Here is a 131,162-nt window from a genome sequence, read left to right as displayed (position 1 = left end):
CATTAGGCTAACATTCCAAAGTAGAGCATCCCATCCGGAAATTAAATCGTCATATTTAAATACGAAACGAAATACACCAGACGTACATATCTTATCTAATGACATGTTAAATCTTAAAGTGACGGTGTTGTTGACGCTAAACTCTTGTTTTACCTTCAATAATTATTGAATCACTATAAGCCATAAGTGCATCTATGAACTATTACGATAATTAAAATAAACAAATATTCAACATGATCAGTAATGGTTGTGTGATTGAGTTACTTTCTACCCTGCACCCCTCCCCCTCTTCATTGGATGGCTAAATCCACCTTTTATCCATGCCTCTTATCTCTACACGCACATTAACGTTGTAAATATTGGACGCAGTAAGCTATGCACACACCAGGCTAACTGTAAATCTCAAGGCGTAAAGAATAGCACATTTCATCCTGTTTAAAAACCGCGATTTTAACTATTGTGTTAGGCGTTATCCATAAACGGTACTAGGGGAAGGGGTCGGATGCCATTTATGGATGACCTTTAGGCGTATTCATAAAAATGAGATCAACTGTTGCAGTAGAGTAAAAATCAATATAGTTTCACGAAGCTATAAAAAAAAACTAAAGCCAACACGGCTTAATAGAACTAAACGGCATCAGTGTTTCTTCCAGACTTTTTTCTCCGGGGCGGGGGGGGGGGGGGGAGGGGAGCGGACTAATATTTCCGGAGGGGGGGGGGCGAACACTGTTAAAAGTATATATTTCTATATAAATTCCATTACTTTCGTTCGGGGGGGGGGGGGGGGGAGGGGTAGACTTTATTCGTAGGGCAGAGCCCCCCCCCCCCCCCCCGAAGAGATGCCTGGAAGAAACACTGAACAGCATGTAGTCAGTATTAAATAATATTAATACTACATATTAATATTAATACGCAAGTTAGTGCTAAACAGTAGAACAACTAGCCTACATCGTTGTTAAGTTCAAAATCTGCCTAACATTTTATTATCTTAATACAGTTGTAAATACATAATTTAAGAACAAATAAATTCAATAGAACGCCAATCATCGATTACAGTAGCCCTCTGTGTCCCTACGGTATGGCGCTCATTATAACAAGTATATGTTCCGCAGTGCTCACGTGGGAAACTCTGGGTGGCAAACCGAAACACCTTAACGCCAGGGCGCCGCCCTACGAACGAAATAACTATTGATGGCAGAAAACTTTACAGGAGTCAGAGTTTCTTTCTGGATTCTCTTCGAGGGAGAGGCACTGCTCCTCATGTGTAGGCTTGGGGTAGGAAATTTCATGGTCAGTTGGGGTTAGTCTGAAGTTTTGTCATGGCGATTAGATCAGTTTTGTATTAATTCATAAAGTAAAATGATAAAGGATAGGCAAACAGACAAACAAAAATCCGGCGCATTGATTAAAAATAAATAAAACCAACAAAGAAATTTTAATTAACGTTAAAACTAGTAGAAAAACATTGATACATTTTCGACTTAGCTTCTTGTGAAAACATTGTCCAAAAAAATAAATAATTAAAAATAAAAGGCTCAATTGTAATCATGGATAGATGGAATTTCGGTTAGGACAAAAAGTTGAGAAAGGGGGGGGGGGGGGGGCGGGGGTGCAGGTTTGTGGGGTGCAGAGGCGTAGCGACCCATTCCGGCGCCCGGGGTGGATTTAATTTTGCGCCCCCTCCCATTTCTTTATTTAGTTATTTCTATATTTATTCTGTATAGTTATTTTTATACATAGTTCTTCCTTTGACTTCATCTTCTTCTTCTTCGTTCTTAATTATTAGTGTTTGAGGGGATCGAGATTTATCTGCCCGTGGGTTTGAACTCGAGACTTTGTTCGAATTTATCAACCATGAGCTTTTTGCTGACTCGACCACGCCTCCAACACAATTAAGCGTTACGTGTCAACTGGTTATGCGCCATTGAGGCCATTGACTCCGATTTCAGCCTGCTTTTCTTTTTGGATTTGCTTCCATAGCCTTTGTCCAACCAAGAACAAACTACAAGGCAGCAGTTGTTTAATTTTGGAGTTGTCTCTCCTAGAGGAGTGGCTGTCCCCAGCTAACGAGCCTCATCTGCCCGAGGGTTCGAACTCGAGACTTTTCGGTTTAGCAACCATGAGCTTTACCGACTCGACCACGCCGACCCTTGACTTCATCTTAAAATGAGCTTTTTAATTAACTTTTCCTTCCCTTTTTACGCCCCCTTAGGTTCGGCGCCCCCTTAGGTTCGTCGCCCGGGGCGTCCGCTCCACCCTCCCTCCACAAGTTACGCCATTGGTGGGGTGAGGTAGAGAATTTCCCAGTCACGTGAGATTTGTAACGATTCATGAAAATTTACGGGTACCGGATGCCAAGCTTACATAAGAGTCAATGTTCAAATTTATTTATATTTTTATTCTCTCAGCGGCTTTCCCGACAATGCAACAACTCCTGTAGTGTTATTAATACCGATGGGCCCTGTACGACCCCCCCCCCCCCTCTCTGCCACTGAATGCCACTGCCTGTACAGTAAGAAAGGTCGGGGGGGGGGGGGGTGGAGCTTTTGATTATTTCTACAGTAGAAAAGAAACTGGATTTTCATATTCTTTTTAAAAATTATTTTTATAAAACAAATATTAAAATTCCAATGCAAAAGTTTAATTTTTTAAAGAGGGAAAAGGGCTCCTATTTATCTTGGGCCCCTATGCCGTGCTTACGCTAGCTTTACGGTAGCTACGCCACTGCCCAGCTTATCCTTTTGCTTGACGGGAGATACTACATTTAGCGAAACAGAAACTGGCATATTAGTTTGAAGTGATCACATTATGTAACAATTCGGAGAATAAAAATGCATTATCTTTTCTCGTAACAAAGGCTTTGCATCATAGCATTTTAAAAACTCATGCTATTTTATCTAAAGATACAAAGTTCCACCATTGCAATTAAGTATTACGTGTCAACTTGTTACTTGTTATGCGCCATTTAATTTTAGCCATTGAATTCCAGCCTACTCTTTCTGGATTTGCTTCCATAGCCTTTGTCAATCCAAGAACCAACTACAACTAATAATCCTTAGTAAATGACTGCAGGTTATTTCCTTTTTAATGGCGCAATTACCCTATGATAGGTAAGCTGCTAAAAGATCCGGGAGACAGAATAGGAATAAAAAAAAAACTGGTTTAAACAAATACAAGCCGCTTTTGTTAACTTTATGATAAGTTGTGGAATTTAGTTTTGTTCGTCATAACTTTTTTTTCGGCAATCAAGGGAAATAATAATTTTTTGTATTTACAATGGCCGACGAAGTAATTATTCTCAATAGACTTGAAAAGGTTAAAGAGATTAGGTAGATATAAAACTTCAGTTTATTTTAAAACTTAGTTACCAGCATAAAAATGTAAAGTAGAAAAAAAACTACACGATCAAAGTTATTAGATTATTCCTAATAGATCTAATTTCAGTTTCTTTGACATTGATTGATGAAGCCAATTTTTGATTTGGCTTGGCGACTTTATGATTTGTTGGGACACTGAACAATGAAACACTTAACTGTTAACAACAACTTAATACTTTGTCCCTTTTCTGTTGTCTTGCAGATATATTGTTTTATAATACTTATAACACGGTTTTCTTTCATCTTACTTATACTACATTACCATAACAAGCCAATAATTCCTACAAATATAGTTTTTCTCACTAAATCTAGAATTTACGCAATTATCAATTTAAACATGACCACTGAATAATAGACATCCATATTTAATCCATTAGGCACTAACTTTGGAGTTTTTAGTTCTTTTTAAACTAAATTACTTAATTTAATATTTACTGTCAATCACTGCCATGTCCAACACATCTCTCCATGACAACTCTTCTAACCCTTGAAGGTAAAGAAAACCACAAATCAGGTTAGACTTTTTAAGTGGCCATGCACAAGAGTTCCTCACTAGTGATCTCCAAATAGTGGTCACGTGGTTTTTTTTTCAAAAAAAATTTGGTTGTCATTTTTGCGGCTGGTCTTATAAAAAAACGGTTGATGATATTTGATTTATTTTTTCATAGACTGATAAAACTAATAATGCTTTACTATGGAAATCAATTTTGTAATATGGAAATCGATATTTAAAAAGTTCTAGTATTTTTGATGAAACCAACTTTCAAATTTAGCCTTCATTCTCCAACGCAAATTTTAAAATGCTTTTCTGGCATATATAGCCCAGCCACCTATAGCTTGTTGTTATAACGTGAAAGTCCCGCCATTTTGCGCGTGGTAAACATTTTAAAAACTAATTAGTAGAAGGTCTCTGGAATTTGGCCGAAAAATCGTCGGAAGTCAAGCGTCCGGTCCGGACGCCATATTGTTGTTAGCAACCGACCACGCCTCCAAGTTAGCGAGAAATACTAATAATTATCTTATGGCTGATTCTAGCCGGAAAAAGATACGCATGCGCAATTGACTCATAATGGAGAGAAACTACCGCTTTTATTTGTGGCAATGTTTTTGATGGTACAGTGCATGGGTGTGTTTACAAACAAACCTCAGAACCCTAACCCTAACGCAGCTATTAAGGTCACTGCACGTGCACGGCACTGTTCAATTGCATATCTTCTAACTAAACTAAATGTATCGTGTGGTTGAGTTCTTGCGCTTTGGGCGGAATGTCAGGGGGAGAGAATCTAGTATATCTAGTAAAGAGATTTAGTCTGTAAGTAAAGTATCAAATCTTTTTGTAAATAATTTTTTAATACTCTATTTAAATCCACTATTCAAGTTTTAATCATGTTAATCCCTGTCCCATCAAGACAACAATTAGGCCTGAACAATGAACATTTAGATGGCAACTAGAAAAACTAGGTCACTGTAGCGCTGGTTAGTAAACATGCACATCTTCTTCCTTTTAGAATCGGCCATTTTTATAGGCCTATAAGCATTATTCAGTATTCATTAAAGGCCTAGGGCCTATAATGAATAATGTCCTATCCTATATAATATATAATAATAATTAAGCCTAATAATCTAATATAATTAGTTGTTAAACATGCGCATGTGCATCTTCTTCTGGCTAGAGTCTGCCATATTTATATGCGTATAAGCATTATTCAATATTCATCAAAGGCCTAGGGCCTATAATGAATAATGGCCTATCTTAAATACGAATTACTAAGCCTAATAATCTGATATAGTTAGGCCTATAGTCTAATAATAATAAATATATTAATATTAGAGTTTAGAGAATAATTAGAGCAAGTAGGCCCCTTATGTCTAGGCATTTTGATGAAAATTTTTAAATAATTTTTTTTATAAAAAATGTATCAGTTATAGCTAACATTCTAGTAAACTCAGCCATTTTAACATATATTAACTTTTTGTGCAGTCATTATTTCTGTTCCACTCAAAATGCCCAAAATAAAGTATATAGCAACGCAACCAAAATTGCATGTTTTAATGCTAGTAAAAGTCTAGTAAACAAGAGAGAGCCTTGTTCTTTCTACTAATTTCAGTTTACTTATACATTTATTTTACTACACCAAGGTGAAAGTAAATTTTGTTTATGCATTTGTAAAATGACATCTGTTTGATGTTTAGTGATGAAATTGTAATTGTAACATAATGCTTTTAAAAGCAGAAGGTAGATTTTACAGACCAGTCGGTTGTTTGGAATGTTAAGCCAAGTTATGTATCAATATGTTTAGTTAAAAGCAATATGATTATTTAGGAACAAGGTTCTTCTCTGCTCTATTTAACTAGATATTTTAATGCGTAAGTGGTAAAACATGGCTTGTTACAATGTTTAATCTTTAGGCAAAAGACACTGTCTTTAGAAAAATTGCGGTCTAGATTGCGCCAAGAAATAGAGGCAACTGAAACCGAAGAGAAATGTTTGGAAGAGTACAAAAGGGAGATGGAACTTTTGCTCCAAGAGAAAATGGCTCACGTTGAGGAGCTGAGACTTATTCATGCTGACATCAACCTGGTAATTAATTCCTGTACAAATCTGATGTCGCCTATTTAATGATACTACAGACTTCTATCATTTTGAATAATTTATTTTATAAGTTGTTAAATAATATATTTCTATCCAATTTCTAACCCAGTTTATCAATAGCGTCTCAATTTGAATGTTGAAAATTCTTATTTTTTTTTGTATATTCTTTGTTATACCCTTCAACAATATTAATATGGCATCACTGTTATCTCAAATGTTCAAAAAACTAACAAGAATTTTTTTCTTCAAAATTTAAAAAAATATTTAATGCGATTAATTTAGATCATGACGTATCTTGCATATATATATGTGATCTGACACAAGCATTAATTCACAATATGTAGTAGTCCTTATTTAAATATTTTGGGGCACGTTTCATAGCTAATGAACAAATGTTTTATTTTTATTGATCACTCCTTTACTCCAAGTTCACATTATTTTCTACATTTATTAAAGATGGAAACAACAATCAAGCAGGCAGAGGAGGAAAGAACTAAATCGTACGAGACTGCAAAAAGGTTATATGAGGAGTGTCGCCCATTGAAAGAGGAAATAAATGTCCTGCGTATGAGAGCTGGCCTTGATATACAATCTGATGTTGTGGAAGAAAGTGAAAAACTTAAACCAGAGTAAACATTTTTTTTTTGTAGAGTGATTTCATCATTAGCATTTAGTATATAGTACTGAAAATGGTTATTAATGTAAAGTTTAAGAATTTATTCATCAACAATTGCTGCGTAGTAAAACTTGTCTTGTACAACAATGTATAAGTGTGCATGCTGTAATTTATTTTACAAATGCTGATGCAAGTATGTTCAAACTGGATGTTCTGGTGAGAACTTTCCACTTGAAATCTTTGCCATTAGGTATTTTGAGAAGCCGCAAACCTCCGAGTGGAACACAGAGCCGTCAGAGCCACCCATTCCTCAGACGTTGGCGGTCGCTGCAGCTGCTGCACACCAGATCCAAGTTCCACGCAACAAGAATGACAGGCAAGCATTCAGACAGCAGCCTCCTCCCATGAAGGTAAGTTTTCTTACAGTCTTGTGCTGCTGGTTTAGAACTTGTATCACATCTAAGACAGGCAACCATTCTCACAGTCTTGTAGTATTTCTGTATACACCTTGTGTGACTATGCAATCATTGATGACATATCTGTTTACTTGCTCTTCTCATTATGTACATCCTGGATAGTATACAATCTTCACTATTTCTGAAGTCTGTCCTTTCTTCCCAGACTTGTATTAGTGTTTGTATTTGTATTTGTTTTCTAATTATCATGTTTTCTTGCCTTTTTCTTTTTATTCTACTTGAATATTATACAACTGTAATTGTAATGTAATTTTATAAAACAGTAATAATGTTTTGGTTTCATGTTTTTCCTACCCACCAGAGACCAATATTTAAATTTGACGAATTGAAAATTGTGTGATTTTGTTTTCTTATCTTTAGGCCTGTCTGTCATGTCACCAGCAAATTCACAGAAACGCCCCGATATGTCCTCTTTGTAAAGCTAAAAGTCGATCACGAAATCCTAAACGGCCGAAGCGTAAAGCTGATGAGTAAATTTAAAAAATCATTCCATTTTTTTACAGTTTAGGTTGAGAGAGTTTTATCAATTAACCCAGCTCTGTAAATGTGTAAAAATATTATGTGTGAATATCCAATTCCATTTATTTCAAAAACATTACCATTCATTTCTTAGAACTAAATATTTATAAGTTTAATTTACAGGTTGCAAACTTATGAATATTATAATTGTCAAAAAATAATTGTCTAAGTATTGCATAGCAAAGAAGAGAATGAATCTCGATTTTCTAAATGTTTTCTATAAATGTCCAGTAGGTAGTTGTTGATCTGTTTTTAGTTCTTGAAAACATACATTTAAACACCAGTCATTGGTATAAGTAAAAAAAAAAAAACCCATAATTTTTACTTTGCATATGTTTTAAGTAGTAAAGTAAAAGTTTGTTGAGAATCTGTTTTTGTCATCATTAAAATGTTGTTATTGTAACCATTACCTATATCTCTATTGTACATTTTTTCTTTCAAGACACCACCCCCGATTGGTGCTTCAGTGTTGTACTGTATTAGCAAGCATTTTTATAAATTTGTGTGATTTTTATAATGTAAAAGCTATTTATAGGATGTGCATATCATGTAGAATAAATATCTTGATGTAAATATCAAGTGTTTGATTGCAATCAGTATTGAGTACATGACATCCATGGTAAATGACATTTAAAAGCAATGTCATCATTGTGTATGACAAGTCTGACATATCTCCACTACTATTCTGATCTGTATTATGTTGCATTGGTCATCATCATTTTACCATTAGTCTTAAATAACATTTTCTGCTACATATTGTATCATCTGTATAACTAGACTGCTGAAATTTGTGTATTAAGTTGCAATACATGTAAACAATTGTTGAATATTTTTACTAAATTGTTCAATAATTGAAGTTGTCATAAAATTAATTTTATAAAAAATTTTATTTTGTCTTTTTTAAGTTAAACAAATTATAACACCCGATTACACTCAAAACATTTGTTTTCTTTTAAAAAATGACAATTATAATTCTAATTTATTAATTTTTAAGCTTAAGCAACATTTTTAAAAATAATTTGAACAAAAATTTTAAAGAAAAATAAATTACATAAAAAATTGTTCATTAATAATAAATAACATCAAGAATAGACATAAATAAAATGAAGTAAGAACATGAAATTTTGAAAATTACATTAAAAAACAAACAAAGAATCAACAAGTGTCTTTTGATAATTTATTTGTCCCTACAAATATATCCATAACAATGTAAGTGATGTAGAAGCTATTGTAAAATGAGGAAGCCAAATCTAAAGTTGACAAATTTTTATCGATACAATATCTACAGTTAATAAATAATCAAAACTATGATGCTTGCCTGTATAAGTATCAAGCGTGTCTGCACTACATTAATACCAGAATAAATGATAAAACATTTTTCGGAAACTTAAAGTTTATCTTCTCAAGTTTTACTAAATATTTTGGAATAAAAGTTTTAACATTTGTAAATGTTTTGACAAAGTTATGATTTATATGCACCTTTTTTCTATTTATCTATTGGTGCATAGATAGAATATTTTAACTGTATCTATACCATGTGTTTTTTACGCTACATCCCTTTATTTTGATACCCCATATATTACAAAATCTGTAATTGGCTATTAACAAAATCTAATGATTAGATTTCATATAGGGTAAATCTGATAATTTACATTTAAAACTCTAGTTTTGAGGAACAGATTCGAGTTAAACCAAATATATATATACATATACAAAAACTAATACGAAAATAAAAATATGATTTTTGAAGGAATTTTATTACAAAATGCCTTATTGTAAAAATAAGTTATCACAGAAATGAATACTGTAGATATGGGCTTTGAAAAATAATACTTTTACATAACTATTTTATACAACAGACTCACAGCAGGGCTATAGCAGAGAGTTTAACATTCACAATTACGTAATGGTTCTTATTTTACTTCTCTTTGAGCTTTTATTTTCATAAATAATATTTGAGAATATTACTCTGTATCTTGATAAAAAAATTGAAGGGGCTTTAGCTTTAAACATATATATAATTTTAGAAAAACATAATCATTTAAGGTTTATTGGTTTTTTGGAATCTCTGCATATAATTCCTGCAATTTAAAAGATAAAATATACATTCATAATTTTGGAAGATATTTTTCCATATAATTTAAAACTTGACTATGCTAACAGCTGTGTATGTATCTTGGAATCATGTGTATGATCATCATAAAAAGGGTTTTTAGCTCTGATGCTCCTGTGGACAAAGGTAAAAAAATGATTTACCAATTAGCTAACCACACAGATTGATCTAAAAGATAATAACTCTTTAATACTTTATTTCATCAATATTTTTAATAACTCTGGTTAATTTAAGCCACCACTACACTAAACAAAGATATTTATTTGTATTACATGTTTAATGTTAACTTGTGTTAAAAGTACAAGAGAATGAAATCAGCCAATTGTTTTCAAAAATTGAAGCCATCTTGACCAGAGTTAAATATTTCCTATAAAAAGTGACATGGTGTTAAAAAAATCAATTGTGATCTACCTTCCAACGTAGGGTTCAATTCGTTGCAGTATATGTGAGCTGGGCAACTCATTTCCGTAAGTGTCTATAGTATTTGATTTGGTGAAGCCATTAGGTGTTGGCCTCATCACCCCACCACTCAAGTGACCAGCTCTGTCCACACCAACAGGTGTTGGATCTGGACCAAACCTGCAGGTTCACAAGACAAAGAAATGTAAAATGTGTTCTAATTCTAAAGTTAGTCAGTGTAAAGAGGCTTTCATTTCATCTAGAAATTGCTAACTTATCAGTCTTTGGGAAAAAAGTGTTCTAAAAACATCTGTTTTAATTTATCTTCAAAGAAACTAAGTAATGTAATTATGTTAAGATTCTTGATATTTAATTTTGAATATATTTAAAACAACCCAGCTAACCTTGTCATATAATGGGTCAAAAAGCGCATCTTGTTGTCAGCTGTTTGGACAAATGGAACATGGTTCTCTGTGAAGCCAGTGTCCTCCTTGAAACCAACTTTAGTTCGGTTAACTCTGTCAGCCTCTGTTGGTGTTGGCCTGGCCTGACCTTTAAACTGCTCGGCAGCAAGGCTGAAATACACCAAATGGTTCAAATGCTGAAAAAATGTAGCTTATCCTATCAATAATAACATGATGAGTACTTCATAATTATTTAGTATTACAACATGTATTACTTAAACTTTTTTTATTGGATTATGGGAGGTGATTTCCTTTAATATATTAAAATATTACTTGTCAATATGTTATGAGCCATGCATGGCTTGTTGACTCTACATTGTCATTTAGCTTTTCTTTCTGGATATACTTAGGCAGCAGTTGTTATATTTCTGAGTTTTCTCTCCCCATCTTATGAGCCTCATCAGCTAGATGATTAAACTCGGGGCAGTTGGGTTAACAAACATTGGCTCTACCACCTAACCACACAGTCCACTTATTACCTCAACAGTGTTCAATTATTAGGGCTAGGTCACAAAACTTGACAAAATATCTTACTAACTTTGTAAGCTAGTACTAAAAAAATAACAACTGAAAAGGCTTGCTACCTACCTAGTTCTGTTGTTTGGAACTTGCATGTTGATAAATTCAGCTGGATCATTCTTGCGGGTTCTGTCTGCCTTCAGACCAGGCATTTCACTTAGCCTATCATAGGCCTTAAAAATGTATTATAAAAAGTACAGGTTTTTATTTTTATCTTGTAATCTTTACATAAACAACAAAACCATTGTAATTATTCTTTGTATTTAAATTTAAGATATATTAAATTGTTACGTCCTGACTTCTCATTTTCAAATAATTTTCAGTTCTTGACCATATGGGCAGTACTTACATCTGGAGCTTTGAGGTTAACATATTTAGGTTTAACTTCTTCCCTGGTGAACCCAGTGCCTCTTTCTGACCCATGAGTTACACCCCCTGGTAATGGGTCATCACCCTAAAAACATTGGTTACACATACTTAATCATTATAAACAATGAAATATGTTTTTAATGAATTAAAATATCAAGTGCCTAAGTGTAAAATGTAAAATGTTAACCATACCCGTGACCAAGTGGAAGGTATAAAACTGGTTTTTGTGACAGAAACTCCTGTTGGCCTGTGGGTATACCAGCCCTAAAAGAAAGAAAACAAAAACTAAGAGCCGAAGTTAGAAAAAAGTGGATCATTCAATAACAAAACAATTAAAATAAGATGATTTTACATGACTGGCTATAAGATGGTTTTTGTCACATTTTGTAAAGAAGAGTATCTTATGGCTCCATAAAGCATTAAATAACTTACAGGGCGTTCATTGGTGTATGCAATAGGTCTCTCATAGGTCACTGGCTCATCTGTGATGTTATGCACAAATCCTGACACTTCTTGTGGGCCAATCTCCCTTGTACTAACATCAACTTAAATTTGTATTTGTATATCTTTATAGCACACAGCAAAAATTGAAATTTAGAGTTAAACTATCAGTAGAAGGGAAATTATTATTAACAAGTTAAAGCACTTAGATTATGAATGTTCAAGTTGACTTGGTCTAGCTACACAAACTCAACAAAGTTGTACATTTTTTGATGAATTGTGTTATATGTGGGCTCATAAGAATGAATGTGCTAATAGTTTTATCACTATTGTTGTGAGAGGGTTATAAAACCTAAACACACGTGAAATAAATGGTTTTACATTAAATTAACTAATTTTTCCTGTTCACTGATGTATATTGACACACATATGGATTGAAAGTTTCCAATTTGCTATTTTGCAAGTGTTTAGACTCAAAATTGTACAGTTAAATTTCTTGATTAACATATTAGAATTATCTTCTTGTTTCATTTACTTACCACTAGGATATGGCAACCCCTTGTATTTTTCTTGTGTTTCAGTTGTCATATATTTTGGTCCCTGCAGAAAATAGTTGTGTATTAGTTTAAAAAGCAACAATCCAGTTGTACCACTGATTTCTCATTTATAATAAGGCTATTTGAAATAGTTGTATAAACATAGCTAGAGTAGGCCTACTCTACTTTATATGACAATAGTTAATATTTAACTGTTTTGAAAATACATTCATTTCTTTTTTTTATTTACATTTGTTTAACATTGTAAGTTAGCCCCTATGCTTTACAATAGTGTTGGGGATCATGATAAGACAAAAAGACTTTTAGAATGAGCAAAGATCTCCAGAGCCAGAACAACTTACATATCCATGATTCTCCATCTCTACAGGGTCTTTTGGCTGAAGTTTATGTAACAGAGGTTTAAATTTGGGTAGAATATTTGCAGGTGCGCTGGCAATTCTAGTGTCAATAAATGTTGAATTAACCTAATAAGGGTAAAAAAAATATGCAAACATTTAAAAACATGTTTTGGGGAGAGAACAAATACTTGTTCAAAAACAAAGAAAATTATTAAAAATTAATTAAAAAACTACCTCAATATCTTTTGGTATCGATAGTGCCTTTTGTCTGACAAAAGCTGAAGGACTGTAGTGGACACTGTTGGGAAATACTTCAAGTCCAGAAGGATCTCTGTAAGGCTGGTAATCAAGCTGAGTCACTGAGCGGTAATTTCCATCACATATGCGTCTTTAAAATAAAGTTCATTTAATAATAATTTTTGTAATGAAAAATATATTTGATCACCAGATAAAAGAAAACCGCCATAAATATACCTAAACAAAAATTTTTTTGTTGATTTTTTTTTTTTTTTTTAAACAGTATGTGTGGGCTATCATTCTGAATATTTTACTAAAAAAATGAATTATTAGTACTCAAGCAGTTGTCTATTATGGCAGAGAAAACTTTAAATAACAGCTGATGTTTCAGGTAGGCAGTATGTAAATGTATATTGATATTCACCTCATTGCTGGGTTGTCCACATCATCAAGTCTTCTGTTATATTGAACAACTGGGCGGAAATTACTCAGATAACCTGTGCCTCTATGCTGACCCTGACGGGGTTGGAATTTATCAAAACGAGCTCCATATGTACTAGAGTTTTGTGTGATGTAAAATTTCATAATATTTGTGTCTGCACCTTGAGACTTCTGAATATGGACATTCCGAGGTCCTAGTGGTAACTTGCTCATTGTTTATTTTTTTTAATCTAGTAAAAAGAAAAGGATGCACATCATCGTCATGCATCAAAAGATAAACTAATGATCAGGCTAAAAATACAAAAAAAGCTTGAAAAGTAAGGTAAAAAATAAACAGAAACATGCATACAAAATGTTGATTTAGTATTTACTTCAAATAATGACTATAATTAATAATGTAACATTATGTAATGTAATAGGTCTATTAATTATATTTTGGTATTTGAAAGAGCTCTTAAAATCTTACATTTCATTAAACTCATTAATGTAATTGTAATCATATGCTTTTCAGTGGCTAATAATGGCTAATATATTACTAATAACAACAAATACAATTTAAAAATAAGACATTTATCATTATATATTTAAAATATTTAGGCCTATTCACTTATTATTATATTATGATTATGGGCTAATGGTTTATTATTTAGTACAGGCCTACTGCCTACTATAGTTAACTATATAGACTGTGACTATTAGATCTAAATTTTTATTAATAATATTATTGAATTCATTAAATTTATAATAAATTTTTAATTTATAAATTAAAATTATAGATCTCTGGACTAGAGATAAAAAATAACATTTAATTTTTAATAGGTAATGATTAGGCCTAACTAATAATATTTAATTTAATAAGCCCTATTTGTATTTAATAAATTTAAATATTTTACATTTTAATGTTGAAAATGTGACTTTTGTGTTGGGCTTAGAATTTAGTTAGAGAATCTAGAACTAGTGAACTAGAACTAGAGATCTCTAGATTAGATACTATAGATAGATAATAGATAGATCTAGAGTAGTAGATAGACTAGTTAGGGTAATCTATCGTTTTGGGTACGTAAAATCGCCCGCGGCTATTTATGTACGAAAACGTTACCTCATTGTCAAGGCTTTAATAGAAGTATATTGTCATACTTGTGTGTCAAATATTATAGATAAATGAATAATAAACCTAAATCAATGGCTAAATATATCGATACAGGCCAGAAATTAACTTTAAACAGCAGTGTCTGAGAGCAAGATTTGCTATATAAACAGCAGCCATTTGTAAAATAGAGTGGCTTCCCCCTGAATCTGGCGCTAAAAGCTTATAAATATAAAACTTAGACAAGATGGCTGCTATAGTAAATGAGCATGGTTGCATCTGTTAGAAACATCGCTAGTCTTCATTTATTACGGAAAAGTTTTAATTCAATTGTTTAAAAACAGGTACATAAATGAATCAAGGAAACATTTTTGAATTTTTTAAAACATAAATCTTCCTCAAAATGTGAAATAATTATTAAAATTTAAGGAGTCACCTGTTTTTCACATTACAAATCGCGGGCGATTTTACGTACCCAAAACGATAGATTACCCTAGTTAGTTACTATTAGTAGATTAGTCTAGATCTACCAAGTATTAATAATTGAATTGATCAATTGTATTTTAACACAAACCTTCGTTTTCAAAAGTGTAGATTTATAAAAATGTGCAGTTGCTTAAAAAATAGATCTAGATCTAAATCTTCTTTGCCCCAAATAAAAAGATAAACAATCGAAATTATTTTGTAGCAGTTTACCATACGGCTTCCTATGTCGCTTAGAAACGGCAGACATATTTACACACAAAATACGTACGTCACAAAAAGTAAAAATATATAAACAAATTCTCAGGGGAAATAAAAGAAAAAAGAAAAGAATAGGGTTAAAATTTAAAATGTTAACTTTATTAGTAGCAAAGGATTACAAATGCAAAAATACTGTTTATTTGTCACTTACCCGATTCTGTTGTCAAAAAAGAAAAAAAAAGTGTGCGATGTAATGTAGGCATGTTGATGGGCATGTTGATGTATAAACACGTCTAAAAAAACCAAAAAAAAAAACAACAACAAAGCAATGATTAAAATTAAAATAATTTACAATAAATGATTGTGTCGATTAAAAAGTAATTGCCTTAACTCTGAACTGCTTAAATACTAAATAGTTAATAAATCATTAAATGTGTTGACAATCGTTTACTTCAGTGAGTGTAGTGTGGAAGGCCAGAGGCGTGTATGGGTGGGTTGAGTGATTGGGTATGAATTGTGGGGTGAAGTGTTGGTTGTGTTTTGTGGGTGTAGTGGGATGTGATGTATTTTAATATGTAATGTTGTGGTTTGGGGGGTGTTTGTGGGGTGACTTATGGAGAGTGGTCACTGCGACATTTTTCTCTAAGTGGGGGGGGGGGGGGGGGGGGCGGGGGTCATCCATAAATGGCATCACGCTTTTTTTGATGAATTTTACCTCCTCCTCCCCTCCGTCACAAAAAGCCAGACCCCCCCCCCCCCTAAAGTCACACATCATTACTGTTGAATGTTTCTTAAAGCATCGATATTTTTCCAAAATCTTGTCAGAACTCTGTCAACATATAGTTTTTTTTTTAATCAACTCCTATTAAAATTTATTAAAACTGTTTTCTTAAACGCGAAATAACGGCTAAAACTAGTTTTCTAACATTGCTTTTTTATAATGCAAAAAAGTGACGTCGCACCATCTGACCTCCCCTACCCTCCATCACACACCGTCACAAAATTACGGACCACCCCCAGTGGCGGAACTAGAAAAAATGGGCCACCCCGCAAAAATTTTTTTTGGGCCCCCCTATATATGTATATATATATATATATATATATATATATATATATATATATATATATATATATATATATATATATATATATATATATATATATATATATATATATATATATATATATATATATATACATACACTCAAACACAATACGAATATAGAATACTCCTTTCTGGCCTGATCGAGTTTTGAAAAAAAAATTCAATTAAATCTAATCACAACAGCATGTCATGTGTATGAGTGCATTGGTCTGTTTTGAAAAAAATCTCTGTTTTCATGCATTGAAAATACTTCTAATCATTAAGTCGGTCAAAAGTGTATGAAGCTTTGTATAAGTAATGGTGTCTCGTGTTATGTTTATTTTTATGTTTTTTTGTATTTATATTATTAACTTTAACTACGTTTCCTTTTTATACTATATCATTCTTTAGTACTTATTTTTTAGCGCAATTTCCATTCTGGAGAATTGCGTTTATTAACCCGTCATTTCTGGATGTATGAATGTATGAATGGATGGATGGATGGATGGATGTGTGTCCGCAGCTTTAAGTCGTATCTCCTCCTCAACGAAGCAATATCGGTGACTAGTTCCAAAAGCAATTATGTTAAGCAAGTTACGAGGATGAACATAGGCTATAAAAATTCCGGGTTTCTTTCATGGATTTCCTGGAAAAGCCAAAAAACCTCGAAAAAAGCAGTTTTTGGCCCATATCTCGGCAACCAGACCACTTAGCGATTTGAAACATGTACCAATCGATTTCTGCCATAATTTAGAACAATATTGCCGAAGAAAGTTTTCAAAAATATCCTTCCGTTCGGTCACAAATTTTTTTTTTGAATTAATTAAAATTTGGACCGAATTAGTAGGCATTTTTTCCAACCACACCACACGCGTCATCACTTCAATAGCTGCACCATCACGTTCTATGGCTTCGTCATCACGTTCAGTAGCTAGGCGCGCAATGGTTTTTAGTCATGTAACTCTATTGTAAATAAAACATGTAAAATACTGAAAAAAAAATTAATAAAAAACGTTTTAATAACTAACCAATGGTTTTACTAACCCTGCTCTTGATTTACGCTACGACAGAGCTATTTTTAGATAACATAAGGAAATTGCGCTAAAATTGTCACTAGACTTTTTAATTAACTTGTTTTAAAATAATAATTAAGATAAGTAATTGCTTTTTAATTTGATTATTAAAAAGAGTTTTTGAGCACCCCTATTTGACTATTTGAAAAAGGGAAATAATTTATGCAAGTGGTTTGAACGTTTGCCTATCTTTCACACTACAGCTGTGTTCATTTTTTTTTTAAATTTTACGCAACAGCATGTCTTAGCTACTATATAACATAACTACTGTATTAGATGTGTATTCTCTTTGTTACTTACAAAACCACTATCAAGTTGCCAGTGACGAAACTAATTTATATATATATGTATGTATATATATATATATATATATATATATATATATATATATATATATATATATATATATATATATATATATATATATATATATATATATATATAAAACACGCTATCATTCGTGTATTCATTTGAGACGTCTGCCTTGTTCTCTAGAACAGTGGTTATTAAACGTAAACAATGTAGGCACTTTATTTCTTGGATATTAGTTGTTGGAGCGCTAGTTTATCAAAACTACCACCTATTCGAGCCAGCGTTGTTGTTGGAGCGCTAGTTTGTCTACACTACCACCGATATGAGCAAGCTTAGTTGTTGAGGCGCTATCTATTCTCTTTTTGTAAGGCTAAGAGCGGGAGGGGAGGTCTGAGAAAGGAACTTAAAAGGGACAACAAAGCACCAGTGTGATTTTATCCATCAGTACCAAATTTGGGATGGTCTCAAAATGCCGTCTTAATATCTAGCGGTCTCTCGCGCAATTGATGTTTTTTCAAAAGAATTTTGCCGACAACAGCGTGTGTTTGTAGGAAAAAGAATATACAAGTGCGTGGGATGGTGTCTATAGAATAAAGATACTCCAACCACAGCTACGGTATTCTTTTTCAAAACAACCATCAGGTCAAAAATGCAAGAAAAATAATTTTAACTATAAAATTTTTTTTATGGGCGGCTGTGGGCCCCCTAAACGGCCTGCCCCCCCCACCCGCCCCCCCCCCCACCCGCATTGCGGGGTCTGGCGGCACTGTAGTTCCGCCCCTGTATAGATCTTTTGGTTATTTTTAGGGTTAAAAGCTAGATCATTGTATCCTAAAAAATTTTAACTTTAAAGTATTTAGTGTTAATAACTAATGTTCCATTAATATGTGTACTAATTATAAAACGATTAATAATATAAAGACGAGTCTTACCTTCCTTGTTGTGTGAATTAGATTCGTCAACGAAATACTTCATAAAGTAAATGAACAACTACCGACTAGTGTCTTTAACAAAATGTGCAGAAGTGGTCAGTTTACAGTTCAGTAGTTCATAAACGGTTCGTTAATCTATGCATTACATCTTATTGTAAGAGTAAGGGTGTGGTGAGGGGTAGAGGTTAGGAGGATGGGGGGGGGGGGGTAGAGAGTTGGGGAGGTTCAAGGGAAGGGGACAAGAAAGCGCCGATGAACATCTACATCAATAGCGCCGACTTTTTCCGGTCGTCTAGAAGACCAGGATAGTCGCCGCAACATTTCCCCAGCTCGATTTTCAAAGCTTTTTTGTTCTCCTAATCGACGCCACTAAAAAAGAACGGTAGGTTGCATCTTTGAAGTTGTCTATATGTCTGGCGGTCTCTCGAGCTATAGTCTGTGCATTTTTCTCAAAGACATTTGCCGACTATCGTGTTTGTTTGTAACTGTAGAAGAAAGATAACTCGACATCCACCTAATTTTTTTTATTTAAATTAAAAAAAAAGTATAATTTAGCCAGGATTTTTGGGCCCCCAATCCGCCTGGGCCCCCCCCCCCCCCCGCATTGCGGGGTCTGGCGGCACTGTAGTTCCGCCCCTGACCACCCCCTCCCCCTACGAGTGTGATGTCATTTATAAAACCGTTTTCTTAAACGCGAAATAACGGCTAAAACTCGTTATCTAACATTGCTCTTTTATAATGCAAAGTGCAGTCACACCATCTGACCTCCCCTCCCCCTCATCACACACCTTCACAAAATTACGGACCACCCCCTCCCCCTTACGAGTGTGACGTCATTTATGGACGACCCCTAGGGATTGTGGTGGCCTTTCATTCAGGTGGCACTGCCCGCCCAAAGAGATCCCCGAAAGAACCTCAGGATGAGTGATATGGTGTGGAGCGTAGGGTGAGGTTAGTTCAAGGGGGGGGGGGGGAGTTGGGAATGTAGGTTTTAATGTGTTCTGTATGTTGAATGGTGTCATGTAGGTTGCAGGGTGTGGTTTGCATTGTGCAGGGGTGACAAGAAGCTATAGGCTTTATCCTGGAATATTCCCACTTCAACCAAAGAAATGTTGTACAGATGAAACCTTACATTTGAACGAGGTGAGGGCATACTTAATTCTATGTCATGCCTGTAGAGCTTCATAAAGTTGCATCCAGTAAGGTTATTCGAAGATTATGTGCCCTCTTTTTAATTCTTGCTTGAGCTCTCAGGCATGAAACCTACCAATCCGTGACCAACAACTACAGCTTGCTGATTGAGTGATCACTAGGACTCGTCTTGATAACTTCTCTCCTGGAATGAGTAATGGTTTATCAATTAATTGTTTTCTGACTGATTCCAAAATAATGTGGTTAAAATTATATATAGTTGGAGATGAATGTTTAAGAAGTCGATGAAAATTGAATTACAAGATTTGCCACTAAACCATTGACAAACATTATTAACCAATTAAAAGCTTATAGAAGTTATCCTAATTTTCTTTTATTTTGTTCCTTATGTATTATGGAGCAAAATCACACACAAATTTGTGTTGTACCTGTGATATATCATGGTTGTGCTGCTTTTAAATTAGAAGATGGTTCAATTATCTAATATATATCTATGTATGTATTTTATTAAAATTTGATGAAAGACTGATATTATATGAACTCCTGAATGCAGGGGCGAAACTACAGTGCCGCCAGACCCCGCAATGCGGGGGGAGGGGGGGGGGGGGGGCCCGGGACGTTTAGGGGCCCGCAGCCGACCATAATCAATTTTTTTTACAGTTAAAAAAAAATAATCTTCTAGCATTTTTGACTTAATGCTTGTTTTGTAAAAAGAATACTGAAGCTTAGGTTGGATTATCTTTATTCTATAGACACCATCTCAAGTCCTCTTTCTCCTACAATCAAACACACGCTGTTGTCGGCAAAATTCTTTTGAAAACAAATCCATATAAAATAAACCGGGAGTGATCTCCCCTAAACTTTCTCGAATATTCTTATATAACTTGGAATGTAGACATGATTTTTAATTACTTAAACTTTTAAAAATAGAATAGAATCTCATAGAAAAAAACATTGCGCACCAAACAAACGCCGAAACAAAATGTGCATAATAGTGCGCAATATTATTAGTACTTTAAAAATTTACATTAGTTTTTTGAAAAATCGGAAGTAGCGTAAATTACTACTTCCGGTCAACGGAAATTACTCAAAATTTAACAGAAGGTAGAGAATTAGATCTTTTACTTACATGTGAAATTTCATTTATCTATCTGAAATAGTACTCAAGTTATAGGCTTTTGAAAAATTCAAAGTAGAAAAAGTACCACTTCCGGTTGTCGGAAATCGCTCAAAAGTTGATACGGATCTACGATTTTGATATAATACTTATATATGAAATTTCATCAACCTAGCTGTAACGGTACTCAAGTTATCGTGTTTACACACAGACACACACAGACATACGGACAAGATTGCAAAATTATGCTTTTCTGTATCAGTGAGGTGTAAAACGTCGAGATTTGTAAAAATCTCGATTTTTTTTTGCACGATTACAATACTTTCTCTATACTACGTATATACGAGAAAGTAAAAAGATACGCAAATGTTCTAACCACTTCCGTGACTTATTTCCCTTTTTTAAATAGTCAAATATGTAACCTTAAGCACCCTTTAATAGATTTGCACTTAACAATATAAAAAAGCAATTACTTCTCTTAATTATTATTTAAAAATACATATTAAAGAATGACAAAGCACAAAAAGGAAATGTATTTAAAACTAATAATATAAATACAAAAGAACATAAAAATAAACATAGGGCGAGAAACCATTACACATACACAGCTTTCATGCTTCATATGATTTCGACCGTCTGTTTCATAGGAGGCATCATAACAAAAGTAAAACAGATTTTCAAAACAGACTAATAGCAGTCACACAAATGACGTGTTGTAACTTGTTTTTACTTTTTAATAAAAACTAAGTATTTTAATTATTATTTTTTTTAAAACTCGAACAAGACCAAAATGAGTATTCTAATCTATGTTGGTATTTTCGTATATATATATATATATATATATATATATATATATATATATATATATATATATATATATATATATATATATATATATATATATATACATACATACATATATATATATATATATATATATATATATATATATATATAGGGGGCCCAAAAAATTCTTTGCGGTGTGGCCCTTTTTTTCTAGTTCCGCCACTGCCTGAATGTCTTAATTCCATAAATTAATAATCAACATAATTATATTTCTAATGACATATTTCTAAAGACACAAAATGTCAGAAGAAAATGTGATTTTTAATACCAAATTAGTCTGTTGGTTTTTATAATTTTTTTGCCATTATATAACCATTAAAAACAAACATAACAAACAAAAAATTAACTCCAGATTTATCACAAAATGACAAAGATTATAATTTAGCATCAGCTGAAATAATACAGTAAAAACAAAATCACCAATATAAAAGTAAACTTTTTTCTAACATTTAACATTTTAAGCTTTAAAAATTCTTAAAATACAAAATAATATTGATCTGGTAGATAAAGCGGTTATGAAAATAAGACAATGTTTTAATATCCAATCCTGAAATAGAAACATGAATGTTCAGCTAAATATTTCATTAGTATGGACTTGATTTTTAAAAAAGCCATTACAATACAATGAAAAAATAATGATCCAAATTATTACACATTTACAACACTGAAAGGAAATGTACTATTGGATTATTTCCACATCTTGTCTATGGAAAATTTTATGAAGAAAAAGCAGTTCAGTTTTAAGAAATTTGATCAAGTATAGGTACTTAATTTTTCTTATTTGTATTTCTTATTAACCCGTTTTACAGATAAAAAGCTACTTCTGAGAAAAATGCACATAATACAACAAATCTAAAGAAACACTGATCTAATTTGATGTTTTACGACTGACTTTCTGTACATTTAATTTAGATGTGCATTAGTTATAAATAAAATTATCAGTGCTGAAATAAATGTTAGTACATACAATACATGTACAAGTGTATATGATTATTTAAACTCACAGTATGCTACATAGATAAAGGTAAACTAGTGTCAACTTTCAAAAATGTATTGTTGTTTTAGATGTATCAAATATATTAAAAATTGCATAAAGGTGGTTGTCGAGTTGGGCACAATTTAGTTGTCAAGTCAACATCTTCACTTGCAAAGTTTCAAGCCCAGCAGCTCATTGGTGAATCAAAAATTAAAATACACTAACAATGCAAAATATGTTGTTGAGGAACATGTTTTTAATGCATGGGTTCTAGATATAGTAAACCTGAGCATATAGTTCTCAAGGAAACGTCTTCAATTACAACAGCTGAGCTGATGAATCCAAAAGTGATTATACTAATCAATACACTAAATAAAAACATGCTGGTGAGGAAAATTATGTGAAGAGTTAGACAATCTGTGCTTAATTTGTGTGTCAGCCATCATTTCAACTTTTTGGTGTAAATGTATAAATGTTAAATAAAAATATTATTTAATTTAGTTAACTTACTGAGTAAACTAATACAATGGGACTTTTTATATAGGAAATGCTGCTAATTTTCACAGTAAGATTGTTTTATATGCATACATGTAAAGATTTTCTGGTTTAGCACAACATGCTCATGTTTTAAAATTTATTTTTAGTAAAAGTGATCAATGTTTTAAAATTTATTTCTAGTAAAAGTGATCAATGTTTTAAAATTTATTTCTAGTAAAAGTGATCAAATGCTGATGGACCTTGGTTACCATCAGAGAGCTTTAGCTAGCAGATAATATTAATTCAACTTTTATAATGTATTTAAAAAAAACATTGAAAGTAATATAAATAATGGAAAATGGTTTGACAAGGAGAACCTTATTCATTAGTGCACCTTACCCTGTTGATCTATAAATATATTTATCTTGCTGTTAATACCATTAGTTTTTCTCTCTTTATTGTTAGTAAGCGAATCTACAATTTAAAAAACAGATATTTATTGAAAAGGTTAACACTTGTTGTTATACTTAATTTAGAATTCTAAGCTATTATTTTTGTTTACCAGAAGTAAGAATGAGGTTCCACATAAGAACTGATTATGGAAAGGTATGTCGACCTTATTCCTCAATTTGGATATGAACCATTTAATAATCAGAGACCAGCCCAGCCAATTAAATGTAATCAAGCCAATACAGAACAGTGAACAATTAACATGCAGTTATCAATTTCACACTGATACACCCAACATTAAAACTATTACTTTGTCAAAAAGTTTGTAACTACTTGCACAAGAAACAACTGCAAAAACATGCTACTTCTAATGCCATATTTTATTTCAAGTATCAACACTTTAAGAGGTAAGAATTTAGGAGATGAAGGCAATTTACCTACACATTACATTGTGATGTTACAAAAATAATTATATAAAGTAGATGGTAATTATTACAATGAAAAATATAAATGACTATAATGGCATTCATCACAGTCAGTGTGTTTGTATGTGAATCATTTTTGCTACATGATTTTCTTCAATTCAGAATATTCATTAAGTTATTTACAGCATTGTTACATGTTTAAAAAAAACAACCATAGACATAAGCACTCATCAAGATGCATGATGGACAGGGCAAGTTTGTACAACACAAGATGCAAGAAAATAAAATGTTGGGAAAAAATCTTCTTGGCTATATTTAATAAATCAAGATATAGAAAGCCAAAAAAAAAAAAAGGGACAATTGAATTGATGAAGCAACAGTCCCAGATAATACTGACACTTTAGCATTTGAAAACAATAAGCAGTATCAAAACTAAACTATATGAGATTCAATATGCCAAACAAATTTTTAATGCAACAAATGATGTGGACTATCATTGCTTTATCTAAAACAAGCCACAGAAATTACTGGTAAAGCTTATGTTATGAACGGAAGTCAAATAAGCAATGTAAAAATATAATTTTGAAAATAAGAAAACTAGTAGGCATTTAATCATATAAAATCTTTAGTGTCTGGTTATGAAAAAAAAACCCTCAAAAAATTAAAGTGAAACAAAAATTGGTTGGACTTTAGCGTAATCAAAAATTGTATTGTAGCTAACAAAAATGCAGCCACCTGCCATGTTAGAATAGTCACCCTTGAACACATTGGTAAAATATAACTCTAATAGGGTACATTATGTTGAAATAAATGCTAATCTAATTTCCTTAAAAAATGTAACAGCAGTAATAAAAAATATCACTACTATGCATGTACCAAAAATGACGAACAATTATTTTCCTTTCACAAAGTTTTAACACAAAGTACTTCAATGCCAGGATGAGTTTTTTTTTCTAAATGCCTGGAAAATACATTTAAAGTTACTAGTATTTAACTAAAATCATGAAAATACTTGTGATGGTAATAAAACTATTAAAACAATAATCTGCAGCCATCTCACAAACTTAACACATCATTTGATTAAGAAAAAAAAACACATTTTTTTTTGTAAACAGTTAATTCATTTTATAGGCAAAATAAATGGTTTAAAAAAGTAATAAAAACCAGTTTTTCAACAACTTTAGAATTTTTTTTTAGAGATTTATCCATTCATAACACAGAAAGAATAAGTATCTAGCTTTACAATTTTACTTTACTGATAAAAAATAGAACCCTCAACCAGTAAATGCAATTTGGTGGAAAAGATGGTCTTCTACTTTGTAATAAATAAATAAATAATAAATAAACAATCAAAGATCACTGCTCTTTTTTATCATCAGCTCGCACATCTCCTCTATCTGCAGGAGGAACAACATTTGTATCAAGTTGACTCTTCTCAAACACAGACTTGGGTTCAGCAGCCAGAGATTGCAGGAAGATGATTAAACGACAAGTCAAAAGCAATGAGAAAACAATGGCAGGGCTCATTTTCTCTAATCCTTCATCAAGGGCATAATGAGCATAAATCTCATTTAGTGTTATTAACAGTAGGAAAATGTTAGCTCCTTCTTTCAGAGGACCTGCAGCGAAAAAAAAAATAAAAATAAGTCGTCATCAATAAAAGATGGGTTTCTTAAAATAACTTTAAAACTGATAAAGAAAAAAATATTTTAAAGAAGAAATATGTTACTGCCTGCATTGTGTTGGCTAAACTAACATTAAGAAAAATTAGAAATGCAAATATAATAAGATTTACATGCCAACTTCTAATTCTAGGACGTGAGTGCAATATTTAATTTTGTATTGCATTCTACATTATATTGCAAACCAACATTATTTAAAAATCAACCCTCATTACTGGTGTTAAAACAAGGCATCAAGCTGATAAAAATGATCCTTGATTACGCATTTGAAAAAGTAAAAATAAGCATTAATAATGTTACCTGGTAAAAAAGCAAGAAACGCCCCACAAATGATTTCTGCAGAGCCAACTGTTTTCCTGTAATTGTGTGGATTTGGCTTCCAACCAGTTTGTTTTACAAGAGGAAAAACTTTTGAATTCCGGATATAGATTTTTCTCTGAAATATAAGGTGTGAAGCATGTTCTTAATACAGCTGGGGTGAGCTCACCTAAACTTTCAAATATTCTTATATAACAGTAAGGGTTAGAATGGCACAAAGAAGATTTGGTAATTGATTTTGATTGTTTTGTTAAGGTTCTAGCTAGGATGAATGAAAGCACTGATAGTTTAGTAAATCTAAATAAAAGTTTGTGCTTCACTAAATTTCCAATTAAATTAGCCACCATTTAATGCTTATATCAAAGTACTTGTCTGATTTCTTTTTAAAGGGATGAAAAAAAAAGGCTGCTACTATATGGACCCAGCAATAAGTTTGGTTTTAGTTAGTTTTAGTTGCACATAATCATAATGGATGAAAATGGTGAGACGGGTCTTAAAACTGCCAGTGATATGAGGATTTTTGTCTCGCAATTTATCGCCCCAATACTTACGATGTATGGGGGTAAAATGCGAGGATCTCTGTGAAAATTATACAGCATTCAATGAACAGGCATGACCTATATTGAAGTTTTTATATGCACTTGTGCTGATAAGAAAATGTGAGCGGGCAACAATGTTAAGAATTCTTAGTATTTAAAAAAAATTTAGTCTAAAATATTATTCTCTTTATGAACTCACAATGAACCGTCGACTGAGACTGGATTTTTTTCCCAGCTGACAAGAAAATGTGAGCATGCGATCATAGGTGCAACGATGTAAAAGATTTTTTAATATTGAACTCAATGGAATAGTTTAACTTGGGGTATAAATTAATATTAATTAAAAATTTTGTTGGACAGGCTTCTGACGACTCTTATTAAATAATAGAATGGACCCAAGCGAGAATAGTCTCAAAGGTATTGAGAGTCCCATTGAATATTTTGCCAATGCCAGTTCTGGAAAAGGTATTCAGTGGACACTCACGGGGAAACTAGAAGATCTGGAGTTTGCAGATGATCTTGCCTTACTCTCGCACAAGCTACAGGACATGCAAGAAAAAGTTGATGCATTAGGAGCCATCTCGCAGCGCGTAGGTCTGAAGATCAACAAAGAAAAGACGGAAATGATGAGAATTAACAATAAACAGGAGGCTCCAGTGTCAATAGACGGAAGACAGGTAAATGATGTGCAAGAGTTTGTCTACCTTGGCAGCAAGATCAGCAAAACGGGAGGCACAGAGGAGGACATACGCGCTAGAGTTAATAGAGCCCGCTGCGCTTTCACAGTCCTGCGACCCATATGGAAAAGTTCGTCCATCTCCATTACCACAAAAATTAGGATATTTAACTCTAATGTCAAGGCAGTTCTGCTGTATGGAGCAGAGACATGGAGAGTCTCCAAGGCAAGCACAGCAAAGATACAGACCTTCATGAATAGATGCCTTAGACAGATACTGAAACTGAGATGGCAGGACAAAGTGCCGAACTTGGAACTATGGAGGAAAGCTAGGCAGGAGCCTATAGGTGTGCAAATAAGAAGGAGGAAGTGGCGCTGGGTGGGTCACACACTGCGAAAGGCTCACACAAATGTTACACGCCAAGCGCTTGAGTGGAACCCCCAGGGAAAGCGGAAGAGAGGGCGCCCAAGACAGACCTGGAGGCGGAGTCTTCTTAAAGAACTGAAGCCAATAGGGATGTCTTGGGAGATGTCAAAATTAATAGCCGAGGATAGGAAGAAATGGAAGGAAATGGTGGAGGCCCTATGCTCCATAAGGAGCAAAGAGGACTCAGACTAAGACGACATTGAATATTTTAAAAATTAATATGGTTATAAAATCCAGGCTGGTTTATTTCAGACTTATAAAGAGTGGTTGCATTTGGCGTTTTCACATTTTTGGTAGCCTTATTTAAAGCAATTTTTTTAAAAAAAGGGCAAAAGCAATTAGTTTCCATGTGCAAATGGGGACATAGACAGTGATATTCTGTAGGCTAGCATAAATTTTAGGACGGTATTTCGAGTAGTCCCTTTGAAACTCAGACAGAATTTCCCCCCCTGCCTAGCCTCAACCAACTGGCGGGCTTGTTGCATTGAGTTAAATATATTAACTCAAAACAATAATATTTAGATTTTCCGTTAGCAACCTCCAAGTTAGCGAGTAATACTAATATATGAGTAATAATTAATACGAAGTGACTACGCGTCTCGCAAAGCGTGGCCCCTAAAGAATATACTACGCGTCTCGCAGGTTTGATTCGCCATCTTGCAATTGAAAAAACTTATTTTTGACTTCTCTATCACATCCGCTGTGGTTAAGTCAACAGTGTGCCAGCTGTAGTCTGAAATTTATGGACCCGGAGTTCAGAGTTCGAACCCGGGGTTACCTTTTTTTTTTTTACATTTTTTTTTTCATATTGAAAATATGACGTAGACTATGATTGTTTTTTTTTTTTTAATAAATTTTCCAAACATCGTCACTGTCGTGATCACGGCCCACGGTCGGCGAGGTCACTGAGTTCAGCAGGCCTAAAGCATACGTCATAGGCGTTCACTCGAGATCGTCTGTCTTCACTTCTCTCTTCCTCCCACCCCCCCCCCCCCACCCCCCTCCCCCCTCAAGCAAATTTAATTTTTTTTTTTTTTAAGTTCACGTAGGATAAATAATATAGACTTAGATCTACTATCACTATAAAGGACAGTGTGATTTAGCTAGGTTGCTGCTAGATCTAGGACTATCATCTGACCCATCTGACCTCACAAACTTTCCTGTACTGTTTTTTTTTACAAGTACTAGATCTAGACTCTTATGTGTTGAAATAATATAGAGATCTAAATAAGCTTAAACTCGATCTAGATCTATTTCAACATTAAATTGTAACCAAGAAAAAAAAATCGGGCAGTCCTGATATCTGTTTTTTTTTTAGATCGCGTGCCACCTAGGGTAAAGTTTAAGCGTAACGCGGAGCGAACTGCGTAAAGGCGGCCTTACGCGTCACGCGGAGCGAACTGCGCAAAGGCGGCCTTACGCGTCACGCGGAGCGAATCGCGCAAATGCGGCCTAATTAATATAGGCTATACAATCTCTTTTCAGTCAGTTAGGCCACATACCATGCACGCACAGTGTTATGCCTTAACCAAAACAAACTCGATCTATTCTATAGCAGTAGGCTTAAAAAAATTTAAACTCAAAAAATTATTTTCAAGTTCTAGGCCTGTACTGTAGAGTGTAGTTTTGCAAATTTTATTTCATGGATTCTAAAAATATTTAGATCTAGATCTAATTTCTGAATTATTTTTATTTTTGTTTAGGCTTAAGTTTTTATCATTTTTACATCCGCTATGAAGTCAAAATAATATTAATTTAAAAAAAAAACGAATTTTATCCTGCCAACATGACGGCAGGACTCTTCAACTCGGTGGCCTCCATATAAAAAACAGTACGAAAAATTACTGTTAAGTAAATCTAGTTTTCAATAGATCTAGATTATTAAAAGATAAAGAAGCCTTACCATTTCTTTATAGATCTCCCCGTTTACAGATGGAGTCAGTTTGATAGTACCCACAAAAATAAAAAACAAACCCAGAGTCAGACCTAAGACTTTCAATACAACGGACGCCATGGTTGTAGCCTATACCAAATAGTCAACCTCTTCAATACCGAAGTTTATTTATGTAGGTTTGCATTCATTCGACAATAGTACAAAAACTATATTAAAGATAAGGAACAAATAATATTTAGGTGTAAATAGCCTTTTCCCTTTCACTATCTTTTTGTAGTTCACTGTGTCCATTTATTTGTTTGTTGGATTGTGGCAAATCATGTAACTTCTAATGCAGATACCTTCTTCTTCTATGACAATGGAAGAGAACCTAATTTTTAACTAAATTAGACAATTAGACATAATCTGTTGGACCCATCATCTGTTTGACCCATCATCGATTGGAACCATCATCGAGTGGACCCATCATCAAGTGGACCCATAATCTGTTTGACCCATCATCGAGTGGACCCATCATCGAGTGGACCCATCATCTGTTTGACCGATCATCAAGTGGACTCATCATCGAGTGGACCCATCATCTGTTTGACCCATCATCGAGTGGACCCATCATCGAGTGTACACATCATCGAGTGGACCCATCATCTGTTTGACCCATCATCGAGTGGAACCATCATCGAGTGGACCCATCATCGAGTGGACACATCATCGAGTGGACCCATCATCGAGTGTACCGATCATCGAGTGGACCATCATCAAGTGGACCCATAATTTGAGTGGACTTCTAATGCAGATACCTTCTTCTTCTATGACAATTGAAGAGAACCTAATTTTTAACTAAATTAGACAATTAGACATAATCTGTTGGACCCATCATCTGTTTGACTCATCATCGATTGGAACCATCATCGAGTGTACCGATCATCAAGTGGACCCATCATCTGTTTGACCCATTATCGAGTGGACCCATCATCGAGTGGACCCATCATCTGTTTGACCCATCATCGAGTGGACCCATCATCGAGTGGACACATCATCGAGTGGACCCATCATCTGTTTGACCTATCATCGAGTGGACCCATCATCGAGTGGACACATCATCTGTTTGACCCATCATCGAGTGTACCCATCATCGAGTGGACCCATCATCTGTTTGACCCATCATCAAGTGGAACCATCATCGAGTGGACCCATCATCTGTTTGACCCATCATCAAGTGGACCCATCATCGAGTGGACACATCATCGAGTGGACCCATCATCTGTTTGACCCATCATCTAGTGGAACCATCATCGAGTGGACCCATCATCAAGTGGACCCATCATCGAGTGGACCCATCATTTGAGTGGACACACCATCAAATGGACCCATCATCGAGTGTACCGATCATCGAGTGGACCATCATCAAGTGGACCCATAATTTGAGTGGACCCATCATCTGTTTGACCCATCATCGATTGGAACCATCATCGAGTGGACCCGTCATTGAGTGGACCCATCATCGAGTGGACCCATCATCTGTTTGACCCATCATCGATTGGACCCATCATCGAGTAGACCCATCATCGAGTAGACCCATCATCGAGTGGAACCATCATCGAGTGGAACCATCATCTAGTGGACCCATCATCCAGTTGACCCATTATCGAGTAGACCCATCATCGAGTAAACCCATCATCGAGTGGACCCATCATCTGGTTGACCCTTCATCGAGTGGACCCATCATCTGTTTGACCCATCATCGAGTGGAACCATCATCGAGTGGACCCATCATCAACTGGACCCATCATCGAGTGGACCCATCATCTAGTGGACCCATCATCCAGTTGACCCATCATCCAGTTGACCCATCATCGAGTAAACCCATCATCAAGTGGACCCATCATCGAGTGGAACCATCATCGAGTGGACCCATCATCGAGTGGACCCATCATCAAGTGGACCCATCATCGAGTAGACCCATCATCTGTTTGACCCATCATCGAGTGGACCCATCATCTGTTTGACCCATCATCGAGTGGACCCATCATCAAGTGGACCCATCATCGAGTAGACCCATCATCTGTTTGACCCATCATCGAGTGGACCCATCATCGAGTTGACCCATCATCGTGTGGACCCATCATCTGTTTGACCCATCATCGAGTGGAACCATCATCCGTTTGACCCATCATCGAGTGGACCCATCATCGAGTGGACCCATCATTTGAGTGGACCCATCATCGAGTGGACCCATCATTTGAGTGGACCCATCATCGAGTGGACCCATCATCAAGTGGACCCATCATCGAGTTGACCCATCATCGAATGGACCCATCATCTGTTTGATCCATCATCAAGTGGAACCATCATCGAGTGGAACCATCATCGAGTGAAACCATCATCAAGTGGACCCATCATCAAGTTGAACCATCATCGAGTGGACCCATCATCGAGTGGACCCATCATCTGTTTGACCCATCATCGAGTGGAACCATCATCGAGTGGACTCATCATCAACTAGACCCATCATAGAGTGGACCCATCATCGAGTGGACCCATCATCTGTTTGACCCATCATCAAGTGGACCCATCATCGAGTGGACCCATGATATGTTTGACCCATCGAGTGGACCCATCATCGAGTGGACCCATCATCAAGTGGACCCATCATCTGTTTGACCCATCATTAAGTGGACCCATCATCGAGTGGACCCATCATCTGTTTGACCCATCATCAAGTGGACCCATCATCGAGTGGACCCATCATTTGAGTGGACCCATCATCGAGTGGACCTATCATCGAGTGGACCTATCATCAAGTGGACCCATCATCTGTTTGATCCATCATCGAATGGACCCATCATCTGTTTGACCCATCATCGAGTGGACCCATCATCAAGTGGACCCATCATTTGAGTGGACCCATCATCAAGTGGACCTATCATCAAGTGGACCCATCATCTGTTTGATCCATCATCGAATGGACCCATCATCTGTTTGACCCATCATCAAGTGGACCCATCATTTGAGTGGAACCATCATCGTGTGGACCCATCATCAAGTGGACCCATCATCGAGTGGACACATCATCAAGTGGACCCATCATCGAGTGGACCCATCATCAAGTGGACCCATTATCTCAAATCTAAGTATCTTTACTGATGGCCGTCCCAAATTTAAGTATCTTACTTGATGGCCGTCCCAAATCTAAGTATCTTTCTTAATGGCCGTCCCAAATCTAAGTATCTTTCTTGATGGCCGTCTCAAAAACTCAGTATCTTACTTGATGGCCGTCCCAAATCTAAGGATCTTTCTTAATGGCCGTCCCAAATCTAAGTATCTTTCTTGATGGCCGTCTCAAAAACTCAGTATCTTACTTGATGGCCGTCCCAAATCTAAGTATCTTTCTTAATGGCCGTCCCAAATCTAAGTATCTTTCTTGATGGCCGTCTCAAAAACTCAGTATCTTACTTGATGGCCGTCCCAAATCTAAGTATCTTTACTGATGGCCGTCTCAAATCTAAGTAACTTACTTGATGGCCGTCCCAAATCTAAGTATCTTACTTGATGGCCGTCACTATTTTCGACTACTTTCAACTCTCCTCCCCTATCGCCACACTGTTTCTTCAGCCCGCCCTCTCATGCATCATCATCGCCATCATTGCCAAAATCATTTTTTTAATTTGTCTCCCCTTCTCCGTTCCAATCTTCTTGGCTTGTTCTGTATTTCTTTGGCTGTTCCCCTATGCCAGGGGTCGGCAACCTGCGGCTCGCGAGCCGCATGCGGCTCTTTTGATATCAAGATGCGGCTCTCCATTACTAATAATCTTAATAAAAAAATAAAATATTTGAAATAAAAAAATGTAGGTGGCTCCTTAAAACCAGGGAAATTTTGAAAATTTTAACTTTTGGCTCTTCCGCTTCAAAAGGTTGCCGACCTCTGCCCTATGCGAGTTTCAGAATTAAGCCAAGTGTTGTATACGAATTGCGGGGCGCGTTCATGTACGGGTTGTAGACGATGTAATTGAGACAAAGGAATAAACGAGCATTAGATTAGACAATTAAACACATTTTTCAAGTTTCAAAGTTTGTATTATCACTAATGTAGACCAATCCTTTATTTAGCCTTGGTGTCTAGAACTAAAAATACTGTCATTTAATTGTTCTAACTCAGGGGTCGGCAACCTTTTGAGTCGGAAGAGCCAAAACTTACAATTTACAAAATTACCCATTTTTTAAAGAGCCACAAACATTATATATATATATATATATATATATATATATATATATATATATATATATATATATATATATATATATATAATTTTTAAAAAAATAGCTTAAATGTATGAAATAATCTCATTTGTTTCTGTGGGTCTACTATAATCGTCAGAGTACTTGTATTTGTTTTGAATTGCTCAAATCTCTCAGTGAAAACATCTTTTTTTTTGTTTATAGTAATACATTGGTTTCATCACGATATTTTTTTTCTTCAGATTTTTCGTAATTAAGTAATTTACCGCTCTCCATGTCTTTAACAAAAAAAAAGCAAAGGCTGGGTTTTCCTTTCAGTCTTACATTTAGCTCTTTTAGTTTCTTTATGATATCCACCATGAAGTTGAATGTTACAATTCCGAATGGACAATTTAATAGGAAGTACAGTAAAATAGGGAGTAACTAAATAGTCTAATAGAATAGTGAGTGTTAATTCTTTATGTTTATTATTATTGTTCATCACCGAGAGTTGCAGAAGAATATTTTTATGAGTTTTAAAAAATAAAATAAAATAATCTATCTATATATATTATTCTCTTCTGGGAGCCGTTAGAAAACAAGCTGCAAGCGCCTCCTTGCAGTCCCCTCTCTTTCTCTCTATCACTATCACTACCACCCCCACCCCACCCCAACATTGTCTGGTGAGCGGTGTTCACTCTAAATTTTTACAAAGCTAAATGTTTACAAATCGTAGAGCAGTACAGCCGGGTTTCTAATAGGGGCAGATAATTTAGTTCGATTTTAAACTTACAGGAGGTAACTAAGAAATAACTAAGAGGAGGCTGCACTTACGGGGGGGGGGGGAGGGGGGGGGGGTGTAGGGTCGAGGTTAGGGGAAAGGGGGGGGTAGTGTTTTAAAGCAAATATTTTCAGTGGCAGCATTGGTACTGTCGAATTTACAAATTATGAATTACTGAAAAGTAGAAAATAAAACAACTAAATAGCGGCGTATGATACGCTGCGGGTCGGCTCGTTATAAATATTTGAGCATGGAGCTGAAGAGACGCAACTTGACACCAAAAGAGCCGCATGCGGCTCGCGAGCCGCAGGTTGCCGACCCCTGTTCTAACTAAATAAAAAGAACATATTATTTTAAAACACACATAAGCAGTGCACAAACACAAACAGAATACACACAACATAACTCGCACAACAGATGCAACACGGTGAACGGAAAAAAAGTCACATGAAAAAAAGTCACAATTGAAATAAACCGGGAGTGATCTCCCCTAAACTTTCTCGAATATTTTTATATAAAATAACAGGGGATGGGAACTCGGGCTATAGACATGATTTTTAATCCATTTTAAATACTTAAAGTTTTAAAAATAGAATAAAATCTCGTAGACAAATTAATTGCACACCAAGTGAACGCGAAATAAAAAAGCGCATAATAGTGCGCAATATTATTAGTACTTTTAAAATTTACATTAGTTTTTTGAAAAATCGGAAGTAGCGTAAATTACTACTTCCGGTCAACGGAAATTACTCAAAATTTAACAGAAGGTAGAGAATTAGATCTTTTACTTACATGTGAAATTTCATTTATCTATCTGAAATAGTACTCAAGTTATAGGCTTTAGAAAAATTCAAAGTAGAAAAAGTACCACTTCCGGTTATCGGAAATCGCTCAAAAGTTGATACGGATCTACGATTTTGATATAATACTTATATATGAAATTTCATCAACCTAGCTGTAACGGTACTCAAGTTATCGTTTACACACGGACACACACACAGACACACAGACACACACACAGACATACGGACAAGATTGCAAAATTATGTTTTTCCGTATCAGTGAGGTGTAAAACGTCGAGATTTGTAAAAATCTCGATTTTTTTTTTGCACGATTACAATACTTTCTCTATACTACGTATATACGAGAAAGTAAAAAGTCAGTTTTTGCTAGGAAAAAAAGTCACAGAAAAAAAGTCACAATGGAAATTTTTTTTCGGAAAAACGTCACAGAAAAAAGTCACAAAAATCTTACCATTTCACGGTAATTTAATGTTAGTATTTAAAAAAAAAACACGATGAAAACCGAGGACGTTGAAACATTCTATTAAATGCTCTTAATATTATGTTTAACATAATTACAATCTACATACTTCATACTAAATATTTTTAGATGAATTATAAAAATTACCATGCGTATACAACCTACACACATTACATTACATTTAAATTAATTTGCACTCTCTGTATATATGTAATTCATAAAAGTATTAACTAATTCCATGCAAATATATATTTGTGACTTTTTTCCTGTGAGTTTTTTTCCTGTGACTTTTTTTGTTTTTTTCCTGTGACTTTTTTTCCTACAATGACGCAACACAACTAAACAAAGAGACTCAAATAAATTTATCGTTTGGGTGTTGTTTTTTTTTAAAGACTTAATTTATCTTTTGGGATATTTATAAAAGAGACTTAGTCTAACTAAGTTTATCTTTAGGATATTTAAAAAAAAAAACAAAAAAAAAACAACTCACGAAACTCCTATCCTCATGATAAACGTTTTCAAAACTAAAAACAAACTTTAACTGAACACATTAGAAGAAATGATAATCAAGTAAAAGTCAACAAATGGAACATAATAAACAATTTAATTTATAAGTAATGTATTTTATCATTGGAACACATATGTATGTTTTAAACAATTAATAACAATGTGTAAAACGTGTAGTTTAAAAATGAAAAATCAGCAGTCTGTTGATACTGAATGTCAATGTTTTTATGGTCATTTGTTTCTCAATAAACTGTTCAAAACAACATTTATTTAAATTATTGTTTAAAGTCTTTCTTTTTATTTCACTTACTGAGAAATAATTTTATAACTTGGCCATGTGCGGAGCATTAAAAGTTTGTAAACAAATGTTTCATGTTTGAAAAGTAGTTGCTGAACTGAAGTTTTAAGAATCATATTTGAATTAATAATCGCTGGCTGTAAAGGACGTTCGTGTTTAGTGAAAGAACAATAAGCAGCAACGCCGAAAGTCTCGAAATGGGTTCCCATGTTTGTATCTTTGCTACGCCGCTGAGTCAACCCAGCTCTAATGTGTTCATTTTTTAAGTCTGGGGTGGGGGGAACCAAAGGCAGCCAGGTATAGTCCTGACTAGACAATCTTTTCATATTACAAAGTAATTACAGTAACAGCGGATTCTCTGTCACTCTCACAGCGGATATCGTTTCACTGTGACAATGGATACCCTGTCACTGTACATACCCTGTCGCTGTGGATACACCGTCCCTGTGGATATCATGTGACAACGGATATCGTGTCACTGTGACAATGGATACCCCGTCACTGTGGATACCCTGTCACTGTGACAGCGGGTACCCTGTCACTGTGGATACCCCGTCACTGTTGATACCCTGTCACTGTGGATACCCTGTCACTGTGGATACCCTGTCACTGTGGGTACCCTGTCACTGTGGACACACTGTCACTGTGGATACCCTGTCACTGTGGGTACCCTGTCACTGTGGATACCCTGTCACTGTGACAGCGGGTACCCTGTCACTGTGGGTACCCTGTCACTGTGGGTACCCTGTCACTGTGGATACCCTGTCACTGTGGGTACCCTGTCACTGTGGATACCCTGTCACTGTGACAACGGATACCCTGTCACTCTGGATACCCTGTCACTGTGGATGCCCTGTCACTGTGGATACCCTGTCACTGTGGATACCCTGTCACTGTGGGTACCCTGTCACTGTGGGTACCCTGTCACTGTGACAACGGATACCCTGTCACTCTGGATACCCTGTCACTGTGGATGCCCTGTCACTGTGGATACCCTGTCACTGTGACAACGGATACCCTGTCGCTCTGGATACCCTGTCACTGTGGACACACTGTCACTGTGGATGCCCTGTCACTGTGGATACCCTGTCACTGTGGATACCCTGTCACTGTGGGTACCCTGTCGCTGTGGGTACCCTGTCACTGTGACAGCGGGTACCCTGTCACTGTGGATACCCTGTCACTGTGGGTACCCTGTCACTGTGGGTACCCTGTCACTGTGGGTACCCTGTCACTGTGGATGCTCTGTCACTGACAGACTCATTTGACGACCTATGTTTAAATTTGCTGTGACTCAACGGCCTCTCCTTCGTCAGCACACACGTGACGTCATCATCCACGTGATCCTCACCGGCTGTGGGCACATACACCTGGACGTGAACCTTTCTCCTGACGCCGTCCGGCCTGTAGACGCCTTTATCGTAGCGGTCATTTTGCAGAACCCAGTTGGCCGTCCCATAGAGGTCGGATGAGTGAGTGGCCTCACCAGCGGACAAAATCTGGCCAGTGTCTTGCTCACGTCCCTGTATCTGAGACAAGCTCTCGTCGTGTGTAGCTATCGCAGGAACCGGTGAGTAGCTTTGTCTGATTAAACTCTGATTTGAACCGTGTTCGCGGAGATTTGGGAGCTTGGTTGAATCTGAATAGTGTCCGTTTAAATATCCGTTCGTGTGTCCGTTCTTGTACCCCCTGGGGGATTTAACCGCTAGAAGGTTAGGGTTAGTGTTCATGCTTTGTCTGGCACTGAGAAGTTTATCAAACACAGGAAATTGTTTGGGTTGGCCTCGAGAGGTGGCGCTTTCAGGCGTACAAGGGGGCGCGGCCGGGCTGGACTCCCAGAAGTTGTTATTGAGAAGTTTCGTTCTGCTGTCGGCAACTGGACGAATCTCCGACTGACACACCCCGCAGTTAATGTTCCGTACAGTGCCCGGGCCTGGCTTTGTTTTGCTGTGGTTTTGTTGAATTCTGAGCGAGTCTGGCGTGGAGGCGTTCGACTGGTCACTGGTAGAAAGGTGTGGGCTTTCGGACGAATCCTGCTTTGAAGTTTTCCCGCTGATCTTCTCCCCTTTCAACAGCACCCGGCTAAAACAGTGATGGTCGGGGGACTTCCTGCTCCATGCATCCTGGTGGCTCTTCACTTGCAGGTCTGTGGCACACCCTGTTACTTTAGAGTCGAAATCGCTTCTATTTTTGTAAATACCCTCAATGATCTCCCTTTCTCCGCGAGTCAGAGCCTTTTTGTCACGAAGGAACATCCGCCCCGGGCTGACGGAGGGGTTGCGGAGTGGGCTGAGGGGGGACAGGGCATAGCTAGGCACAATGTGGCACTGTAGCCCGGCCAGCCGGTCGGAGGACAGCTGGGGGATGTTGGCGATCTCCCGGTACAGCTTCGATACGGAGTAGCTCTCGTCATCTGACCAATCGTAGAAGCGGGCCACGCTCACGTGACTGCGAGGCATCACACAGAGACCACCGGATGTTGATGGTTGTCTAGACTGTGAGGCGATGAAGCGAGGGGACTCAGTGAAGGTCTTTGAGCGTCGGCACAGTAGCGGTCTGAAAAATTACAATGTGAAGATGGTAATGGCATGGCATGTAGAATGGTATGAATTATTTCAATTGGAAGATGGTAATGACATAAATAATAAGTCAGTTCGGTGACTACATGTTAAGTATTAAATACAATGTTTAGTCATTTTAATAGCGTTACACTGGAGTTATTAAAAAAAGATCTGTTAATATTATATAAACCAGCTGCCGACCTTAAAAAATGACGCTGAAATACATGATCCTTTGTGATTAACGTTGACCGTAATGTTGTCAATATTAATGGTCAACTTTCTATAATGGAGTGTGTAAGCACCTAGTTTCTGTGTGTATGTGTTTTGATAGTTTATGTTTTGATGTATGTATGCAGTCATTTATGGGGAGGATGAGTTTCCTTGTGTGTCTGTATCTCTATGGGATGTGTGTGTGTGTTTGTGTTATTATGAATGTGTGAGTGAATTTGTATGGTTTTCTATCAATGTTTAAGTCTTTGTACGAGTTAGAATTCGACCATGTCAGTGTATGTGAGTGTATGCATATGTGTGTCTACGTTTGTGTGTGTATGGGTGTGGGTATGTTAATGCGAGTATGAGTGCGCGCGTGTGAGTGCGTGTATGTGAATGTTTGCCCTCTCTTAGGAAATGGTTATTTCATTAAAGCATCATTCGAGATTTTAATTAGAATCTCTTGTTCTATACGCTGATCGTTTGTTTGAAGAATATTGGGGTAACCGACTATACTTAAAACAGCAATTCCTATACATACATACATAGAAGTTTACTAAAACCTAAGAAATAAACACTGTAAGCAAACACAGGACATTTTATTTTCCATTTAACTTAACGTGGCGTGGTGCCGTTTCTGTAAAAAAAACTGAGAACAAAAGGACTCTGCTTCAGTTGCTACAGTGATCGATCATTGAACAGACTTGTGATTACTGATCGCGTATTGAATGGTTATCGATGCCACCATTTGTAGGCTGGGACCGAGCGTGTAATGTAACAACTGATGGGATTTTTTTTATTAGACCAGCGGACTCTGATTTCAATTGATCGAGAAAAAAAAAGGTTTTATTTCATGCACTTAAAATAATTGAAATTTAAAGCCACTATGTTTAAAATACAATTAAAATATTAGAAAGAAAAAAAAAAGGTTTTATTTCATGCACTTAAAATAATTGAAATTTAAAGCCACTATGTTTAAATTATAATTAAAATATATTTAAAAAAAAACAACGAAATAGTAAAGAAATCCTTACATGAAAACAATAGGTTTTTATGTATTGTGATGTGACATGGGGGGAGGGGGGTGGTGAGGACGGGGAGAGTTGGAGGGTGAAATCAGCAGCTATTATGTGACGTCATCTATGGGATGGTATCATGTTCGTGGTTGGAATGCCATGACAGTTTCATGCGACGTTAACAAGTCGGGCGTGAAGACTTGTCTACCTCAGTTTGTGGTCGTTGTGGGAAGTTTTCTGTAGGCGACACCCACATGTCACAGCAAATAAAAAATAAAATAGACAAAAAACAAAACAAAACAGAGAGCGAACGTCTGACCGGAAATCACACATTTAGGTCTCTCTCGCATCAACTTGACCGCCAAATATTCATTTTATTTAATTGTTTGAGGTTAGCAACGGCTGAACCATTCTTCAACAGGGCATATATCTTACAGAGTAGTAGATTCTCAAACTCAACAGAGACTTTTTTTCATAGTAGGATGTGGGATAATTTAGACCGTCACTTATTATTTACTAGTCCCGTAAGGTAAAAATTCCGAGTATTTTGTTCCCCTGAAAATGTTGAGAATTTTTTTTTAGCCACCTCCGGAAACCCGATTTATTTAAAAAGCTCAATGCCCGTGGGTCCAGGGGGTGGGGGGGGGGGGGGCGTGGGAGCACGGGGGCACATAGGACCTTGGGGGTCAGTGTTTTTTGTCCCCCCTCATTACATGGTTGTTACACTGGGGCCAAGACGACTGTATCAAATTAAAGAAAACCACACAGCACCCACGTCACACGGTAAATAGAAAACAGGACCGATAACTCTCACTGTTTATTCGGCTAAAAAAGAACCACCGGGAAGTCCCACAGAAGTTTTCCCAAACAATCCACAGAGCCATTTCCTAAACCTTTATCCAACGTGTCGATAGAGGAAAGATATTATTGAGTTCGATTCACAAGCCAAGACATTTCGGTATCGACTCCTTCTCTTTGATTTACGATCAACTTCATTTTCAGAATCGATATATTGACTAAAAAAAGCGATACTTGTATCTGACATTTGTATTTAAGCATGTAAAGAAGAAAATAGGCAAAACCTCTGAAGTATCGATTTGAAATTTCTGATTTGCAATTTTAATTAACATTTTTCTAGCTTCTAACAGAATCCGATTTTAGCGTTTTTTCCCCCCGAAGTTTTCTAATTTTAAAAAGCCTGTTTATAATGGTATGAACGAAAATTAGAAAACTGTGTTCATAATCTCCATCATGCTGTCGTGCTGACGAAAAACAAATTGAGCAAGTGTTTCCTAATTAAACGATAACAGAGCCTGTATATTTGTACAAACTAGAGTTGTTTCCCTGTCTAGCTACAAACAGTGTATAAACACCACCGGGAAATGATGTAGCAACACAAGATTCTATTCACAGATCAAGTTAAAACTGTTTGGTCTTGTTAATGTTAATGTCACAGATATAGTCTAGTTGGTCAATGTTGGTCAATCTTGGTCAATGTTGGTCAATGTTGGTCAATCTTGGTCAATGTTGGTCAATCTTGGTCAATGTTGGTCAATGTTGTTGCATATTTCTGGCAGCAAAGAATAGTGTACATAAGAACACAACTGCACATGTTCACACGCACATACACACAAGACGCATACAACACACACTTGTCCACACGCGTATGTTAACACACTCACACATACACATACATTAACACAATTTAAAACACACACACACACACACACACACACACACACACACATATATATATATATATATATATATATATATATATATATATATATATATATATATATATATATATATATATATATATATATATATATATATATATGGTTGAGTTTTTGGGACATACAAATCTTTAGTTGACGAGTGTAGATTAGATATGTGTACTATGTGTTTAGTCTTGTTAATGGACGAATGTTCTACCTTTGATAATTCATGTTGTGTTACCAGAGAGTAAGTGAGATTTATTTAATCATACTAGTTACTAAGTTCTTGCTTGACAAAATTGTATACAAATGCTAAAAGCGCGTTGAACTGATACGATATTCACACTTTTATCATCGTTCTGGTTACATTTCACGCTGACACACAAGCCAAGCCTTGCCTGAAGCCGCAGTGAAATAAATCAGTGAGTCACAATATGTTGTGTTGAAAACAGTGATATTCGAGGAATATCACTGTATCAAAATCTAACACAAGCTGAAAAAAATAAAACGGCAACCCCAACGCTACCCCCCCCCCCCCAAAAAAAAATCACTAACCTCAATCATTCATGAAGCCTATAACTATAACCTAAACCATCTAAAAAAAATTTATCATTGACCACTCCGCCCCCCCCCCCTACGCGAGAAAAAAGTCTGGAAGAAACACTGACTACAACTCAAAAGCCTACCGTAAGTAATAAACTACGCAAACGCTAACTCAAACATAACATAGCAGAAAACTAGGCACAGGAACATGGTACAATATGTTAGAATGTGATAAACCTAACAATGATCCTAAACACAACATCCCAGATGTAATAAAAATATTTTATGCACGAGAAAAATGGCCCGTTGAGGAAGGATACAACGGGTGCTAGGCTGATAGTGCTGTCTCTTTTCTATAAACTAAAACCACCCCCCCCCCCCACACACACACACCATCCCCCCACCCACCCCCCACCCAAAAAAAAACATGTCTACCGTCCCATTCAACGAAATATAATTATATACTTTTTCCAGTGTCCGCCCCCTCCCCGAAAATTCTACCCCCGCCCCCGAAAATTTCAAGTACCCCCACCCCTCTACGGGGAGTAAAAAGTCTGAAAGAAACACTGGAGTCGCGCTTAGCCACTACCCGAAGAATTGCATTAAAGAAATTGCAAGAAAACCACTTTTTAGATTAGACACATTAATTAGGCGGTAATTTTATTATAGAGTATCGATGAAGAAATTTCTTTTGAGTTGGGGAGGGGGGGGCTCAGACGTTCTTAAGCGGGGATGTTGCTTCGCCCCTACCCGAAGAATTGTATGCAAGAAACTCTTCACAGCAAACCATTTAGATTAGACAAAATTGCCTTTTTATTCAATGTTTACTTGAGAATCAATGACGTCATATTTCTGTGTGCACTCTCCAGCTTGAGATTATTTTCTACTCTATGCTAAATGTGACGACGTCATACTTCGTTTTTCGAATTACTATGCATGTTTTTAATTTGCTTGTGTTTTCTCTAGAGCGTTCTTGTCAGATAGATAGATACACAGACAGCGAAACTATTAGTATTAATTACGTTTTTAAATTAAAGTAAAAATCAAATTGAAGCCGGTAGAGAAAAGCTTTGTTTTAGTTATAACGTTTAAAAAAACCAAACAAATAAAACAACCAAAATTATTAAAAAAGTGAACAAGCGTTCTTGTCCAGTAACTATTCGTTTCAGATACACATGCCGGTTTGACTTTTGAATACCACATTCTTCAGCTCCTAAAGATCGGATAAATGGATCCTTTACCTGTGTCCATACAACTTCGATTCGGATACGACAAGAAAAAGTAAACTCGCACCGTGTCGCTCAAGTCAAACAGCCGAACCCAAAACAGTCGAAGCCAAAACAGCCGAACCCAAAAACAGCCGAACCCAATAACCTAATTTACCGGGTGTATTGAGACGTGAGGTTACCTAACGAGTCAACAGCACCAGTTAATGAAGCTCGTGGCTGCTTTGATGTCGTGGGTGTTTAAAGTTGATCGGGCCGTCTTCATTGAAGTTACGTCAAGCCAAACAATACGCTATAGAGTCGAGTCTACGGCGGTCAGCCCAGTCGCTTTCTTGGTTCACTATTCTATTTTAACGTTAAGAGCAGAGGCGTAGCCACCCATTCAGGCGCCCGGGGCAAACTATCAATCTTACGCCCTCGCCTATTTATATATTTACTAACGTTAGCGAAAATGCACCCTACCCCCATTTTTAAAACGGGGGGGGGGGCGCTTTTTACCAGTCACTGTCCCTTAACAGTTTTTATTTTGGTATTCCAAAGTTCATGTAGAAAACAATAAGTTCGTAAAGCTAAGTGGCATTACATTTTCTTCACTTCGACTGTGTGTGATTCAATAACGCAGCTGAAAACAAACTGTTTATTTTCTATTTCAACCCGGGTCGGGCGCCCCACCCATCCTCCCTTAGCTACGCCTTTGGTCCAGTGGGTTGGTTGGACGGTGTTGATCAAACAACTTCGAAAACGGCCCACTGCCTACGATATGATGTACTGCTCCTACCACTGCTTACCGCCCTTGTCACGATTGCTGCCCCTGTCACGCTTACTTCCCCTGTCAAGGTTGTGGCACTAATTACGGCCCCTGAATTCGCCCCCTGACTACAAGCAAATTCAAATGAGCGCCCGATAAAAGAAAATCACTGATCACGTTTCGATACGTACCATTTGTATCGATGGGATAATTTCGATTATCGGAGCTGCGATGAACAGCGATAGATTTAAACCAGAGATCAATATCCATCCATCGATCGAACACGAGATTTCGGTGTTGTTGTTGTGCTAATACCCTGGGGGTCTGTACATAAATTAAACACAAGGCATTCACGTGAACACGCTTACATACAACATGAGCATTTCTTCTTCTTTCCTCTTAACTGTAATATTGGAGGAGATTTCCTCCAACACAAGTATACGTGTCGACATGTTAGTTTTACATGACCCATTGACTCCGATTCCAGCCTGCTTAATCCATGTTCTCAAGATCTACCTACAAGGCAGCAGTTGTTTGATTTAGGAGTTTTCTCTCCTAGAGGGGTGTTGCTGTTTCCAGGTAACGAGTCTCATCATCCTGGGGATCCGAACTCGGGTCTTTTGGAGTTGGCAATCATACGCTATGTCGACCTCTCAACCAGTGTTTCTTCCAGACATTTTTCTCCGGGGGGGGGGGGGGGGGGGGAAGAAGGCATTTATATATTCTATATAATATTTTCTCTATAAAATCCACTTTGTTCGGGGGGGGGGGGGGGGGGGGGGACGGTAGAATTTCTTCGGGAGGGGGGGGGGGGAGAGGGGCTTCCCCCGAAGAGGTGCCTGGAAGAAACTCTGCTCTCACGTTTTTTTATAACACTGTTTTACCAGATGTGTACGAAAGGTGAATATATATATATATATATATATATATATATATATATATAAGCAATGATTTACACACACAACACATTATCGAGCTGCTTTAGAATATACTCACACACATTTTAATCCCTTTACATCTTTGGCCTCTTATGAATCACCCAGCTCAAGTTCGAATATTAAACAAAACATTTCACCACCAGTACTTAACTCACACATACAAATCTGTTCTCATTGAAAAACACGAGAACAGCCTAAATAAAAAAAAATGTTCCCATGGATACAAGCTGATATTTACATTTTATGGAGTGAACAGACTATAAACGATAAACGAGAGAGTTAGTGCTAATCATCACACTGTTTATCCGTGAGAAAGTATTCACAGAGAAATTTTTAAACTGCCGAGACTGTCGCAAGACTGGTACCGATCCGCGAGACAGTTTGGTAATCGATACCTTGTATACGGGCAGCCGACTTTTTCCCGCCTGCCCACCAGACGACGGTGTGGCCGTCTGCTTGTTTGGGGAAATAAAAAAAAATGATCTTTTGATGTTGGCGGTTGGCGAGGGAGGTGGGAAATGAAAGGAATTGTTCGTGTTGTGTTAGCGGCTGGGTAATGTTCCTGATCACAGGGGTAATTAAGTTGCTTAATTGGATCACGTGGGAGCGTGCTGATTGGTTGGTTAGTCGGTGGATGGTCAGAAATTGGTCAGTCTAAGGACAGAGGTCAGTAACCGGTCAGTCTAGGGGCAGAGGTCAGTGACTGGTAAGTCTAGGGACAGAGGTCAATGACTGACCTGTCAGTCTAGGGACAGAGGTCGGTGACCGGTAAGTCTAGGGGCAGAGGTCAGTGACTGACCTGTCAGTTTAGGGACAGAGGTCAGTGACCGGTCAGTCTTAGGGCAGACGGCAATTGACCGGTCAGTCTAGGGACAGAAGTCAGTGACCTGACAGCCTAGGGGCAGAGGTCAGTGACCGGTCATAAGTTACTTTGTGGTCAGACTATCAATGAATAAACGACTTGCTTCCTCTTCGTTTTAGGTCAGGAACTTAATAAGGCTGAGTAGACCCGGGACCCAACAGACCCGAACTGAGGACCCACTCATCAAGGGCAGCTTGAATTTGTCAATGTACGCACTACCCTCCCCCTCCCGCAACACCAAAACACAGTCGATTCATGTCACCAACAGCTCGATATCGACAATTTTCGGTAATTGGAACTAGATTAGGCCGGATTAAAAAATAATTATCATCAATAGAGCGTAGTCTTAGGTTGGACGGAGTCCCTGCATCGAAAACAGAAACTTGATACAACGGCATTAAGAAAACAAGATGCCAGCCATGTAACAAACAAAAATAAAAGAAAACCAGGGCTTGTTCTGGAAGACAAGGATTCAGCAGACCAGAACGAGAACCGGAAGTGCTCTGCACAGTTGAAATGGTAGACATGTTAACTGCAGGGGACTTTCCAATATCTGTCGGAAAATGTCGGGCACGGAAAAAAAAAACGCAGGAATATAGCCAGTATAGTGGCAGCAGTGCTATAAAGTTTAATCGTTTTAAGGTCAATATAATTATGTTCATTTGATTAAACAGTTAGGAAAACAGCTATGCACTTAAGACATTAAAAGCAGTTATTCATCTTATAAATAAGATTAATTTCATTTTATAATTTGGTCGATGTTTATTTTAAAAATCAAAATGGGAAATTATTCATGCTATAAATAACACATTTATTTTTGCTTTAGTAGTTGGCGAAATTACAAAGATTAAAGTAAAAATTAGCTTAACTAAAATCCAGCTTTAATGACCCAGTACGAAAAATACTAAACATAACGAAGTATTCAAATTTATGTTAAATTCTTTAATTAACTACAAACCTGTTTTAATGATCCAATGCGAATAAATATTAAACATAACAAGGTATTTAAACGTTTGTTTAGTTTGTTACATAAATAAAATAAAAAAATATCAGCAACATATAGCAGTACATACAAGCCACATACGAGCTATCTCATGAACAATCTTACCGCCGCGAAAGTTGAACCGACCAGCATTGTTCGCACTTCGTCATTCGAACATTCTGGCCTCTCGTATATAGAGTGACGTCAAACATCGTACATCACCTTTAGTACACTTTGTCACAGTCCACCTACTTATCACACCAAGAATCACAGATTTGTTTTCATGTACTGTTTTATGACCCTTCCAATTCTGGAATAATAAATTCAGCGTGTAAAGTGCAACCCGACGAAGCGAGGAAGAGATACCGAATGTCGTTAAAAAGTGGTCGACTTCTTACATCAGACTTAAATAGACGACTGGTGGAATTTAAAAACCGGTGTTGGTTAAATATTGAACTTAGCGAATCGTTCGATTTGAGGCCAATATGGTGAGACATGCATACACGTTGGTAAACATAAGGGAGGGCGCGAGACGACCGGTCCACGCCCGACCATTTGGACCGGCTGATACACGGCCTACAGGACCGGTTGATTACAACCTACTGGACCGGTTGATAACAAACCTATAGGACCGGTTGATAACAAACCTACAGGACCGGTTGACACCTACAGGACCGGTTGATAACAAACTTACAGGATCGGTTGACACCTACAGGACCGGTTGAAAACAAACTTACAGGACCGGTTGATAACAAACCTACAGGACCGGTTGATAACAAACCTACAGGACCGGTTGATAACAAACTTACAGGACCGGTTGACACGTACATGACCGGTTGATAACAAACTTACAGGACCGGTTGACACCTACAGGACCGGTTGATAACAAACCTACAGGACCGGTTGACACCTACAGGACCGGTTGATAACAAACTTACAGGACCGGTTGATAACAATTCTACAGGACCGGTTGATAACAAACCTACAGGACCGGTTATAACAAACTTACAGGACCGGTTGACACGTACAGGACCGGTTGATAACAAACTTACAGGACCGGTTGACACGTACAGGACCGGTTAAGATGACACTGACCAGGAACAGTGGAGAAGATCTTGTGCCAGATCACTTGTATCAAAAGTAAGTGACGTCAACACGTGAGTGTGAGGATAGCCCTCCTCTCCACCCCCACCGCACCCTCACATTAAGTGGGGGGTATCATTTTACCCACAAAGTCAATGATCTAATGGTTTCTTTTGACTTTTTATTTCTTCTATAGCCAGGGTGTCGGCTACTACACTCGTAGCGTTTTATTGCCCGTTTGGTTAGACTGGTTGGCGTACAAGGGGATGTTACTCGATCTCCTGACGTGAAAAAGGGGAGGCTACTGGATATCTTTTGTAAATACAGACTTGAGTTTTATATGGACGTATGCAGGGAACGATACTTAAGGTGAGAATTGAAGTCAATGATTATGTAGAGGGTGTAACGAAGGCAGCGTGCCAGTAGAGAATTGGAAGACATAAAAAAACATTTGGGAGTGAAGTAGGCGGCGTAAGAATCAGAAGACAAATGAGTGGCAAGTTGACTTTGATTTAACAGTCTTGACTAGATGACTTTGACTTGTGATCTTGATAAAAAGGACTTTGTTTGACTTGAATGAACGAAAATGTAATTTGTTTAAAATCGTATTTGTTTTAATCACAGCGTTGAGTGTTGTTTACATTTTATGCTGGATTAGAAGTTCGTTTGTTACTAGTTTAGTTGACTAATACTTCAAAAAGAAATTTAAAAAGAAAACAATATTTTCTCAATGACTCATTAACATAATTAGGAATGAGTTTTCAAGTTTTCTATTCTAAATTACACACATCCCACCACCTAAAATTAATTGTTAATTACAGAAAATAAGAGGACAATTAAAATCTTAGTAAATAAAAAATAGTGCAATGATTATTTCCAATAAATACATACATTAAACAAATCAATACTTTAGACCAGCATGCTCGCGTTTGATTTAATCTTATTCTCACGACCTTTCTCGGTAAATTTTCTTAATTACAAGATCTCTTATTTCTTAATTATAGGGGCTTTTAATTTCTTTATTATAAGGCTCGCGCGAGTGGCTCTCCATAGTTGTTAAGTCGAACTACACGTTGAAAATGCGAGATTATAATTAAACAGCTATAGCCGAAAAACGCCACTTCAATTTTCATGTTTCTGTAACCCAATCACGTGATTCCCGTGTTACACGAGACACACACTCCACTCTAGATGGGAAACAGAAGTAGACTTTGTTTAGTTTACCGCGCTTGGTTGGGTTCCATTCAACCCCCTTAATCCAAAACTTCCTACCGATTACCGATTAATCCCTTTCTTTTTTTGCTTAATTTTTTTTAAATAGAGCATTGTTGGTGGATCAGTTGTGTGCAGTGTGTAACGTAATAGTTTGAAATTGTTGTTACAAAGTGTTGTTGATGCATCAGTTGTGTATAGTGTGTAACAAAATAGTTTGAGATTGTTTGTACAAGTTGAAAAAAAAATAACTGTATTGATAATTCTCGCCCACGCTGTGATCACCTACTAAAATAACAAACCGTGTCTCCTACATTGGTTCCAAACAGAACGCACCACAACAAATATTAGCACTATGGTTATACATTTTACAAAATTTAGCCTTTGGGTTCTATTTCAGGTAATAGAAGACATGTAAAATGTAGGCTTTTGGGCACTTTTCGCTCAAGTGCAGGAAAAAAAAAAGCCATACAAAATGTAGGCTTTGGGCACTTTTCGCTCAAGAGCAGGAAAAAAAAGCCATACAAAATGTACTAATTGCTCTAGTTCATGTAATAGAAGACATGTAAAATGTTAAATTTTGGATCTAGCGTAGGAAACAAAATTTTGGAGAAGTAATTATTTCTCGAGTGACACTTACAATTATTATTGTTAAAAAATATTACATGTTTACATTGATGCAAAAGTTAAATGTTATTTTTTTTTGTTAAAAATATTATGTGTTAACTTTGATGAAAATTTAGATTTTATAGAATGACGCCGTTTATATTAGTACCAACAAACCTGAATTGGATTGGCTATTAAAAAAACAAATTGGTTTATAAGAAACAACGGAAAAAGACCGACGTTTCGATTTGACATTAAAATGTGAATACAGCGGTAAAGTACGAGACCTGATATTCTATAACAGCACGATAAATATCATTTGAGTGGCAGCCTTCATTACCAATGACGAGACCCCCCCCCCTCCACCCCCATCCCACCCCCTTCAATCAAATCGTGTGCTTTATATGACATGGTTAAATAACGTGAACACTGTGAACATAAATTCTTCAACACAAAGACATACCATTGAAACAAATAAATATATTGCCAAATAAAACGAAGATAAACAATCGACTACCAATGCAGTGTTATGAAATGGATGGACTGGTTGCTACAAGTTGCTAACAGTTAAAAAAAAAACATGTTTAGTAGTATGCCAGGCAACAGCAACTTTATGTGAATGCTGTGGATATTTTCTAAGTCCAGTGAGTACGAGCTACATAACTAGCACGATGTCTGACGCGTCTAAAATCTGTCACGTTAATTTTCACCAAGTTAGCGCTATTTGGGTGGTCTATCAATTAAAACTGACCAATCAGGGCCTTGCAGGCATTTATGAGAGATGATTGTTGATTGGTTATTATATTTTTGTCTCACCTTTCAAACCGTGATTTATATTTAAGAAAAATGCTTCTAAACGACACACATAACATCCGACTACATCATTTAGCATGAATGTTTTCAGACTTAGTGTCAAAACATTATATCAGAGGCGTAGCCACCCTTCCCGGCGCCCGTGGACAAACTTTCGATTTGCACCCCCCCCCCTCTCAAACTTTCGATTACCTTTTCCAACCCATTTTGGCGCCCCCTAAGGTCGGCGCCCGGAGACATATGTCCCCCCTGCCCCCCCCCCCCTCATCGCTACGCCTCTGCATTATATTTAAACTTGTGATTTATTTAGTGAAGTAAGTTTGGATCAAATTACCTAAACGGTATTAGAAAACAATCTTCTATCGAGTTTTAAAAAAAAAATTATAACTGCTGATTGTTAAGGTGAAGATTAGTGTTAGGCTTAGGCTAGCGGTACCAGCATATACTGATAACTATTAGGGCAAGTGTTAGGTTAGCGATATTATGTATATACGAGCTAATTAATTGTAAACTTGATTACATTCATGTTTCTAAACTTAATGTCATTTAGCTTAGCCACGCCAATTTAATTTATGAAAACGCAATGCGCGAAACATTGTAATTCGGGAGCGTCGAGTAATCTTTTTAACGGAATTAGAATACTGATAAGTATCACAATTGTGTTGATTATATAAGCTCTACAATTAAAAGAGGGTAGGGTCAAAATTAGAGTTAGGCTCAAGTTCAGGGTTAGGATTATGATTACATTCAAAGTTATGGATAAGCTCAGGATAGGTAAAGTTTAGGCATGGGTTTAATATAGGCGTATGTCTATGGTTAGGATTAGAGACCGTTTTATGATGGTAATGGTAAAAGCGCAACTAAGATAAGACCTGCGAATTATTTGTGCACATTTAATATCTTAGAAACATCTAATTAATAATTACATTTAATGAAGCTAAAAATGACGTCACTCACCGAAAGGTACTCGGCATCCGCTGTCCGGCAGAAGTCTGAGACCGCTGAAACTTCATCAGCCGCGCGGCTGGAACTGTTTCCGGTCTAGCCGACGGGGTCGTGACCTTGGACGAGATGGGGCCAGACGTGAGGCCCCACCTCACGGGCTGCCCCATGCTGGGGGATGTCACGTGACAAAAAGGACAGGTGCACGAGTCTGGAGAAGGTAAAAAAAATATGGCGTTTGTTGTAGCTGATGTAGATCAATAATTTATTGTATGTAACTTCGTCATACGTCGACAACTGCGTGTCGATGATTGGAAAATGATGACAAGATCGATGACGGTTGATTGGGACATTTTTATGTGTGGTGCTGTAGAGGTAGACCTTTGGCTCTGTGTAGGCGGGGAATCGTCACAGGTTGTGTGTGTGTATATATATATATATATATATATATATATATATATATATATATATATATATACATATATATATATCTATATCTATATCTATATCTATATCTATATCTATATCTATATCTATATCTATATCTATATCTATATCTATATCTATATCTATATCTATATCTATATCTATATCTATATCTATATCTATATCTATATCTATATCTATATCTATATCTATATCTATATCTATATCTATATCTATATCTATATCTATATCTATATCTATATCTATATCTATATCTATATCTATATCTATATCTATATATATATATATATATATATATATATATATATATATATATATATATATATATATATATATATATATATATGCTTACATTTCACAGTATAGCATACATTTGTTGATTTGTGATTTGTAGTTTTGGAAGAATACTATACAATATTAAAAAAAAACTTTCACAGAGGGTAGATTAAAAAACAAAAAACTACGAATTTAATCATAATTTAATTTAAGAAACCTCATATATAATTAATAAGAATTTATAAAATATATAATAAAAATGCACGTATTAAGATACAACAAGTATTGCTGTATCTTAATGTTTGCAAATTAATATGTTGAAATTAAAACACATACTGATTAATATCAAATAATGAAGGTACCATCTGACTCTGACTTAACGTAACAAAAATAATAACAATACACATTTACCTCACCAAATTGTTTAAGTCACGCTAGCGACCCTGCCAAGATGAGGAAATAAAGGAAATAACCATACATAAACACAGCGTTGGTTCATCACGCGAGACAACTTTGTTTACATGAGAGATCCAAGGGAAATGAACTCCAGCACAATTGTCAGTCATCTCCCTTTGTACAAGAGACAGCTACACGGTGGTGTAATTTAACTGTTGGTAGGTCGACACGACCTTTCGGTGTGACGTCAGTGCAAGGTCACCACGGATTGAGATAGAGATTTTAATCTCTTACCGTGGTGTCTGGAATCTTATGAACGCCAGGTGGTACAAGGTAATGCAGGTGATATTAGGTGGTAGCAGGTAGTATTAGGTAGTGCTTGGTAGTTACTTGTAAGATACTTGGTATCTTGTGGTATATAAGGTAATGTTGAGTGATATCAGATATAATGAGTGATACTAGATGATACAATGCGATACCAAGTAATACTAGATAATACAAGATGTTAATAAATGCTACAAACTCATAATAGGTAATACGAGGTGATACAAGATGATACAATTGCAATAAAGGTGGGATAATGTGTAAGTTGATACCAAATGATTCTACGTAATACAATATAATACTCAGTGATTCTAAATGATGTAAGGTTACCCCAAGTCATACAAAAAGATACCAGGTGATAGAAAGTGATATTAGAGGATACACGATGATACAGGATCATACCAGATGACAAAGGCTGATCCGATGTTATACCAAGTGACACCATATAATACTTACCAGGGGACACCATGTAATACTTACCAAGTGACACCATGTAATACTTACCAAGTGACACCATGTAATACATGAATTACCAAGTGACACCATGTAATATATGAATTACCAAGTGACACCATGTAATACAAGTGTTACCAGGTGACACCTATAACATCAGACTTCCCTGATGTTACAGGCCAAATGAAACATTGTAAAAAAAAATTCTAGCCAGACTCTCTTCCAGTAAAACCCGCAGTATGGGGCCCCAATAAAATCCCGTTTGAAATCAACAGGATTAGCCTCTTGTTCTGGGAGCTTTCGCTTGTTTGCTTTCTGATAAAACACGAGTTCAGATCTAATTAAATTCCCTTTTCTGTTTCATTAATTTCTCATTATCGATGGTTTCATTAATTATCATTATCGATGTTAGACTAGGAGTGGCTAGCTGGGAGTTCAACTTTTACAACATTCTCAATGGGGCGGGGGTGGGGTGGGTCAGAGGCGTAGCGAGGGGGGGGGGGGCGGAGGGTGCGGACCACACCGGGAGACACCATTTAGGGGGGTGACACCAAGGCAAAAAATAGCAAAATATATAGAGATAAATTTGGGGGGGGGGGTGCAAATCGACAGTTTGAGGGGGAGGGGTGCAAATCGAAAGTTTGAGGGGAAGCGGTGCAAATCGAAAGTTTGAGGGGGAGGGGTGCAAATCGAAAGTTTGAGGGGGAGCGGTGCAAATCGACAGTTTGAGGGGGGGGGGGTGCAAATCGAAAATTGAAAGTTTGTCCCCGGGAAGGGTCGCTACGCCTCTGGGGGGTGACACCATTAAGTGCCGCACCGGGTGACACCCGTCCTCGCTACGCCACTGCGGTGGGGGCATCACTTTACTGTACGTGTGGAGTACATTACCAATGGACATGAAGGCTTGGGGGACATTAGCAATGAACAGGGCAGTGTGAACTATTTAACCACATACGAGACTAGTGTGTCGATACATTACCACACAACATCAGTGTGTTGGCACTTTTACCACACACCAAACATCACTATGTGAATACATTACAACACAAAACCCTTTTGTGGGAACATAATTGTATGGGAATGGACAGGCCAAATCTCAGTGGAGCGAGAAATTTAGAAAACAAGGTAGAGATAAATAGGTGCAACGTTGAGAAATCCTGCAACTAGTATTAGAAGACAAGGTACTTCATAGAATCGTTAGTATTAGAAAACAAGGCACTTCATAGAATCCACATGGATCAAGACAAAAGGAAAACCTAAAACATTCGGATAAATAGGGAAATCAAAACCCAATCAAACAATGGCTGCGTTAGAAAGATAAGGTTAAGTATTGTGTGTCGTAATAAACTTTTCCTGCTTTAATTCTACGGTTTTCTTAATAAAATTAATTGGCTTCTCTCCCCTGATGTGGCTATTTGTTTGAGATTGTGTGTTAAATAAAACTAGCTATAACACTGAAGGTAAAAACGAAATGACTAACACAAACATTACGGAAAAAATAATATTCGGTTTTTGTTTTAGTTTCAGAAATAAGGAATAAGATAATGTTCATCAACTTACATTGTGTAATACGTCATTTAACATGTACAATTTTGCATTTCGCAAAACCCGAAACCTCTGATCACTTGAAACGCCAAAACCCGTTCAGTAAAAAAAAAACAAAAAAAAAAAACAATCAAACCTTCTGAAACTACGAAAACACTAAACCCATCTACTTAAACTCACACCTTGAAATTATCGACAACCACAATTTCTATCAATACCAACTTACGATATCAATCAACGTTTCTTTTTTTTATACAGTCAATCATCTTTTCTCTCCAACGATGAGAGGAATGACCTTCATACCGGGCACGTGACCACGTGTCCATTAATTAATACACCACTTTCCCACCTGCCTAATTAAGCCGTCCGTGTTTTCCGTTTTCCAATTTCCATTTTTTCCGCACTATTTAGCCCGGTGGTCATGTTTCTTTCCAGCGGATTTGTCGGCGTATTGATTCGGCGTGGAGTGAAGCGGTTACCAGAAGAAAGAAATATACACTCAAGAAATGGTTTTCATCGCCTTCCATTAAGTTTTATTACACCCCACCCCCACCCACCGCGGCACTTTGAGATTCGGTAGCGGTGGACGAGAGGTTTCGGATTTGTTTAGTCATAATCGATGAGGACGGGAGGACGGGAGGGGAAAACTTAGGAAAGTTGATGATTTTTTTTTATATTAATTATTTTATTCATGTCGAATAAATTATTGTAAACCATTATTTGCTTATTTTAATGAATGTGTCGGTAATATTAACAGTTGATGATTTATGATTAACTAAGAAATGTGTATGGGATTTTATTATTTTTTAAATGACAACAAAAATTTATATTATTTGAGAGGTTATTAGTCAAAATCTCTGTTATTGTTAAGTTTAGTGTTAAGGAAGGGCCAGAATTTGGTCAGGTGATAGGTTTTGTGAACGAGTCAGGATTAGTGATATAGATAAGGTTAAAGGTAAGGCTCTCTGTAAAGTATGCAGTCGGTAGTAGTTGAAACCCTGGAGTTTTTTGTGTGTAAAATACGAATACCTCAGTCTGTCTTCTCAGTATGTATGTTTTATACAAACAGGCTTTTTCCTATCATGGGGAGTTTTGGTTGAGAGATATCAGAGTAAGGGTTAGACTGGGTTGAGGGCTAGGGGTAAGATTTTTAGGGCGAATAGCTGAGCTAATCAAGAGGACTTAATCCACACATACCATGGGGTAAGATTTTTAGGGCGAATAGCTGAGCTAATCAAGGGACTTAATCTACACATACCATGGGGTAAGATTTTTAGGGCGAATAGCTGAGCTAATCAAGGGACTTAATCTACACATACCATGGGGTAAGATGTTTAGGGCTAGTAGCTGAGATAATCAAGGGGACTTAATCCACACATGCCATGGGGTAAGATGTTTAGGGCTAATAGCTGAGCTTATCAAGGGGACTTAATCCACACATACCATGGACCGCTGTATATCCACTGGACCAGCTGATCCGCTACCGTCTCCACCACACAGCTGTAAGGGTCACATACCCCCCCCCCCACACCACCTATGTAATCATGTAATGTATACAGCTAGGCCCTCAAAAGGTCGAGCTTCATGTCAAGAAGGGATAGTCACATTTCTACAACCTTTACATTAAGCCAGAAGCCCTTAAAACTACTTAAGTCTATTGGTACCTGTATTGAAGGAAATATAAACCATAAACTCAAACAAACAGGTCATTTGTAGGGGTCAGGAGGAGACACAAACTAGCAAACATTTTTCTGAAGCGACTTGCTAAAATATTATTTTATTGCAGTGTAAAAATTCAAAAGATTTGGATCGCAAAAACACCATAAAGATATCAATAAAAATTACGTGTAGGTTGATATTTTTAAATCAAGCATTTTAATGGTGATTAGATGAATAAAAGCAACTATTTTTGATGCCTTATGTCCATGCTAAGATTATAATTTAAATACTGGCAATTGTAGTTTTCTACACAATTCGACCGTATTTATGCACGTTATGAACTTCGTGTAATTTGACTTAGTTTAAGAAATATATGATTTATGTAAGGTTAGTTTATCAGGTGAGCTGATGGTCTATGCATGTTCGTGTTCGAATGTAAAATAAAGTTAAAAGTAAGCAACGGTTTAAGGGTAACGTTATACACAGAGATCAAGCGTTAGGCCAAAGGATGACGGAACAGCTGACATTTACACGATATACTGACAAACATTGTAGTCTAGCACACGTGCTGTACACGACACACTGACAAACACTGTAGACTAGCGCACGTGCATCGATGCTACTCACCTTCACGAACACAAACAACAACACCGGAAGTCACCGTACTCAGCGCCAGCAGGTTTCCTGTCCAGTTAACCCTCTTATAACCATGGAGCTCCCAGTTAACCCTCTTACTGCCACGGAGCCTCTAGGAATCGAATACCCATCTTGTATCGATCCATTCAGTCCAAAACAACGAGATGATTACATTTCCAACATAGTTGCCCCTGTTCCATATTAAAAGTGTCACATTTTTGTACACATCCCCTGTAGTATACATGACGTCAATGGGTCACTTGTCACAAACATCTTTGTTCTTTAATCTATTTTAAACCTGGAGTGGAGTTAAATTTGAATATTTTCAGAAATCAATTTTTAGAAGTAATCGCTTGTCGATATTATTTCACAAAAAAAAAATAATTAATCATGCAACAAAATAATACAGTTACTGTGAGTTGAAAACAGACTTTTTTTAAAAAAATAAAAAAAAAAATCGCATTCGCGCTTGTGAAATAAATTACATAAAAATAAAAAATCGTTAAAAAAGTAATTTAGAACAATCACCTTGATCAGAAGAACAAAAACTAGCCCAAGATGAATGTTTACAAAACGAGAAATCAATGAGATCTGTTCGCCGATAGATCGATATGCTAATTGCCGAACTCTATAGGTTGCCAGATAAGAGTTGAGTTGAAGAAACTTACCTGGCATAAGACGTGCCGTTTCTCGACGATTGCGTTGACCCAGAAAGGCATGGTCAGCCATGACGTCATCTAGCTGACGTGTGGGCGAATACAACTTCTATAACTTGATACACGTACGCGCACACGCAAACGCACACACATACAATACATACATACACCACACGCACACACATATTACCCAAAGCACACAGACAAATGCATACACCACAAGCACACACACATACACCACATAATCACACATACACACATAAAACCAAGCATGATCAAATGGAAACGCTACTGATAGTCAAAAGATTAAATAAAAAAACCTTTAAAGTATTTTTAATTCTATTTACTATGGTTTAAAACTTATGTTAATATGAATTAATAAAACATCAATTCCCTTTACGCTTTTTATGTAATAAAAGTTATCCGTAATAGATCACATTTTTCTCGGGGGGGGGGGGGCACTTGGTATTTTTGAGGGAGGGGGGCGGACATTGGTAAAAGTATATGTTTTCTATATAAATTCCTTTTCGTTGGGGACGACGGGACGACGAAGAGATGCCTTGAAGAAACTCTGGATTACAGCTTCGATTAACTTTTACTTTGTTGATTTCTTTTCTCTAAAGGAAATATTCTTGTTCTGGTGTTTCATCAGATGTAATTGAAAGCTTAAACCAAATCATTTTGTAAGAAATTTGACACCTAAATTACCGTAAACAAAACGTCAGAACAAGTTGTAACCAGGGTTTATACTCCAAGGTTTCTTCTCCGTGTTGGTGGCTGGTGTTAAAAAGTGACAAAAATTTCGCACCGTCCATACATAAATTTTTTTTTAAGTGCACAAAAAAGTGTAAAATCGTCGCAACTTAAGTGTGTTTTAGTGCACATAATCTGATCAACAAGGAACAAGTGCAACTTAACTTGGTTCTCTAGATCCATTATAAAACCATCATGACAAACCTGTTTGTAGATTTTCATTTGGGCTGATTTGATTTCAGATTCATCGAATGTTGACTAAATCTAGGACACTACTCCACTTTATTATTCTAGTCTTTAAAAAAAGTAAGCTCTATTTGTTTTACTTTCTTATTTTTCTTCATTTTTGATTGCTCAAACAATCCCTTTGTGTATAAATAGATCAAAGTAGCGTTATAGATAAGAATATTATAAGAGTAAGGCCAGCATCACGATAATCTTGTTTTCTCGTAGCTTTATAATACCCCCTAAGTCGATAAGCTTAACCCTAACTAAGCGGTTGTTTTAACTTTACCTCATTGAGCAGAGGCGTATCGACCCTCCTGGCGCCTGGGGACAAACCTTCAATTTGGCGCCCCCTTCTCATATATTTTTTTATATTTATAATTCAAAATAGCAGCTAAAATGAGCTTATTTTGGCGCCCCTAGGGTCGGCGCCCGGGGACATATGTACCCAGAGGCGTAGCGACCCTTCCCGGCGACCGGGGACAAATTTGCACCCCCCTCAAACTTTCGATTTGCACCCACCCTCAAGATTTCGATTTGCACCCCCCTCAAGATTTTGATTTGCACCCCCCCTCAACCTTTCAATTTATTTTTCAAACCCATTTTGGCGCCCCCTAAGGTCGGCGCCCGGGGACATATGTCCCCCCCCCCTCGCTACGCTACTGTATGTACCCCCCCACCCCGACGCTACGCCTCTGTCAATGGGTACACGTATGGTCAACACTAGGTAAGGACACAATATGAAGCAGCCACAAAACTGGGTTTGTGTTTCATTACTTAGTAGTTTCAGTTTCCTTTCATTAGATTAAAAATTAAGAGAAGATATATAGATACTGGAGTTCTGTTAAGTTACGTAAGGGGATTTATGTTAACATTTACAAAACAAAATATACATTATATATATATATATATATATATATATATATATATATATATATATATATATATATATATATATATATATATATATATATATATATAATATGGTTCTTACCTCCCCGGTCACCCCCCCCCCGGTGACCAGCACTCAAGTACCGTCATGTGATCTTGTCCCTGAGCCTAGTCTCCCTGGTCCTGTACTTCTACAAGCTGCTGTTCTTTGGTGACCTGGGCGCCATGTTCCGGTCAGAGGAGAGGCTCGACTTCCGGTTTGTGGACGCGGAGGTGACGGAGGATGGGAGGACCGCCTACATGAACAAGTGGGTGGGGTTCCCACACCTAGCCCACGTCGACTGTAAGGTGAGTTACCCACACACACACCTGGCCAACTTTAAGGTGAGTTACCCATTCAACCACCTGGTCGACTGTAAGGTGAGTTACCCACACACCTGGCCAACTGTAAGGTGAGTTACCCACTCACACACCAGGCCAACTGTAAGGTGAGTTACCCACTCACACACCTGGCCAACTGTAAGGTGAGTTACCCACTCACACACCTGGCCAACTGTAAGGTGAGTTACCCACACACCTGGCCAACTGTAAGGTGAGTTACCCACACACCTGACCAGCGCCAACTGTAAGGTGAGTTACCCACTCACACACCTGGCCAACTGTAAGGTGAGTTACCCACACACCTGGCCAACTGTAAGGTGAGTTACCCACTCACCTGGCCAACTGTAAGGTGAGTTACCCACACACCTGGCCAACGTAGACTGTAAGGTGAGTTACCCTCTCACACCTGCCTAACTGTAAGGTGAGTTACCCACTCACCCACCTGGTCGACTGTAAGGTGAGTTACCCACTCCCACACCTGGCCAACGTCGACTGTAAGGTGAGTTACCCACACACCTGGCCCAGTCGACTGTAACGTGAGTTACCTACTCACCTGGCCAACGTAGACTGTAAGGTGAGTTACCCACTCACCTGGCCAACGTAGACTGTAAGGTGAGTTACCCACTCACACCTGGCTAACTGTAAGGTGAGTTACCCACTCACCCACCTGGTCGACTGTAAGGTGAGTTACCCACTCCCACACCTGGCCAACGTCGACTGTAAGGTGAGTTACCCACACACCTGGCCCAGTCGACTGTAAGGTGAGTTACCTACTCACCTGGCCAACGTAGACTGTAAGGTGAGTTACCCACTCACCTGGCCAACGTAGACTGTAAGGTGAGTTACCCACTCACCTGGCCAACGTAGACTGTAAGGTGCGTTACCCACTCACACCTGGCTAACTGTAAGGTGAGTTACCCACTCACACCTGGCTAACTGTAAGGTGAGTTACCCACTCACCTGGCAAACGTAGACTGTAACGTGAGTTACCCACTTACACACCTGGCCAACTGTAAGGTGAGTTACCCACACACCTGGCCCAGTCGACTGTAAGGTGAGTTACCGGCTCACCTGGCCAACGTAGACTGTAAGGTGAGTTACCCACTCACACCTGGCTAACTGTAAGGTGAGTTACCCACTTACCCACCTGGTCGACTGTAAGGTGAGTTACCCACTCCCACACCTAGCCCACGTCGACTGTAAGGTGAGTTACCCACACACACACCTGGCCAACTTTAAGGTGAGTTACCCATTCAACCACCTGGTCGACTGTAAGGTGAGTTACCCACACACCTGGCCAACTGTAAGGTGAGTTACCCACTCACACACCAGGCCAACTGTAAGGTGAGTTACCCACTCACACACCTGGCCAACTGTAAGGTGAGTTACCCACTCACACACCTGGCCAACTGTAAGGTGAGTTACCCACACACCTGGCCAACTGTAAGGTGAGTTACCCACACACCTGACCAGCGCCAACTGTAAGGTGAGTTACCCACTCACACACCTGGCCAACTGTAAGGTGAGTTACCCACACACCTGGCCAACTGTAAGGTGAGTTACCCACTCACCTGGCCAACTGTAAGGTGAGTTACCCACACACCTGGCCAACGTAGACTGTAAGGTGCGTTACCCACTCACACCTGGCTAACTGTAAGGTGAGTTACCCACTCACACCTGGCTAACTGTAAGGTGAGTTACCCACTCACCTGGCAAACGTAGACTGTAACGTGAGTTACCCACTTACACACCTGGCCAACTGTAAGGTGAGTTACCCACACACCTGGCCCAGTCGACTGTAAGGTGAGTTACCGGCTCACCTGGCCAATGTAGACTGTAAGGTGAGTTACCCACTCACACCTGGCTAACTGTAAGGTGAGTTACCCACTTACCCACCTGGTCGACTGTAAGGTGAGTTACCCACTCCCACACCTAGCCCACGTCGACTGTAAGGTGAGTGACCCACTCGCCCAACTGGCCAACTTTAAGGTGAGTTACCCACTCACACACCTGGCCAACTGTAAGGTGAGTTACCCACTCACCCGAGTCAACGATAAAAAACTTGAAATAAAAAAAATTGTTTAGAGATGTCCGTATCAACGATGTGTTTAGAAATGTCCGTATCAACGATGTGTTTACCTTGAACGTTTCGTTTTGCTTTGTGACCAGGCCGCGCTGTCCAAGAAACAGGACAACAGGCTGTACCCAAAGACAGTCATGCGTGTCGCCGCCTCACAGATCGCACAAGACAGCCGCAACTGCTCATCCTTCCTGCACGAGTACGGCTTCCAGAGGTTCTCAAACGTCTCCCAGGAGGAGGTCGAGTTTCCCATCGCGTTCATCATTTTGTTTCACAAGGACCTGGACCAGGTATTTATGTGTCCTGCAAATCTTTTAATCAATACTAAATTATGAGATTTCTTAAAATGATGTTGCACAGTTTTGAAGAAGCACTTTCAAATGAATGCAATTCTTGTTGAATAAATAACACTCAACGACAAAGTCTGAAAATCACAACCTGATCTAGTTTTCATTGTTTGGCAGTTGATGTAATTTACTATTTATAATTCTTTTACCTACTTTCCTTTTCAAATGCGTAATAGAGATTGGTGTTGTAATTCTGCAAGGCCCTATAGAGATTGGTGTTGTAGTTCTGCAAGGCCCTATAGAGATTGGTGTTGTAATTCTGCAGGGCCCTATAGAGATTGGTGTTGTAATTCTGCAGGGCCCTATAGAGATTGGTGTTGTAGTTCTGCAAGGCCCTATAGAGATTGGTGTTGTAATTCTGCAGGGCCCTATAGCGATTGGTGTTGTAATTCTGCAGGTGATGCACCTGATACCCCAGACCTACCTTGTCCTATAGAGATTGGTGTTGTAATTCTGCAGGTGATGCACCTGTTACGCCAGATCTACCGACCCCACAACGTCTACTGCCTGTCCGTGGATCTGAACTCTGACCCCGGCTTCATCAACTCCGTGCGAGCGGTGGCCGCGTGTTTCCCCAACGTGTTCCTGGCCACCCAGTTGGAGCACATCGTGTACGCCGGGTACGCTCGTCTGATGGCCGACATCCACTGCATGCGGGACCTGGTCGCTCACCAGGTCAGGTGGAGGTACCTCATCAACATGCCGGGCCAGCAGTTCCCACTCAAGTAAGGCGTTTCAAAAATTTTAAAGTCTATTTTCATATTAAGATATTTCTACTTTTGATCTATTTCTTATCTGATTGTAAATAGGGACGAAAGTAGACACAAAGTTGTAGGGTATATAAAGACCAGCGTTGGACGAAAATGTAGTAGTAGTAAAGTTCCCTTTCAAACCTGACGGTCTATAGGGCAAGTGAAGTAGAGTTCACTTGTTTCTGTGACCTCGGCATATGAAGAGATAGTGTGCTCAGTACTATGCCCAGCCGCCTTTACTTTCCCTAACGTGAGTTAGGTACCCATCAGAGCTGGGTGGACTCAGGGACTGTCTACTGACTGACTTTAACCCGGATTCGAACTCAAGACTTACGGGTTAGCAGTCCAGCTCTCTACAGCTAGACCATTCCGTTCGGACGAAAAAGGAGATTTAAAAAAAATCTACATTTTTGGTTCATTTGTAGTATAAAAAGAACTTCGAAAATCGACATCAATATTTCTTTTCTTCCTGGAGGAAAATAGGGCCTTTGACAAAAGACTCTACTTTTCGCGGTCTCCTTTCACTCCTTTCAGATGTTTCTAGCGCCTTAAAACTGGATATAGTTTTTGACAAATTTTTGAGTTCAATTATTTAGCTTGCCGTTATCTATTTTCTATTTTTAAAAATAAAAAGTTAATAATAAAAAATAAATAAAGAAAAAGCCATATTTATTGATTCAAAGAGCAACGCAGGCAGTGTTTCTTCCAGACTTTTTTCTCCGGGGGGGGGGGGGCACTTGAAATCTTCGGGGGGGCGGTAAATTTTCTTCGGGGGGGCGGACACTGTTAAAAGTATATATTTTCTATATAAATTATATAAATTTCATTTCGTTCGGGGGGGGGGGGGGGGCGATAACAATTTTTGGGGGGGGGCTAAGCCCCCCCCCCGAAGAGATGCCTGGAAGAAACTCTGAACGCAGGTGATGCAATGCAGGCTGCCGATTACCATGCCCGTACTCTATCTCAATCATAACTTATCTCTTGAGTGATGTGTGTAGTGTTTAAACGTTGATATTTTGAACAGAACGAACCTTGAGATGGTGAAAATCTTAAAGATTTTTAACGGAGCCAATGATATGCTGGGTGTAACTGGTAAACGGTCACTGCCACAGCGTTACAAGATCAAACATCGCGTCATACTGGACAGCAAGACAGGTCAGTTAGTGTTGTCATTCTCTGATAAGATGACATGTCAATTTGTTTAATTATCACACATCAAATCAAGTTTGTTCCATTAAAATTAAATCCCGATAATAACTATTAGAGACTTTTTTAAAAATGTATAAATGATTCTTCTGTATATTTATGAGTTATTATTATGTTATCATTTCTCCAATCCAGAATTATAAATTGACCTACTAACTACTTGTTATGTTGCAGGAAAAAACATAACAGCAGAAACGGTTGAAAGGAACCCCCCACCCCCACACAACTTCCAGATCGTCAAAGGCAGCGCTTATGGGGCGTTTTCTAGAGCATTCGTTCTTTTCGTGCTGGTCAATAAAAAGGTCTGGGACTTGATCCGGTGGTCTAAGGACATCGAGAGCCCAGACGAGTATGTCTGGTCAACTGTCCATCACACGAAACTCTTGGACGTACCAGGAGGTTACCGAGGTTAGTGCCACTACCACTGGTCAACTGTCCATCACTAGACATGGACGTACCGAGGTTAGTGCCACTACCACTGGTCAACTGTCCATCACTAGACATGGACGTACCGAGGTTAGTGCCACTACCACTGGTCAACTGTCCACTACACAACATGGACGTACCAGGAGGGTACCGAGGTTAGTGCCACTACCACTGGTCAACTGTCCACTACACGACAAGGACGTACCGAGGTTAGTGCCACTACCACTGGTCAACTGTCCATCACACGAAACTCTTGGACGTACCAGGAGGTTACCGAGGTTAGTGCCACTACCACTGGTCAACTGTCCACTACACGACATGCACGTACCAGGAGGGTACCGAGGTTAGTGCCACTACCAGTGGTCAACTGTCCACTACACGACATGGACGTACCTGGAGGGTACCGAGGTTAGTGCCACTACCAGTGGTCAACTGTCCACTACACGACATGGACGTACCAGGAGGGTACCGAGGTTAGTGCCACTACCACTGGTCAACTGTCCACTACACGACACTCTTGGACGTACCAGGAGGTTACCGAGGTTAGTGCCACTACCACTGGTCAACTGTCCATCACACGAAACTCTTGGACGAACCAGGAGGGTACCGAGGTTAGTGCCACTACCACTGGTCAACTGTCCACTACACGACATGGACGTACCGAGGTTAGTGCCACTACCACTGGTCAACTGTCCATCACACAACATGGACGTACCAGGAGGGTACCGAGGTTAGTGCCACTACCACTGGTCAACTGTCCACTACACGACATGGACGTACCGAGGTTAGTGCCACTACCACTGGTCAACTGTCCATCACACGAAACTCTTGGACGTACCAGGAGGGTACCGAGGTTAGTGCCACTACCACTGGTCAACAGTCCATCACACGAAACTCTTGGACGTACCAGGAGGGTACCGAGGTTAGTGCCACTACCACTGGTCAACTGTCCATCACACGAAACTCTTGGACGTACCAGGAGGGTACCGAGGTTAGTGCCACTACCACTGGTCAACTGTCCATCACACAACATGGACGTACCAGGAGGGTACCGAGGTTAGTGCCACTACCACTGGTCAACTGTCCATCACACGAAACTCTTGGACGTACCAGGAGGGTACCGAGGTTAGTGCCACTACCACTGGTCAACTGTCCATCACACAACATGGACGTACCAGGAGGGTACCGAGGTTAGTGCCACTACCACTGGTCAACTGTCCATCACACAACATGGACGTACCGAGGTTAGTGCCACTACCACTGGTCAACTGTCCACTACACGACATGGACGTACCAGGAGGTTACCGAGGTTAGTGCCACTACCACTGGTCAACTGTCCACTACACGACATGGACGTACCAGGAGGGTACCGAGGTTAGTGCCACTACCACTGGTCAACTGTCCACTACACGACATGGACGTACCAGGAGGTTACCGAGGTTAGTGCCACTACCACTGGTCAACTGTCCACTACACAACATGGACGTACCAGGAGGGTACCGAGGTTAGTGCCACTACCACTGGTCAACTGTCCACTACACAACATGGACGTACCGAGGTTAGTGCCACTACCACTGGTCATCTGTCCACTACACGACATGGACGTACCAGGAGGATACCGAGGTTAGTGCCACTACCACTGGTCAACTGTCCATCACACGAAACTCTTGGACGTACCAGGAGGGTACCGAGGTTAGTGCCACTACCACTGGTCAACTGTCCATCACACGAAACTCTTGGACGTACCAGGAGGGTACCGAGGTTAGTGCCACTACCACTGGTCAACTGTCCATCACACGAAACTCTTGGACGTACCAGGAGGGTACCGAGGTTAGTGCCACTACCACTGGTCAACTGTCCACTACACGACATGGACGTACCAGGAGGATACCGAGGTTAGTGCCACTACCAGTGGTCAACTGTCCACTACACGACATGGACGTACCAGGAGGATACCGAGGTTAGTGCCACTACCACTGGTCAACTGTCCATCACACGAAACTCTTGGACGTACCAGGAGGGTACCGAGGTTAGTGCCACTACCACTGGTCAACTGTCCACTACACGACATGGACGTACCAGGAGGATACCGAGGTTAGTGCCACTACCACTGGTCAACTGTCCACTACACGACATGGACGTACCAGGAGGGTACCGAGGTTAGTGCCACTACCACTGGTCAACTGCCCACTACACGACATGGACGTACCAGGAGGGTACCGAGGTTAGTGCCACTACCACTGGTCAACTGTCCATCACACAACATGGACGTACCAGGAGGGTACCGAGGTTAGTGCCACTACCACTGGTCAACTGTCCATCACACGACCCTCAAGGACGTACCAGGAGAGTACCGAGGTTAGTGCCACTACCACTGGTCAACTGTCCATCAAACAACATGGACGTACCAGGAGGGTACCGAGGTTAGTGCCACTACCACTGGTCAACTGTCCATCACACAACATCGACGTACCAGGAGGGTACCGAGGTTAGTGCCACTACCACTGATCAACTGTCCACTACACGACATGGACGTACCAGGAGGGTACCGAGGTTAGTGCCACTACCACTGATCAACTGTCCACTACACGATGGCTGCCATCTGTTGTAGTTCATTGGTAATCAACCCTGCACGGTGTGCTAAAATGAATTTCCTAGAAATCGTTTAAGGGGAAACAACTAGCATACAATTCGAAGACGAGAGTAATACTTGCATTACCTCCCCTAACACTTTTACATGAATCTATTTGTTCGCATAGAGCTGTAAAAAAAAAAAGATTAACATTTTTAATAAAAAATCTTAATTTAGTGTAAAAATGACATTTGAACCGATCAAGTTCATTATTTAGAATACATGTTAAGATAACAAAAATAACATTTACAAAGAAAAACAAAAACACGATTCTTGAAATATTTACGTTTTTGATCAAGTCGAACCATGTTAACCCCATAAAGACCAAGTTTAAACAACATTTACCCGTACAGAATTAGTTGTAATGTTAACCCTTACAAAACTAAATTATCAACCAAACAACCAAAATTCAAGCAATATAACTGACATTCATAGTTCAAACATTAATCCTTACAAACTAATTAAATTTTTTTTTTTACATAATTAAATGTAATTTTAACCGTTATAAAACTGTGTCACTAAACCTTACAATCTCAACTGTAACATTAACGCACACACATCTAGCTTTTATATTTACATTAACAGAACAAACTGAAACTTTAATCATTACATAATTAACTATAACAATAACCCTTACATATTTAGGTCTAACGTTAACCCTTTCATACCTAACTTAACAATGACCATTACATGTTTAGATCTAGCGTTAACCCATTCATACCCAATTTGAACATTAACCCTTACAGGCCTACCAGAGAAGAAGAAGTACCTGACGACATACGTGGCCTGGGAAAACGAATCACCCTGCGCCACCATACACGTGCGATGGGTCTGTATCTTCTCAACTTCCGGTAAGTCAGCGGTCCTCATGTTGTGGTCCGACATCATGTTGTGGTCCCCATGTTGTGGTCAGACAAAAAGTCAGCGGTCCCCATGTTGTGGTCAGACAAAAAGTCAGTGGTCCCCATGTTGTGGTCCCCATGTTGTGGTCAGACAAAAAGTCAGCGGTCCCCATGTTGTGGTCCCCATGTTGTGGTCAGACAAAAAGTTAGCGGTCCCCATGTTGTGGTCAGTCAAAAAGTCAGCGGTCCCCATGTTGTGGTCAGACAAAAAGTCAGCGGTCCCCATGTTGTGGTCTGACATCATGTTGTGGTCAGACAAAAAGTCAGCGGTCCTCATGTTGTGGTCCCCATGTTGTGTTCAGACAAAAAGTCTGCGGTCCCCATGTTGTGGTCCCCATGTTGTGGTCAGACAAAAAGTCAGCGGTCCCCATGTTGTGGTCAGTCAAAAAGTCAGCGGTCCCCATGTTGTGGTCAGACAAAAAGTCAGCGGTCCCCATGTTGTGGTCTGACATCATGTTGTGGTCAGACAAAAAGGCAGCGGTCCCCATGTTGTGGTCCAACATCATGTTGTGGTCCCCATGTTGTGTTCAGACAAAAAAGTCAGCGGTCCCCATGTTGTGGTCAGACAAAAAGTCAGCGGTCCCCATGTTGTGGTCAGACAAAAAGTCAGCGGTCCCCATGTTGTGGTCAGACAAAAAATCAGCGGTCCCATGACTGTAAGTTCAAAAAGATAGCGATAAACTCGAAAACATAAAAACCAAGGTTCAGTATGTGTTTCAACAATGCCTTATGGGCCTAATATATTAAAGGACACATAGAAAGCTCTACCTAAATACCATCTTGAATCCCCCTCCCCATCTTCCAGATCTGCCCATGCTGGCGGGGCGCCACGAGCTGTTCGCCAACAAGTTCTACATCGACTTCCACCCGACAGCCCTACACTGCCTGGACCAGTTCCTGTACAACCTGACTGTCACAGGGACCTCACGTGACCTGCAGTTTTACCGCTCACTGCCGTTTGTTGGGCCGCATAAAGAAACAGGAGAGGACTAGACGTCATCAACAGCAGGGAACTAGACGTCATTAACAGCAGGGAACTAGACGTCATTAACAGCAAGGAACTAGACGTCATTAACTGCAGGGAACTAGACGTCATTAACAGCTGGGAACTGTCGCCAGTCTTTCAATTAAAATAATTACGTCCACACGTGAATTGTAAATTATTATATATTTAGACAAAACATTTGCTAAAAATATCGATGTGTCCAGATGTTTACTACTTTGTCTTGTGTGTTCAGTCTTTACAAAAGTTCGGTATTTATCGTAGAACGAACCATCTGTGTGAAATTTAATGTAAAACACGGTATGGTGATATAAATACAAAAAAATATTTTCTAAATTTCTTATTTAGATCAGTAGGTATTTGAAGTAAAATACCCACCTTACAAAATATTGGCTCTATCAATTATGCAATATCAACCTTACATCAGATTGGTGATACAAGCTATGTTAAACCCACCTTATACCACACTGGTTATATAAATGAAGCAATACCCACATTATATCAAATTGGTGATACATGCCACCTTTAGACTGGAGTGAAGTAAATACCGTCTGAGCATATTTTGGTGAGCTAAAGTAAAAAAAAAAACATCCTGTCCACCATCACTTGATCAGCTGAGTTGAGTTTTTGTACAGCCAATAATTTGGTTCCTTTCAACTTAAGCATTAAATGTATTTGTTTAATTGTATACAAATATAAAATAAATCATGGGATTATCAGAAACTCTGAAAATACCACCATCTAGTGATAGGGAAGGAAGGTTTTTTTTTTTTGAGCTTAAAAATATTTTACAATAATTGTTTAATTAGTTGCATTTATACTATATTTATATACAGTTTAATAGATATGGATATAAAATAGCATAAAATATTATATTGAAATCTTATATCACACTGCAAATCTGTATCAATCAATTCCCATATGCTATAAATAGCCAGCCAATAACTTTGAAATACACCACGTGACCTCCGAAAGTGAAAGTAATTCTTCAATGAAACATGTTGCCAAATGTTGCATCTTCAGGCTTGGCCAATAACTTGCCCCAATAGAGAGTCTTGTCTGTAAACAAAGTGTTCGGGAACAGGAGAACAGTGATCCCCTAGAGATAGTCGTGTCTGTAAACAAAGTGTTCGGGAACAGGAGAACAGTGATCCCCTAGAGATAGTCTTGTCTGTAAACAAAGTGTTCGGGAACAGGAGAACAGTGATCCCCTAGAGATAGTCTTGTCTGTAAACAAAGTGTTCGGGAACAGGAGAACAGTGATCCCCTAGAGATAGTCTTGTCTGTAAACAAAGTGTTCGGGAACAGGAGAACAGTGATCCCCTAGAGATAGTCTTGTCTGTAAACAAAGTGTTCGGGAACAGGAGAACACCCATCCCCTTAAGGACATCTTAGCACCTGCTTTGCCATAAAGTTTCGAGTATACGTCAAGTTCACCAGATAAGCGACAAGATCAAAGTGAGACAGGCAGCAGATGTTTTGCGTGAGAGTTAGATCAGTATCCACTTGACGCTCTAATCTGATCGACTGTCTACTTCAGCAGGATGTTCAATATATTTGTTTTAGGCCTAACAAAAATCTTTTTTTTTTAAACTACATTCAAGGGATATACGTATTAGGATAGTTTTTAATTTTTGTTTTTTAAATCCCCAAATGACTAAGATGCAATAATGACCACCAGTGGCGTAGGCACGGGGGGGGGGGTTAGTGGGGGTCATAACCCCCCATAGACCCCTCGGTATATATAAAAAGTATAAGGGGGGTGCAAATCGAAAGTAGGGGGGGGTGCAAACCGAAAGTTTGAGGGGGGGGGGGGTGCAAATCGAAAGTTTGAGGGGGGGGGGGGGGTGCAAATCGAAAGTTTGTCCCTGGGTAAAAATTGGAAACCCCCCCCCCCCCCCTTGAGACGATCCTGGCTACGCCACTGATGACCACAATTAACCAAACATACCTTTTACCCCGCTACAAGATCAATAAACACACTTAGCTATCTAACACAAACAACAGGAATTCGCACTTTTTTAAATTACTAAAATGTACCACATTGGCCTGAGGTAATAAACATACGGAAGAACTAAGACACAGACTCACCACACACCCACACAACTACCACACACCCACATCACACACACCCACACCGACACACACCCCATCTCCATACACCCCCACCACACCCCCACCACACCCCCACCATACTCCCACACATCCACACTGACAACAGATCGGAGTTTCCAATCAAAGTGTGTTGTTTTATATAATTGATAAACTCAAATTTTCTGAAACGCACACAAATTGGTGATAAAAAAACAATGGCGAAGGTTCATCTCTAAAAGCTCTAAGCCATTTTAAGGATAAATATAAGCCACCCCAGTTTACATAGAGCTAAATTTTTTAATTTTTTTTTTATTTGACGAGAACATCCAAACAGAAACAAACATGGCGCCCATAAACACCACGATGTCAATAAAACATCCTATGTTAAAGATTATAGTACTGATGTTTTATGAAGTCAGTAAAACATACCATCTTGAAGATTGTCATACAGATGTTTTATGACGTCAATAAAAACATCCCATCTTAAAGATTGTCCTACAGATGTTTAATTACGGTATTATGTGACGGAACAGCGCGGATGTCTACACCATCAGTTGATCTTATCCGCTTGATTAAAAGCCAGAGAAAGTATAAATTGGAAGTCCAAACAGCCAATGTCACATGTAAATCTTTACTTTTCACAGAGAAACGTACTTCAGACATCTCATCCATAAGGTAACATTTCATATTATAATAAACACCTTTATAATAAAAAAAAGAACTAAAGATTAGTTATTAATGATAATATTTTCCTTTTATTGCCAAAGATAAAGTTAAGAATGTTAACTTTGTGGTCAAGTTTGCACATCAAATTACAAATAGTCGATGAAATGCGACCAATTATTTTACTTTTATATAATTTGATGCTTGTTTTTCTTATTTTTATTGCATTTAAATGCTCGCTTGTGTTCTACTTTTGAACTAATTAAAAAAATATTTCCTGATACTTAGTTAAAAAACAACAACTACTTAACACCCTAATTATTGTAACCAATTGTAACCAAGAAATTTACTTTGAAACTACCTGTACACAGCACTTTGTTTAAATAAATTTTCGTGACAATATGCTAGAAATGTAAACATAATGTTGCTAATATTCACCCCTGAAAGTCTACATCGCGTCTCAGATTTGTAAGCAATACCCGTATAACTGTCCAGTATTGTGTTTAGAAATCTTCTAAGAAATGACATGGTTAATTTTAACTTTCTCGTATATACGAAGTAGGCCTATAGAGAAAGTATTGTAATCGTGAAAAAAAAATCGATATTTTTGCAAATCTCGACATTTTACAGCTCCCCGAGTCGGTAAAACATAGTTTTGCAATCTTGTCCGTATGTCTGTGTGCATGTGTGTGTGTGTGTCTGTGTGTCTGTAAACACGATAACTTGAGTACCGTTACAGCTAGGTTGATGAAATTTCATATATAAGTATTATATCAAAATCGTAGATCGGTATCAACTTTTGAGCGATTTCCGATAACCGGAAGTGGACCTTTTTCTACTTTGAATTTTTAAAAGCCTATAACTTGAGTACTATTTCAGATAGATAAATGAAATTTCTTACGTAAGTAAAAGATATAATTCTCTACCTTCTGTCAAATTTTGAGTAATTTCTGTTGACCAGAAGTACTAATTTCCGCTATTTCAGATTTCTCAAAAAAACGAATGTAAATTTATAAAGTACTAATAATATTCCTCACTATTATGCATATTTTATTTGGCGTTCACTTGGTGTGCAGTTCTTTTTCCTACGAGATTTTATTCTATTTTAAAAAGTTTAAGTATTTAAAAAGCGATTAAAAATCTTTTCTATATCCCGAGTTGCCATCCCCTGTTGTTTCATATAAGAATATTCAAGAAAGTTTAGGGGAGATCACTCCCGGTTTATTTAAATCTAATTAGATTGAATTTTGAAATGTTTGCATTGTCATCGGAAATAATATAATTATTGATTAACTTAGAATTATCAATGGTTTTAAAGAAATCGTCCCGGTAGAAAAGGGTTAAAATTGATTCTAATTATGCTCACAAATACAAAGAAAACATTAAGTGACTTACAAAAAGCTTGAAAAAATAGTTGTAACATCAAAACATATGTGCTAGTGTATAAGTTTGGGTCAATTCTTTTTTGCCATCATTTTTTTATGGATCTGAAGCCTTGGTATTAAAATATTCTTCTTAGGGCTTTATATTATACGCAGGATGGCATTATCGTGCCCGAAACATTTGATGCTCCAAATGTTTATTGTTCGGGGGAGCTGTTAGAACTGCAAGTGGTAGCTCGAGGTGATTAAGGCGCTTTTCGCTTGCATGGCATGTGGCTGGGGGGGGGATACATTCTATGTTGTATAGAACAGTTTGCATGAAAACATACCAAGAACAAAGGGCGGGATAGAAAGGGCTTGTAGAAGAGGGGCGGGGGGTGGGAGGTGGGGGATGTAGCTGTATTACCCAAACATCCCTCAAGAAATGTAACTAGTTTCATGTCGTTTCAACCACTAAATACATAAATAAATTTTTAAAAAATTCCCCACCAGATGTCTCTGTGTTTCCTGCTGCTGACGGTTGTCACGTGGGCCAGTGCACTGAGTGCACCGACTGAGGTGCCCATAAACCACATGGAGGCCTTCCTGCCCACCAAGCTGTACAACAAGGTCAAGGAGGCGGCTGAGGAGGCTTTGCTGGACGCCGAGTCCAAGATCAAGTACCTCAGGGACGTCTACTTCAATGACACGGACTGGAGCGACGAGGGGTGAGCTTTCATCTCTGATGTCAGGATTTGTGTGTCTGATGTCAGGGTTTGAATGTTTGATGTCAGGGGTTGTGTGTCTGATGTCAGGGTTTGTGTGTCTGATGTCAGGGTTTGTGTGCCTGATGTCAGGGTTTGTGTGTCTGGTGTCAGGGTTTGTGTGTCTGATGTCAGGGTTTGTGTGTCTGATGTCAGGGTTTGTTTGTCTGATGTCAGGGTTTTAATGTTTGTCTGATGTCAGGGTTTGTGTGTTGTCTGATGTCAGGGTTTGTGTGTCTGATGTCAGGGTTTGTGTGTCTGATGTCAGGGTTTGTGTGTCTGATGTCAGGGTTTGTGTGTCTGATGTCAGGGTTTGTTTGTCTGATGTCAGGGTTTTAATGTTTGTCTGATGTCAGGGTTTGTGTGTTGTCTGATGTCAGGGTTTGTGTGTCTGATGTCAGGGTTTGTGTGTCTGATGTCAGGGTTTGTGTGTCTGATGTCAGGGTTTGTGTGTCTGATGTCAGGGTTTGTTTGTCTGATGTCAGGGTTTTAATGTTTGTCTGATGTCAGGGTTTGTGTGTTGTCTGATGTCAGGGTTTGTGTGTCTGATGTCAGGGTTTGTGTGTCTGATGTCAGGGTTTGTGTGTCTGATGTCAGGGTTTGAATGTTTGTCTGATGTCAGGGTTTGTGTGTCTGATGTCAGGATTTGAATGTTTGTCTAATGTCAGGGTTTGAATGTTTGTCTGATGTCAGGGTTTTAATGTTTGTCTGATGTCAGGGTTTAAATGTTTGTCTGATGTCAGGGTTTAAATGTTTGTCTGATGTCAGGGTTTTAGTGTTTGTCTGATGTCAGGGTTTGTGGGTGTCTGATGTCAGGGTTTGTGTGTCTGATGTCAGGGTTTGTGTGTCTGATGTCAGGATTTGAATGTTTGTCTGATGTCAGGGTTTTAATGTTTGTTTGTCTGATATCAGGATTTGTTTGTCTGATGTCACGGTTTGAATGTTTGTCTGATGTCAAGGTTTTAATGTTAGTTTGTCTGATTTAAGACGTCAGGCATTTTTGGCCGAATCTTTACCCCTTCCCCCCCTTTTTTTCTTCACATTTTTACACGTTACAAAAAAATTAGACCCTTAAATTTTAATTTATTTCCAGCTTTTTGAAACTGCAATTTTAAATCAATATTAATTAAGATAACCAAAATCGGCTAATAGTTCGCAAAAAATAAATAAATGAAAGCAGTATTGAATAACAATGCTCTGTACCTTCACCCGCCCCCAGATAACACAATATAAACCACCCACCTCAGCCACTACGTGAGATATACTATATACATGAAACCTGTTTACAAGTTGATATGCCAGTGGTTCTTAACCTGGGTTCGATCGACCCTTTGTGGGTTCGGTTACTCAGTCTCAGGGGTTCGGTGGAGGTCAAAACACACACCCGACTCCTATGATTCACGATCAGATTTTGTCAGTGAGCACAATAAAAAGGTCATTGAATGCGCATATGAAACTGGTTGGGTTCTGTACCTCCAAAAAAGTTTGAGAACCACTGAGATAGACCACTATCGGCAAGTTAAACCTCATTATTGCATCCTTTCAATTATTCAAACTCGTGAGGTCAAAGTTCGATGAAATGCCCTGTGAATATTGTATCGTCTAACCTCATTATTGCATCCTTTCAATTATTCAGACTGGTGAGGTCAAAGTTCGATGAAATGCCCTGTGAATATTGTATCGTCTAACCTCATTATTGCATCCTTTTAATTATTCAGACTCGTGAGGTCAAAGTTCGATGAAATGCCCTGTGAATATTGTATCGCCTAACCTCATTATTGCATCCTTTCAAATATTCAGACTCGTGAGGTCAAAGTTCGATGAAATGCCCTGTGAATATTGTATCGTCTGCTTCGCCACCCAGAGACCGGTGCCCTGTGATGAGGCTTGTGGCAAGAGGTGCCCGGAGGAGACGGGAGGTAGGATATGACGTCAGTCATACGTTAGGTCATATGAGATCATATGCAATTGGTGTATACACTAGAGGTGACGTCAGTCATACGTCAGGTCATATGAGATCATAAGCCAGTGGTGTATACACTAGAGGTGACGTCAGTCATACGTCAGGTCATATGAGATCATAAGCCAGTGGTATATACACTAGAGGTGACGTAAGTCTTACGTTAGGTCATATGAGATCATATGCAAGTGGTGTATACACTAGAGGTGACGTCAGTCATACGTCAGGTCATATGAGATCATAAGCCAGTGGTGTATACACTAGAGGTGACGTCAGTCATACGTCAGGTCATATGAGATCATAAGCCAGTGGTGTATACACTAGAGGTGACGTCAGTCATACGTTAGGTCATATGAGCATAAGCCAGTGGTGTATACACTAGAGGTGACGTCAGTCATACGTTAGGTCATATCAGATCATATGCAAGTGGTGTATACACTAGAGGTGACGTCAGTCATACGTTAGGTCATATCAGATCATATGCAAGTGGTGTATACACTAGAGGTGACGTAAGTCATACGTTAGGTCATATCAGATCATATGCAAGTGGTGTATACACTAGAGGTGACGTAAGTCATACGTCAGGTCATATCAGATCATACGCAAGTGGTATATACACTAGAGGTGACGTCAGTCATACGTTAGGTCATATCAGATCATATGCAAGTGGTATATACACTAGAGGTGACGTTAGTCATACGTTAGGTCATATCAGATCATACGCAAGTGGTATATACACTAGAGGTGATGTCAATAGAGTGTTATTAGAGTACGACATCATGTTTATTTTTTTCAAAGAGGCCACAAAGCTAACTTAATCAGCCTCTGCTCCTTTTATCGCCTAGCCTCTGCCCTTTTAATCCCTATTCTCTGCCCTGTTATAGCCTATCCTCTGCCCTCTTATGCCATGCACTCTGCCCTTTTATATCCTACCTCTGCCGTCTTACCATTTTATTTATTTTTTTCAGACGCCGATCGCAAGAAACGAGCTGATCTTTTAGGAGGATTAACCGGAGGACTATTAGGCGGGGGCGGCCAAGGTGGTCTGTTAGGAGGATTAACCGGAGGATTATTGGGCGGGGGCGGCCAAGGTGGTCTGTTAGGAGGATTAACCGGGGGATTATTGGGCGGGGGCGGCCAAGGTGGTCTGTTAGGAGGGTTATTAGGAGGACCAGGTGGTCTACTCGGAGGGTTGACAGGCCCTAAAGGTTTGATCCCCTCCCTGATCCCGATCCCAGAGGTCACCCAGCTACTGTGTGGAGCGGACCAGAACAAAGCAGCCCAGCGTACAGCGGCCGGTAGTGGCAGTTTGTTAGGCGGTCTCCCAGTGGTAGGCGGGCTGGCGTCAAACCTTCTCGGAACAGCAACCAACTTGGTCGGCGGCTTACCCTTAGTGGGGAGCCTCGCTGGGGGTTTATTGGGGAACGCGGGAGGTAGTGCAGGTGGGTTAGGCGGGTTAGGAAGTCTTTTGGGCGGGTTAGGTAGGTAACAACGTTTGATGAGCGACTAAGTCCCAATTGTACTCTCTCGTAGTGGGCCCACAACGACATATTTAGGTGGCCTAATTTTGTGAATCAATTTACTAAAAGTAATTTAGTTAATTATTAGAAGGACTTGAAATTATTTTTTTTTAGAAAGGAATGGCGAGCGAAATTTCAGATTAGTCTGTTGTGCTACGCGCTATCAACCACAAGTAACAATAAAAAATACATTAACAAAAAAAAAGGGTTTAGTGTTGTGAAATAACACAGTGAAGACGTGTTGGCTAGAGAGTGTCTGAATGTGTATGTGAGCTAGAGTGTGTATGAATGTGTATGTATGCTAGTGTGTTGGGACTTAGATATAAGATGTAAGAACGGAACAGTGCATGTTTTAATGGTGAACGTAGAGTTAGAAACTTCTTAGATGGGATGGCCATTGGTTCTTACCCTATCTACGTTTCTATGACAACAGATGCTGAGTCGAACGGAAACGGAGGCCGATTTATTGCCTTTAATCTACCATTGAAAGGTAAATAAATTTATTCGATTTTAGAGACTCAAAAGAAGGAGACAAAAAATAGTTTCCTTATCCTTTTGCTCATCTAAACAGTTGTGATTTTAAAAAAATAATAATTCTACCAGTTCCAAGAAAATCTGGGCTAAAATAGTTAAGCCTCATTATAGCTAACAAGCTTCATAACCATTGGCCTTACTGTATTGGAATAATTTATTTATATCTTGTAACTAACCAGAAGGTGGGCTAGAAATGGGAAGAGTTGCGGGGCCTTGTCTATCTAAACTTACAAGTAATCGCGTTGGGTGTTGTTTCATGATAATAAAACTGCCCGAAAGAACAGATTGGAAAATCTAAATATCTAAAAATATCTAACATAATACACACATGGTTAATTTCTTCTTAAAAACCAAGTGATCGCGAATAGCCAATAACATAATGCTAACGGAGATGGTAATATATTAATTTCAATCGTTTGCCGAAAGCCAACAATCATTGCCATTTTGAAAGCATGAAATAATGCAAGGTAAACTAAATGAATAATATGTGTGACTTAAAAACTAAAATATATTTATACAAACAAAAACATACGCTGATAAAAGATAAAATAAAATAAGGAAAAATAAAACCACAAAGATTTAAAACTTGAACTGTAGCATAATCAATCTTGGGAAAACTTAAAGCCTAGCTTTGGTCAAGACGATTTAAGATGTTTATGTGCTAATAGCAAAGTTGTAAGTGCTAGTAGCAAATTCTTCTTCTTCTTCTTCGTTCCTAATTATTAGTGTTGAAGGGGATCGAGATTTATCTGCCAGTGGGTTTTGAACTCGAGAATTTGTTAGAATTTATCAACCATGAGCTTTTTGCCGACTCGACCCCGCCTTCAACACAATTAAGCGTTACGTGTCAACTGGTTATGCGCCATTGAGGCCATTGACTCCGATTTCAGCCTGCTTTTCTTTTTGGATTTGCTTCCATAGCCTTTGTCCAACCTAGAACAAACTACAAGGCAGCAGTTGTTTAATTTTGGAGTTCTCTCCTAGAAAAGTAGCTGTCCCCAGCTAACGAGCCTCATCTGCCCGAGGGTTTGAACTCGAGACTTTACCGACTCGACCACGCCGACCCCCTAGTAGCAAATGTTTACGTGCTATTATCAAATGTTTAGGTGCTAGCCGCAAATGTTTAGGTGCTTTTTGCAAATGTTTAGGTGCTAGTAGCAAATGTTTATGTGCTAAAACAAATGTTTGGCGCTGATAGCATTGCTTCTAAAAACAGTGAGTAGGCGAAATAAAACAGAAACTATTTAGAACATTTTCTTCAACTATGTTTTAGGTTTGACACCTAGAGAAGCGAGACCAATGGTTCTAAGATACGGTCTCCCGAAAATCGTCATGGTCAAAAGCTTTGGCCATCGTCCAGACGTCAACTTTGTGGCGTTCCCGGGCATCAGGAGGAAGGTGTTCACTCTAGGAGGTCCATGGAACACACAGTCATCGTTCAGAGGACTGCAGCTCAAGGCAAACGGAGCTCACACTATCTTAGCTCAGCCGAATTTAGCTCACGGATTCTTAGCTCAGCCAAATTTAGGCCAAGTAATTTTAGCTCAGAGAAACTTATCTTTGCCAACCTTTGCACAGACAATTTTAGGTCAGCCAAACCTAGTTAGGTTAAACTTAGCTCAGTTAAACCTGGCACAACCAAGCTTAGCTCCATCAAACTTAGCTGACTCATACAAGGTCTATTCGATCTTAGCTCAGCCGAACGTAGTTCAATCCAACCTAGCACGGCATAACTTAGCCCTGCAAAACTTGGCTGAGCTAAAATTTGCTCAGCCACACTTAGCTCTGCCTAATTTAGATCCGCCCAATGTACCATGGGCAAATTTAGCTCAGCAAAACTTAGTTGTGCCACACTTAGCTCGGCCAACCTTAGCTCTGCCTAACTTGACTTGGCCGAACTTAGCTCTGCCACAGTTTGCTCGACAAAACTTAGCTCATCTAAACTTAGCTCCGCCTAGCCTAGCTTGGCCAAACTTAGCTCATCTAAATTTAGCTCCGCCACACTTCGCTCACATAAACTTAGCTCACACAAACTTAGCTCCCACAGGCTTGGCTAAATTAGTGAGCGGCCGGCTTCGCCTTGTGCCAGGGGTGAGGACGGTGGTGGTGGTCAGACGAGTGGTCGGCCTTCTCAAGAGAATTCTGGGCCTGTCTTGGCAGAGACGTCACATGATGGTCAACGTTCCCCGGCACGACAAGGAACCTGAGACGGGAAACTTCAGGGAACAAGTGGACAATGTAATCAGCCAGCGCTTGTATGAGATCAGCAACAACATTGTCGGTTTACTTAGCAACAAAATAGATGCGACCCTAACCGAACATTGGAACAGAAATATTCACGATTTAGTCAGCTTTCTAAGCGACCAAATCGACAACGTTTTCATAGAGCAGTGGAACAAAAATGTTCATGTTCTAGTCAATGTACTAGGCGATAAAATCGATAACTCAATTAATGTACAATGGTACAAAAACGTTCACATTTTGGCAAACTTGATTACCGAGCAACTGGAAGCGTCAAGTTCACATCAGTGGGATAGAAATATACATGTCTTGTTTGATTTACTCAGCAGGAAGTTTGATGAGAGTTTCGACAACAAATTCCGCATGAACTTCAAGACTCTAGGCGACATTCTGCATCGAGATCTGATCGGGATAGCCAACATGTTGATACATAATTTTAACGGAGCCACAAGCGGATATTTCCATAATTTAATGCTTCATTTGAATGATTTGTTCCATCATTTTCTTCTTCAATGGACAATGGCTTTTAAACTTATTTGCAAGAACTTAAATGTGGTTAACGGTAATTCTGTAGCAAAGGTGGACGATTGTACAATGGGTGGTATCACAAAATGTCCTCCGAAAAATACGACCAAATGCATCTACAATCCAACCAAATGCTCCGCTGGCGTTATCAAAAACTGTCCACCAGGAGTCACTGGGATTCCTCAAACTAAAAATAGCATGAGTGGTGACGTCAACAAATTGGTGATGCCCAACAAAAGTCAGATCGAGGCTGGTTCCGACACTCAAGGTGGTTTGGTACTGAACCAGCAGCCAGAGAGTGGATGTGAGAAGACGGGTGTGGTAGGTGGGGTGTCAGTTGTGACTGGATTTGTAGATAAAACTTTGGTGGATGGTTTGTTGAATGATACAATAACACAGGCCATGGGCGGGTTAATTGATGGGCTCACAGGGGGGCTGGGGTTAGGGGATGTGACAGGTGATATAGGGGGGTTGGTGGGGAGTGTGCCAAGTGTGTTGGGGGTGGTGGGTTCTTTAGGGACAGGCGTCGGGAATTTAACAGATGGTTTAGGGAAAACTCTGGGAAGTTTGACGGATAAGACGCTGGGTGGAGTGAAAGATTTGTTGGGTAGTGTACTAGGTGGAGGGGGTGTAGATCAAACACTTGGTGGATTAACTAACGGCTTAAATGGCACGCTTGGTGGAGTGAAAGATTTACTGGATAGTGTGCTAGGTGGAGGTGGTTTAGACCTTGGTGGATTAACTAACGGCTTAAATGGCACGCTTGGTGGAGTGAAAGATTTGTTGGGCAGTGTGCTAGGTGGAGGTGGTTTAGACCTTGGTGGATTAACTAACGGCTTAAATGGCACGCTTGGTGGAGTGAAAGATTTGTTGGGCAGTGTGCTAGGTGGAGGTGGTTTAGACCTTGGTGGATTAACTAACGGCTTAAATGGCACGCTTGGTGGAGTGAAAGATTTACTGGATAGTGTGCTAGGTGGAGGTGGTTTAGACCAAACACTTGGTGGATTAACTAACGGCTTAAATGGCACGCTTGGTGGAGTGAAAGATTTGTTGGGCAGTGTGCTAGGTGGAGGTGGTTTAGACCTTGGTGGATTAACTAACGGCTTAAATGGCACGCTTGGTGGAGTGAAAGATTTACTGGATAGTGTGCTAGGTGGAGGTGGTTTAGACCAAACACTTGGTGGATTAACTAACGGCTTAAATGGCACGCTTGGTGGAGTGAAAGATTTGTTGGGCAGTGTGCTAGGTGGAGGTGGTTTAGACCTTGGTGGATTAACTAACGGCTTAAATGGCACGCTTGGTGGAGTGAAAGATTTGTTGGGTAGTGTGCTAGGTGGAGATGGTTTAGACCTTGGTGGATTAACTAACGGCTTAAATGGCACGCTTGGTGGAGTGAAAGATTTGTTGGGCAGTGTGCTAGGTGGAGGTGGTTTAGACCTTGGTGGATTAACTAACGGCTTAAATGGCACGCTTGGTGGAGTGAAAGATTTGTTGGGTAGTGTGCTAGGTGGAGATGGTTTAGACCTTGGTGGATTAACTAACGGCTTAAATGGCACGCTTGGTGGAGTGAAAGATTTGTTGGGCAGTGTGCTAGGTGGAGGTGGTTTAGACCTTGGTGGATTAACTAACGGCTTAAATGGCACGCTTGGTGGAGTGAAAGATTTGTTGGGTAGTGTGCTAGGTGGAGATGGTTTAGACCTTGGTGGATTAACTAACGGCTTAAATGGCACGCTTGGTGGAGTGAAAGATTTGTTGGGCAGTGTGCTAGGTGGAGGTGGTTTAGACCTTGGTGGATTAACTAACGGCTTAAATGGCACGCTTGGTGGAGTGACAGATTTGTTGGGCAGTGTGCTAGATGGAGATGGTTTAGATCTTGGTGGATTAACTAACGGCTTAAATGGCACGCTTGGTGGAGTGAAAGATTTGTTGGGCAGTGTGCTAGGTGGAGGTGGTTTAGATCAAACTCTTGGTGGATTAACTAACGGCTTAAATGGAACGCTTGGTGGAGTGAAAGATTTGTTGGGCAGTGTGCTAGGTGAAAACGGTTTAGACCTTGGTGGATTAACTAACGGCTTAAATGGCACGCTTGGTGGAGTGAAAGATTTGTTGGGCAGTGTGCTAGGTGGAGGTGGTTTAGATCAAACTCTTGGTGGATTAACTAACGGCTTAAATGGAACGCTTGGTGGAGTGAAAGATTTGTTGGATAGTGTGCTAGGTGGAGGTGGTGTAGACCTTGGTGGATTAACTAACGGCTTAAATGGCACGCTTGGTGGAGTGCAAGATTTGTTGGGCAGTGTGCTAGGTGGAGGTGGTTTAGATCAAACTCTTGGTGGATTAACTAACGGCTTAAATGGCACGCTTGGTGGAGTGAAAGATTTGTTGGGCAGTGTGCTAGATGGAGGTGGTTTAGACCTTGGTGGATTAACTAACGGCTTAAATGGCACGCTTGGTGGAGTGAAAGATTTGTTGGGCAGTGTGCTAGGTGGAGGTGGTTTAGATCAAACACTTGGTGGATTAACTAACGGCTTAAATGGAACGCTTGGTGGAGTGAAAGATTTGTTGGATAGTGTGCTAGGTGGAGGTGGTGTAGACCTTGGTGGATTAACTAACGGCTTAAATGGCACGCTTGGTGGAGTGCAAGATTTGTTGGGCAGTGTGCTAGGTGAAAACGGTTTAGACCTTGGTGGATTAACTAACGGCTTAAATGGCACGCTTGGTGGAGTGAAAGATTTGTTGGGCAGTGTGCTAGGTGGAGGTGGTTTAGATCAAACTCTTGGTGGATTAACTAACGGCTTAAATGGCACGCTTGGTGGAGCGACAGATTTGTTGGGCAGTGTGCTAGGTGGAGGTGGTTTAGACGTTGGTGGATTAACTAAAGGCTTAAATGGCACGCTTGGTGGAGCGACAGATTTGTTGGGCAGTGTGCTAGGTGGAGGTGGTTTAGACCTTGGTGGATTAACTAACGGCTTAAATGGCACGCTTGGTGGAGTGAAAGATTTGTTGGGTAGTGTGCTAGGTGGAGGCGGTTTAGATCTTGGTGGATTAACTAATGGTTTAACCGGTGGTTTAACTGGAGCTATAGGTGGAGATACATCGGCAGGTTTAACAGGGAATTTACTTGATGGTTTAACCAGTGGTTTAACTGGAGCCATAGGTGGTTCTAATGGAAGCATAATAGGAGATACGTTAGGAGGTTCAACTGGGAATTTACTTGATGGTTTAACCGGTGGTTTAACTGGATCCATAGGTGGCAATACATCAGCAGGTTTAACAGGGAATTTACTTGATGGTTTAACCGGTGGTTTAACTGGAGCCGTAAATGGAGATATATCGGCAGATTTAACAGGGAATTTACTTGATGGTTTAACCAGTGGTTTAACTGGAGCCATAGGTGGTTCTAATGGAAGCATAATAGGAGATACGTTAGGAGGTTTAACTGGGAATTTACTTGATGGTTTAACCGGTGGTTTAACTGGATCCATAGGTGGCAATACATCAGCAGGTTTAACAGGGAATTTACTTGATGGTTTAACCGGTGGTTTAACTGGAGCCGTAAATGGAGATATATCGGCAGATTTAACAGGGAATTTACTTGATGGTTTAACCAGTGGTTTAACTGGAGCCATAGGTGGTTCTAATGGAAGCATAATAGGAGATACGTTAGGAGGTTTAACTGGGAATTTACTTGATGGTTTAACCGGTGGTTTAACTGGATCCATAGGTGGCAATACATCAGCAGATTTAACAGGGAATTTACTTGATGGTTTAACCGGTGGTTTAACTGAAGCCATAGGTGGTTCTAATGGAAGCATAATAGAAGATACATTAGGAGGTTTAACGGGGGATTTACTTGATGGTTTATCCGGTGGTTTAACTGGAGCCATAGGTGGCAATACATCGGGAGGTTTAACAGGCAATTTACTTGATAGTTTAACCGGTGGTTTAACTGGAGCAATAGGTGGTTCTAATGGAAGCATAATTGGAGATACGTTAGGAGGTTTAACAGGGAGTTTACTTGATGGTTTAACCGGCGCTGGAAGCGGTTCAACCGGTACAGCAGGACTTCTTGGGGGATTACTAGGAGGCTCAACTGACCTTTTAACTGCAGGCTCAACCGGACTTTTAACTGGAGGGTCAACCGGATTTTTAAATGGAGGCTCAACTGACCTTTCGACTGGAGGGTCAACCGGAATTTTAACTGGAGGGTCAACCGGACTTTCAACTGGAGGATCAACCGGACTTTTAACTGGAGGCTCAACCGGACTTTTAACTGGAGGGTTAACCGGACTTTTGACTGGAGGATCAACTGACCTTTCGACTGGAGGATCAACTGACCTTTTGACTGGAGGCTTAACTGGACTTTTAACTGGAGGGTCAACCGGACTTTCAACTGGAGGTTCAACTGACACTTCGACTGGAGGCTTAACTGGACTTTTAACTGGGGGGTCAACCGGACTTTCAACTGGAGGTTCAACTGACACTTCGACTGGAGGCTTAACTGGACTTTTAACTGGGGGGTCAAACGGACTTTTGACTGGAGGATCAACTGACCTTTCGACTGGAGGGTCAACTGACCTTTTGACTGGAGGCTTAACTGGACTTTTAACTGGAGGGTCAACCGGACTTACAACTGGAGGATCAACTGACAATTCGACTGGAGGCTTAACTGGACTTTTAACTGGGGGGTCAAACGGACTTTTGACTGGAGGATCAGCTGACCTTTCGACTGGAGGGTCAACTGACCTTTTGACTGGAGGCTTAACTGGACTTTTAACTGGAGGGTCAACCGGACTTTCAACTGGAGGGTCAACTGACACTTCGACTGGAGTCTTAACTGGACTTTTAACTGGGGGGTCGACCGGACTTTTGACTGGAGGATCAACTGACCTTTCGACTGGAGGGTCAACTGACACTTCGACTGGAGGGTCAACCGGACTTTTGACTGGAGGATCGACTGACCTTTCGACTGGAGGGTCAACCGGACTTTCAACTGTAGGGTCAACTGACCTTTTGACTGGAGGGTCAACAGGACTTTTAACTGGAGGGTCAACCGGACTTTTAACTGGAGGATCAACCGGACTTTTAACTGGAGGATCAACCGGACTTTTAACTGGAGGGTCAACCGGACTTTTAACTGGAGGGTCAACCGGACTTTCAACTGGAGGTTCAACTGACACTTCGACTGGAGGCTTAACTGGACTTTTAACTGGGGGGTCAAACGGACTTTTGACTGGAGGATCAACTGACCTTTCGACTGGAGGGTCATCTGACCTTTTGACTGGAGGCTTAACTGGACTTTTAACTGGAGGGTCAACCGGACTTTTAACTGGAGGGTCAACTGACACTTCGACTGGAGGCTTAACTGGACTTTTAACTGGGGGGTCAACCGGACTTTCAACTGGAGGTTCAACTGACACTTCGACTGGAGGTTTAACTGGACTTTTAACTGGGGGGTCAAACGGACTTTTGACTGGAGGATCAGCTGACCTTTCGACTGGAGGGTCAACTGACCTTTTGACTGGAGGCTTAACTGGACTTTTAACTGGAGGGTCAACCGGACTTTCAACTGGAGGGTCAACTGACACTTCGACTGGAGGCTTAACTGGACTTTTAACTGGGGGGTCAACCGGACTTTTAACTGGAGGATCAACTGACACTTCGACTGGAGGCTTAACTGGACTTTTAACTGGGGGGTCAAACGGACTTTTGACTGGAGGATCAGCTGACCTTTCGACTGGTGGGTCAACTGACCTTTTGACTGGAGGCTTAACTGGACTTTTAACTGGAGGGTCAACCGGACTTTCAACTGGAGGGTCAACTGACACTTCGACTGGAGGCTTAACTGGACTTTTAACTGGGGGGTCAACCGGACTTTTAACTGGAGGATCAACTGACACTTCGACTGGAGGGTCAACTGACCTTTTGACTGGAGGCATAACTGGACTTTTAACTGGAGGGTCAACCGGACTTTCAACTGGAGGGTCAACCGACACTTCGACTGGAGGCTTAACTGGACTTTTAACTGGGGGGTCGACCGGACTTTTGACTGGAGGATCAACTGACCTTTCGACTGGAGGGTCAACTGACACTTCGACTGGAGGGTCAACCGGACTTTCAACTGGAGGTTCAACCGGACTTTTAACTGGAGGGTCAACCGGACTTTCAACTGGAGGGCCAACAGACCTTTTGACTGGAGGGTCAACCGGACTTTTAACTGGAGGGTCAACTGACACTTCGACTGGAGGGTCAACCGGACTTTCAACTGGAGGATCAACCGGACTTTTAACTGGAGGATCAACCGGACTTTTAACTGGAGGATCAACCGGACTTTTAACTGGAGGGTCAACCGGACTTTTAACTGGAGGGTCAACCGGACTTTCAACTGGAGGTTCAACTGACACTTCGACTGGAGGCTTAACTGGACTTTTAACTGGGGGGTCAAACGGACTTTTGACTGGAGGATCAACTGACCTTTTGACTGGAGGGTCAACTGACCTTTTCACTGGAGGCTTAACTGGACTTTTAACTGGAGGGTCAACCGGACTTTCAACTGGAGGGTCAACTGACACTTCGACTGGAGGCTTAACTGGACTTTTAACTGGGGGGTCAACCGGAATTTTGACTGGAGGATCAACTGACCGTTCGACTGGAGGCGTAACTGGACTTTTAACTGGGGGGTCAACCGGACTTTTGACTGGAGGATCAACTGACCTTTTGACTGGAGGCTTAACTGGACTTTTAACTGGGGGGTCAACCGGACTTTCAACTGGAGGTTCAACTGACACTTCGACTGGAGGCTTAACTGGACTTTTAACTGGGGGGTCAACCGGACTTTCAACTGGAGGGTCAACCGGACTTTTAACTGGAGGTTCAACCGGACTTTTGACTGACAACACATTGGGAACAGTCACAACAACAATGAAACCTAAGTTTGTCACAACTACCTCTGTTAAAACCACAACAACTACCAAAAAACCAAGCGGCGGATTACTTAGTTTCCTTGGTAGATGAGTTCGGTCCTCCATTCTTACTGGTAAACATAAAACTACATAACAAACTAGGAATGTAAAAATAAATAAATTTACAGGGTGTCATAGGCTAATTTACAGGGCGTCTTTGGCTAATTTACAGGGTGCTTAGGCTAATTTACAAGGTGTCATAGGCTAATTTAAGGGTGTCATAAGCTTATTCACAGGGTGTCAAAGGCTAATTTAAGGGTGTTATAAGCTAATTTAGAGGGTGTTCATTGGCTAATTTACAGGGTGCCATAGGCTAATTTACAGGATGTCATAAGCTAATTTAAGGGTGTCATAGGCTACACTACAAGGTGCCATATTCTAATTTACAGGGTGTCATAGGTTAATTTACAGGATGTTTTAGGCTAATTTACAGGGTGTTATTGGCTAATTTACAAGGTGTCATAGGTAATACTATAACTGGGTGATGCTGTACACATAATTAGAAGGCGTTTTAGACTAGACTAAAATGGTATTAAAATGGTATTCATAAAAATTGCTTTAGATAAATTATACAGTTTTAAATAATTAATTTCTCTCATAAGAAGCGGTTTACGGGCGAGAATTTTTTTTGAAGCGGGATTTTGGGAAATCTTTTGCTTTAAAACGCAGGATTTTGGAGAGTGAATGTGCTTTTAGACGCGGGATTTTGGGAAATCTTCTGCTTTTAGACGCGGGATATGATGGATTAAATGTGCTTTTAGATACTAGGTTTTGGGAAATATACTTGCTTTTAGACGCGTGATTTCGGGATTGTGGTTTTAGACGCTATTTTATTTTTGGGGGAGGGGGCATGGTGGTGGTGGAGTGAATGTGCTTTTAGACGCTATTTGGGGGGGGGGGGGGTGGGCGGAAGTGAATCTGCTTTTAGACAGTAACGAATCTCTTGCCTGTAGCTGTCACCTACAACAATTAAAATAATTTCCAATAATTGACATTACAGAAAGATTGCATAGTACCGACTTCAGTAGTACTCAAGTAATACTAAAGTAGTACTTAATTAATACTAAAGAAGTACTGAAGTAATACTGAAGTAATACTAAAGTAATACTGAAGTACTACTAAAGTAATACTGAATAATACTAAAGTAGTACTGAAGTAATACTAAAGTGGTACTTAAGTATGTATGATGTACAAACAACTAGACATGTCAATATGTTGTGGGAGTATTTAACTTAAAACTGGCTTTTCTATATATGCAATAGATACAATATATATATATATATATATATATATATATATATATATATATATATATATATATATATATATATATATATATATATATATATATATATAGTAGACATGATTTGCACATTTCATTAATAAAATGGTTCCGGTACGCTAAAAACGTGTCTGATAATTATTTGTTAATGACACGGCTGTGCATTTGTCCAAGATTGTCTAAAATCGACAATCAGTCAAAACATATATTGTGAGCTTAAAATATCTCAATGTGATATAAACATTAATTAGCTCATTAAAAACAATTTGTATTATGTGATACGTGTTATGAATGTAAAAAATATGACAATATATAAAAATAGTTTTGATGAATTTTCTTTTTTATAAATGTTGCAAATGTTGCTTGTGATATTTTATGATTAAATTTTAAATTATCTCCCATGTGTGTCTATTATTGTGTTTAATCTTTTTGCAGCAGTCAGTGCAAATTGTAAAGATGTTGTTCAAAGAACATCACGCATGTAAAAATATAGTGAGCTGTTTTATGTGCTACTGTGGTTTATATATATATATATATATATATATATATATATATATATATATATATATATATATATATATATATATATATATATATATATATATATATACTGTGTTATATATATATATTCTGGTCGACTCACATGACTTGAACTTATACATGTGTACACATCTATGTACAGCTATTGCTTTGACTCTCTAAAGATGGACGATGTACTTTAGTTTGTACACAGAGGTGGGCTGGGCCACAGGGACGAATCCCAGTTAGTCGACGTTAGAATAAAAATCATGAAAACAATTCAGCAAGACATTGAATGTATCTGTAAGTATACAGTGCAGCTCTATACAACTCACTGTGACGGAGCAGTGTTCAATAATATGTCACAGATCAAGTTCAGAGAGCAACATATGCACTGTATGTGCATCTTCATCTTACACTTCATCGGGAGTCGTAATGACGGTGGCCGTTTTGTGGAAAAAACTAAATGACGGGAGCTTATATGTCGGGAGCCAAAATGACGGGAGCCTATTTGTCAGGAGCCTTATTGACTGGAGCCCTTTTGTCGTGAGCCTATATAACGGGAGCCTATTTGTCGGTAGCCTAAATGACGGGAGCCTATTTGTCGGGAGCCTATATGACGGGGTCCATATGTCGCTGGGCCACAGGGACGAATCCCAGTTAGTCGACGTTAGAATAAAAATCATGAAAACAATTCAGCAAGACATTGAATGTATCTGTAAGTATTCAGTGCAGCTCTATACAACTCACTGTTACGGAGCAGTGTTCAATAATATGTCACAGATCAAGTTCAGAGAGCAACATATGCACTGTATGTGCATCTTCATCTTACACTGGGTAAAATGTATTTGAATTGCTTTAAAAGAAGCTCTTGAATATGGTACATAAATATTGAACACATCAGTTGCCGGCATGCAAGGACAATACACTGGGTACACGAAATGATGTCATACATCAATACATAGATATTTGGTGCTGGGATAAGTATTGAATATTATTCGGCATGGTATGTGATACCACTAATTACATTTGAAAAAAAAAATAATTACGCTGTTTTAATGTAAAATGACGAAACTATGCATTATCATAAATACTGTATCTATTTTTACTGTGAGATATTTTGTCCAGGATGTTGAGTCGGGCATTTCTTGACTACGATATTTTGTCTTGGATAATTTGTCTGGAGATATTTTGTCTTGGATAATTTGTCTTGAGATATTTTGTCTGGGATAATTTGTCTTGAGATATTTTGTCTGGGATAATTTGTCTTGAGATATTTTGTCTGGGATAATTTGTCTTGAGATATTTTGTCTGGGATAATTTGACTGAGATCATTTACCTTGACATGGTACCGAATCGTTTGACCTATGTGCACTGTGAACGTTTGCGTCACCCTAAGTGATAAGAAAAATTTGACAAATTATGTTTCAGTCAAGCAAAGATCTGGATGTCTTGTTACCTTCCTAGAAGTTTTTAGGTTCACCCACGACACTTGCCCCCCTACTGTACGGCAATACTACATAAAAATGTTCAATAACTGAACAAAACAAAAATGAACTAACATTTAATAGAATAATTAAGTGTTCCACTTATTACGTGTCAACATTTTATGCGCAATATAGGCTGTTGATTCCGATTTCATCCTGCTTCTCATTTGTATTTCCTTCCATAGCCTTTCCCCACCAAAGAATAATCTACAAGGCAGCACTTTATTCATTATTTTGGAGTTGTCTCTCCTAGATGGATTGTCGGCCCACAGTTATCGAGCCTCATCTGCCCGGGGTTCGAGCTCGGGACGTTTCGGTTTTGAATGACCTTTACTGACCCGACCACGCCGACCTCATCAGAAAATCAAATCCTGACAGCCTTCATCTCATCTATATAATCGATCACACCAACCAACATGGTAATTACCAGATTTTTGTCAATGTTATATACAATTGGCCACATTCACTAAAGGTAATTTGATACAATCAGCTCCTACTCTAAAAGTTATTAACTTTATCTCAGACTTAAATAGCATCAGATGATCTCCCACGAACACATTTGTCGTATTAAATAAAACAAGCCAAATAATACACATCAGTGGGGTTTTCCACATCAAATGTTGCCAATCTTTGAGAGTCTAGATATTCAAGTCGGGTTTCATACCAAATAAGATACATTCAACTCAAGGAGTTGTATCTTTGGATATTTCTGTCAGATAACTACAGATATTAAAACCACACAGCCTAATTGTTAATTAGGCAAAGTTGAAGCTTGATCAGCTGTCACATGATGACCGGGTCACGTGATAGACAAGACCCAATTAAAAAAAAAACTTGCTGTCTAATTTGTCTGACAAGATGCTTCTCATTAACACGACGATCTGTGACATCAAAAGGGAAACGTGGCTATAAATAGCTTGACAACATATTACGTTACATGATCCGGGGCATCCCTTGTTTAACCCTAAAGTTCAGCCTGAACTATTTGTGCGGATGGTGTGATTCGCGACAATCATGTTTACATTAAAGACCCGAGCAAGAAAATTATTTGAGTCGGCTTGTGATTAACTGCCATGGGTTAAGTTCACTACAAAAACGCAAATGTAATTGTATGCGCTGCAGATAGTAAAATACCGTTTCAAAAACATTTAACGCCCGAGTTTTCACTAAAGATTTATATTCAAAAACAATAATGCTTCTTTTAGTTCCTTTAAAAATTTTTTTTAATTATAAAGGATGTCAGGCTATTATTATCAGATTTTTCTCATAAACTTCAGGGTTGGCTGTGAGTTTGTGGTCACATTTCGTAACTCAAATTTGGCCTACTTCTAATAAAGATGAATAGGTTTGGACGACAATGCAAAAATACCTAATTGTCCTTTTTATTTAATTATTTAAACATTAAATTAGTTATTAAAATAATTTAAACATCACTTTATTCAGTTAAAAAACAAACACCAAAAAGGTTGATGTGATGGGGGGGGGGGGGAGAATAACATGAATAAGTATCAGTGATAGCCCGATCTGTTTGGCGTCTGAGCTGACCAACGTACACATATGTTTTACATTGATTCAACTACACCAGTAAACACATACTTCTACTGTTTTGGTATTACGAGAATCCCTGAGCCTAGTTTGATGAGGTTAGAAGTTTAGATATTATGAGAATCACTGAGCCTAGTTTTATGAGTTTAGAAGTTTAGATATTACGAGAATCCCTGAGCCTAGTTTGATGAAACTATTGATGTAACAGAATACAGCCGCCCACAGAAATCTGCCATCTATACATACATCCATATGTCGTCAAAGTGACATATATGAAGCCAACATGTCCTGATGTAAACGGACGATACCGCTGTTATTGGGCTGAGACAGAGACACATAAATACTGACTCGTAGAATATCACTGTAAGTTTTAATAGGGAGTTAAGGAGTTGTCAAGTGGTAAGTTTTTTTTTCTTCTATTAAAATTTCAATTGTAAAAAAGTTAGCAATTATTATTTTTAATTCAATTAAAATATTCTGATACATATTCTATGAAATTTTATTATAATTTTTAAATGTTTAAAACATGTTAGAATATCGGGTTATTAAAAAAAATCATGCCATTGATTACAAAATGAACAATCTCAAACACCAGCAAATTAACTTAATTAGTGACCTAATCACATGTCATAATATTCTCTCGCATTTTATTTAAAAATATAAACGGCTGCATATACAAAAAATAAACTGACAATGTCTGGCGACTTCAATCACTAGATGCTGGTACCAACCCTCCTTGTGGTTGTGGTCACTAACTTAAAAATAAAATGAGTTCAGAGGTTGCCCATACGGGCTGTAAAAGTTCAGTGATAACCAAATCAACCATCCTACCATCACCAGATGCTGGTCATAAATTCAGTAGTTGACCAAAAGATCTAACCAAATCAACCATCCTACCATCAGTAGTTGACCAAAAGATCTAAACAAATCAACCATCCTACCATCACTAGATGCTGGTCACAAATTCAGTAGTTGACCAAAAGATCTAAACAAATCAACCATCCTACCATCACTAGATGCTGGTCACAAATTCAGTAGTTGACCAAAAGATCTAACCAAATCAACCATCCTACCATCAGTAGTTGACCAAAAGATCTAAACAAATCAACCATCCTACCATCACTAGATGCTGGTCACAAATTCAGTAGTTGACCAAAAGATCTAAACAAATCAACCATCCTACCATCACTAGATGCGGTCACAAATTCAGTTGTTGACCAAAAGATCTAAACAAATCAACCATCCTACCATCACTAGATGCTGGTCACAAATTCAGTAGTTGACCAAAAGATCTAACCAAATCAACCATCCTACCATCAGTAGTTGACCAAAAGAGCTAAACAAATCAACCATCCTACCATAAGTAGTTGACCAAAAGAGCTAAACAAATCAACCATCCTACCATCAGTAGCTGACCCAAAGATCTAACTAAATCAACCATCCTACCATCACCAGATGCTGGTACCAGCCATCCTTGTGGCTGTGGTCACACTCCTGGCTGTTGACGGCAGACCGTCTGGAGATTTCGTCCGCTCCAACTACCCAAAGTCATTCAACCGTTTCCTACAGCGTGCCATCACTGAAGGTTTGATCAGGGCAGAGAGGGAACTGGAGAAAAACTCTGAGCACTTTAATGGCACTGACTGGACCAATGACACGTAAGGTTTTTTGTTAATATCTGTCGCTTTCATGAGCTTACATGTAGTTTAAAACAATTTCATAGAATAGTACTTGCCTTCTTCTACATGTTATTTAATACAACTGACCAACATCACACGCACGAGTTTATCGAGATAACAACATTGAAATATGACCTCAAGATATGCGCACTTAATCATTTAGATTTAGTGGGATGGACGGGCACAAATGGCAAGTCGGAGTGACTGAACTTGCTTGCATATGGAAAAATGAGTTTGACACAACTGAAATCACAACCAGTTGGATTTTTTATCATCACTCAAAATTTCATTACATCAGTGGGCATCTTATTTAACACATTTTGTTATTAAGGAAAAATTAAAGTCTTTAAGGCGCCTTTTCCTTTGACATATACCAAACTGAAGTTTCACTTATGTAAGATAAACTTTGATTGATAATTAATTAAACATGACTCAACGACCTTTTTGTTTTTCTTTTTTCTTTTTGGCTTTTTCCAATTTTGTTATTTATCAAAAGCATTAAAAAATAAAATACGTGTAATATGTATGTAAAAAAAAAAAACAACAAAAAAAAACAAAAAATAAAACAACAAAAACAACACTGTAGGCCGACACGATTAAAGAACATTTTTAATGTCAACAGCTTACAATTGAAATGATAAGGCTTATAGCAATTCAAATTTGCAATAGAAACAATACACTAGCTTTCTGATGGTATGTGCTGCTTTCTTATAGTGCCCAGATGAGATGACATATAAAATACACTAGTCAGTCGTGCTGGTATCCTATGGTGCCCAGATGAGATGACATATACATATATCTGATCAGGGACGTGAGGTCAAGGTTCAACAGTTTACCCTGCAGCAGCGGCTACTGTGACTCGTGTTTTGGCTACCGGAGGCCGGACCTGTGTGAGCAAGTTTGTGAGCAGAACTGTTGGGAGGATGAGCAGGACGGCGAGAAAGATGAAAACGGTTTGTCGTTCTCTTAGTGCTTCACTAAGATTTTAGAGTTAACAAATAAAACGCCGTGGTGGTGGTGGCGGAGGTGGGGGGGGGGGGGGGGTTATAGTGGACAAAGCTCTAACCCGAAAGTCAAGAGTTCAGCTCCAGACCCACGGGAAAATGAGACTCTAGCTTAGGCCAGCAACCCATCTAGGGGAGAATACTCTGTAATCAACCGCCTCACAAAGAATAGCAAGCCTAAGTTGTAGTCGCAGAGCCATGTTGGAAGGAGATATTTCATTAAGTTGAAGGAAAAAATTACAATACTGCTCGTTCATTGACTTATTGATTTATCTTTGCGATATTAAATTTAAAATAGAATAAAATAATCATCATAAAAACAAAATCGACAAATTTTTACACCAATAGTAAGAGTAATAAAACGTTACTATTTTACATTAGCGATCAATTTTTTTATTACATTTGCAAGATATTTATATTTTAAACAATCATCATTTGCAAACTATTTAAATTATAAACAGCTAGTAATAACATTTTTTGAAATAAAAATGGCAATTCTATTTGTCTGCAGAGTATGAACGTCACAAGAGAGACGGCTTGCTCGAGATTTGCATACAGATCGACATCCTGGGGCTGGGCAAGCTACTGACGGGACTGCTGGGGCTGGGGGGTGACTCGGGTGGGGGTCCTTTGGGAGATGTCCCCATCGTGGGGGGACTACTCAATGGGCTGCTGGGTGGGTTAATTAGCGTGGAGCCTCAGGTGGGGGGTGTGCTAGGTGGCTGAGCGGGTAGGGCTCAATGTCATGGGATGTGGGAAGTTTATTTAGTAGACGGACTTACGGTAGTTGGTGGTTCAGTGGGTGGGGCTCAGTGTCAAGGGGGCGTGGGTAATTTATTGAGTGGATCCCCGTTAATTAGTGGTCTGCAAGGTAGTGGAGGGGGTGGGGGCTAAAGTCAAGGGGGAGGGGGTAGTTTATTGAGTGGATCCCCGTTTATTAGTTGTCTGCCAGGTGGCGGAGGGGTAGTTCACTTGGCTCATTACTGGGTGGTTGGGTATCTAATTCTGAACGGTCTATTCTAAAATGTTGAAATTTGAACTGAAAATAAAAATTAGCTACATGATTTTGTTTTGTGTTATCAACCCCACACGATGAAAGAGAGTGAAATCTAATTAAGGTGTTCAACATTTTCTATATTTTTCTGTGTATGTACAAACCATGTTTGTGATTCTCCGTCCGCCATCGAATTATTTATTGTACAAGTTACAAAACGATCTTAAAATATAGCAATAATTATTTAATGGTTTTTGTACATCAGATTACACACGAAACAGTAAAACTGTTTTAGTTTTTAGATACACTCAAACCAAAGTAAAGTCTGAATTAAGTCAAATTGAATGTCACGATGTATTGTCTTCATGTCTTGACCCACGTACCAACTACGAACCGTATCTGTTAGTTAGAAGTGCCTGCAATTTCACACGGACGTTTCGATCTAGACCAGTGGTTCCCAGCCTTTTTCGAGTGGCGACCCCCTTTTATAAACAGTAATTGCCCTGCGACCCCCATAGAATTAAAAAGCCGAAATTAGTATGGAAATTAATAAGCACTAAAATAAGATTGTCTAGTAGACTTTCAATATGAACTATTTTAATAGCATGAGTAAAATTGCATACTATTCACAAAGCCTTCGTGGTTAAGTTTTTAATTAATTTTTTTTTTGTTAACGCCAACCTATGTCATTATAATTATCTTAATTTTATTTTTAATCGAAGAATAGTGTTGAAAATATATTCTCGAAAAGTCAATCAATTTTACGTTTGGGTATGAATGGTGAATACTACACCAAAATTGTGTCGGCAGTTTTTCATCTTACTCGGAATCATTCTGCAAATCAAAGAATTCATCTTGTAATTCATCGGGAATGCTGGCAACTTTAAGGGAAGAAGAGAATGGGTAATGCTCAGAGAAATAGCGATGCAGTTCGTTTTCAAGAGATTCAAGATGCCCAGAAATCTCTTTTTTCAAAATTTTAATTATCTCACTGATTCATCTACCACACCGCAGATTTTCTCAAATTTACAATATTTCCAAGATTTATTTTTTTTACCGATTTTGCAGCTTTGATAAAAATGCCCCGAGATTATCATGGAAAGTTATAATATCCGTTCATTTTCCCTGAAGCTTCAGGTTAAGCTTATCTTGATGTTCGAACACATCTGCTAGGTATGATACTCTCTCCAACCAATCTATGTCGTTTTAAATATACCCAAAAGTCTTGTTTCCTTTGCACTTCCAAGAACAATTTGATTTCAGATTTCAATTCAAAAACACAATTTACAACATTTCGTTTGACAGCCAGCTTATTGTAGTGTAGAAGAGCAGAGCCTCGTGATCTAAATTAATGTTTTTGCTCAGTTCTTTGAAGGCTCCAGATTTTATATAATTTACGACTTATACTAGCAATGGACTCTTGATGTCGATTGGTTAGGGCAGTGGTTAGGGAGCTAAATCTTTTCTGTTTTCTGAAAGCCCGATTTTGAGCTAAACATAGATGGCGCACCATCCGTACAAAACCCCACAGCCGTCCTAACCCATTTTAATCATCCAGTTTCAAAAAAGGTATTTATTTTCTCCATGCTATCTTCACAAAAGAGCAACTCTTCTTTGCTATCATCCGCATGAATATAGACACAGACCAGCAACTGCGAACACGAACTCACGTCTGTTGATTTATCGACTTGAAAAGCAAACAATGGTGAAAGCTTAATTTCGATAACAATGTGTTATTTAACCTTTACGTACATGCAGCGTTTGATGAGATTTTCTCCTATTGTTTTTTTTTTTTTTTTGCTTGGAATTTTTCTATCGCGACTTCATTTGATGATTGCACTAATGCTGGTGAAAACTTCCTGTTCAATCAAGTCTCTGGTGTTTGCAACTAGCTTCTTACCGACGAAAGAACTCCATATTTTTTTGGTGTGTTCCGAATGACTCATCTCAAATGGCGTTTTAGTTTTGAAGATTTCATAGATTCGTGACTGAGAACAACTTTGTACAGTGCGCTTTGTTTCTTCTCTATTACATTTCCAGTGATGTTAATGAAGCCGAATTTCGAAAATTCTTCTAAATATTTATGTTTTGTTTTCAAATTACTAAGGTTTAGAATACCAGTAGGCGACCCCCCAGAAAGACCTTCGCGACCCCCAGGGGGGTCGCGACCCCCAGGTTGGGAACCCGTGATCTAGACAGACAGACTGACGACAGACTGACGACTGACGACAGAGGAAGTGAGTTAAATAATAAAAGCTTGTAAAAATGAGAAAGGGAACATCTTTTTTATTTTGACCCTATCCTACAAGCATCGGTATGATAAACACCCTCGCCAGTCTCATGTCGATTCTAATTAAGGTTGGTCACGAGATGAAGACATAATTTATTTACTTAAGAGGTCACTTTTGGAGTCAGTGTTTCTTCCAGACTTTTTTTCTCCGGGGGGGGGGGGGGTACTGTTAAAAGTATACATTTTCTATATAATTTTCAGTTCGTCTATGGACACAAGTAACACATAACGTGTCTATAAACACACGTAACACGACAGGTGTTTATGGACACGTGTAACACATATCGTGTCTATCCTTGGTTCATCACCAGTTTCATCACTATAACATCACATCTTTCCGTCACATGATTTCTAGTACAATAAAAGGCTACAAAATATTTTCCTGCTTCTTCATTTCTTATTCTGAGCAAAGAAATTCCAAAAGTTTATCTTTTGATTTTCTATTAGAGATATGTATCTATCTATATACTACTAAAACTCAAGTTTGTTTACATGTTTGAATATTTATTTATTTTTGTTTATGTTTTTGTTTTGTTTGTTTGTTTGTCCGTTTGGTTACAGGAGGGAATCTGCACTATGTGTAGAGCTGCACAATACGTAATTAGGTAGAGAACATTTTTTTAAACAGACAATTAATCACAAATTAATTTAAAGATGTTAATTAATCTATTGATATATTCATTGGTAGAATAACCACACTAATTATAAAATTTCAGAACAATGACTTTATAGTGACGTCTAATGATTAATTTACTTTTTATTACAATAATGGCGTCTTCCATACAAGATTTTGTTGCCCTTTCAAAAGTATAACGCATTATATAGCTAATTTTCTGTCGGCTATAGCTTTAACCACACGTCCGTTTGCTGTTTTTATTCCGTTCCAAAAGTCCTTTCATTTAAGTTGAAGTATACAATAAATTTCTCTATATCTAGAATCTAAAGATCAGCTGTCGAAGTAAGTTATAGATCTAGAATCTAGGTCAAACCAAAATTAATTAGTTAAAAATGAAAACCATTATAAAATCACAATAAATTATTGAGTTTCTTTATTAAACTATTTTAGTCCTTAAATATTTGATATAAATCCTTGCTTTTTAGCTTCAAGGATCATCTAAATCAAGAAAGTGATTGATCTATCTAGGTTATAGATCTAGAACTACAAGAAAACTCGACTTAACCAAACCAGTCGTAGAATCTAGATAACTCAATCTCTAGATCTAGATAATAATGAGTTTCTATACTAAAGTATTTCAGACTTTCATTATTTTATATAAATCTTTGTTTGTTTAGCTAATGAATTGGCTAATTTAAGAAAAACTTTAATTTGAAATAATACTAGATCTATGGCCTATTCGCTTAAATCAAGTGTCTTGAGCAGACTCAAACTATTAATATATAGGACAGAAAAACGTTATTGACGACACGAGCCTAGATAGATAAGGTGTTAGTGTAATAGGCTTCCATGTGGGTGGCACGGGCTCTAGACACTGGTAATGTTATTATTTTTTTTAGATGTGAAAGATAAAGTTGCCTATCGGAACTTGGCGGGATACAGGGCAGGTGAAGTAGAGTTCACCTGTTTCTTTGTCCTCAGCATGAGAAGGGATAGTGTGGTCCGAGCCATGCTCGGCCGAAATATTTTTTTTTAAAACGATAAAACATGTTGTCTGAGACTTTGCGGGAACTAGGCAGGTGAAGTAGAGTTGGTTAGGTGTATAGTTCATCTGTGACGTCAGCATATGATGAGATAGTGTGGTCAGACCCATGCTCACCCGAAATCTGTGTTTTTAAATACAAAAACAAATCTGAGTTGGGGGGGGGGGGGGGAGAGAGACACTGGGCAGGTGAAGTAGAGTTGACCTGTTTTTGTGACCTCAGCATATAAAGGGATTGTGTTGTCAGACCGATGCTCAGCCGAAATCGGTGTTTTTAAAAGACAAAAAGTCTGAGGTGTGACGTCTTTTTTAATGTGGGGTCTGGTTTTTTGTGACGATAAGTAACAGACAAGATGCTTTTTATGCATGACTTCCGAAACCCACAGTTATCCAAGGGATGACGAGTAGTCTAGTATAATATTAAATCTAAGTGGTATATCTCTTAATTTAAATTAGTCTCAACTTCTCCTAATTTAAAACAATAACCTCCCTTGATGCGACATTAAGGCGCCTCAATCTACGCCTGGCAAACATTTTTTGAAAATCAGCGTGGTCCTAACATTCGAAACTAACTCGACCATCTCTTTGAAATCTATCTGACCGAATGGTCGAGGGATTACTTGGTTCGCAGATAATAGTATTAACACCACGGGGATATTTCTAGCTTACTGTGATCCAATGATTAGCTTTAGAGAAACAAAATATCTTTCCCAAACCCGAACTCTAAAGTTGTGTGAGGTGAAAGTGTCTCTAAATATTTCCATCAAGTTATGTGAGGTGACCAATATGTTGCTACCTTGTTGATCAACTAGGATTGTTAACTGGGGCATATTTCCTTCTGCTTTGAAGATTAATATGTTTCATTTTTAAATTTTACTGTAAATTTTAAAACATTTAAAATCTCTTCGCTACTTAACGATTTGTTGCGTGCCATTTTATAACGTATCTCGTCCTGTTAATGTCCGTGTTATAACGTGTCTCGTCCTGTTAATGTCCGTGTTATAACGTGTCTCGTCCTGTTAATGTCTGTTTTATAACGTGTCTCGTCCTGTTAATGTCTGTTTTATAACGTGTCTCGTCTTGTCAATGTCTGTTTTATAACGTGTCTCGTCCTGTTAATGTCCGTTTTATAACGTGTCTCGTCCGGTCAATGTCCGTTTTATTACAAGTCTCACTGTGAATGTCCGATTAATATTAGGCGTATGTTGCAACAGATCTGATAGAAAACAATATGTGTGTGTGTGTGTGGGGGGGGGGGGGGGAGGGCGGAGTTCGTCCATCCCCATGAGCAGATGTGACCGTGACGCAGTTAACCCATGGAGTGTGATGTTGGCCTGGTGTAACTTGACTCTATCAGCCGAGATTGAAGGGGCGACATCAAAATAAGCTGCCGGCATAAATACACAGGGATTTGTTGTTTTAAAAGTTACTCAAGTGTTTGATAGAAAGGATTCATCAAGCTTTAAGGTATTTATTAAAGAACAATTTTTGTTACTTAGTTTTGTGTTCGTAAAGGTATTAAAAAAATCATAGTATAGCAAAAATTAGGATACAAAACAAATTTAAAAAACAAGTTAATAAAAAGTCTAGTGACAATTTAAGCGTAATTTCCTTAATTAATTTTTTGTGACCGAACGAAAGGATATTTTTGAAAACTTTCTTCAGCAATATTGTTCTAAATTATGGCAGGAATCGATTGGTAAATGTTTCAAGTCGCTAAGTGGTCTGGTTGCCGAGATATGGGCCAAAAACTGCATTTTTTCGAGGTTTTTTTTGGCTTTTCCTGGAAATCCAGGAAGGAATTCCGGGGATTTTTTTGACCCACAATCATCCTCGGAACTTGCTTAACATATTTGCTTTGGAACTAGTCCTCGATATTGCTTCGTTGAGGAGGAGATACGACTTAAAGCTGCGGACACACATCCATCCAGAAATGACGAGTTAATAATCGCAATTCCTGTAAGGAAATTGCGCTAAAAACTAAAATATATGAAAGAATAGTAAGCGATTTCTGAAGAACAATACATTCCAGAAACATTACAGAATTGTTTTTTTTTTTGCTAACTTTTGTAGACAAATAATGGTTTTGAATAAAACATAAGTGTGTTGTGTAAAAAACTGGTTTATATAGTTCAACTGTTATGTTAATATATTCAGTTCAAATATTTTTACATCTTGAAAAAAAAAAATAATCCTTTCCGTATGGTTGGCTTTATTTTCATGCTTTTAAAATTTTGAAATAAATTCGTATTTTTAAAATTATCAAACCATTTAGAGGCAGTAAACAGATTTATTGTTTGCTGTGCTTCTGTCAATATTTAGACTAATCCTTCAAACGCTTCATTAGTTGACCAAAAGATCTAAACAAATCAACCATCCTACCATCAGTAGTTGACCAAAAGATCTAAACAAATCAACCATCATACCATCACTAGATGCTGGTCACAAATTCATTAGTTGTCCAAAAGATCTAACCAAACCAACCATCCTACCATCACTAGATGCTGGTCATAAATTCATTAGTTGTCTAAAAGATCTAACCAAATCATCCATCCTACCATCAGTAGCTGACCCAAAGATCTAACTAAATCAACCATCCTACCATCACCAGATGCTGGTACCAACCCTCCTTGTGGCTGTGGTCACACTCCTGGCTGTTGAAAGCAGACCGTCTGGAGATTTCGTCCGCTCCAACTACCCAAAGTCAGTCAACCGTTTCCTACAGCGTGCCATCACTGAAGGTTTGATCAGGGCAGAGAGGGAACTGGAGAAAAACTCTGAGCACTTTAATGGCACTGACTGGACCAATGACACGTAAGGGTTTATTTTCTAAATAAAATGTTTTTTTTATATTTTTATTTCATTTTAGGAAGCGAACATTATCCCCCTCATTGTTACCCACAAGTTTTGAAATATAGTTTTTTGTTTGTTTTGTTAATGTATCTGAAAGGAAAGTATGGCTAAAACAATATGTTTGTGTATTCAGGGAAGTGAGGCTAAGGTTTAACCAGCTGTCATGTGACACGAATTATTGTGTTTGTGTTTGTGTTTGTTCAGGGAAGTGAGGCTAAGGTTTAACCAGCTGTCCTGTGACACCAATTATTGTGACTCCTGTATCGGCTACCAACGACCGGATATCTGCGAAGATTCCTGTGAGCAAAACTGTATGAAGGATTACGATGACGATGTTCAAGATGAAAACGGTGAGTAGCTGATTGGTCCCTATTAATCACTTGCTGTTTCCTTATAGCCATTTTGTAAAAAGTAGCAGGAGTTCCTTAAGGCATCTCTTCGGAGGGGCACCCCTCCCCCCGAAGCACGAAATAGAATTTGTATTGAAAATATATACTTTTACCCGTGTCCTCCGCCTCCCCCTCCCTGAAAGTTTCAAGCGTCCCTCTCCCACCCCCGGATAAACGCTGAAAAGAAGTAGTTCTTCACAAATCTGGAGGTCCATGGGACAGATGAAGCCAGAATTGGTTAACTCCGACCATTCCGTCCCCAGACCCCCATGGGAACCAGGTTATGAAGCCAGAATTGGCTAACGTTTACCTACTTTATTATATAAACCTGGCAAAATAGTTTATAACAGATGCACTGTCTAAAGCTCCGTAAAGTTCTGTTTTTGAAACCCTCTTGTAGGTTTATTTAACCCACCGAATGTTACATAATAATATAGAATGTTCTAATAGTATGCAGCAGCTTTAGACCCTGTTTGGGTGTCCACAGAAAATATAAAAATAGCAAACACAAAGACATCTTTGCTACTATGACAATGTATAGATTAGTTATATTTTTAGCTGTTCATTTTTGTGTATGTAGATGAGCTTGACTTGCTAAATTATACAGAAAATATAAAATATGTGAGGGAATGGGGAGGGGGTGCTATACAGTCTGAATTAGGGGTTCTATGTTATGAAATATTCAACTGTTTATAGTTTAAAAAAATATCCTCTACTTGTGTTCTAAATAAAATGGTTAATTTGACTCTGTTACTGTAATCGTACTATTTCTACTTTTTTAAGTATAATTTTTAGAACACTCAGAATGTATAACAACTACACCTTCGCGTTTAACAATAATTCTAATAATTTGTAACACTAGATCTCACAATATCTATCAATAACATTCATTCGCTAAAGATACCACTGTTGTATTTACAGAGCAGGAACGTAACAAGCGGGGCGGCCTGATTGAGATTTGCCTGCAGATTGACATTCTGGGTCTAGGGAAGCTCCTGACTGGCCTCCTGGGCTTAGGGGGAGGGGGAGGGGGAGCAGGGGGCTTTCTTGGTAATATCCCCATTATCGGAGGTCTTCTCAGTAGTCTACTAGGCGGTGGAGCGGGCGCCCAAGCGGGTGCCCAAGCGGGTGCGGGCGGACTACTCGGGGGACTTCCAATTGTTGGGGGCCTTCTAGGGGGTGGCGGAGCGGGCGCCCAAGCGGGTGGGGGCGGACTACTCGGGGGAATTCCAATTGTTGGGGGCCTTCTTGGGGGTGGTGGCGCAGGTGCCCAAGCGGGTGGGGGTGGATTACTCGGGGGACTTCCGATTGTTGGGGGTCTGCTTGGAGGGTAGTTTAAGTGGGCAGAGGTAACCTTCTAGAAGGACTGCCTATAGTTATGAATATATTTGGTGGTAGGCGATAATCAAATAAAATATATTCTACAAGAGCGGCTCCATTGTGACAACACAAATAAATTAACATATTTGTTTTTCAAAATTCAAATAAAGCCATTTAAAATGTAATATGTTTGTTATTTGTGAGTCCCGCCTAGATTTTCATTACATTTATTAAGATCAAGATAATCTTCCTATGTAAAGTTTCTATTAAAATTAACTATATTTTTAAACGCGCTAAAATGTCGTCTGCAGCGGGAAAGTTTCATAACTGTTCCATATAAAGTATAAAATTACTTGAACTGAGCGTCGACGTGGTCGGGTTGGTAAAACTTATTGCAGATAAACCCATACCCAACAATCCGGAGTTTAAACCCCCGGGCAGATGAGGCTTTATAGAGTCCTTACAAACACGTGACCTAAATCACGTGATACCTACGCCCGCCGCCACAGTGGTGTACACTGGACGTAAACACAATCAGCTGTTCATCAGCGCTGGACGCGTTCACTATATGTAAAGAACCGCACCCGCGGAAAAGGAAAAATACGTTAAAAAACTTGAACTCTTAGGAATTGAAGATCCTTATACTATTTTTGACAGTTTCGTGGATAATATGAATATGTGGCCGAAATTTCTAAATAAAAATTCTGTTAGTAATACTGTTTGCGTTTAGAGTTTAAGTAGACGAATCTGATCAAATGCAGTAATATATTATAGGTTATCTAGATCTGGTTAATGTAGATTATAGATTCTCTGTTAAGTAAAATATTTAGTAGCAGAAGATCTAGTACAACCACACTACTGTAGCAAACGTGAGACCACTTAACTCCTAAAAAACCCACACTACAACGTCTAATATAATTCATGGGTAATAACCACTGCTGTTCTTAGATCTCAGCCAATCTGGGTAGCATGTTATACAATTTAAGACCCTTATAATCCAGCAGGGAAGTGATCAGACACATTAATACTGATGTTCAACCCCACCTTTTTCTAGCCCACAATAAAACCAAAGAGGAGTCAGTACCACTGCCCTCCCCTGAAAATTTCTCACCTCCGTGATACCCTCAGGGCCCAGCAGGGAGAACAAAGGGGAAACTCCCACTGCTCTCCCCTCAACATTTCTACATAAACTTAGTAGACTAATTACTAGATATGAATTTGAATTTAATTAAACTCAGTCCAGTACCAGATACATATTACTGTAAAAAGACACAAAGTAGGTAGGCCTTAGTAATTTGTTAAAGCCTTCTACTACATTAATATCAACTACATGCTTGTATAAACTTTTTAAAATTTAATTTAAGTAGCAGATTCTAAATCAAGTCTAGTCATACAATATATTTCAATTTCAGAAAATTTCGTTTGCTAAAAAAAAATGATTAGATTGTAGAGCGAGATCTCTTTCATCTTGGTTTAATATAACCCTTGGCAGTCGAAATAAAGGAATCCCTTTAGATCTGCCACTTCGAGTATCACAACCTTTCACAACACAGATCACCATTTTGAATGTAGATCTGTACACCGCGATGGCGGATGTTTACATTCACGAACGGACGTGACGTCATATGAAAGGCGAGACAACTCCAAAATCAACTGCTGCCTTGTAGTTTGTTCTTCGTTTGACAAAGGCTATGGAGGCAAATTCAGAAAGAAAAGCAAGCTGAAGTAGGAGTCAACAGAATAAATGGCGCATAGCAAGTTGACACGTACTACTTAATTGTGTTGGAAGAAATCTCCAACCTACAGCTTAGAACGATGAAGAATAACCGATTTTATGGTTTGGCTGCACGATCTGTCATTCAGTGAACTTTAAGCTTTTTCACTATATTTATTTCTAACAACAGTCAAGCAAATCAAATAGCGGATCATTTTAGATTCCTACAACAGTTAACACAGGGGCGTAGCGATAGGGGGGGGGGGGGGGCGGGGGGTGCGGACCGCACCGGGTGACACCATTTAGGGGGGTGACACCATGGCAAAAAATAGCAAAATATATAGAGAAAAACTTGAGGGGGGGGGGGGTGCAAATCGAAAGTTTGAGGGGGGGGGGGGTGTGCAAATCGAAAACTTGATAGGGTCGCTACGCCTCTGTGGGGTGACACCATTAAGTGCCGCACCGGGTGACACCTGAACTCGCTACGCCACTGAGTTAACATCATGATGATTAGAACCTGGTGAATTAATATCAAATGACATCACTGATGTTTCGATGTGTAGATACCTCACTGACCGTTGTCCCAGTATTTCTGTGATCACATCAATTGAGTTGACTGGCATCTAAATACAACATTGAAACACAATTTGGGATTTTAGACATTGAGTCGAAAATACAACTTCAAACTCCGGTTTGTGTTCGTACTTAGAGCATTTTCTTTCTTTGTTCTTTTCAACTTTTCACAGATGGCTTTCAGAAACAAATATGTGAAACAATAGTGTAACGTTTTTTTAAAAAATATAAATGTTTAAATTTTAAAAAAAGTTTCTGTTAGTAATGTGCCCCTGGTGAGTGCCCCACTAGAATTGCTGCACCAGTTGCAGCTGCTTTCACTAAACAATGAAAGGTGCTGTGCATGGCTTTAACAAAACAAATAAAAAATGTTATAAAAATAAATAATAATAATAATAATAATAATAATAATAATAATAATAATAATAATAATAATAATAATAATAATAATAATAATAATAATAATAATAATAATAATAATAATAAATATAATAAATATAATAATAATATAATATTAATAATAATAATAATAATAATAATAACAATAATAATAATAATAATAATAATAATAATAATAATAATAATAATAATAATAATCATCAATATAATAATAAATAATAAATATAATAATAAAAATAATAATAATAAATATAATAATAATAATAAATATAATAATAATAATAATGATAATAATAATGATAATAATAACAAAAATAAAAAAATACAATAATAATGTTATTCTCGTATTGTCTGGTGAGTTTAAACTAAATCCAAGATTTACAAGTGTGTCAAAGCTGAGTTACAAAATTTCCGCAAACCCACAAACATACGAACATTGTTAACTAAATAATAGCTTGTAAAAAAAAAGTCGCACGAATGAAGAGTGACAGGACTTTTAAATTTTATCAGAGGGTATCGACGGGCGAGCATCGGGAAACGCCAGAGCCAGGTAGAGTTATCTTCAAAATTTGTTATGTATACAGGATGCTATTCTCTCATAAACTGTTGTGGGTCGGAGTAACAGAGAGGGTTCTTCTCTATCTTGCAGTTTTCTGCATGGGGTTTTATTAGGTAATATATGTCTGATAATTGTAACATAACACGAGAATATGGAACTAATAACACAAGATAATATTAATATACTGGGGATATTAATGAATGCTGTACATGATGGGACATAGACGCATGTTTTACATTGGTTACGATTTCTGATGAAGTGGTTTAATAAATACTAGATTCCAATCAAGCTTGGCTTAGGTTTGGCTTATCAAGACAAAAATATTTACTTATATCTGGCTATATGACAGTAAACAGTAGCAGATGTCATGCAACTATGACGTGTGCTGTGTTCATTGCTAATCAAAGATGGCGGGGTGTCATTCTATTGATTTAAGCAGCACTAATGAAGCCACTGAGACATTGAGGGGCAATCAACTGTGATGTTATGTGGGGTCGGTCGAGCTAAAAGGTACTGTTGTTTAACCTCTTGGTGTATTACTGAACTCGCTAAACTTACATTGACTCATTAACTATAATATTGCATTTTTTTCACAATCATTTAATTAATTATTCAATAATTTTGCCATTTTTTTCCTTATATTTTTAATAAATAAATAAATAAATAAATAAATATATATATATATATATATATATATATATATATATATATATATATATATATATATATATATATATATATATATATATTATCTGTGCACAGTTTAAAGATATCACGGAAAGGGGCGGGGGTGACACTACCTAAACGTTTTAATATTTGCCTGAGGGTAAAACTTTTGTTGAGAATTGTGTAACTGATATATTAATCGACTTCTGGAATAGGGGGGGGGGGGACACCAAATTTAATAATTTACGACAAAAGCAATGATTTTTCCACGTTAATTATTGTTAGAATTAGGCCCCTCAATGCTTTTTCTAGGTGGATTAATATAAGTTGACGCCACTCGACAAAAATATGCATATATTTTATATATTTATATAAATCACCTTTATGTATATAGACCTATATAGACAAGTGCCTGTACTTCTCCTCAGATGATGTTGTGTATCCTGTATCTGCTCAGTATCAGCCTAGTTTCAATAGGTTCCACACAAGTCGAACATGATGTGTTCTCTCCGTTACCTCAACGTGTGAATCGCTCTTTACAAAAAGCGATTGTCGAAGTCTTTGAGAAAATGAAACGCGACTTCGATCAACTGGCTCCTTACTTTAACGAGACGAACTGGGACAGCGAGGTGTAAGTAGGTCATCTAATTTTAGAATCAAACAAATAAAAACAGCATGCAAATATTAGCAGTATTAGATTAAAAATTCGCTATTAAAATCAACAGTAAAAACACAAGGCAAGTTGTTTTTGAATTCTCCATCGATTTTCTTTTTATTGAAATGTGCGGACGTTTAAAAACACAAAAGGTTGAAGTAATTAACATTTGGAAACACAAGAAAAATACACGGAAAGGAATTCTGGGATACATTTAACTTCGATAATATTTTCCAAAAGTTTATTTCACAACATAAGTCTCGCATTGGGTGACTTACAACAATTTATTGCAACTATACTACATCCAGAAGCAAGCACACGAGAATGCTCTTTTGACCTTCCGGATTATTTCAAGATAAAAAATAGCATATGCCAAGATATCGGATTCATCTTTAAATCTAAAAAGAAAAATAAACAGAATTATAATATATGTCCGAGTTTAATTAGTCGCTTTTTCTGTTAGGTTGGTAAACGTTAAATGCTAACAAAATTTTATTTTTTCAATAACCAATTCCATGTGCTACGTCAGGGAGGTGAGGTCAAAGTTCAACAACCTGCCATGCACCAGTCACTATTGTGACACCTGTCTGTACTACCCACGTGGCGACAGCTGTGAGCAGGTGTGTGACGAGAACTGTCCCTTGGAGGAAGAGGAGGAAGTGACAGAAGAAAACGGAGATGGGCCAGAAGACAAAGGTACCAAACAAAATGATAGTTCTCCTTCACATGGCTCTTGTTCCGGGAAATATCTTATGTTTATTCTTTGAAAATCAAGGCTGGACGAATTTAAGTACTCCAACATCTCGCGAAGATGAGTAGTTTACAATGATAAATAGCTTACACATATATGGTAGGGTCAACAATCACCTATAGAGGTAAAATTGTTCCTACAGCTGTGTTTTCTTTTATTAACATCCTACAATTTATTTTTAAATCTGTTGGGTAAAACTAGAACAGTTTCGAGAAGAAATATTCTCAGCCAGAATATCAATTTTATAGATTGATGAATTGTATTAAAGATGTATGGACATTGTTGTACTCATCTATCATTTGTGTTTATCATCTCAGCCAGTGGCGTATCGAGGTCGGGTGTCACCCGGTGCGGCACTTAATGGTGTCACCCCCCAGAGGCATAGAGACCCCTTCCCAGGGACAAACTTTCAAATTTTCGATTTGCACCCCCCCCCCTCAAAAAACTTTCGATTTGCACCCCCCCTCAAGTTTTCGATTTGCATCCCCCCCTCAAACTTTCGATTTGCACCCCCCCCCCCCGAGTTTTTCTCTATATATTTTGCTATTTTTTGCCTTGGTGTCACCCCCCTAAATGGTGTCACCCGGTGCGGTCCGCACCCCCCGCCCCCCCCCCCCCCCCTCGCTACGCCCCTGATCGCAGCTCACATATTGCAAAAATATCCGTTACTTAAAGTCTTAACTTGACCTTAAGCAAGCACCAAATGACTATGTTGTATCACGAATCAAACCGAATTAAAAACACAAGCATGAAATAATGCAATAACTTTCTGATTCCGTGCAGGACTTAAGCGAGCAAGGCGGCAAGCTCTGGAAATTATTATACGACTGGACTTTCTTGGTTTAACCAGAGGTCAAGCACCGGTCATTGTTGGAACCAATAGCGGTATGGGACCTCAGGTACCAGTCTCTGGCACAAGCACCGGTACCGGACTTCAGACAGGAGTTTCTGGCAGCGTGCCCCAGGGAGGGGCTGGTTGTGTAGGACAAGGGGGAGCGGTGCCCGTGGGTACAGGGGGCAGTGTGCCTGGCGTGGGTGGGGTTGTTGGTGGTTTAGTCAATGGGTTGCCTGTGGTTGGCGGAGTATTGGGTGGTGGGGGCGGTGGGGTTGTTGGTGGTTTAGTCAATGGGTTGCCTGTGGTTATCAGTTTACCTGTTGTTGGCAGTGTTCTAGGCGCAAGTGGGCAGACAGGTGGTCTACTGAGTACTGTACCTGTAGTTGGCAGCGTTCTAGGCGCAGGTGGGCAGACAAGTGGTCTACCGAGCACCGTACCTGTAGTAGGCAGTGTTCTAGGCGCAGGTGGGCAGACAAGTGGTCTACCGAGCACCGTACCTGTAGTAGGCAGTGTTCTAGGCACAGGTGGGCAGACAAGTGGTCTACCGAGCACCGTACCTGTAGTAGGCAGTGTTCTAGGCGCAGGTGGGCAGACAAGTGGTCTACCGAGCACCGTACCTGTAGTAGGCAGTGTTCTAGGCGCAGGTGGGCAGACAAGTGGTCTACCGAGCACCGTACCTGTAGTAGGCAGTGTTCTAGGCGCAGGTGGGCAGACAAGTGGTCTACCGAGCACCGTACCTGTAGTAGGCAGTGTTCTAGGCACAGGTGGGCAGACAAGTGGTCTACCGAGCACCGTACCTGTAGTAGGCAGTGTTCTAGGCGCAGGTGGGCAGACAAGTGGTCTACCGAGCACCGTACCTGTAGTAGGCAGTGTTCTAGGCGCAGGTGGGCAGACAAGTGGTCTACCGAGCACCGTACCTGTAGTAGGCAGTGTTCTAGGCGCAGGTGGGCAGACAAGTGGTCTACCGAGCACCGTACCTGTAGTAGGCAGTGTTCTAGGCGCAGGTGGGCAGACAAGTGGTCTACCGAGCACCGTACCTGTAGTAGGCAGTGTTCTAGGCGCAGGTGGGCAGACAAGTGGTCTACCGAGCACCGTACCTGTAGTAGGCAGTGTTCTAGGCGCAGGTGGGCAGACAGGTGTTCTACCGAGCACCGTACCTGTAGTAGGCAGTGTTCTAGGCGCAGGTGGGCAGACAGGTGGTCTACCGAGCACCGTACCTGTAGTAGGCAGTGTTCTAGGTACAGGTGGGCAGACAGGTGGTCTACTGAGTACTGTGCCTGTAGTAGGCAGTGTTCTAGGTACAGGTGGGCAGACAGGTGGTCTACTGAGTACTGTGCCTGTAGTAGGCAGTGTTCTAGGTACAGGTGGGCAGACAGGTGGTCTACTGAGTACTGTGCCTGTAGTAGGCAGTGTTCTAGGTACAGGTGGGCAGACAGGTGGTCTACTGAGTACTGTGCCTGTAGTAGGCAGTGTTCTAGGCGCAGGTGGGCAGACAGGTGGTCTACTGAGTACTGTGCCTGTAGTAGGCAGTGTTCTAGGTACAGGTGGGCAGACAGGGGGTCTACTAGGAGGTCTGCTGACTAGCAGCACACAAACTGGGGTACAGAGCACCAATCTACTGGGAGGTCTCACGGGTCTGTTAGGGAGACGTCGACGATAGCCGATAGTTTAATTAAAAAGTTTTACAAAGAAAACCCCGTGAGCTTCAAGTTTAAATTCTAAAAACATATTAATCTTTATTACTAAGTCAACAGCTCTCATATATAATATAACGAAACAAAAAATGTATTTAACAGCTACAACGTTTTTCTTTGAGGAAAAAATATAATAAAAGCTTATTTTTGTTTGCCTATTTGTAAATTACAAAATATAACCGTTTCAGAAATAGCAACATTTTTCTTTTGTTTTATTTTAAATAAGGATTGTGTTCTTTGGATATGAAACTTAACAAATTGTGAGTTCATTGTGTTAATGAATAATGGGTTGAGACTTGTTGTTAACAAAAGTGGAAACTGGGTCCTAGTGTTTTATTCAGTTGAATCGATAAAAATCGATAACTGTTTTAATAAAATGAGTGAAATTAAATTCTATTAACTAGCCTAAATATTCGTTGTTGAGTTTTTAACTCAAAATTTCTTCTTTAACATCTACGGACATTTCTGCTATTAGCCGCTGAAAAGTATTGTTAGACAGAGGTATTTGTTGCATCTTTACTGCACTGGAATCCACAAAACATCATTAGAAGTTCTAATGATGCTTGCACTAATGCTGTGTTTCCTTGGTATAAACTTTCAGTCCAATCAAGTCTCCGGCGTTTGCTACCACTTCATACCAACGAAAGAACTGCATATTTTTTTTGGTGTGTTCCGAATGACTTGTCTAAAAATGACCATTTAGTTTTGAAGGTTTCCTAGACTGAGAACAAATGTTTACAGTGCGCATTTTATATATATATATATATATATATATATATATATATATATATATATATATATATATATATATATATATATATATATATTTTTTTTTTTTTTTTTTTTTTTTTTTTTTCTTTTTTTTTTCATTGCTACGGTTTAGTCTACCAGTTGGCGACCCCCTAGAAAGTCTTTCGCGACTCCCTATTCGTGTGTTTTTCTGCATTTATATTAATAATTTTGAATATATTTCTTTTTACATGTGTCATTCTTTAGTATACTTTAATTCAATAATTAAGAGAAGAAATTGTTTTTTTAATGTGCTTAGTACAAAACTATTAAAATTATTAGACTATTTAAATAGGGGCGATAAGTCATGAAGTAGGTTTGAGGAATTGCCTATGTTGAAACTATTGCATATGTAGTTTTTTGTTGTCTATGTGTTCGTTACTGTAGATCTAAAAAAACTTTAGTCTATCAATGTGCAAAATGAAAATTATTATTGTGTTCTGTTTGGTTGCTTTTGGACCCCTAAACGGCCTGCCCCTCCCCCCCCCCTCCCACATTGTGGTATCTGGCGGCTGGGTAGTTAACAGATCAGTACGGGGGTGGGGAGGGGTTCAACTTCATTTACCCCTGTCCGGCCACTTTAGGTCTGTGACATTTAAGTCGCTCTACACAATTACGGACTGTTCCGTTCTGGTGGTGAGGTGGGGGGGGGGGGGGGGGGGGAGGGGAGAGGGGGAAGGGAATAACCAAATCAGACTGAACATAGCGTCCGTTCTTTGATAGCTGCTCTAAACATACATAAACAATTATAACCATATACTGATTCAGAATTAGATTTAAATAGGTTAAAGGGGTATTATGACAAACACAGTTATTTTTTTACAGAGGGGTCCATGACGGGGGGGGGGGGGGCTACCTAGGACACTGATTTCACCATTATTTTCTTGTAACATTGACATTCGACAAGGCATACAGAGAGAAATAACATTTATTGTTATAAACGATAGTTCTCATGCCGTCCAGTGTCCAAAGGGTTGGTCAGTTTCTTGACATCAATGGAGACACCTCACTGGGTCTAGCAGTTAACATAGATTTCGATGTTGAAATAGACTGAAAGTTATATTCAATTTCCATATTTTAAAACAAACTAACACTCGTGTATTTACAAGAGAAATATTTTTTTTTCAGTGGGGTGGTTGAGGTTGTTCTTATTCTATATGAATCAGGCCTGTTAAATGTTTAAATAGTTAAATTACCTTTTGGTTACGTATTCACTTAAATGTCAAGTTTTGTAAACCATTACGTCGCTCTCTAACCTTGATGATCATATAAAATATGCTGCTATATGTTGCTCTTAGACATATCTACTACATCAGCCATGGAATGAGTTGAGCTTTCTTTTAGCTAGTAACTTCTACTGCTTTATAGTTAATTAAAAAACTTTTACTTGATAATATTTTAAGGCTTGAAATTATAATGACGATTTCTGTCAAAGTTATATCTTGTAATACAATGCTGTAGAGGATGCAGTTTACAGTTGTAAAGTTTGGCGGGTTATCTAGCTGTGCCTGAAAACATGCCTCTACAAACAACCTTGGGATCTCATTATATATACAATGTATATGTTACCCCATTACTTTATCAACTACATTCATTTTAGTTGTAGGGAGTCAAAACTTAAAACTTGAGACAAGGGTAGGATTGTATGTAACATCACTAAACATAGCTAACAATGACAAAAACATACTTTCAGACACAGGAGCAGGTCACTTTCACATCCACATGCGTTGTCCAATTTTCCTGTCAAGAGAAATAATAGAACATCGTGCTGTAGACAACAATGATTTTTACTGAGCTGAACAATACGAAAATATATGCATTAAAATAGTTTTAACCCTTTATTTACGGAATTAGGTTCTGAATGAAATTTTTTCTTAAACAATGTGTTATCATATTGCTTTTGGCACATTTAAAGCATATGTCGAAGGAAATCTCGTTTCATAAATTTTTTAATGGCTTAAACAGATATTGGTACTTATAAGTACCGTCAGGAATGTAGGACATTTTTCCAAAAAAAAATTTTTTTTTACAAAACAGGAACAAACGATACAATTTATTAACTAATAACATGCCAATCATTATAAGAGTCGTTTTTGTAATTTTCACACATAAATACAGCACAAAAGTATATTTTAAGTACGATTTTTATTGGATTTTCTATAAGAACACATCTTAGAACTCAAATATAGCAATAGTTGCCGACATGTCATGGTTCCTCATTCTGTGGTCATTCTGGTGTAGCAACGGTTGCCGGACTGAACATTTTGCTGGAACCTTCCAATAGCTATTACTTACAATGAGCCGCATTAACAAACAAAAGCCTTGTCATTCAGTACACAACTACTAGTAATACTAGTATAATTGTAGCCTACTAGAATGTTATGACAAGTCTACACTACAGTGTAAAGTTCATAAATAGAAGTGAGCGCAATGTGTTTAGGATAGCTGAAGTGGCCTACTGTTTCTTGTTTACGGATTAAAATTTAACATATAGATCTATACTATATGCAGAAGTATGGACTATTACTAGGTTACAGGTATACATTACGTAAATACTATTGAAAATCTGCCATTTCCTAAAAATCCTTAAAAAATTGCCGTGTGCCCTGACGGTACTTATAAGTCCACTTGTAAACATCGATCTAATACAAAGATAATTTGATTAAAATTGTATAACTAGAAGTTAAACGCGTTTACCTTACTATTAGAGATGCCAATAAAAAATATTTGGGGATGAAAACTTCAAGAATAAGGTAAAACAAAGGGAAATCAGGAACGTATGTGAGAACGTCACAGAACAATTGTGAACTACTGATACAGCAAGACATTGAAATTTGGCCACACCAAAAATTAAAAAAAAACACCAATCCCTCCAACTACCGGTGACTCAGGGGAGATAATACTATTAATTACATCAATAATTTTTAAAATTCGTATTAAATTAAAAATAATACAGGCACTTAATTAAATAGGTACTTATATGTTCCGTCAGTGGATAAAGGGTTAATAACAATTTCTTATGTAATACAGCATTAAAAAGTAGAAAATAAAAGATTTTCTTCAATACATTATAATACTCAACTATTTAAATAACTATAAAGAAAAGCGTTGGTCGCTTCCTAAATATTAGTTAAATTATCTAATACATAATATAGCGACCCACTCTTTTATTTTTACTAGTGTAGTTCAGGATTGTGTGTTTGGTATGTAACATCCAGTAGTTTAGGGTTGATTGGGTGGTTGGTATGTAACATCCAGTAGTTTAGGGTTGATTGGGACACAGTAAACGACGTGCCGTGTGCTACATTTAAGAAACTTTTAAAATAATACATTTATAGTAAAGTACTTTGTGTAATTTGCAGGTTGATCAATTTTTTTAAATATTGGCCTCTATATAGCACAGTATACAAAAGTAAATTACATACAGTTGACAACATAACATCAACTTAAGAAATTAGAACTGTGTTTAGTTGACAACATAACATCAATCATCAACTCAAGACACCAGAGATGGGTTAGGTTGACAATAAAGCATCATCAATCAATTCAAGATACTAGAGCTGTGTTCAGTTGACAACGAAACATCAGCAATCAACTTAAGACACTAGAGCTATGTTAGTGTTTAGTTGACAATAAAACATCAACAATCAATAGACTATAGCTGTGTCAACAATTAACTCAAGACACTAGAGTTGTGTTTGTGTTTACCTTGACAGAGAAGAATGTCCGTGACTACCACGGCTAGAAACGTCAACAACGTCATGCCGAGCGTCTCTTGTAGTCTTGTGGTTTGTAAAACTTGTGGCTGTAGACTTGTGGTTGTAGTTTGACTTGTGCTTATTAACGTAAGGGGGAATAGTGCTAACTTTTATAAGTAATTGTTGGAAAAAAAAATCAATTATTAATTTTTATGTAGTGGTGTGATATTACATCATTGTCACATCTGTTGGGAGGTACGAAAGGAGGTAGGGGGGAGGAGGCGGCGTGGAGAGGGATTGTTTTAAAAGAACTTCATTTTTTACTAATTGCATCATTCGAAAAGTGACGAAAATGTTTGGATTTTTTTACGGACAAAAAGAAACATCCCAGTTAATAATCTAACCTTGGTTAATTTTTCTGATTATTAAAATAAAACGTATTACATGGCTCTTAGTAGAGTGATCGCTTGCATTATTGTGATGTATAGCATTTATTTTCTACTTTTTAGTTCAATCAGAAAACGTGGGTTTTTAAAAACTTTTTTAATGATTATTATTTTCTACTTTTTAGTCTTTGTCTGTTTGTTTGCATTAAAATCTTGCTATCGATTTTATCTTTTCACTTTTTTTTGGGTAAACGAAGACAACTCGTAAAAAGACAACTCGTAAAAAGACAACTCGTAAAAAACACGTTGTGTGAATACGTTACTGACTAGAACACATAGATTTGAACCCGTGTCGAGTGGGATAGAAATCGTGTGCCCAATCACTCGACCATATCGTCTCCCCCATACTGGCCACCAGTTGTTACGGTTGTTTGTACACAAATTACAGTTACTGGGTTATGTCCCTTTTTCCCCACGTTTTTACTACAACGAGCCGACCCGCGGCGTATCATACGCCGCTATTTAGTTGATTTATTTTCTACTTTCAGTAATTCATAATTTGTGAATTCGACAGTACCAATGCTGCCACTGAAAATATTTGCTTTAAAACACCAACCCCCCTCCTTTCCCCTAACCCCGACCCTACACCCCCCCACCCGTGAAAGCAGCCTCCTCTTAGTTACCTCCTGTAAGTTTAAAGTCGGTTCAAACTTAATTATCTGCCCCTAATAGCCGTCACTAAACCTGGCTGTACGGTTTGTAAACATTAACGTGACCACAGCTCAGCAGACCATGTGGGGGTGGGGTAGGGTGGTAGTGATAGTGATAGCGAGAAAGAGAGGGGACTGTAAGGAGGCGCTTGCAGCTTGTTTTCTAACGGCTCGCAGAGGAGAATTATATATATAGATTATATAGCGATCCAGAATGCTCAATAAAATGTTTCCATGGATCAATTTAGTAATAATAACAACAATTGAATATTCTATTGTCATCCAAAACAAAGCTTCCCTGAAAATTTCAGCGCGCTAGCTAACTGGGAAGTGCCAGAAATTTCGATCGCAAAATTTGATTGGAAAGACAGAGACGAAAGCAAGTTAAAGAAAACGTGGGAAAAAAGAAGATACAAGAGCGTGGGGTGGTGTCTATAGAATAAAGATAATCCAACCATAGCTACGGTAATTTTTTACAAAACAACCATCAGGTCAAAAAAGAAAAAAAAATTACTTTTTAAAAAAAAATAAATTATTTTATTATGGTCGGCTCTGGGCCCCTAAATGGCGTGCCCCCCCCCCCCCCCCCCGGGGTCTGGCGGCACTGTAGTTCCGCCCCTGATATATATATATATATATATATATATATATATATATATATATATATATATATATATATATATATATATATATATATATATATATATATACCGAGGGGTCTATGGGGGGTTATGACCCCCCCTAACCCCCCTGTCTACGCCGCTGCAAATAAGTATTTGCATAGCTTTAGAGTAGCGTCCCTTTTGTTTACATGTTTTCATTACCCTTCAAACAAAAGTCTATTTTAGTTATATTGAGATTAAAGAATGTAAATAAATAGTACACACAATTCTGTAGAATAGGAACGATTGGGAGGGAAGTGACAGCGCAGGAAATTTAGAGGATAGGTAGGGTATAATAAATGGTGGGGTTAGGAAAGTTAAGGGGTCCATTCTCTATGCCTATGTCTATGTCTCTTTCGTACTTTCGTGTTGGTTTATTGTCGAACCTGTCCTCACCTCACATCACAACAGTTGGCTGACGCTTACCGTGTAATGTTAAAATAAATAGCATGTAATTGAGTTAGTTCGAAGTGAGTTTTCATACAAGCCCAACGCACTAATTAAGGTTGTCGCAAAATGTAACATATTTGTAACATATGTCAATGATGTCAATGAATTTTCATTAAAAAAAAAGATGTCTAGTACAGTTTACGAAACTTACGAACTTCGCCGATACTTTTTTGGTGGGTAGGTGGGTAAGTGGGTAGGTGGGTAGGTGGGTAGATAGGTAAGTGTGTAGCTGGGTAGGTGGGTAGATAGGTAGGTAGGTAGGTGGGTAGGTGGGTAGTAGGTAGGTAGGTAGGTGCGTCATGATGTGAAAAAAATATTAAATACAAAATTGTTATTTTGGTGCGAATGAATGTTGTTACGAGAGATATGACGAATGCATGTTTGATGACGAGGATGAAAGAGAGTGAAGTTTTGCCATAGGAACGGGTTGTTATGGTATGCAAGCTAGGTAGTTTTGACTAGGGAGAATGTGAGAGATACTTCGTGTAATGTCGATATCAAGGATAGTTTTATGTTTATTTATACGAGAATAGTAGTTGAATAATTATTGAACAAGAAAATAATAGGCATTGTGTAAAGTGATTATCGCTTGTATCGTGGTGATGGGAATGAACATGGTAGTGGTACACTTTAAATGGTAGTAGATCACGTGATCAAACACGACACTCTCACAGCAGCCCTAACAGTCATGTATAAATGTGTCATCTAGTCCATATGGTCTTTGTGCTAAATTTCTCTTTTGCACATTTTTCGTTGTGTTTTTTCTGGTTGCGAATTTTTCAGTTTGCGCTTTTTTCTGTTTGCGCTTTTTTCCGTTTGCGCTTTTTCTGTGTGCGCTTTTTTCTGTTTGCGCTTTTTTCCGTTTGCGCTTTTTTCTGTTTGCGCTTTTTTCTGTGTGCGTTTTTTTCCGTTTGCGCTTTTTTCCGTGTGCGCTTTTTTCTCTTTGCGCTTTTTTCCGTTTGCGCTTTTTTCTCTTTGCGCTTTTTTCCGTTTGCGCTTTTCTCCGTTTGCGCTTTTTTCCGTGTGCGCTTTTTTCTCTTTGCGCTTTTTTCCGTTTGTGCTTTTTTCTCTTTGCGCTTTTTTTCCGTTTGCGCTTTTTTCTGTTTGCGCTTTTTTCTGTGTGCGCTTTTTTCTCTTTGCGCTTTTTTCTGTTTGCGCTTTTTTCTCTTTGCGCTTTTTTCTGTGTGCGCTTTTTTCTCTTTGCGCTTTTTTCCGTTTGCGCTTTTTTCCGTTGCGCTTTTTGTTTTGCGCTTTTTTCCGTTGCGGTTCTTTCCGGCCACCGTTAATAATGATGCAGATTTCGTCATTCGCTAAAGTGACACAAATAAACAGGATTTTTTTCTTTAACACGTAAAAAAAGTATTTGACGTGTTTTAAACATCAGTGTGACTGATGCAATATGCTAGCGTTACTAATGGTCTATTATTAGATGCTCGATCTCAATTTCTGACTGGATTGTCTAATAATAGATGCTTATTGCATCATTCACAAAGTGACGAATTTCTACAGTAGGCTCCTCATATTCAAAAAGTTATTTTATCATCTTTCGCAAGGTGACGAAACTGTATAGAAGGATTTCCTCGCGTTACAAAGTTATTTTTAGAAGCCTGTTGTAGTTTTACAGCTGAATATAGTAGTACCCCTTACTCGCTATGCAGGACGCTCGATTAACGGATGCCAAGTGCCAACATAGTCGCTCTAAGACTCTGGGCGCCAAACCGTGTATTGACGAAAGTTGTATCCTATATGGCGCCGCCCATAAGAAACTTTAATTTTCTTTTCGCAGAAATATTCTCGGGAGTATTCTCATCTACTCCCTAAAGTTTCATGGTACTCGGATGAACCGCATCCGAGTTATTTTTTTTTATTTATATACAGTGTATAGAGAGAAGAAAATCGCTCTCCCCCTCCCGGGGGGCGCCGCCCTTGCAATATTAAAAAATATTTTTTGTGCAGAACCCTACCATTGAGTGATCATATCATCTCCCCAAAGTTTCATGGTACACGGATGAACTGTGTGAAACCGAAATAGACTTTTATTTTTATAAACCGTATATAGAGAAAAATCGCAGCCTCCCGTGGCGCCGCCCTTGCGAAATTAAAATAATTTTTTACGAACCCTTCCCTAGGGTTTTATAATGAACTCCCCAAAGTTTCATGCCTATCGGATGAACAGTGTCACTGCAATTCACTTTTATTATTTTTATATACCGTATATCGAGAAAAATCGGACCCTCCCGTGGCGCCGCCCTTGCGAAATTAAAAATTATTTTTTTACAGAACCCTTCCCTAGAGTAGTATAATGAACTCCCCAAAGTCTCATGGCTATAGGATGAACGATGCCAAACCAAAATCAACTTTTATTTTTATATACCGTATATAGAAAAAAACAAATCGCGCCCTGTCGGGGCGCCACCCCTGTGAATTTGAATTTTTTTTCTCCACAGAAACCTTCCAGGAATATTCTCAACAGCTTCCCAAAGTTTCACGGCGCTGTGATGAGAGGTGTAGTAATGCATAAAGGACACACACACAGACACACATACATTGCTTTATATATATATATATATATATATATATATATATATATATATATATATATATATATATATATACTAGCGTACCCGTCCCCCGCGCGTTGCCGCGGGAATAGAATAAAGTCTGACGAAATATATTAGAAGGATATCACCAATGCATTACCAATCATATGTTCTTAGACGCATCACCTTGTTTTCTAAAACTGTGTTATTTAAATGTCAACATTGCCTGCGCTTGGCTAATAATTATCGGGACACGGGTTTTCCTACACTACCGCATGAAAATCTCGAGTGTACATTAATCACTCACCGAAATAATTAGGTAGAACACACTTCAGTGACCACCCATATGTCAGGGACGTAGAGGGGCGCTCTCAGGAGCCCCTCCCCACCCCCCGATTACACTACCGCAGAGGCGCAGCGTAAGGTCCCTGGCTCCTTAAAACTAACAGGCGCCATCGTGCTCATAGGATAACCCAGCGTGCCAAATAGCATCCTGTAAACAATGATGCAGATTTCGTCATTCGCTAAAGTGACCCAAATGAACAGGATTTTTTTCTTTAACACATACAAAAATTATTTGACGTTTTTTAAACATCAGTTCGACTGATGCAATATGCTAGCGTTACTAGTGGTCTATTATTAGATGCTCGGTCTCAATTTCGGCCTGAATCGTCTAATAATAGATGCTTATTGCATCATTCGCAAAGTGACGAAACTCTACAGTAGGTTCCTCATATTCAAACAGTTATTTTTTCATCTTTCGCAAGGTGACGAAACTGTACAGGATTTCCTCGCGTTACAAAGTTATTTTTAGAAGCCTGTTGTAGTTTTACCGCTGAATATAGTAGTACCCCTTACTCGCTATACAGGACGCTCGATTAACGGATGCCAAGTGCCAACTTAGTCGCTCTAAAACTCTGGGCGCCAAACCGTGTATTGGCGAAAGTTGTACCCTATATGGCGCCGCCCGTAAGAAACTTTAGTTTTCTTTTTCGCAGAAATATTCTCAGGAGTATTCTCATCTACTTCCTAAAGTTTCATGGTACTCGGATGAACCGCATCCGAGTTTTATTTTTTATATACCGTATATAGAGAAAAAAATCGCTCCCCCCCCGGTGGTGCGCCGCCCTTGCAATATTAAACAATATTTTTTACAGAACCCTACCATTGAGTGATCTAATCATCTCCCCCAAAGTTTCATGGTACACGGATGAACGGTGTGAAAACGAAAAAAAAAACAACGAAATTTTATAAACCGTATATAGAGAAAAATCGCAGCCGCCCGTGGCGCCGCCCTTGCGAAATTAATAAAGTTTTTTTTTTACAGAACCCTTCCCTGAATTGTTCTAATCAACTCCCCCAAAGTCTCATAGCTATCGGATAAACGGTGTCACTGCAATTCACTTTTATTCTTTTTATATACCGCAAATAGAGAAAAATAGGACCCTCCCGTGGCGCCGCCCTTGCGAAATTAAAAATTTTTTTTTTTTTACAGAACCCTTCCCTAGAGTGGTATAATGAATTCGCCAAAGTCTCATGGCTATCGGATGAACGATGCCAAACCAAAATCGACTTTTATTTTTATATACCGTATATAGAAAAAAACAAATCGCGTCGTGTCGGGGCACCACCCCTGCGAATTTGAAATATTTTTTTTCGCAGAAATCTCCCCATGAATATTGTCAACAACTTCCTAAAGCTTCATGGCAGATCGTGTGTCAGAACGGTGTCACGGCAATTCACTTTTATTATTTTTATAAACCGTATATAGAGAAAAATCGCACCCTCCGGTGGCGCCGCCCTTGCGAAAATAAAAATGATTTTTGTACAGAACCCTTCCCTAGAGTGTTCTAATCAACTACCCAAACTTTCATGCCTATCGGATAAACAGTGTGAAATCAAAATAGACTTTTATTTTTATATACCGTAAATAGAGAAAAATCGGACCCTCCACTGGCGCCGCCCTTGCAAAATTAAATTTTTTTTTTTACAGAACCCTTCCCTAGAGTGGTATAATGAACTCCCCAAAGTCTCATGGCTATCGGATGAACAGTGGGAAATCAAAACAGACTTTTATTTTTATAAACCGTATATAGAGAAAAACAAATCGCGCCCTACCGGGACGCCACCCCTGCGAATTTGAAATATTTTTTTTTCGCAGAAACCTCCCCAGGAATATTCTCAACAACTTCCCAAAGTTTCACGGCGATGTGATGAGAGGTGTAGTAATGCATAAAGGACACACAGACCTTTACCTTAACGACAAGGACTGAGAAGACGTGTAAGAAGAGGTGTAAGTAGGTCATCTAATTTTAGAAGCAAACAGATAAGAACAAATATCAAAAGCCTTTATGGCAATAAACTTTTAAATGCATTGAAAATTAGAAAGTGAAAATAATTGGCTTTCTTTAATAAAAAAAACTTTGTCACAAAATATGTAATACATCTCATGGGCAACAAAATCTTTTATTGCAATAGGGCTGGTAAGTAGGTCAACAACCAGTTATATGGCTCATGCAGGTTTTATTGAGCCGTAGAACTAGATAATGACCTACTTACCAGCCCTATTGTAAATATTCTCGTTAACCCCAGATCACCAGACTGTTAGGGTGATCGCGTCTAGCTAATTTTCTCCCTTTCTGTTGTTGAATATAGTAATCTATTGTGTGATCGATAGCATAATATATTCTTATGTACTTTTAGTTCTGACAAAACTAAAATAGATATTCATGCATTGCCCTGGAAGACAAAGATATCTGAAAAATTTGAACGAAATCGTTTCATTAAAAGCTGATTAAAATTGAGCTACAAGATTTGCCACAAACTCACATACAGACGATGTGAACTAAGTTAAAGCTTGTAAAAATAGCATTCGAATGCTTAAAGACAAGGTTAAAAAGTTGGTATTAAAATTTAAAGTAAAAAGCACAAATTTGGTCTCCGTTGTATTGTGTACAGAAAAAAAAGTGGAGAAAACTAAAAGCTTCGAAGGCTGAATCAATGAGCATTTCGAAACAAAAACATTGGAAATATATTGGGATACAATCCGTGAGCACTATTGCATCTATGATTATTTATAGGGAGCAAGCCATGCACTTTGGATACTGAAGTCTACTATAATCGTTGCCTAGATCGAACGAGAAGACTCTGACGTCGATTTAAGCACAATGGCGCATACATTAGTTTTAATAAGCACTCTACAATAAGTACAAAGTGGGCCACTGCATTATATGACTAAACTGAACGGTAGTATAGCCAAGGTGTTTTCTACTTCACTATTGCGAAGGGTGAAAAACGTACACTGAATGCGTTCATACAAGTTGTCCATGGATATAATGAGTTATTGTGGGTTGTGTTTAAAGTTATAATTTGAAAATGCTAAGGATTATTTTTTATAGACGCCACTTGAAGTTCTGTCGTGCCAAAAGTCACCAGCACAGACGTCTCACTAGACATACATATACATACCTTTAGACGGATGCATCCAGAGAGCCAAGAAGATCCATATAAAATACCGCACTTCCTATATTTTCTTCTTTTTGGCACCTAAAACTTTTCTCTTATGGCTAGGAGCTACAGGGAAAACACTTTTTTGTTATTAGCCAAGCAAATTCACTGAAACTTCACCCATATAATGTATGCTCAATGGGATTTTTAAAAATGGTGTCCAAAAAGAAAAATATTTTTGGTTGCCATGGTTACGTCCGCCATATTGGATTTTTGTTTATCATTTTCAAAATGCTAAGGCTCAGCAACCACTAGAGGTAAACACACAGAAATGCAAGCATTTTGTAGAGTGATGTTAGCCTGAAACTTTCTATAAAGTACTTTTTAAGAAAAGGGTTTAAAAAAATTATTTTTAATTTTTAAATCCTAGACTGTTAAAAAAAGCTGAAATTTGCTCAAATTCAACATATTTCAGTCCATAAAATCTAAAGTAAGAAAAATCTTTAAAAAATGCTTTATAGAAGTTGTTTATATATGTTAGAAGAATAATCAGGCTAAGTTTCATTACAATACATGCAGAACTAACAGAGGAGTAGGGATTTGAAGAGTGAATTTTAACGTTTTGAGAAAAACGCAAAAAACTAAAGAAAAATGAAAAATTTCATTCATAACCTAACAAATACTAACAAAATTTGGTTTTAATTTATGCAGGTTTATTTAACATATAAACATGCAATGAAGTATTAAACTTGCAAGTACATTTTAAATAATAAAGTAAAAAAATTGTCGTACAAAGATAACGCGTCAAATACGTAAAGGTAAAAAACATTATTATTTTTTTAAAATAAACTGTTTCAAAAAATGGGCTGAACCACACCTAACAGTTCTATTTTGTTAAGCATATTCACATTTCATTTTGGCAACTGCTACTTTTTACTGCCATCTAGCATTTTCTTTTTCCAGATTAGTCATCCGGCAAAATGTTTCAATGGGTTTTTTTTTAAATCCTTGCTACCACTATAACTATAATAATTGATTTATTCATATCTTCAGCTCTTTTTATCTCTTCCTGTTAATACTTGTGCACTGACCAAAATAAATGCTCTTTTTCTAAGTTATTGTCTGGTTTCATACTGCTTGGCTCTCTCTTGGCAAAGGTCAATTCTATAAAGGAAAGTAGAACATCAAGTTATTTCAGTGGACAAAAAAAACCACACTTTACCACAGACACATTTTGCATTGAATATTTATTGAATCCTAAACTAAGTTGCAAAATCATTGTAAGTTATAAGCTATAAATAAATTTTACAACTGTTTTGGGTCCAGAACAAGATTTTGAAAAGCGGTTTACCGTCACTCGGATATATGATTTTCCTTTTTGCAGTATTTAAAAGTTGCCATATTCTTTCACTGAGTTCACTTGGTCACTAGCTCTTCAATCATTTTCTCCAGATATTGTTATGTGAAACAAAATTATGTGTAGGGAAAGTTACCTTGAACCAGGACAACTTGTAGGGTTTTCAACACACACTGTAGGCCTAAATCATAGGGGAAATGAATTTATTAATAAAATATACAAATGTCAAAAGAAAAGTAATCATAAAACTATAATGATATATTGTATGAATATAAGATTAGGAGAATCACTGAATAGAATTTGATTCATTAGTTTGAGGAGATAAAAATCTTTTGAACTAGATCTAGATCTAGCTAGTATCTGAACCACTAATGAGTCTAATGACAAACAGGTCTACTAACCTAAATAAGATGTTCAAAAAAAAATATGTAGGTCTACTAATTAATCTTTAAATTCAAATAGTTTAATGGATATTGAAATACTCACTGCTTGATGTCCGTGCATCTATTCTTTGTAAACAAAATTAAGGCTGTAGTTGTCATAATCAGCTGTAGACTGTAAAACACATGAGCCTAGTGGCCTAGACGGCCTAGTTTGTTGTGTACTCTGTTATCCTTGTTAGGCATTAGGACACTTGTAACATGTTTAGGCCAGCTTCACCCGGGGATTACTTAAGTTATTACCAAAATCGTTCTATCTGATAAGTCTGTTTTGGGTTCGATCACAGGGTGATAGTGTATTTCTTGCTGTGTAATAACTTACTAGATCTACACACACACGTAAAACACTGCTTACTCTTCTCGTTAGCTTGTGTAGACTAAATCTAGTAGCAGTGAATCAACAAAGAATGGTGGCTGGTATAAAATCACGATACTTCTAAACAGTTTAAACATTATTAAACCGACAAAAACATTTGATACGATGAGATTTGTCTAAAAAGTTTGTAAACAGCTGATTGAATATCCACAACAAGAATGGGTGCATCACTAGGCACGCCGGAAGCGATAAACTAGCTAGCGAATCAAAAATTTTAACACTGATAATGCCGAGTCCGCCAGCCAATAGAATTTTACCTTGCTTCTGGGGTAAGGCCGAGTAGGAAAATTTGGTATATGTAGGTCAAACTCTTTAAAAAGTGTGTTTCATTTGAACATTCGAAATTAAATGGAATATTTTCATTGGTTGACAAATTTACCTTGTCGTTATAGACAAGAAAAGGAGCTTTCCGGCGATACTAAACACGCGGTAGCTATTTTTAGTTATCTGTATGTTTTATAGTAGTAAACTTTGGCAATTTTCGCAGTGTTTTTGAAAAATTAGACAAAACATGCATATACATGCCTCACAAAAAAATTAATTTAAAATAAAAATAACCATTTTCCAACAATATGTTATGTGGTTTTGTATTCAGAAATGGATATACTTTAATAATTAGGTCAAAGCTGAAATTCGACATCTGACACCCAACACACATAAATCCGGTGCCGCACACAGCCTTATGCATCCACTGAACAGGAAAAAAAAACCGACCTTAAGCACCAACTTCAATTGTTAGACTTGTTGACACATCGCTAATGAACTCGCACTGGAAGTAATTTAACCTGAAGGACTTTGAGGCTCTATAACTATTTTTTTTACCTCACTAGATAAACTATTGTGTGATTGGGTGGAGTTATCGCGAGCATACAGATAACAAATTAATTACTTTTTCACATTTTGTAATAGCTTCTGTGACTAAAATAATTAGTTTAGTCTGTTTAGATCCTACTTGGTTCCTTTGTGGAACTATTTAACTAGAGAGTTAAGTTATGTCTGAATATTCAAAAATATCTATAAAAATCAGAACAACAAAAAAACTTAACAATGACTGTTTTTGTTGATGAGCACATTTCTATATGTGCCATGTTGTCAAACATTTAATTAAATGGGGCAGGGAACATAAGAGGAATATATAGATTGCCATTGAATGAAAATTAAGAATTAAATAAAGAAATTTAAAGTTAAACCACCCCACCCCCAATGCTTACATATTTAAGTTTGTTAGTTTTTTAAAAGTAGTTTTCGCATATTAAGCAAGTATAGGTCCTCCAATCCAGCGAGTGTTTCGCCCTCTACATGTTGTGCTGTTAGTTAGAATTCGCCTCCCCTACTTATTAGTTTTGTTAGTTTAGGTATACTCTTTCTTCAATGCTGTTTGGAAATTAAAAAGGGGACACGGAATTTTCCCTATCAATACTCTAAGAACAATATAAGGTAAATATTTCAAAATTAATTTTTTGTTAAAACAATGACATTCAACAAGGCATGAAGTGAGAAATAACATTTATTTTTATAAACGATAGTTCTCATGCCGTCCAGTGTCCAAAGGGTTGGTCAGTTTCTTGACATCAGTGGAGACACCTCACTGGGGCTAGCAGTTAACATAGACGGCCATGACGTCAGCATAACCAAGTTTCCCATTGGTCCAATTCTCCTCGTGGTAGCTGTCGGCGTATTTGAAGACCGGAAAAGTGGTAAATTTCTCCCAAACGCATTTTCCGTTAGCCCTGTCAATGGCCACAAACCAGCCCGCGTCTGCTGGACAACCGCCGTAGTTTCTGTTGATAAAAAACGATCTCGATACCAGCTCATTATACCGAGTCTCTCCTTTGATGGAAAAGAAATTATTGGTGGCTGTGTTGAGGCTGTCCCAGGATGAAAACTTGACCCTGGACTTGTCGAACCAGTTCATATAAGTCGAGCCCACGGCGTCGAACAAAATTTCTTTGACGACGGTGTAGTTTGAGTAGACGACGAAAGCGACCTCACTAACAGTATTCCAGTTATTGAACACTTCATGGTTCGTGTTGTGGCTATCACAGCTCCAAGGTTTCTACACCTGGAAAGAATTTTTTTAAACGATACTATACTAGACATCTAGACATCTACGATAAACTCTTCTTGAGGAAGAATTAAACTGTAAACGTTTTTAATGTTTGCGTTTTTCTCCTTCAATTATCAGTTGATTTTCATTGGCCTGCGATGCAACATCAATTCATGATAATATGATTAACGGTTAAAAATGTTTAATGCTAGAATGTTAAGCTAGAATGGATATATATATAATCATTTTTTTTGGAATTTAGATGAGAGTAAAATTATGTACGAGGAATGGACTATATTGAAGTGTTGAAATATTTTGTTAAAATTTTCTGTAAAATGGTGATACCATAATGTTAAATAAGCAATAGTGCCTTTTAATTTTTTTTTAAAACTTAAAATGTAAATCTCATAATTAGATTAGTATTTTTGGACCTTTTCTTTCTTCTTAATTGAATTGTCCGACGGTATTTCCTCCAACACAATTAAGTATTTCTTATCAACATATTATACATCCACATAGACCATTGACTCAGATTTCAGCCTGGTTTCTTTCTGTATTTTTTTCCATAGCCTTTGTCCATCCAAGGTTAAACTATGAGGTAGCAGTTTTGAGATTTTTTTACTTTTCTCTCCTAGATGTCTTGCTGTCC

The 131,162-nt window shown here is 38.3% G+C and overlaps 9 protein-coding genes across 11 annotated transcripts; 5 read left to right on the top strand and 4 right to left on the bottom strand.

The window, feature by feature from the left end:
- Nucleotides 1–3,251: 3,251 nt before the first annotated feature.
- On the top strand, nucleotides 3,252–8,440 carry LOC131936512 (zinc finger C4H2 domain-containing protein-like). The gene is made up of 5 exons (XM_059293532.1): nucleotides 3,252–3,329; nucleotides 5,787–5,958; nucleotides 6,427–6,599; nucleotides 6,837–6,996; nucleotides 7,423–8,440. Exons 1-5 carry the CDS (start codon nucleotides 3,277–3,279, stop codon nucleotides 7,534–7,536), a joined length of 672 nt encoding a protein of 223 aa, XP_059149515.1. The 5' UTR covers nucleotides 3,252–3,276; the 3' UTR covers nucleotides 7,537–8,440.
- Nucleotides 8,441–9,320: 880 nt separating this feature from the next.
- Nucleotides 9,321–15,288, bottom strand: LOC131936511 (protein phosphatase 1 regulatory subunit 32). Of its 2 annotated transcripts, none has more exons than XM_059293531.1 (12): nucleotides 15,243–15,288; nucleotides 13,443–13,689; nucleotides 13,016–13,169; nucleotides 12,785–12,907; nucleotides 12,426–12,486; nucleotides 11,878–11,990; nucleotides 11,638–11,709; nucleotides 11,426–11,530; nucleotides 11,146–11,249; nucleotides 10,498–10,668; nucleotides 10,106–10,273; nucleotides 9,321–9,808 (listed from the first exon to the last, which is right to left on the bottom strand). In XM_059293531.1, the coding sequence occupies exons 2-12, from the start codon at nucleotides 13,670–13,672 to the stop codon at nucleotides 9,733–9,735; spliced, it is 1,377 nt and encodes a 458-aa protein (XP_059149514.1). In that variant the 5' UTR covers nucleotides 13,673–13,689; nucleotides 15,243–15,288; the 3' UTR covers nucleotides 9,321–9,732. The 2 variants fall into 2 exon arrangements, with proteins under 2 accessions (XP_059149514.1, XP_059149512.1); XM_059293529.1 differs by having other exon boundaries at nucleotides 15,121–15,287.
- An 8,723-nt stretch (nucleotides 15,289–24,011) lies between these two features.
- Nucleotides 24,012–29,757, bottom strand: LOC131936510 (putative acetylcholine receptor chaperone). The gene is made up of 3 exons (XM_059293528.1): nucleotides 29,620–29,757; nucleotides 26,057–26,192; nucleotides 24,012–25,693 (listed from the first exon to the last, which is right to left on the bottom strand). The coding sequence occupies exons 1-3, from the start codon at nucleotides 29,728–29,730 to the stop codon at nucleotides 25,431–25,433; spliced, it is 510 nt and encodes a 169-aa protein (XP_059149511.1). The 5' UTR covers nucleotides 29,731–29,757; the 3' UTR covers nucleotides 24,012–25,430.
- An 8,062-nt stretch (nucleotides 29,758–37,819) lies between these two features.
- LOC131936527 (uncharacterized) lies at nucleotides 37,820–52,296 on the bottom strand. Its single transcript, XM_059293556.1, has 2 exons — nucleotides 52,150–52,296; nucleotides 37,820–39,230 (listed from the first exon to the last, which is right to left on the bottom strand). The coding sequence occupies exons 1-2, from the start codon at nucleotides 52,203–52,205 to the stop codon at nucleotides 37,889–37,891; spliced, it is 1,398 nt and encodes a 465-aa protein (XP_059149539.1). The 5' UTR covers nucleotides 52,206–52,296; the 3' UTR covers nucleotides 37,820–37,888.
- Nucleotides 52,297–59,433: 7,137 nt separating this feature from the next.
- On the top strand, nucleotides 59,434–70,253 carry LOC131936526 (beta-1,3-galactosyl-O-glycosyl-glycoprotein beta-1,6-N-acetylglucosaminyltransferase-like). Its single transcript, XM_059293555.1, has 8 exons — nucleotides 59,434–59,585; nucleotides 60,529–60,743; nucleotides 62,946–63,146; nucleotides 63,663–63,928; nucleotides 64,980–65,110; nucleotides 65,336–65,569; nucleotides 68,966–69,070; nucleotides 69,927–70,253. Exons 1-8 carry the CDS (start codon nucleotides 59,531–59,533, stop codon nucleotides 70,112–70,114), a joined length of 1,395 nt encoding a protein of 464 aa, XP_059149538.1. The 5' UTR covers nucleotides 59,434–59,530; the 3' UTR covers nucleotides 70,115–70,253.
- Nucleotides 70,254–72,785: 2,532 nt separating this feature from the next.
- LOC131936504 (uncharacterized) lies at nucleotides 72,786–78,683 on the top strand. Its single transcript, XM_059293515.1, has 4 exons — nucleotides 72,786–72,893; nucleotides 74,756–74,970; nucleotides 76,807–76,925; nucleotides 77,935–78,683. Exons 2-4 carry the CDS (start codon nucleotides 74,756–74,758, stop codon nucleotides 78,453–78,455), a joined length of 855 nt encoding a protein of 284 aa, XP_059149498.1. The 5' UTR covers nucleotides 72,786–72,893; the 3' UTR covers nucleotides 78,456–78,683.
- Nucleotides 78,684–84,551: 5,868 nt separating this feature from the next.
- LOC131936523 (mucin-2-like) lies at nucleotides 84,552–88,811 on the bottom strand. The gene has a single exon (XM_059293550.1). It carries the CDS (start codon nucleotides 88,809–88,811, stop codon nucleotides 84,552–84,554), a length of 4,260 nt encoding a protein of 1,419 aa, XP_059149533.1.
- Nucleotides 88,812–93,845: 5,034 nt separating this feature from the next.
- On the top strand, nucleotides 93,846–97,325 carry LOC131936534 (uncharacterized). 2 transcript variants are annotated; one of them, XM_059293566.1, is made up of 4 exons: nucleotides 93,846–93,977; nucleotides 95,034–95,236; nucleotides 96,065–96,210; nucleotides 96,773–97,325. In XM_059293566.1, exons 2-4 carry the CDS (start codon nucleotides 95,034–95,036, stop codon nucleotides 96,985–96,987), a joined length of 564 nt encoding a protein of 187 aa, XP_059149549.1. In that variant the 5' UTR covers nucleotides 93,846–93,977; the 3' UTR covers nucleotides 96,988–97,325. The 2 variants fall into 2 exon arrangements, with proteins under 2 accessions (XP_059149549.1, XP_059149550.1); XM_059293567.1 differs by having other exon boundaries at nucleotides 93,853–93,941.
- Nucleotides 97,326–102,537: 5,212 nt separating this feature from the next.
- On the top strand, nucleotides 102,538–105,779 carry LOC131936522 (putative PE-PGRS family protein PE_PGRS24). Its single transcript, XM_059293549.1, has 4 exons — nucleotides 102,538–102,670; nucleotides 103,815–104,017; nucleotides 104,261–104,406; nucleotides 105,367–105,779. Exons 2-4 carry the CDS (start codon nucleotides 103,815–103,817, stop codon nucleotides 105,777–105,779), a joined length of 762 nt encoding a protein of 253 aa, XP_059149532.1. The 5' UTR covers nucleotides 102,538–102,670.
- The last annotated feature ends 25,383 nt before the right edge of the window (nucleotides 105,780–131,162 follow it).

This window comes from Physella acuta, unplaced genomic scaffold, assembly GCF_028476545.2.
Source record: "Physella acuta isolate Inbredline_101_S28 unplaced genomic scaffold, ASM2847654v3 ptg000179l, whole genome shotgun sequence".
NCBI lineage: Eukaryota > Metazoa > Mollusca > Gastropoda > Physidae > Physella > Physella acuta.
The sequence above is the reverse complement of the archived record's forward strand: the minus strand, read 5'-3'. Positions and strand labels throughout refer to the sequence as shown.

Coding starts and splice junctions, on each gene's coding strand:
- LOC131936512 (XM_059293532.1), top strand. CDS start 3,277: ATGGCCGACGAAGTAATTATTCTCAATAGACTTGAAAAGGTTAAAGAG. Junction 5,959..6,426: donor TTCATGCTGACATCAACCTG/GTAATTAATTCC, acceptor CATTTATTAAAG/ATGGAAACAACAATCAAGCA. Junction 6,997..7,422: donor AGCAGCCTCCTCCCATGAAG/GTAAGTTTTCTT, acceptor TCTTATCTTTAG/GCCTGTCTGTCATGTCACCA.
- LOC131936534 (XM_059293566.1), top strand. CDS start 95,034: ATGCTGGTACCAGCCATCCTTGTGGCTGTGGTCACACTCCTGGCTGTT. Junction 95,237..96,064: donor ACTGACTGGACCAATGACAC/GTAAGGTTTTTT, acceptor ATATCTGATCAG/GGACGTGAGGTCAAGGTTCA. Junction 96,211..96,772: donor CGGCGAGAAAGATGAAAACG/GTTTGTCGTTCT, acceptor ATTTGTCTGCAG/AGTATGAACGTCACAAGAGA.
- LOC131936527 (XM_059293556.1), bottom strand. CDS start 52,205: ATGAAGTTTCAGCGGTCTCAGACTTCTGCCGGACAGCGGATGCCGAGT. Junction 39,231..52,149: donor CGGATGCCGAGTACCTTTCG/GTGAGTGACGTC, acceptor GTAATTTTTCAG/ACCGCTACTGTGCCGACGCT.
- LOC131936504 (XM_059293515.1), top strand. CDS start 74,756: ATGTCTCTGTGTTTCCTGCTGCTGACGGTTGTCACGTGGGCCAGTGCA. Junction 74,971..76,806: donor ACGGACTGGAGCGACGAGGG/GTGAGCTTTCAT, acceptor TCAAATATTCAG/ACTCGTGAGGTCAAAGTTCG. Junction 76,926..77,934: donor GTGCCCGGAGGAGACGGGAG/GTAGGATATGAC, acceptor TATTTTTTTCAG/ACGCCGATCGCAAGAAACGA.
- LOC131936522 (XM_059293549.1), top strand. CDS start 103,815: ATGCTGGTACCAACCCTCCTTGTGGCTGTGGTCACACTCCTGGCTGTT. Junction 104,018..104,260: donor ACTGACTGGACCAATGACAC/GTAAGGGTTTAT, acceptor GTGTTTGTTCAG/GGAAGTGAGGCTAAGGTTTA. Junction 104,407..105,366: donor CGATGTTCAAGATGAAAACG/GTGAGTAGCTGA, acceptor TTGTATTTACAG/AGCAGGAACGTAACAAGCGG.
- LOC131936526 (XM_059293555.1), top strand. CDS start 59,531: ATGTTGACTAAATCTAGGACACTACTCCACTTTATTATTCTAGTCTTT. Junction 63,147..63,662: donor TTCACAAGGACCTGGACCAG/GTATTTATGTGT, acceptor GTAATTCTGCAG/GTGATGCACCTGTTACGCCA. Junction 69,071..69,926: donor CTGTATCTTCTCAACTTCCG/GTAAGTCAGCGG, acceptor CCCATCTTCCAG/ATCTGCCCATGCTGGCGGGG.
- LOC131936523 (XM_059293550.1), bottom strand. CDS start 88,811: ATGGAGGACCGAACTCATCTACCAAGGAAACTAAGTAATCCGCCGCTT.
- LOC131936510 (XM_059293528.1), bottom strand. CDS start 29,730: ATGGCGTCCGTTGTATTGAAAGTCTTAGGTCTGACTCTGGGTTTGTTT. Junction 26,193..29,619: donor GGGAGATCTATAAAGAAATG/GTAAGGCTTCTT, acceptor CTTATATTTCAG/AGAAAAATCTATATCCGGAA. Junction 25,694..26,056: donor GTTTCTTGCTTTTTTACCAG/GTAACATTATTA, acceptor TTTTCGCTGCAG/GTCCTCTGAAAGAAGGAGCT.
- LOC131936511 (XM_059293531.1), bottom strand. CDS start 13,672: ATGAGCAAGTTACCACTAGGACCTCGGAATGTCCATATTCAGAAGTCT. Junction 11,710..11,877: donor CATACACCAATGAACGCCCT/GTAAGTTATTTA, acceptor TCTTTCTTTTAG/GGCTGGTATACCCACAGGCC. Junction 11,250..11,425: donor TTAACCTCAAAGCTCCAGAT/GTAAGTACTGCC, acceptor TACATTTTTAAG/GCCTATGATAGGCTAAGTGA.